Below are 144,179 nucleotides of genomic sequence, written 5' to 3'. Positions count from 1 at the left end.
AAGGGTTTCTATAGCATTCCATGGCAACTTAAATTTCCGGAGCATTCCATTGCATTCCATGGCAAATAGTAGTTCCAGAGCGTTTCTATGGCATTCCATGTCAACTAGGAGTTCCAGTGCATTTCTATCACATACCACGGGAACTAGAAGTTCCGGAGCGTTGCATTGCATTCCATGGGAACTCGAAATTCCAGAACGTTCCATACCAATCAAGGGCAAGAAGTAGTTCCAGAGCTTTTGATGGTATTAGGAGGCAACTACTAGTTCCAGAGCGTTTCTATGGCACTCCATGGCAACCAGGAGTTCCAGAGCGTTCCATGGCATTCCATGGCAACTAGAAGTTCCAGAGCGTTTCTATGGCATTCCATGGCAACTCTTATTTGCAATGTGTTTCGATGATATTGCATTTGAATTAGAAGTTCTGTATTCTTCTATTGCATTCCATGGTAAGTAGGAGTTCCAAAACATTACGTGGCATTCCACGGCAACTAGGAGTTGCAGTGCGTTTCTATTGTATACCATGGCAACTAGAAGTACCGGAGCGTTCCATACCATTCCATGGACACTATTATTTGCGATGTGTTTCCATGACATTCCATGGCAACTAGGAGTTTCAGAGCATTCCATGGCATTCCATGGCAACTAGAAGTTCCAGAGCATTTCTATGGAATTCCATGGCTACTATTATTTGTGATGTGTTTCCATGGCATTCCATGGCATCTAGTAGTTACAGAGCGTTTATATGGCATTCCACGGCAACTAGAAGTTCTGCAGCGGTCCATGGTATTTCATGGCAACTAGAAGTTCCGGAGCGTTCCATTGCATTCCATGGCAACTAGAAGTTCCAGAGCGTTTCTGTGGCATATCATGGCAATTAATATTTGCGATGTGTTTCCACGATATTCCATGGCAACTAGAAGTTCGAGAGCGTTCCACAGCATTCCTTGACAACTAGTAGTTCCAGGGAATTTCTAATGCATTCCATGGCAACTATTATTTGCGATGTGTTTTCATGACATTCCATGGCAACTGGGAGTTCCAGTGTGTTTCTATCGCATACCATGGCAACTAGAAGTTCCGGAGCGTTCCATTGCATTCCATGGCAACTAGAAATTCCAGAGCGTTCCATACCAATCAAGGGCAAGTAGTAGTTCCAGAGGTTTTTATGGTATTAGGTGGGCACTAGAGGTTCCAGAGAATTCCTATGGCTTTCCATGGCAACTAGAATTTCCAGACCGTTTCATTGCTTTCCATGGCAACTAGAAGTTCCAGTGTCTTCCATAGCGTTCCGTGCAAACTTGTAGTTCCAGAGTGTTTCTATGGCATTCCATGGTAACTAGTTGTTACAGAGCGTTTCTATGTATTACATGGCAACAATTATTTGCGATGTGTTTCCATGAAATTCCAAGGAAATTTAAAGATCCGCAGTGTTCCATGACATTCCATGCCAACTAGTGTTAAAAGACCATTTCGATGGCATTTTGATGGTAACGAGGAGTTCCGCAGCATTTCATGGTATTCTATGGCAACTAGAATTTCCAGAGCGTTCCATAGCCTTCCATGGCAAATAGTAGTTCTGGACAGTTTATGTGGGATTCCATGTCTTCTAGAAATGCCAGAGGGTTCCGTGGCAAGTCGAAGTTCCATTGAGTTCCATAGCATTTTATGGCAACTAGTACTTCCAGAGGGTTTCTAAGGCACTCCATGGAACCAGGAGTTCCAGAGCGTTCCATGGCATTCCATGGCAACTAGAAGTTCTGGAGCGTTCCATTGCACTCCATGGCAACTAGTAGTTCCGGAGCTTTTCTATGGCATTCCATGGAAACTAGTAGTTCTAGAGAGTTTATATGGCATTCCATGGCTACTAGAAAATCCAGAGGGTTCCATGGCAAGTAGAAGTTCCAGTGTGTTCCATACCATTCCATGGCAACTAGTAGTTCCAGAGAGTTTCTACATCATTCCATGGCAACCAGGAGTTCCAGAGCGTCCCATGGCATTCCACGACAACTAGTAGTTCCAGAGCATTTCTATGGCATTCCATGGCAACCAGGAGTTCCAGTGGCAAGTAGGAGTTCCAGACCGTGTCTATCGCATGCCATGGCAACTCTTATTTGCTATGTGTTTCCATGACATTCCATTAGAATTAGAAGTTCTGGATCGTTCCATTGCATTCCATGGTAAGTAGGAGTTCCAAAGCATTCCATGGCATTCCATGGCAACTACAATTTTGAGAAGGTTTCTGTGGCATTCATCGGCAACTATTATTTGCGATGTGTTTCCATAGCCATTCCATGGCAACTAGTAGTTCCAGAGACTTTCTATGGCATTCCATGGCAACTAGTAGTTCCAGAGCGTTTCTATCATATTCCATGGCAACTGGAAGATCCCGTGCGTTCCATGGCATTGTATGCAACTAGTAGTTCTGGACAGTTTATATGGCATTCCATGGCTTCTAGAAATTCCAGAGAGTTCCGTGGCAAGTAGAATTTCCATTGTGTTCCATAGCATTTCATAGCAACTAGTAGTTCCAGTGCGTTTCTATGGCACTCCATGGTAACCAGGAGTTCCAGAGCGTTCCATGGCATTCCATGACAACTAGTAGTTCCAGAGCATTTCTATGGCATCCCATGGCAACCAGGAGTTCCAGTGCATTTCTATCGCATACCATGGGAACTGGAATTTGCGGAGCGTTCCATTGCATTCCATGGCAACTAGAAATTCCAAAGCGTTCCATACGAATCAAGGGGAAGTAATAATTCCAGAGCTTTTGATGGTATGAGGTGGCAACAAGGAGTTCCAGAGTGTTTCTATGGCATTCCATGGCAACTAGAAGTTCTGGAGCGTTCCATTGCATTCCATGGCAACTAGTAGTTCCAGAGGGTTTCCATGGCATTCCATGGTAACTAGTAATTACAGAGCGTTTCTACGGCATTACATGGCAACTATTTTTTGCCATGTGTTTCCATGACATTCCATAGCAACTAGAAGATCCGTAGCGTTCCTTGACATTCCATGCAAACTAGTAGTTCCAGAGCATTTCGATGGCATTTTGGTGGCAAAGAAAAGTTCCGCAGCGTTTCATGGCATTCATGGCAACTAAAATTTCCATAGCGTTGCATAGCCTTCCATGGAAACTAGAAGTTCCAGGGCGTTCTATGTCATTGCATTGCAACTAGTACTTCTGGACAGTTTATATGGCATTGCATGGCTTCTGGAAATACCAGAGGGTTCCGTGGCAAGTAGAAGTTCCAGTGTGTTCCATATCATTGCATGGCAACTTGTAGTTCCAGATCGTTTCTATGGCATTCCATGGTAACTAGTAGTTCTAGACAGTTTATATGGCATTCCATGGCTACTAGAAATTTCAGAGGGTTCCATGGCAAGTAGAAGTTCCAGTGTGTTCCATAGCATTCCATGGCAAGTAGTAGTTAAAGAGCGTTTCTATGGCACTGCATGGCAACTAGGATTTCAGTGCACTTCTATCGCATACCTGCGGAACGAGAGTTTCCGGAGCGTTCCATTGCATTCCATGGCAATTTGAAATTCCAGAGCGTTCCATACCAATCAAGGGCAAGGAGTAACTCCAAATCTTTTCATGGTATTAGGTGGCAACTTCAAGTTCCAAAGGGTTTCTATAGCATTCCATGGCAACTTAAATTTCCGGAGCATTCCATTGCATTCCATGGCAAATAGTAGTTCCAGAGCGTTTCTATGGCATTCCATGTCAACTAGGAGTTCCAGTGCATTTCTATCACATACCACGGGAACTAGAAGTTCCGGAGCGTTGCATTGCATTCCATGGGAACTCGAAATTCCAGAACGTTCCATACCAATCAAGGGCAAGAAGTAGTTCCAGAGCTTTTGATGGTATTAGGAGGCAACTACTAGTTCCAGAGCGTTTCTATGGCACTCCATGGCAACCAGGAGTTCCAGAGCGTTCCATGGCATTCCATGGCAACTAGAAGTTCCAGAGCGTTTCTATGGCATTCCATGGCAACTCTTATTTGCAATGTGTTTCGATGATATTGCATTTGAATTAGAAGTTCTGTATTCTTCTATTGCATTCCATGGTAAGTAGGAGTTCCAAAACATTACGTGGCATTCCACGGCAACTAGGAGTTGCAGTGCGTTTCTATTGTATACCATGGCAACTAGAAGTACCGGAGCGTTCCATACCATTCCATGGACACTATTATTTGCGATGTGTTTCCATGACATTCCATGGCAACTAGGAGTTTCAGAGCATTCCATGGCATTCCATGGCAACTAGAAGTTCCAGAGCATTTCTATGGAATTCCATGGCTACTATTATTTGTGATGTGTTTCCATGGCATTCCATGGCATCTAGTAGTTACAGAGCGTTTATATGGCATTCCACGGCAACTAGAAGTTCTGCAGCGGTCCATGGTATTTCATGGCAACTAGAAGTTCCGGAGCGTTCCATTGCATTCCATGGCAACTAGAAGTTCCAGAGCGTTTCTGTGGCATATCATGGCAATTAATATTTGCGATGTGTTTCCACGATATTCCATGGCAACTAGAAGTTCGAGAGCGTTCCACAGCATTCCTTGACAACTAGTAGTTCCAGGGAATTTCTAATGCATTCCATGGCAACTATTATTTGCGATGTGTTTTCATGACATTCCATGGCAACTGGGAGTTCCAGTGTGTTTCTATCGCATACCATGGCAACTAGAAGTTCCGGAGCGTTCCATTGCATTCCATGGCAACTAGAAATTCCAGAGCGTTCCATACCAATCAAGGGCAAGTAGTAGTTCCAGAGGTTTTTATGGTATTAGGTGGGCACTAGAGGTTCCAGAGAATTCCTATGGCTTTCCATGGCAACTAGAATTTCCAGACCGTTTCATTGCTTTCCATGGCAACTAGAAGTTCCAGTGTCTTCCATAGCGTTCCGTGCAAACTTGTAGTTCCAGAGTGTTTCTATGGCATTCCATGGTAACTAGTTGTTACAGAGCGTTTCTATGTATTACATGGCAACAATTATTTGCGATGTGTTTCCATGAAATTCCAAGGAAATTTAAAGATCCGCAGCGTTCCATGACATTCCATGCCAACTAGTGTTAAAAGACCATTTCGATGGCATTTTGATGGTAACGAGGAGTTCCGCAGCATTTCATGGTATTCTATGGCAACTAGAATTTCCAGAGCGTTCCATAGCCTTCCATGGCAAATAGTAGTTCTGGACAGTTTATGTGGGATTCCATGTCTTCTAGAAATGCCAGAGGGTTCCGTGGCAAGTCGAAGTTCCATTGAGTTCCATAGCATTTTATGGCAACTAGTACTTCCAGAGGGTTTCTAAGGCACTCCATGGAACCAGGAGTTCCAGAGCGTTCCATGGCATTCCATGGCAACTAGAAGTTCTGGAGCGTTCCATTGCACTCCATGGCAACTAGTAGTTCCGGAGCTTTTCTATGGCATTCCATGGAAACTAGTAGTTCTAGAGAGTTTATATGGCATTCCATGGCTACTAGAAAATCCAGAGGGTTCCATGGCAAGTAGAAGTTCCAGTGTGTTCCATACCATTCCATGGCAACTAGTAGTTCCAGAGAGTTTCTACATCATTCCATGGCAACCAGGAGTTCCAGAGCGTCCCATGGCATTCCACGACAACTAGTAGTTCCAGAGCATTTCTATGGCATTCCATGGCAACCAGGAGTTCCAGTGGCAAGTAGGAGTTCCAGACCGTGTCTATCGCATGCCATGGCAACTCTTATTTGCTATGTGTTTCCATGACATTCCATTAGAATTAGAAGTTCTGGATCGTTCCATTGCATTCCATGGTAAGTAGGAGTTCCAAAGCATTCCATGGCATTCCATGGCAACTACAATTTTGAGAAGGTTTCTGTGGCATTCATCGGCAACTATTATTTGCGATGTGTTTCCATAGCCATTCCATGGCAACTAGTAGTTCCAGAGACTTTCTATGGCATTCCATGGCAACTAGTAGTTCCAGAGCGTTTCTATCATATTCCATGGCAACTGGAAGATCCCGTGCGTTCCATGGCATTGTATGCAACTAGTAGTTCTGGACAGTTTATATGGCATTCCATGGCTTCTAGAAATTCCAGAGAGTTCCGTGGCAAGTAGAATTTCCATTGTGTTCCATAGCATTTCATAGCAACTAGTAGTTCCAGTGCGTTTCTATGGCACTCCATGGTAACCAGGAGTTCCAGAGCGTTCCATGGCATTCCATGACAACTAGTAGTTCCAGAGCATTTCTATGGCATCCCATGGCAACCAGGAGTTCCAGTGCATTTCTATCACATACCATGGGAACTGGAATTTGCGGAGCGTTCCATTGCATTCCATGGCAACTAGAAATTCCAAAGCGTTCCATATGAATCAAGGGGAAGTAATAATTCCAGAGCTTTTGATGGTATGAGGTGGCAACAAGGAGTTCCAGAGTGTTTCTATGGCATTCCATGGCAACTAGAAGTTCTGGAGCGTTCCATTGCATTCCATGGCAACTAGTAGTTCCAGAGGGTTTCCATGGCATTCCATGGTAACTAGTAATTACAGAGCGTTTCTACGGCATTACATGGCAACTATTTTTTGCCATGTGTTTCCATGACATTCCATAGCAACTAGAAGATCCGTAGCGTTCCTTGACATTCCATGCAAACTAGTAGTTCCAGAGCATTTCGATGGCATTTTGGTGGCAAAGAAAAGTTCCGCAGCGTTTCATGGCATTCATGGCAACTAAAATTTCCATAGCGTTGCATAGCCTTCCATGGAAACTAGAAGTTCCAGGGCGTTCTATGTCATTGCATTGCAACTAGTACTTCTGGACAGTTTATATGGCATTGCATGGCTTCTGGAAATACCAGAGGGTTCCGTGGCAAGTAGAAGTTCCAGTGTGTTCCATATCATTGCATGGCAACTTGTAGTTCCAGATCGTTTCTATGGCATTCCATGGTAACTAGTAGTTCTAGACAGTTTATATGGCATTCCATGGCTACTAGAAATTTCAGAGGGTTCCATGGCAAGTAGAAGTTCCAGTGTGTTCCATAGCATTCCATGGCAAGTAGTAGTTAAAGAGCGTTTCTATGGCACTGCATGGCAACTAGGATTTCAGTGCACTTCTATCGCATACCTGCGGAACGAGAGTTTCCGGAGCGTTCCATTGCATTCCATGGCAATTTGAAATTCCAGAGCGTTCCATACCAGTCAAGGGCAAGGAGTAACTCCAAATCTTTTCATGGTATTAGGTGGCAACTTCAAGTTCCAAAGGGTTTCTATAGCATTCCATGGCAACTTAAATTTCCGGAGCATTCCATTGCATTCCATGGCAACTAGTAGTTCCAGAGCGTTTCTATGTCATTCCATGTCAACTAGGAGTTCCAGTGCATTTCTATCACATACCACGGGAACTAGAAGTTCCGGAGCGTTGCATTGCATTCCATGGGAACTCGAAATTCCAGAACGTTCCATACCAATCAAGGGCAAGAAGTAGTTCCAGAGCTTTTGATGGTATTAGGAGGCAACTACTAGTTCCAGAGCGTTTCTATGGCACTCCATGGCAACCAGGAGTTCCAGAGCGTTCCATGGCATTCCATGGCAACTAGAAGTTCCAGAGCGTTTCTATGGCATTCCATGGCAACTCTTATTTGCAATGTGTTTCGATGATATTGCATTTGAATTAGAAGTTCTGTATTCTTCTATTGCATTCCATGGTAAGTAGGAGTTCCAAAACATTACGTGGCATTCCACGGCAACTAGGAGTTGCAGTGCGTTTCTATTGTATACCATGGCAACTAGAAGTACCGGAGCGTTCCATACCATTCCATGGACACTATTATTTGCGATGTGTTTCCATGACATTCCATGGCAACTAGGAGTTTCAGAGCATTCCATGGCATTCCATGGCAACTAGAAGTTCCAGAGCATTTCTATGGAATTCCATGGCTACTATTATTTGTGATGTGTTTCCATGGCATTCCATGGCATCTAGTAGTTACAGAGCGTTTATATGGCATTCCACGGCAACTAGAAGTTCTGCAGCGGTCCATGGTATTTCATGGCAACTAGAAGTTCTGGAGCGTTCCATTGCACTCCATGGCAACTAGTAGTTCCGGAGCTTTTCTATGGCATTCCATGGAAACTAGTAGTTCTAGAGAGTTTATATGGCATTCCATGGCTACTAGAAAATCCAGAGGGTTCCATGGCAAGTAGAAGTTCCAGTGTGTTCCATACCATTCCATGGCAACTAGTAGTTCCAGAGAGTTTCTACATCATTCCATGGCAACCAGGAGTTCCAGAGCGTCCCATGGCATTCCACGACAACTAGTAGTTCCAGAGCATTTCTATGGCATTCCATGGCAACCAGGAGTTCCAGTGGCAAGTAGGAGTTCCAGACCGTGTCTATCGCATGCCATGGCAACTCTTATTTGCTATGTGTTTCCATGGCATTCCATTAGAATTAGAAGTTCTGGATCGTTCCATTGCATTCCATGGTAAGTAGGAGTTCCAAAGCATTCCATGGCATTCCATGGCAACTACAATTTTGAGAAGGTTTCTGTGGCATTCATCGGCAACTATTATTTGCGATGTGTTTCCATAGCCATTCCATGGCAACTAGTAGTTCCAGAGACTTTCTATGGCATTCCATGGCAACTAGTAGTTCCAGAGCGTTTCTATCATATTCCATGGCAACTGGAAGATCCCGTGCGTTCCATGGCATTGTATGCAACTAGTAGTTCTGGACAGTTTATATGGCATTCCATGGCTTCTAGAAATTCCAGAGAGTTCCGTGGCAAGTAGAATTTCCATTGTGTTCCATAGCATTTCATAGCAACTAGTAGTTCCAGTGCGTTTCTATGGCACTCCATGGTAACCAGGAGTTCCAGAGCGTTCCATGGCATTCCATGACAACTAGTAGTTCCAGAGCATTTCTATGGCATCCCATGGCAACCAGGAGTTCCAGTGCATTTCTATCGCATACCATGGGAACTGGAATTTGCGGAGCGTTCCATTGCATTCCATGGCAACTAGAAATTCCAAAGCGTTCCATACGAATCAAGGGGAAGTAATAATTCCAGAGCTTTTGATGGTATGAGGTGGCAACAAGGAGTTCCAGAGCTTTTCTATGGCATTCCATGGCAACCAGGAGTTCCAGAGCGTTTCTATGGCACTCCATGGCAACCAGGAGTTCCAGAGCGTTTCATTGCATTCCATGGCAAATAGTAGTTCCAGAGCGTTTCTATGTCATTCCATGTCAACTAGGAGTTCCAGTGCATTTCTATCACATACCACGGGAACTAGAAGTTCCGGAGCGTTGCATTGCATTCCATGGGAACTCGAAATTCCAGAACGTTCCATACCAATCAAGGGCAAGAAGTAGTTCCAGAGCTTTTGATGGTATTAGGAGGCAACTACTAGTTCCAGAGCGTTTCTATGGCACTCCATGGCAACCAGGAGTTCCAGAGCGTTCCATGGCATTCCATGGCAACTAGAAGTTCCAGAGCGTTTCTATGGCATTCCATGGCAACTCTTATTTGCAATGTGTTTCGATGATATTGCATTTGAATTAGAAGTTCTGTATTCTTCTATTGCATTCCATGGTAAGTAGGAGTTCCAAAACATTACGTGGCATTCCACGGCAACTAGGAGTTGCAGTGCGTTTCTATTGTATACCATGGCAACTAGAAGTACCGGAGCGTTCCATACCATTCCATGGACACTATTATTTGCGATGTGTTTCCATGACATTCCATGGCAACTAGGAGTTTCAGAGCATTCCATGGCATTCCATGGCAACTAGAAGTTCCAGAGCATTTCTATGGAATTCCATGGCTACTATTATTTGTGATGTGTTTCCATGGCATTCCATGGCATCTAGTAGTTACAGAGCGTTTATATGGCATTCCACGGCAACTAGAAGTTCTGCAGCGGTCCATGGTATTTCATGGCAACTAGAAGTTCCGGAGCGTTCCATTGCATTCCATGGCAACTAGAAGTTCCAGAGCGTTTCTGTGGCATATCATGGCAATTAATATTTGCGATGTGTTTCCACGATATTCCATGGCAACTAGAAGTTCGAGAGCGTTCCACAGCATTCCTTGACAACTAGTAGTTCCAGGGAATTTCTAATGCATTCCATGGCAACTATTATTTGCGATGTGTTTTCATGACATTCCATGGCAACTGGGAGTTCCAGTGTGTTTCTATCGCATACCATGGCAACTAGAAGTTCCGGAGCGTTCCGTTGCATTCCATGGCAACTAGAAATTCCAGAGCGTTCCATACCAATCAAGGGCAAGTAGTAGTTCCAGAGGTTTTTATGGTATTAGGTGGGCACTAGAGGTTCCAGAGAATTCCTATGGCTTTCCATGGCAACTAGAATTTCCGGACCGTTTCATTGCTTTCCATGGCAACTAGAAGTTCCAGTGTCTTCCATAGCGTTCCGTGCAAACTTGTAGTTCCAGAGTGTTTCTATGGCATTCCATGGTAACTAGTTGTTACAGAGCGTTTCTATGTATTACATGGCAACAATTATTTGCGATGTGTTTCCATGAAATTCCAAGGAAATTTAAAGATCCGCAGCGTTCCATGACATTCCATGCCAACTAGTGTTAAAAGACCATTTCGATGGCATTTTGATGGTAACGAGGAGTTCCGCAGCATTTCATGGTATTCTATGGCAACTAGAATTTCCAGAGCGTTCCATAGCCTTCCATGGCAAATAGTAGTTCTGGACAGTTTATGTGGGATTCCATGTCTTCTAGAAAAGCCAGAGGGTTCCGTGGCAAGTCGAAGTTCCATTGAGTTCCATAGCATTTTATGGCAACTAGTACTTCCAGAGGGTTTCTAAGGCACTCCATGGAACCAGGAGTTCCAGAGCGTTCCATGGCATTCCATGGCAACTAGAAGTTCTGGAGCGTTCCATTGCACTCCATGGCAACTAGTAGTTCCGGAGCTTTTCTATGGCATTCCATGGAAACTAGTAGTTCTAGAGAGTTTATATGGCATTCCATGGCTACTAGAAAATCCAGAGGGTTCCATGGCAAGTAGAAGTTCCAGTGTGTTCCATACCATTCCATGGCAACTAGTAGTTCCAGAGAGTTTCTACATCATTCCATGGCAACCAGGAGTTCCAGAGCGTCCCATGGCATTCCACGACAACTAGTAGTTCCAGAGCATTTCTATGGCATTCCATGGCAACCAGGAGTTCCAGTGGCAAGTAGGAGTTCCAGACCGTGTCTATCGCATGCCATGGCAACTCTTATTTGCTATGTGTTTCCATGGCATTCCATTAGAATTAGAAGTTCTGGATCGTTCCATTGCATTCCATGGTAAGTAGGAGTTCCAAAGCATTCCATGGCATTCCATGGCAACTACAATTTTGAGAAGGTTTCTGTGGCATTCATCGGCAACTATTATTTGCGATGTGTTTCCATAGCCATTCCATGGCAACTAGTAGTTCCAGAGACTTTCTATGGCATTCCATGGCAACTAGTAGTTCCAGAGCGTTTCTATCATATTCCATGGCAACTGGAAGATCCCGTGCGTTCCATGGCATTGTATGCAACTAGTAGTTCTGGACAGTTTATATGGCATTCCATGGCTTCTAGAAATTCCAGAGAGTTCCGTGGCAAGTAGAATTTCCATTGTGTTCCATAGCATTTCATAGCAACTAGTAGTTCCAGTGCGTTTCTATGGCACTCCATGGTAACCAGGAGTTCCAGAGCGTTCCATGGCATTCCATGACAACTAGTAGTTCCAGAGCATTTCTATGGCATCCCATGGCAACCAGGAGTTCCAGTGCATTTCTATCGCATACCATGGGAACTGGAATTTGCGGAGCGTTCCATTGCATTCCATGGCAACTAGAAATTCCAAAGCGTTCCATACGAATCAAGGGGAAGTAATAATTCCAGAGCTTTTGATGGTATGAGGTGGCAACAAGGAGTTCCAGAGTGTTTCTATGGCATTCCATGGCAACCAGGAGTTCCAGAGCGTTTCTATGGCACTCCATGGCAACCAGGAGTTCCAGAGCGTTTCATTGCATTCCATGGCAAATAGTAGTTCCAGAGCGTTTCTATGGCATTCCATGTCAACTAGGAGTTCCAGTGCATTTCTATCACATACCACGGGAACTAGAAGTTCCGGAGCGTTGCATTGCATTCCATGGGAACTCGAAATTCCAGAACGTTCCATACCAATCAAGGGCAAGAAGTAGTTCCAGAGCTTTTGATGGTATTAGGAGGCAACTACTAGTTCCAGAGCGTTTCTATGGCACTCCATGGCAACCAGGAGTTCCAGAGCGTTCCATGGCATTCCATGGCAACTAGAAGTTCCAGAGCGTTTCTATGGCATTCCATGGCAACTCTTATTTGCAATGTGTTTCGATGATATTGCATTTGAATTAGAAGTTCTGTATTCTTCTATTGCATTCCATGGTAAGTAGGAGTTCCAAAACATTACGTGGCATTCCACGGCAACTAGGAGTTGCAGTGCGTTTCTATTGTATACCATGGCAACTAGAAGTACCGGAGCGTTCCATACCATTCCATGGACACTATTATTTGCGATGTGTTTCCATGACATTCCATGGCAACTAGGAGTTTCAGAGCATTCCATGGCATTCCATGGCAACTAGAAGTTCCAGAGCATTTCTATGGAATTCCATGGCTACTATTATTTGTGATGTGTTTCCATGGCATTCCATGGCATCTAGTAGTTACAGAGCGTTTATATGGCATTCCACGGCAACTAGAAGTTCTGCAGCGGTCCATGGTATTTCATGGCAACTAGAAGTTCCGGAGCGTTCCATTGCATTCCATGGCAACTAGAAGTTCCAGAGCGTTTCTGTGGCATATCATGGCAATTAATATTTGCGATGTGTTTCCACGATATTCCATGGCAACTAGAAGTTCGAGAGCGTTCCACAGCATTCCTTGACAACTAGTAGTTCCAGGGAATTTCTAATGCATTCCATGGCAACTATTATTTGCGATGTGTTTTCATGACATTCCATGGCAACTGGGAGTTCCAGTGTGTTTCTATCGCATACCATGGCAACTAGAAGTTCCGGAGCGTTCCGTTGCATTCCATGGCAACTAGAAATTCCAGAGCGTTCCATACCAATCAAGGGCAAGTAGTAGTTCCAGAGGTTTTTATGGTATTAGGTGGGCACTAGAGGTTCCAGAGAATTCCTATGGCTTTCCATGGCAACTAGAATTTCCGGACCGTTTCATTGCTTTCCATGGCAACTAGAAGTTCCAGTGTCTTCCATAGCGTTCCGTGCAAACTTGTAGTTCCAGAGTGTTTCTATGGCATTCCATGGTAACTAGTTGTTACAGAGCGTTTCTATGTATTACATGGCAACAATTATTTGCGATGTGTTTCCATGAAATTCCAAGGAAATTTAAAGATCCGCAGCGTTCCATGACATTCCATGCCAACTAGTGTTAAAAGACCATTTCGATGGCATTTTGATGGTAACGAGGAGTTCCGCAGCATTTCATGGTATTCTATGGCAACTAGAATTTCCAGAGCGTTCCATAGCCTTCCATGGCAAATAGTAGTTCTGGACAGTTTATGTGGGATTCCATGTCTTCTAGAAAAGCCAGAGGGTTCCGTGGCAAGTCGAAGTTCCATTGAGTTCCATAGCATTTTATGGCAACTAGTACTTCCAGAGGGTTTCTAAGGCACTCCATGGAACCAGGAGTTCCAGAGCGTTCCATGGCATTCCATGGCAACTAGAAGTTCTGGAGCGTTCCATTGCACTCCATGGCAACTAGTAGTTCCGGAGCTTTTCTATGGCATTCCATGGAAACTAGTAGTTCTAGAGAGTTTATATGGCATTCCATGGCTACTAGAAAATCCAGAGGGTTCCATGGCAAGTAGAAGTTCCAGTGTGTTCCATACCATTCCATGGCAACTAGTAGTTCCAGAGAGTTTCTACATCATTCCATGGCAACCAGGAGTTCCAGAGCGTCCCATGGCATTCCACGACAACTAGTAGTTCCAGAGCATTTCTATGGCATTCCATGGCAACCAGGAGTTCCAGTGGCAAGTAGGAGTTCCAGACCGTGTCTATCGCATGCCATGGCAACTCTTATTTGCTATGTGTTTCCATGGCATTCCATTAGAATTAGAAGTTCTGGATCGTTCCATTGCATTCCATGGTAAGTAGGAGTTCCAAAGCATTCCATGGCATTCCATGGCAACTACAATTTTGAGAAGGTTTCTGTGGCATTCATCGGCAACTATTATTTGCGATGTGTTTCCATAGCCATTCCATGGCAACTAGTAGTTCCAGAGACTTTCTATGGCATTCCATGGCAACTAGTAGTTCCAGAGCGTTTCTATCATATTCCATGGCAACTGGAAGATCCCGTGCGTTCCATGGCATTGTATGCAACTAGTAGTTCTGGACAGTTTATATGGCATTCCATGGCTTCTAGAAATTCCAGAGAGTTCCGTGGCAAGTAGAATTTCCATTGTGTTCCATAGCATTTCATAGCAACTAGTAGTTCCAGTGCGTTTCTATGGCACTCCATGGTAACCAGGAGTTCCAGAGCGTTCCATGGCATTCCATGACAACTAGTAGTTCCAGAGCATTTCTATGGCATCCCATGGCAACCAGGAGTTCCAGTGCATTTCTATCGCATACCATGGGAACTGGAATTTGCGGAGCGTTCCATTGCATTCCATGGCAACTAGAAATTCCAAAGCGTTCCATACGAATCAAGGGGAAGTAATAATTCCAGAGCTTTTGATGGTATGAGGTGGCAACAAGGAGTTCCAGAGTGTTTCTATGGCATTCCATGGCAACTAGAAGTTCTGGAGCGTTCCATTGCATTCCATGGCAACTAGTAGTTCCAGAGGGTTTCCATGGCATTCCATGGTAACTAGTAATTACAGAGCGTTTCTACGGCATTACATGGCAACTATTTTTTGCCATGTGTTTCCATGACATTCCATAGCAACTAGAAGATCCGTAGCGTTCCTTGACATTCCATGCAAACTAGTAGTTCCAGAGCATTTCGATGGCATTTTGGTGGCAAAGAAAAGTTCCGCAGCGTTTCATGGCATTCATGGCAACTAAAATTTCCATAGCGTTGCATAGCCTTCCATGGAAACTAGAAGTTCCAGGGCGTTCTATGTCATTGCATTGCAACTAGTACTTCTGGACAGTTTATATGGCATTGCATGGCTTCTGGAAATACCAGAGGGTTCCGTGGCAAGTAGAAGTTCCAGTGTGTTCCATATCATTGCATGGCAACTTGTAGTTCCAGATCGTTTCTATGGCATTCCATGGTAACTAGTAGTTCTAGACAGTTTATATGGCATTCCATGGCTACTAGAAATTTCAGAGGGTTCCATGGCAAGTAGAAGTTCCAGTGTGTTCCATAGCATTCCATGGCAAGTAGTAGTTAAAGAGCGTTTCTATGGCACTGCATGGCAACTAGGATTTCAGTGCACTTCTATCGCATACCTGCGGAACGAGAGTTTCCGGAGCGTTCCATTGCATTCCATGGCAATTTGAAATTCCAGAGCGTTCCATACCAATCAAGGGCAAGGAGTAACTCCAAATCTTTTCATGGTATTAGGTGGCAACTTCAAGTTCCAAAGGGTTCCTATAGCATTCCATGGCAACTTAAATTTCCGGAGCATTCCATTGCATTCCATGGCAACTAGTAGTTCCAGAGCGTTTCTATGTCATTCCATGTCAACTAGGAGTTCCAGTGCATTTCTATCACATACCACGGGAACTAGAAGTTCCGGAGCGTTGCATTGCATTCCATGGGAACTCGAAATTCCAGAACGTTCCATACCAATCAAGGGCAAGAAGTAGTTCCAGAGCTTTTGATGGTATTAGGAGGCAACTACTAGTTCCAGAGCGTTTCTATGGCACTCCATGGCAACCAGGAGTTCCAGAGCGTTCCATGGCATTCCATGGCAACTAGAATTTCCAGAGCGTTTCTAAGGCATTCCATGGCAACTCTTATTTGCAATGTGTTTCGATGATATTGCATTTGAATTAGAAGTTCTGTATTCTTCTATTGCATTCCATGGTAAGTAGGAGTTCCAAAACATTACGTGGCATTCCACGGCAACTAGGAGTTGCAGTGCGTTTCTATTGTATACCATGGCAACTAGAAGTACCGGAGCGTTCCATACCATTCCATGGACACTATTATTTGCGATGTGTTTCCATGACATTCCATGGCAACTAGGAGTTTCAGAGCATTCCATGGCATTCCATGGCAACTAGAAGTTCCAGAGCATTTCTATGGAATTCCATGGCTACTATTATTTGTGATGTGTTTCCATGGCATTCCATGGCATCTAGTAGTTACAGAGCGTTTATATGGCATTCCACGGCAACTAGAAGTTCTGCAGCGGTCCATGGTATTTCATGGCAACTAGAAGTTCCGGAGCGTTCCATTGCATTCCATGGCAACTAGAAGTTCCAGAGCGTTTCTGTGGCATATCATGGCAATTAATATTTGCGATGTGTTTCCACGATATTCCATGGCAACTAGAAGTTCGAGAGCGTTCCACAGCATTCCTTGACAACTAGTAGTTCCAGGGAATTTCTAATGCATTCCATGGCAACTATTATTTGCGATGTGTTTTCATGACATTCCATGGCAACTGGGAGTTCCAGTGTGTTTCTATCGCATACCATGGCAACTAGAAGTTCCGGAGCGTTCCATTGCATTCCATGGCAACTAGAAATTCCAGAGCGTTCCATACCAATCAAGGGCAAGTAGTAGTTCCAGAGGGTTTTATGGTATTAGGTGGGCACTAGAGGTTCCAGAGAATTCCTATGGCTTTCCATGGCAACTAGAATTTCCAGACCGTTTCATTGCTTTCCATGGCAACTAGAAGTTCCAGTGTCTTCCATAGCGTTCCGTGCAAACTTGTAGTTCCAGAGTGTTTCTATGGCATTCCATGGTAACTAGTTGTTACAGAGCGTTTCTATGTATTACATGGCAACAATTATTTGCGATGTGTTTCCATGAAATTCCAAGGAAATTTAAAGATCCGCAGTGTTCCATGACATTCCATGCCAACTAGTGTTAAAAGACCATTTCGATGGCATTTTGATGGTAACGAGGAGTTCCGCAGCATTTCATGGTATTCTATGGCAACTAGAATTTCCAGAGCGTTCCATAGCCTTCCATGGCAAATAGTAGTTCTGGACAGTTTATGTGGGATTCCATGTCTTCTAGAAATGCCAGAGGGTTCCGTGGCAAGTCGAAGTTCCATTGAGTTCCATAGCATTTTATGGCAACTAGTACTTCCAGAGGGTTTCTAAGGCACTCCATGGAACCAGGAGTTCCAGAGCGTTCCATGGCATTCCATGGCAACTAGAAGTTCTGGAGCGTTCCATTGCACTCCATGGCAACTAGTAGTTCCGGAGCTTTTCTATGGCATTCCATGGAAACTAGTAGTTCTAGAGAGTTTATATGGCATTCCATGGCTACTAGAAAATCCAGAGGGTTCCATGGCAAGTAGAAGTTCCAGTGTGTTCCATACCATTCCATGGCAACTAGTAGTTCCAGAGAGTTTCTACATCATTCCATGGCAACCAGGAGTTCCAGAGCGTCCCATGGCATTCCACGACAACTAGTAGTTCCAGAGCATTTCTATGGCATTCCATGGCAACCAGGAGTTCCAGTGGCAAGTAGGAGTTCCAGACCGTGTCTATCGCATGCCATGGCAACTCTTATTTGCTATGTGTTTCCATGACATTCCATTAGAATTAGAAGTTCTGGATCGTTCCATTGCATTCCATGGTAAGTAGGAGTTCCAAAGCATTCCATGGCATTCCATGGCAACTACAATTTTGAGAAGGTTTCTGTGGCATTCATCGGCAACTATTATTTGCGATGTGTTTCCATAGCCATTCCATGGCAACTAGTAGTTCCAGAGACTTTCTATGGCATTCCATGGCAACTAGTAGTTCCAGAGCGTTTCTATCATATTCCATGGCAACTGGAAGATCCCGTGCGTTCCATGGCATTGTATGCAACTAGTAGTTCTGGACAGTTTATATGGCATTCCATGGCTTCTAGAAATTCCAGAGAGTTCCGTGGCAAGTAGAATTTCCATTGTGTTCCATAGCATTTCATAGCAACTAGTAGTTCCAGTGCGTTTCTATGGCACTCCATGGTAACCAGGAGTTCCAGAGCGTTCCATGGCATTCCATGACAACTAGTAGTTCCAGAGCATTTCTATGGCATCCCATGGCAACCAGGAGTTCCAGTGCATTTCTATCGCATACCATGGGAACTGGAATTTGCGGAGCGTTCCATTGCATTCCATGGCAACTAGAAATTCCAAAGCGTTCCATACGAATCAAGGGGAAGTAATAATTCCAGAGCTTTTGATGGTATGAGGTGGCAACAAGGAGTTCCAGAGTGTTTCTATGGCATTCCATGGCAACTAGAAGTTCTGGAGCGTTCCATTGCATTCCATGGCAACTAGTAGTTCCAGAGGGTTTCCATGGCATTCCATGGTAACTAGTAATTACAGAGCGTTTCTACGGCATTACATGGCAACTATTTTTTGCCATGTGTTTCCATGACATTCCATAGCAACTAGAAGATCCGTAGCGTTCCTTGACATTCCATGCAAACTAGTAGTTCCAGAGCATTTCGATGGCATTTTGGTGGCAAAGAAAAGTTCCGCAGCGTTTCATGGCATTCATGGCAACTAAAATTTCCATAGCGTTGCATAGCCTTCCATGGAAACTAGAAGTTCCAGGGCGTTCTATGTCATTGCATTGCAACTAGTACTTCTGGACAGTTTATATGGCATTGCATGGCTTCTGGAAATACCAGAGGGTTCCGTGGCAAGTAGAAGTTCCAGTGTGTTCCATATCATTGCATGGCAACTTGTAGTTCCAGATCGTTTCTATGGCATTCCATGGTAACTAGTAGTTCTAGACAGTTTATATGGCATTCCATGGCTACTAGAAATTTCAGAGGGTTCCATGGCAAGTAGAAGTTCCAGTGTGTTCCATAGCATTCCATGGCAAGTAGTAGTTAAAGAGCGTTTCTATGGCACTGCATGGCAACTAGGATTTCAGTGCACTTCTATCGCATACCTGCGGAACGAGAGTTTCCGGAGCGTTCCATTGCATTCCATGGCAATTTGAAATTCCAGAGCGTTCCATACCAATCAAGGGCAAGGAGTAACTCCAAATCTTTTCATGGTATTAGGTGGCAACTTCAAGTTCCAAAGGGTTTCTATAGCATTCCATGGCAACTTAAATTTCCGGAGCATTCCATTGCATTCCATGGCAACTAGTAGTTCCAGAGCGTTTCTATGTCATTCCATGTCAACTAGGAGTTCCAGTGCATTTCTATCACATACCACGGGAACTAGAAGTTCCGGAGCGTTGCATTGCATTCCATGGGAACTCGAAATTCCAGAACGTTCCATACCAATCAAGGGCAAGAAGTAGTTCCAGAGCTTTTGATGGTATTAGGAGGCAACTACTAGTTCCAGAGCGTTTCTATGGCACTCCATGGCAACCAGGAGTTCCAGAGCGTTCCATGGCATTCCATGGCAACTAGAAGTTCCAGAGCGTTTCTATGGCATTCCATGGCAACTCTTATTTGCAATGTGTTTCGATGATATTGCATTTGAATTAGAAGTTCTGTATTCTTCTATTGCATTCCATGGTAAGTAGGAGTTCCAAAACATTACGTGGCATTCCACGGCAACTAGGAGTTGCAGTGCGTTTCTATTGTATACCATGGCAACTAGAAGTACCGGAGCGTTCCATACCATTCCATGGACACTATTATTTGCGATGTGTTTCCATGACATTCCATGGCAACTAGGAGTTTCAGAGCATTCCATGGCATTCCATGGCAACTAGAAGTTCCAGAGCATTTCTATGGAATTCCATGGCTACTATTATTTGTGATGTGTTTCCATGGCATTCCATGGCATCTAGTAGTTACAGAGCGTTTATATGGCATTCCACGGCAACTAGAAGTTCTGCAGCGGTCCATGGTATTTCATGGCAACTAGAAGTTCCGGAGCGTTCCATTGCATTCCATGGCAACTAGAAGTTCCAGAGCGTTTCTGTGGCATATCATGGCAATTAATATTTGCGATGTGTTTCCACGATATTCCATGGCAACTAGAAGTTCGAGAGCGTTCCACAGCATTCCTTGACAACTAGTAGTTCCAGGGAATTTCTAATGCATTCCATGGCAACTATTATTTGCGATGTGTTTTCATGACATTCCATGGCAACTGGGAGTTCCAGTGTGTTTCTATCGCATACCATGGCAACTAGAAGTTCCGGAGCGTTCCATTGCATTCCATGGCAACTAGAAATTCCAGAGCGTTCCATACCAATCAAGGGCAAGTAGTAGTTCCAGAGGTTTTTATGGTATTAGGTGGGCACTAGAGGTTCCAGAGAATTCCTATGGCTTTCCATGGCAACTAGAATTTCCGGACCGTTTCATTGCTTTCCATGGCAACTAGAAGTTCCAGTGTCTTCCATAGCGTTCCGTGCAAACTTGTAGTTCCAGAGTGTTTCTATGGCATTCCATGGTAACTAGTTGTTACAGAGCGTTTCTATGTATTACATGGCAACAATTATTTGCGATGTGTTTCCATGAAATTCCAAGGAAATTTAAAGATCCGCAGTGTTCCATGACATTCCATGCCAACTAGTGTTAAAAGACCATTTCGATGGCATTTTGATGGTAACGAGGAGTTCCGCAGCATTTCATGGTATTCTATGGCAACTAGAATTTCCAGAGCGTTCCATAGCCTTCCATGGCAAATAGTAGTTCTGGACAGTTTATGTGGGATTCCATGTCTTCTAGAAATGCCAGAGGGTTCCGTGGCAAGTCGAAGTTCCATTGAGTTCCATAGCATATTATGGCAACTAGTACTTCCAGAGGGTTTCTAAGGCACTCCATGGAACCAGGAGTTCCAGAGCGTTCCATGGCATTCCATGGCAACTAGAAGTTCTGGAGCGTTCCATTGCACTCCATGGCAACTAGTAGTTCCGGAGCTTTTCTATGGCATTCCATGGAAACTAGTAGTTCTAGAGAGTTTATATGGCATTCCATGGCTACTAGAAAATCCAGAGGGTTCCATGGCAAGTAGAAGTTCCAGTGTGTTCCATACCATTCCATGGCAACTAGTAGTTCCAGAGAGTTTCTACATCATTCCATGGCAACCAGGAGTTCCAGAGCGTCCCATGGCATTCCACGACAACTAGTAGTTCCAGAGCATTTCTATGGCATTCCATGGCAACCAGGAGTTCCAGTGGCAAGTGGGAGTTCCAGACCGTGTCTATTGCATGCCATGGCAACTCTTATTTGCTATGTGTTTCCATGACATTCCATTAGAATTAGAAGTTCTGGATCGTTCCATTGCATTCCATGGTAAGTAGGAGTTCCAAAGCATTCCATGGCATTCCATGGCAACTACAATTTTGAGAAGGTTTCTGTGGCATTCATCGGCAACTATTATTTGCGATGTGTTTCCATAGCCATTCCATGGCAACTAGTAGTTCCAGAGACTTTCTATGGCATTCCATGGCAACTAGTAGTTCCAGAGCGTTTCTATCATATTCCATGGCAACTGGAAGATCCCGTGCGTTCCATGGCATTGTATGCAACTAGTAGTTCTGGACAGTTTATATGGCATTCCATGGCTTCTAGAAATTCCAGAGAGTTCCGTGGCAAGTAGAATTTCCATTGTGTTCCATAGCATTTCATAGCAACTAGTAGTTCCAGTGCGTTTCTATGGCACTCCATGGTAACCAGGAGTTCCAGAGCGTTCCATGGCATTCCATGACAACTAGTAGTTCCAGAGCATTTCTATGGCATCCCATGGCAACCAGGAGTTCCAGTGCATTTCTATCGCATACCATGGGAACTGGAATTTGCGGAGCGTTCCATTGCATTCCATGGCAACTAGAAATTCCAAAGCGTTCCATACGAATCAAGGGGAAGTAATAATTCCAGAGCTTTTGATGGTATGAGGTGGCAACAAGGAGTTCCAGAGTGTTTCTATGGCATTCCATGGCAACTAGAAGTTCTGGAGCGTTCCATTGCATTCCATGGCAACTAGTAGTTCCAGAGGGTTTCCATGGCATTCCATGGTAACTAGTAATTACAGAGCGTTTCTACGGCATTACATGGCAACTATTTTTTGCCATGTGTTTCCATGACATTCCATAGCAACTAGAAGATCCGTAGCGTTCCTTGACATTCCATGCAAACTAGTAGTTCCAGAGCATTTCGATGGCATTTTGGTGGCAAAGAAAAGTTCCGCAGCGTTTCATGGCATTCATGGCAACTAAAATTTCCATAGCGTTGCATAGCCTTCCATGGAAACTAGAAGTTCCAGGGCGTTCTATGTCATTGCATTGCAACTAGTACTTCTGGACAGTTTATATGGCATTGCATGGCTTCTGGAAATACCAGAGGGTTCCGTGGCAAGTAGAAGTTCCAGTGTGTTCCATATCATTGCATGGCAACTTGTAGTTCCAGATCGTTTCTATGGCATTCCATGGTAACTAGTAGTTCTAGACAGTTTATATGGCATTCCATGGCTACTAGAAATTTCAGAGGGTTCCATGGCAAGTAGAAGTTCCAGTGTGTTCCATAGCATTCCATGGCAAGTAGTAGTTAAAGAGCGTTTCTATGGCACTGCATGGCAACTAGGATTTCAGTGCACTTCTATCGCATACCTGCGGAACGAGAGTTTCCGGAGCGTTCCATTGCATTCCATGGCAATTTGAAATTCCAGAGCGTTCCATACCAATCAAGGGCAAGGAGTAACTCCAAATCTTTTCATGGTATTAGGTGGCAACTTCAAGTTCCAAAGGGTTTCTATAGCATTCCATGGCAACTTAAATTTCCGGAGCATTCCATTGCATTCCATGGCAAATAGTAGTTCCAGAGCGTTTCTATGTCATTCCATGTCAACTAGGAGTTCCAGTGCATTTCTATCACATACCACGGGAACTAGAAGTTCCGGAGCGTTGCATTGCATTCCATGGGAACTCGAAATTCCAGAACGTTCCATACCAATCAAGGGCAAGAAGTAGTTCCAGAGCTTTTGATGGTATTAGGAGGCAACTACTAGTTCCAGAGCGTTTCTATGGCACTCCATGGCAACCAGGAGTTCCAGAGCGTTCCATGGCATTCCATGGCAACTAGAAGTTCCAGAGCGTTTCTATGGCATTCCATGGCAACTCTTATTTGCAATGTGTTTCGATGATATTGCATTTGAATTAGAAGTTCTGTATTCTTCTATTGCATTCCATGGTAAGTAGGAGTTCCAAAACATTACGTGGCATTCCACGGCAACTAGGAGTTGCAGTGCGTTTCTATTGTATACCATGGCAACTAGAAGTACCGGAGCGTTCCATACCATTCCATGGACACTATTATTTGCGATGTGTTTCCATGACATTCCATGGCAACTAGGAGTTTCAGAGCATTCCATGGCATTCCATGGCAACTAGAAGTTCCAGAGCATTTCTATGGAATTCCATGGCTACTATTATTTGTGATGTGTTTCCATGGCATTCCATGGCATCTAGTAGTTACAGAGCGTTTATATGGCATTCCACGGCAACTAGAAGTTCTGCAGCGTTCCATGGTATTTCATGGCAACTAGAAGTTCCGGAGCGTTCCATTGCATTCCATGGCAACTAGAAGTTCCAGAGCGTTTCTGTGGCATATCATGGCAATTAATATTTGCGATGTGTTTCCACGATATTCCATGGCAACTAGAAGTTCGAGAGCGTTCCACAGCATTCCTTGACAACTAGTAGTTCCAGGGAATTTCTAATGCATTCCATGGCAACTATTATTTGCGATGTGTTTTCATGACATTCCATGGCAACTGGGAGTTCCAGTGTGTTTCTATCGCATACCATGGCAACTAGAAGTTCCGGAGCGTTCCATTGCATTCCATGGCAACTAGAAATTCCAGAGCGTTCCATACCAATCAAGGGCAAGTAGTAGTTCCAGAGGTTTTTATGGTATTAGGTGGGCACTAGAGGTTCCAGAGAATTCCTATGGCTTTCCATGGCAACTAGAATTTCCAGACCGTTTCATTGCTTTCCATGGCAACTAGAAGTTCCAGTGTCTTCCATAGCGTTCCGTGCAAACTTGTAGTTCCAGAGTGTTTCTATGGCATTCCATGGTAACTAGTTGTTACAGAGCGTTTCTATGTATTACATGGCAACAATTATTTGCGATGTGTTTCCATGAAATTCCAAGGAAATTTAAAGATCCGCAGCGTTCCATGACATTCCATGCCAACTAGTGTTAAAAGACCATTTCGATGGCATTTTGATGGTAACGAGGAGTTCCGCAGCATTTCATGGTATTCTATGGCAACTAGAATTTCCAGAGCGTTCCATAGCCTTCCATGGCAAATAGTAGTTCTGGACAGTTTATGTGGGATTCCATGTCTTCTAGAAATGCCAGAGGGTTCCGTGGCAAGTCGAAGTTCCATTGAGTTCCATAGCATATTATGGCAACTAGTACTTCCAGAGGGTTTCTAAGGCACTCCATGGAACCAGGAGTTCCAGAGCGTTCCATGGCATTCCATGGCAACTAGAAGTTCTGGAGCGTTCCATTGCACTCCATGGCAACTAGTAGTTCCGGAGCTTTTCTATGGCATTCCATGGAAACTAGTAGTTCTAGAGAGTTTATATGGCATTCCATGGCTACTAGAAAATCCAGAGGGTTCCATGGCAAGTAGAAGTTCCAGTGTCTTCCATACCATTCCATGGCAACTAGTAGTTCCAGAGAGTTTCTACATCATTCCATGGCAACCAGGAGTTCCAGAGCGTCCCATGGCATTCCACGACAACTAGTAGTTCCAGAGCATTTCTATGGCATTCCATGGCAACCAGGAGTTCCAGTGGCAAGTAGGAGTTCCAGACCGTGTCTATCGCATGCCATGGCAACTCTTATTTGCTATGTGTTTCCATGACATTCCATTAGAATTAGAAGTTCTGGATCGTTCCATTGCATTCCATGGCAAGTAGGAGTTCCAGACCGTGTCTATCGCATGCCATGGCAACTCTTATTTGCTATGTGTTTCCATGGCATTCCATTAGAATTAGAAGTTCTGGATCGTTCCATTGCATTCCATGGTAAGTAGGAGTTCCAAAGCATTCCATGGCATTCCATGGCAACTACAATTTTGAGAAGGTTTCTGTGGCATTCATCGGCAACTATTATTTGCGATGTGTTTCCATAGCCATTCCATGGCAACTAGTAGTTCCAGAGACTTTCTATGGCATTCCATGGCAACTAGTAGTTCCAGAGCGTTTCTATCATATTCCATGGCAACTGGAAGATCCAGTGCGTTCCATGGCATTGTATGCAACTAGTAGTTCTGGACAGTTTATATGGCATTCCATGGCTTCTAGAAATTCCAGAGAGTTCCGTGGCAAGTAGAATTTCCATTGTGTTCCATAGCATTTCATAGCAACTAGTAGTTCCAGTGCGTTTCTATGGCACTCCATGGTAACCAGGAGTTCCAGAGCGTTCCATGGCATTCCATGACAACTAGTAGTTCCAGAGCATTTCTATGGCATCCCATGGCAACCAGGAGTTCCAGTGCATTTCTATCGCATACCATGGGAACTGGAATTTGCGGAGCGTTCCATTGCATTCCATGGCAACTAGAAATTCCAAAGCGTTCCATACGAATCAAGGGGAAGTAATAATTCCAGAGCTTTTGATGGTATGAGGTGGCAACAAGGAGTTCCAGAGTGTTTCTATGGCATTCCATGGCAACTAGAAGTTCTGGAGCGTTCCATTACATTCCATGGCAACTAGTAGTTCCAGAGGGTTTCCATGGCATTCCATGGTAACTAGTAATTACAGAGCGTTTCTACGGCATTACATGGCAACTATTTTTTGCCATGTGTTTCCATGACATTCCATAGCAACTAGAAGATCCGTAGCGTTCCTTGACATTCCATGCAAACTAGTAGTTCCAGAGCATTTCGATGGCATTTTGGTGGCAAAGAAAAGTTCCGCAGCGTTTTATGGCATTCATGGCAACTAAAATTTCCATAGCGTTGCATAGCCTTCCATGGAAACTAGAAGTTCCAGGGCGTTCTATGTCATTGCATTGCAACTAGTACTTCTGGACAGTTTATATGGCATTGCATGGCTTCTGGAAATACCAGAGGGTTCCGTGGCAAGTAGAAGTTCCAGTGTGTTCCATATCATTGCATGGCAACTTGTAGTTCCAGATCGTTTCTATGGCATTCCATGGTAACTAGTAGTTCTAGACAGTTTATATGGCATTCCATGGCTACTAGAAATTTCAGAGGGTTCCATGGCAAGTAGAAGTTCCAGTGTGTTCCATAGCATTCCATGGCAAGTAGTAGTTAAAGAGCGTTTCTATGGCACTGCATGGCAACTAGGATTTCAGTGCACTTCTATCGCATACCTGCGGAACGAGAGTTTCCGGAGCGTTCCATTGCATTCCATGGCAATTTGAAATTCCAGAGCGTTCCATACCAATCAAGGGCAAGGAGTAACTCCAAATCTTTTCATGGTATTAGGTGGCAACTTCAAGTTCCAAAGGGTTTCTATAGCATTCCATGGCAACTTAAATTTCCGGAGCATTCCATTGCATTCCATGGCAAATAGTAGTTCCAGAGCGTTTCTATGTCATTCCATGGCAACTAGGAGTTCCAGTGCATTTCTATCACATACCACGGGAACTAGAAGTTCCGGAGCGTTGCATTGCATTCCATGGGAACTCGAAATTCCAGAACGTTCCATACCAATCAAGGGCAAGAAGTAGTTCCAGAGCTTTTGATGGTATTAGGAGGCAACTACTAGTTCCAGAGCGTTTCTATGGCACTCCATGGCAACCAGGAGTTCCAGAGCGTTCCATGGCATTCCATGGCAACTAGAAGTTCCAGAGCGTTTCTATGGCATTCCATGGCAACTCTTATTTGCAATGTGTTTCGATGATATTGCATTTGAATTAGAAGTTCTGTATTCTTCTATTGCATTCCATGGTAAGTAGGAGTTCCAAAACATTACGTGGCATTCCACGGCAACTAGGAGTTGCAGTGCGTTTCTATTGTATACCATGGCAACTAGAAGTACCGGAGCGTTCCATACCATTCCATGGACACTATTATTTGCGATGTGTTTCCATGACATTCCATGGCAACTAGGAGTTTCAGAGCATTCCATGGCATTCCATGGCAACTAGAAGTTCCAGAGCATTTCTATGGAATTCCATGGCTACTATTATTTGTGATGTGTTTCCATGGCATTCCATGGCATCTAGTAGTTACAGAGCGTTTATATGGCATTCCACGGCAACTAGAAGTTCTGCAGCGGTCCATGGTATTTCATGGCAACTAGAAGTTCCGGAGCGTTCCATTGCATTCCATGGCAACTAGAAGTTCCAGAGCGTTTCTGTGGCATATCATGGCAATTAATATTTGCGATGTGTTTCCACGATATTCCATGGCAACTAGAAGTTCGAGAGCGTTCCACAGCATTCCTTGACAACTAGTAGTTCCAGGGAATTTCTAATGCATTCCATGGCAACTATTATTTGCGATGTGTTTTCATGACATTCCATGGCAACTGGGAGTTCCAGTGTGTTTCTATCGCATACCATGGCAACTAGAAGTTCCGGAGCGTTCCATTGCATTCCATGGCAACTAGAAATTCCAGAGCGTTCCATACCAATCAAGGGCAAGTAGTAGTTCCAGAGGTTTTTATGGTATTAGGTGGGCACTAGAGGTTCCAGAGAATTCCTATGGCTTTCCATGGCAACTAGACTTTCCGGACCGTTTCATTGCTTTCCATGGCAACTAGAAGTTCCAGTGTCTTCCATAGCGTTCCGTGCAAACTTGTAGTTCCAGAGTGTTTCTATGGCATTCCATGGTAACTAGTTGTTACAGAGCGTTTCTATGTATTACATGGCAACAATTATTTGCGATGTGTTTCCATGAAATTCCAAGGAAATTTAAAGATCCGCAGCATTCCATGACATTCCATGCCAACTAGTGTTAAAAGACCATTTCGATGGCATTTTGATGGTAACGAGGAGTTCCGCAGCATTTCATGGTATTCTATGGCAACTAGAATTTCCAGAGCGTTCCATAGCCTTCCATGGCAAATAGTAGTTCTGGACAGTTTATGTGGGATTCCATGTCTTCTAGAAATGCCAGAGGGTTCCGTGGCAAGTCGAAGTTCCATTGAGTTCCATAGCATTTTATGGCAACTAGTACTTCCAGAGGGTTTCTAAGGCACTCCATGGAACCAGGAGTTCCAGAGCGTTCCATGGCATTCCATGGCAACTAGAAGTTCTGGAGCGTTCCATTGCACTCCATGGCAACTAGTAGTTCCGGAGCTTTTCTATGGCATTCCATGGAAACTAGTAGTTCTAGAGAGTTTATATGGCATTCCATGGCTACTAGAAAATCCAGAGGGTTCCATGGCAAGTAGAAGTTCCAGTGTGTTCCATACCATTCCATGGCAACTAGTAGTTCCAGAGAGTTTCTACATCATTCCATGGCAACCAGGAGTTCCAGAGCGTCCCATGGCATTCCACGACAACTAGTAGTTCCAGAGCATTTCTATGGCATTCCATGGCAACCAGGAGTTCCAGTGGCAAGTAGGAGTTCCAGACCGTGTCTATCGCATGCCATGGCAACTCTTATTTGCTATGTGTTTCCATGACATTCCATTAGAATTAGAAGTTCTGGATCGTTCCATTGCATTCCATGGCAAGTAGGAGTTCCAGACCGTGTCTATCGCATGCCATGGCAACTCTTATTTGCTATGTGTTTCCATGGCATTCCATTAGAATTAGAAGTTCTGGATCGTTCCATTGCATTCCATGGTAAGTAGGAGTTCCAAAGCATTCCATGGCATTCCATGGCAACTACAATTTTGAGAAGGTTTCTGTGGCATTCATCGGCAACTATTATTTGCGATGTGTTTCCATAGCCATTCCATGGCAACTAGTAGTTCCAGAGACTTTCTATGGCATTCCATGGCAACTAGTAGTTCCAGAGCGTTTCTATCATATTCCATGGCAACTGGAAGATCCCGTGCGTTCCATGGCATTGTATGCAACTAGTAGTTCTGGACAGTTTATATGGCATTCCATGGCTTCTAGAAATTCCAGAGAGTTCCGTGGCAAGTAGAATTTCCATTGTGTTCCATAGCATTTCATAGCAACTAGTAGTTCCAGTGCGTTTCTATGGCACTCCATGGTAACCAGGAGTTCCAGAGCGTTCCATGGCATTCCATGACAACTAGTAGTTCCAGAGCATTTCTATGGCATCCCATGGCAACCAGGAGTTCCAGTGCATTTCTATCGCATACCATGGGAACTGGAATTTGCGGAGCGTTCCATTGCATTCCATGGCAACTAGAAATTCCAAAGCGTTCCATACGAATCAAGGGGAAGTAATAATTCCAGAGCTTTTGATGGTATGAGGTGGCAACAAGGAGTTCCAGAGTGTTTCTATGGCATTCCATGGCAACTAGAAGTTCTGGAGCGTTCCATTGCATTCCATGGCAACTAGTAGTTCCAGAGGGTTTCCATGGCATTCCATGGTAACTAGTAATTACAGAGCGTTTCTACGGCATTACATGGCAACTATTTTTTGCCATGTGTTTCCATGACATTCCATAGCAACTAGAAGATCCGTAGCGTTCCTTGACATTCCATGCAAACTAGTAGTTCCAGAGCATTTCGATGGCATTTTGATGGCAAAGAAAAGTTCCGCAGCGTTTCATGGCATTCATGGCAACTAAAATTTCCATAGCGTTGCATAGCCTTCCATGGAAACTAGAAGTTCCAGGGCGTTCTATGTCATTGCATTGCAACTAGTACTTCTGGACAGTTTATATGGCATTGCATGGCTTCTGGAAATACCAGAGGGTTCCGTGGCAAGTAGAAGTTCCAGTGTGTTCCATATCATTGCATGGCAACTTGTAGTTCCAGATCGTTTCTATGGCATTCCATGGTAACTAGTAGTTCTAGACAGTTTATATGGCATTCCATGGCTACTAGAAATTTCAGAGGGTTCCATGGCAAGTAGAAGTTCCAGTGTGTTCCATAGCATTCCATGGCAAGTAGTAGTTAAAGAGCATTTCTATGGCACTGCATGGCAACTAGGATTTCAGTGCACTTCTATCGCATACCTGCGGAACGAGAGTTTCCGGAGCGTTCCATTGCATTCCATGGCAATTTGAAATTCCAGAGCGTTCCATACCAATCAAGGGCAAGGAGTAACTCCAAATCTTTTCATGGTATTAGGTGGCAACTTCAAGTTCCAAAGGGTTTCTATAGCATTCCATGGCAACTTAAATTTCCGGAGCATTCCATTGCATTCCATGGCAAATAGTAGTTCCAGAGCGTTTCTATGGCATTCCATGTCAACTAGGAGTTCCAGTGCATTTCTATCACATACCACGGGAACTAGAAGTTACGGAGCGTTGCATTGCATTCCATGGGAACTCGAAATTCCAGAACGTTCCATACCAATCAAGGGCAAGAAGTAGTTCCAGAGCTTTTGATGGTATTAGGAGGCAACTACTAGTTCCAGAGCGTTTCTATGGCACTCCATGGCAACCAGGAGTTCCAGAGCGTTCCATGGCATTCCATGGCAACTAGAAGTTCCAGAGTGTTTCTATGGCATTCCATGGCAACTCTTATTTGCAATGTGTTTCGATGATATTGCATTTGAATTAGAAGTTCTGTATTCTTCTATTGCATTCCATGGTAAGTAGGAGTTCCAAAACATTACGTGGCATTCCACGGCAACTAGGAGTTGCAGTGCGTTTCTATTGTATACCATGGCAACTAGAAGTACCGGAGCGTTCCATACCATTCCATGGACACTATTATTTGCGATGTGTTTCCATGACATTCCATGGCAACTAGGAGTTTCAGAGCATTCCATGGCATTCCATGGCAACTAGAAGTTCCAGAGCATTTCTATGGAATTCCATGGCTACTATTATTTGTGATGTGTTTCCATGGCATTCCATGGCATCTAGTAGTTACAGAGCGTTTATATGGCATTCCACGGCAACTAGAAGTTCTGCAGCGGTCCATGGTATTTCATGGCAACTAGAAGTTCCGGAGCGTTCCATTGCATTCCATGGCAACTAGAAGTTCCAGAGCGTTTCTGTGGCATATCATGGCAATTAATATTTGCGATGTGTTTCCACGATATTCCATGGCAACTAGAAGTTCGAGAGCGTTCCACAGCATTCCTTGACAACTAGTAGTTCCAGGGAATTTCTAATGCATTCCATGGCAACTATTATTTGCGATGTGTTTTCATGACATTCCATGGCAACTGGGAGTTCCAGTGTGTTTCTATCGCATACCATGGCAACTAGAAGTTCCGGAGCGTTCCATTGCATTCCATGGCAACTAGAAATTCCAGAGCGTTCCATACCAATCAAGGGCAAGTAGTAGTTCCAGAGGTTTTTATGGTATTAGGTGGGCACTAGAGGTTCCAGAGAATTCCTATGGCTTTCCATGGCAACTAGACTTTCCGGACCGTTTCATTGCTTTCCATGGCAACTAGAAGTTCCAGTGTCTTCCATAGCGTTCCGTGCAAACTTGTAGTTCCAGAGTGTTTCTATGGCATTCCATGGTAACTAGTTGTTACAGAGCGTTTCTATGTATTACATGGCAACAATTATTTGCGATGTGTTTCCATGAAATTCCAAGGAAATTTAAAGATCCGCAGCGTTCCATGACATTCCATGCCAACTAGTGTTAAAAGACCATTTCGATGGGATTTTGATGGTAACGAGGAGTTCCGCAGCATTTCATGGTATTCTATGGCAACTAGAATTTCCAGAGCGTTCCATAGCCTTCCATGGCAAATAGTAGTTCTGGACAGTTTATGTGGGATTCCATGTCTTCTAGAAATGCCAGAGGGTTCCGTGGCAAGTCGAAGTTCCATTGAGTTCCATAGCATATTATAGCAACTAGTACTTCCAGAGGGTTTCTAAGGCACTCCATGGAACCAGGAGTTCCAGAGCGTTCCATGGCATTCCATGGCAACTAGAAGTTCTGGAGCGTTCCATTGCACTCCATGGCAACTAGTAGTTCCGGAGCTTTTCTATGGCATTCCATGGAAACTAGTAGTTCTAGAGAGTTTATATGGCATTCCATGGCTACTAGAAAATCCAGAGGGTTCCATGGCAAGTAGAAGTTCCAGTGTGTTCCATACCATTCCATGGCAACTAGTAGTTCCAGAGAGTTTCTACATCATTCCATGGCAACCAGGAGTTCCAGAGCGTCCCATGGCATTCCACGACAACTAGTAGTTCCAGAGCATTTCTATGGCATTCCATGGCAACCAGGAGTTCCAGTGGCAAGTAGGAGTTCCAGACCGTGTCTATCGCATGCCATGGCAACTCTTATTTGCTATGTGTTTCCATGACATTCCATTAGAATTAGAAGTTCTGGATCGTTCCATTGCATTCCATGGCAAGTAGGAGTTCCAGACCGTGTCTATCGCATGCCATGGCAACTCTTATTTGCTATGTGTTTCCATGGCATTCCATTAGAATTAGAAGTTCTGGATCGTTCCATTGCATTCCATGGTAAGTAGGAGTTCCAAAGCATTCCATGGCATTCCATGGCAACTACAATTTTGAGAAGGTTTCTGTGGCATTCATCGGCAACTATTATTTGCGATGTGTTTCCATAGCCATTCCATGGCAACTAGTAGTTCCAGAGACTTTCTATGGCATTCCATGGCAACTAGTAGTTCCAGAGCATTTCTATCATATTCCATGGCAACTGGAAGATCCAGTGCGTTCCATGGCATTGTATGCAACTAGTAGTTCTGGACAGTTTATATGGCATTCCATGGCTTCTAGAAATTCCAGAGAGTTCCGTGGCAAGTAGAATTTCCATTGTGTTCCATAGCATTTCATAGCAACTAGTAGTTCCAGTGCGTTTCTATGGCACTCCATGGTAACCAGGAGTTCCAGAGCGTTCCATGGCATTCCATGACAACTAGTAGTTCCAGAGCATTTCTATGGCATCCCATGGCAACCAGGAGTTCCAGTGCATTTCTATCGCATACCATGGGAACTGGAATTTGCGGAGCGTTCCATTGCATTCCATGGCAACTAGAAATTCCAAAGCGTTCCATACGAATCAAGGGGAAGTAATAATTCCAGAGCTTTTGATGGTATGAGGTGGCAACAAGGAGTTCCAGAGTGTTTCTATGGCATTCCATGGCAACTAGAAGTTCTGGAGCGTTCCATTGCATTCCATGGCAACTAGTAGTTCCAGAGGGTTTCCATGGCATTCCATGGTAACTAGTAATTACAGAGCGTTTCTACGGCATTACATGGCAACTATTTTTTGCCATGTGTTTCCATGACATTCCATAGCAACTAGAAGATCCGTAGCGTTCCTTGACATTCCATGCAAACTAGTAGTTCCAGAGCATTTCGATGGCATTTTGGTGGCAAAGAAAAGTTCCGCAGCGTTTCATGGCATTCATGGCAACTAAAATTTCCATAGCGTTGCATAGCCTTCCATGGAAACTAGAAGTTCCAGGGCGTTCTATGTCATTGCATTGCAACTAGTACTTCTGGACAGTTTATATGGCATTGCATGGCTTCTGGAAATACCAGAGGGTTCCGTGGCAAGTAGAAGTTCCAGTGTGTTCCATATCATTGCATGGCAACTTGTAGTTCCAGATCGTTTCTATGGCATTCCATGGTAACTAGTAGTTCTAGACAGTTTATATGGCATTCCATGGCTACTAGAAATTTCAGAGGGTTCCATGGCAAGTAGAAGTTCCAGTGTGTTCCATAGCATTCCATGGCAAGTAGTAGTTAAAGAGCGTTTCTATGGCACTGCATGGCAACTAGGATTTCAGTGCACTTCTATCGCATACCTGCGGAACGAGAGTTTCCGGAGCGTTCCATTGCATTCCATGGCAATTTGAAATTCCAGAGCGTTCCATACCAATCAAGGGCAAGGAGTAACTCCAAATCTTTTCATGGTATTAGGTGGCAACTTCAAGTTCCAAAGGGTTTCTATAGCATTCCATGGCAACTTAAATTTCCGGAGCATTCCATTGCATTCCATGGCAAATAGTAGTTCCAGAGCGTTTCTATGGCATTCCATGTCAACTAGGAGTTCCAGTGCATTTCTATCACATACCACGGGAACTAGAAGTTCCGGAGCGTTGCATTGCATTCCATGGGAACTCGAAATTCCAGAACGTTCCATACCAATCAAGGGCAAGAAGTAGTTCCAGAGCTTTTGATGGTATTAGGAGGCAACTACTAGTTCCAGAGCGTTTCTATGGCACTCCATGGCAACCAGGAGTTCCAGAGCGTTCCATGGCATTCCATGGCAACTAGAAGTTCCAGAGCGTTTCTATGGCATTCCATGGCAACTCTTATTTGCAATGTGTTTCGATGATATTGCATTTGAATTAGAAGTTCTGTATTCTTCTATTGCATTCCATGGTAAGTAGGAGTTCCAAAACATTACGTGGCATTCCACGGCAACTAGGAGTTGCAGTGCGTTTCTATTGTATACCATGGCAACTAGAAGTACCGGAGCGTTCCATACCATTCCATGGACACTATTATTTGCGATGTGTTTCCATGACATTCCATGGCAACTAGGAGTTTCAGAGCATTCCATGGCATTCCATGGCAACTAGAAGTTCCAGAGCATTTCTATGGAATTCCATGGCTACTATTATTTGTGATGTGTTTCCATGGCATTCCATGGCATCTAGTAGTTACAGAGCGTTTATATGGCATTCCACGGCAACTAGAAGTTCTGCAGCGGTCCATGGTATTTCATGGCAACTAGAAGTTCCGGAGCGTTCCATTGCATTCCATGGCAACTAGAAGTTCCAGAGCGTTTCTGTGGCATATCATGGCAATTATTATTTGCGATGTGTTTCCACGATATTCCATGGCAACTAGAAGTTCGAGAGCGTTCCACAGCATTCCTTGACAACTAGTAGTTCCAGGGAATTTCTAATGCATTCCATGGCAACTATTATTTGCGATGTGTTTTCATGACATTCCATGGCAACTGGGAGTTCCAGTGTGTTTCTATCGCATACCATGGCAACTAGAAGTTCCGGAGCGTTCCATTGCATTCCATGGCAACTAGAAATTCCAGAGCGTTCCATACCAATCAAGGGCAAGTAGTAGTTCCAGAGGTTTTTATGGTATTAGGTGGGCACTAGAGGTTCCAGAGAATTCCTATGGCTTTCCATGGCAACTAGAATTTCCGGACCGTTTCATTGCTTTCCATGGCAACTAGAAGTTCCAGTGTCTTCCATAGCGTTCCGTGCAAACTTGTAGTTCCAGAGTGTTTCTATGGCATTCCATGGTAACTAGTTGTTACAGAACGTTTCTATGTATTACATGGCAACAATTATTTGCGATGTGTTTCCATGAAATTCCAAGGAAATTTAAAGATCCGCAGCGTTCCATGACATTCCATGCCAACTAGTGTTAAAAGACCATTTCGATGGGATTTTGATGGTAACGAGGAGTTCCGCAGCATTTCATGGTATTCTATGGCAACTAGAATTTCCAGAGCGTTCCATAGCCTTCCATGGCAAATAGTAGTTCTGGACAGTTTATGTGGGATTCCATGTCTTCTAGAAATGCCAGAGGGTTCCGTGGCAAGTCGAAGTTCCATTGAGTTCCATAGCATTTTATGGCAACTAGTACTTCCAGAGGGTTTCTAAGGCACTCCATGGAACCAGGAGTTCCAGAGCGTTCCATGGCATTCCATGGCAACTAGAAGTTCTGGAGCGTTCCATTGCACTCCATGGCAACTAGTAGTTCCGGAGCTTTTCTATGGCATTCCATGGAAACTAGTAGTTCTAGAGAGTTTATATGGCATTCCATGGCTACTAGAAAATCCAGAGGGTTCCATGGCAAGTAGAAGTTCCAGTGTGTTCCATACCATTCCATGGCAACTAGTAGTTCCAGAGAGTTTCTACATCATTCCATGGCAACCAGGAGTTCCAGAGCGTCCCATGGCATTCCACGACAACTAGTAGTTCCAGAGCATTTCTATGGCATTCCATGGCAACCAGGAGTTCCAGTGGCAAGTAGGAGTTCCAGACCGTGTCTATCGCATGCCATGGCAACTCTTATTTGCTATGTGTTTCCATGACATTCCATTAGAATTAGAAGTTCTGGATCGTTCCATTGCATTCCATGGCAAGTAGGAGTTCCAGACCGTGTCTATCGCATGCCATGGCAACTCTTATTTGCTATGTGTTTCCATGGCATTCCATTAGAATTAGAAGTTCTGGATCGTTCCATTGCATTCCATGGTAAGTAGGAGTTCCAAAGCATTCCATGGCATTCCATGGCAACTACAATTTTGAGAAGGTTTCTGTGGCATTCATCGGCAACTATTATTTGCGATGTGTTTCCATAGCCATTCCATGGCAACTAGTAGTTCCAGAGACTTTCTATGGCATTCCATGGCAACTAGTAGTTCCAGAGCGTTTCTATCATATTCCATGGCAACTGGAAGATCCAGTGCGTTCCGTGGCATTGTATGCAACTAGTAGTTCTGGACAGTTTATATGGCATTCCATGGCTTCTAGAAATTCCAGAGAGTTCCGTGGCAAGTAGAATTTCCATTGTGTTCCATAGCATTTCATAGCAACTAGTAGTTCCAGAGCGTTTCTATGGCATCCCATGGCAACCAGGAGTTCCAGTGCATTTCTATCGCATACCATGGGAACTGGAATTTGCGGAGCGTTCCATTGCATTCCATGGCAACTAGAAATTCCAAAGCGTTCCATACGAATCAAGGGGAAGTAATAATTCCAGAGCTTTTGATGGTATGAGGTGGCAACAAGGAGTTCCAGAGTGTTTCTATGGCATTCCATGGCAACTAGAAGTTCTGGAGCGTTCCATTGCATTCCATGGCAACTAGTAGTTCCAGAGGGTTTCCATGGCATTCCATGGTAACTAGTAATTACAGAGCGTTTCTACGGCATTACATGGCAACTATTTTTTGCCATGTGTTTCCATGACATTCCATAGCAACTAGAAGATCCGTAGCGTTCCTTGACATTCCATGCAAACTAGTAGTTCCAGAGCATTTCGATGGCATTTTGGTGGCAAAGAAAAGTTCCGCAGCGTTTCATGGCATTCATGGCAACTAAAATTTCCATAGCGTTGCATAGCCTTCCATGGAAACTAGAAGTTCCAGGGCGTTCTATGTCATTGCATTGCAACTAGTACTTCTGGACAGTTTATATGGCATTGCATGGCTTCTGGAAATACCAGAGGGTTCCGTGGCAAGTAGAAGTTCCAGTGTGTTCCATATCATTGCATGGCAACTTGTAGTTCCAGATCGTTTCTATGGCATTCCATGGTAACTAGTAGTTCTAGACAGTTTATATGGCATTCCATGGCTACTAGAAATTTCAGAGGGTTCCATGGCAAGTAGAAGTTCCAGTGTGTTCCATAGCATTCCATGGCAAGTAGTAGTTAAAGAGCGTTTCTATGGCACTGCATGGCAACTAGGATTTCAGTGCACTTCTATCGCATACCTGCGGAACGAGAGTTTCCGGAGCGTTCCATTGCATTCCATGGCAATTTGAAATTCCAGAGCGTTCCATACCAATCAAGGGCAAGGAGTAACTCCAAATCTTTTCATGGTATTAGGTGGCAACTTCAAGTTCCAAAGGGTTCCTATAGCATTCCATGGCAACTTAAATTTCCGGAGCATTCCATTGCATTCCATGGCAAATAGTAGTTCCAGAGCGTTTCTATGTCATTCCATGTCAACTAGGAGTTCCAGTGCATTTCTATCACATACCACGGGAACTAGAAGTTCCGGAGCGTTGCATTGCATTCCATGGGAACTCGAAATTCCAGAACGTTCCATACCAATCAAGGGCAAGAAGTAGTTCCAGAGCTTTTGATGGTATTAGGAGGCAACTACTAGTTCCAGAGCGTTTCTATGGCACTCCATGGCAACCAGGAGTTCCAGAGCGTTTCCATGGCATTCCATGGCAACTAGAAGTTCCAGAGCGTTTCTATGGCATTCCATGGCAACTCTTATTTGCAATGTGTTTCGATGATATTGCATTTGAATTAGAAGTTCTGTATTCTTCTATTGCATTCCATGGTAAGTAGGAGTTCCAAAACATTACGTGGCATTCCACGGCAACTAGGAGTTGCAGTGCGTTTCTATTGTATACCATGGCAACTAGAAGTACCGGAGCGTTCCATACCATTCCATGGACACTATTATTTGCGATGTGTTTCCATGACATTCCATGGCAACTAGGAGTTTCAGAGCATTCCATGGCATTCCATGGCAACTAGAAGTTCCAGAGCATTTCTATGGAATTCCATGGCTACTATTATTTGTGATGTGTTTCCATGGCATTCCATGGCATTCCATGGCATCTAGTAGTTACAGAGCGTTTATATGGCATTCCACGGCAACTAGAAGTTCTGCAGCGGTCCATGGTATTTCATGGCAACTAGAAGTTCCGGAGCGTTCCATTGCATTCCATGGCAACTAGAAGTTCCAGAGCGTTTCTGTGGCATATCATGGCAATTAATATTTGCGATGTGTTTCCACGATATTCCATGGCAACTAGAAGTTCGAGAGCGTTCCACAGCATTCCTTGACAACTAGTAGTTCCAGGGAATTTCTAATGCATTCCATGGCAACTATTATTTGCGATGTGTTTTCATGACATTCCATGGCAACTGGGAGTTCCAGTGTGTTTCTATCGCATACCATGGCAACTAGAAGTTCCGGAGCGTTCCATTGCATTCCATGGCAACTAGAAATTCCAGAGCGTTCCATACCAATCAAGGGCAAGTAGTAGTTCCAGAGGTTTTTATGGTATTAGGTGGGCACTAGAGGTTCCAGAGAATTCCTATGGCTTTCCATGGCAACTAGAATTTCCGGACCGTTTCATTGCTTTCCATGGCAACTAGAAGTTCCAGTGTCTTCCATAGCGTTCCGTGCAAACTTGTAGTTCCAGAGTGTTTCTATGGCATTCCATGGTAACTAGTTGTTACAGAGCGTTTCTATGTATTACATGGCAACAATTATTTGCGATGTGTTTCCATGAAATTCCAAGGAAATTTAAAGATCCGCAGCGTTCCATGACATTCCATGCCAACTAGTGTTAAAAGACCATTTCGATGGCATTTTGATGGTAACGAGGAGTTCCGCAGCATTTCATGGTATTCTATGGCAACTAGAATTTCCAGAGCGTTCCATAGCCTTCCATGGCAAATAGTAGTTCTGGACAGTTTATGTGGGATTCCATGTCTTCTAGAAATGCCAGAGGGTTCCGTGGCAAGTCGAAGTTCCATTGAGTTCCATAGCATTTTATGGCAACTAGTACTTCCAGAGGGTTTCTAAGGCACTCCATGGAACCAGGAGTTCCAGAGCGTTCCATGGCATTCCATGGCAACTAGAAGTTCTGGAGCGTTCCATTGCACTCCATGGCAACTAGTAGTTCCGGAGCTTTTCTATGGCATTCCATGGAAACTAGTAGTTCTAGAGAGTTTATATGGCATTCCATGGCTACTAGAAAATCCAGAGGGTTCCATGGCAAGTAGAAGTTCCAGTGTGTTCCATACCATTCCATGGCAACTAGTAGTTCCAGAGAGTTTCTACATCATTCCATGGCAACCAGGAGTTCCAGAGCGTCCCATGGCATTCCACGACAACTAGTAGTTCCAGAGCATTTCTATGGCATTCCATGGCAACCAGGAGTTCCAGTGGCAAGTAGGAGTTCCAGACCGTGTCTATCGCATGCCATGGCAACTCTTATTTGCTATGTGTTTCCATGACATTCCATTAGAATTAGAAGTTCTGGATCGTTCCATTGCATTCCATGGCAAGTAGGAGTTCCAGACCGTGTCTATCGCATGCCATGGCAACTCTTATTTGCTATGTGTTTCCATGGCATTCCATTAGAATTAGAAGTTCTGGATCGTTCCATTGCATTCCATGGTAAGTAGGAGTTCCAAAGCATTCCATGGCATTCCATGGCAACTACAATTTTGAGAAGGTTTCTGTGGCATTCATCGGCAACTATTATTTGCGATGTGTTTCCATAGCCATTCCATGGCAACTAGTAGTTCCAGAGACTTTCTATGGCATTCCATGGCAACTAGTAGTTCCAGAGCGTTTCTATCATATTCCATGGCAACTGGAAGATCCAGTGCGTTCCATGGCATTGTATGCAACTAGTAGTTCTGGACAGTTTATATGGCATTCCATGGCTTCTAGAAATTCCAGAGAGTTCCGTGGCAAGTAGAATTTCCATTGTGTTCCATAGCATTTCATAGCAACTAGTAGTTCCAGTGCGTTTCTATGGCACTCCATGGTAACCAGGAGTTCCAGAGCGTTCCATGGCATTCCATGACAACTAGTAGTTCCAGAGCATTTCTATGGCATCCCATGGCAACCAGGAGTTCCAGTGCATTTCTATCGCATACCATGGGAACTGGAATTTGCGGAGCGTTCCATTGCATTCCATGGCAACTAGAAATTCCAAAGCGTTCCATACGAATCAAGGGGAAGTAATAATTCCAGAGCTTTTGACGGTATGAGGTGGCAACAAGGAGTTCCAGAGTGTTTCTATGGCATTCCATGGCAACTAGAAGTTCTGGAGCGTTCCATTGCATTCCATGGCAACTAGTAGTTCCAGAGGGTTTCCATGGCATTCCATGGTAACTAGTAATTACAGAGCGTTTCTACGGCATTACATGGCAACTATTTTTTGCCATGTGTTTCCATGACATTCCATAGCAACTAGAAGATCCGTAGCGTTCCTTGACATTCCATGCAAACTAGTAGTTCCAGAGCATTTCGATGGCATTTTGGTGGCAAAGAAAAGTTCCGCAGCGTTTCATGGCATTCATGGCAACTAAAATTTCCATAGCGTTGCATAGCCTTCCATGGAAACTAGAAGTTCCAGGGCGTTCTATGTCATTGCATTGCAACTAGTACTTCTGGACAGTTTATATGGCATTGCATGGCTTCTGGAAATACCAGAGGGTTCCGTGGCAAGTAGAAGTTCCAGTGTGTTCCATATCATTGCATGGCAACTTGTAGTTCCAGATCGTTTCTATGGCATTCCATGGTAACTAGTAGTTCTAGACAGTTTATATGGCATTCCATGGCTACTAGAAATTTCAGAGGGTTCCATGGCAAGTAGAAGTTCCAGTGTGTTCCATAGCATTCCATGGCAAGTAGTAGTTAAAGAGCGTTTCTATGGCACTGCATGGCAACTAGGATTTCAGTGCACTTCTATCGCATACCTGCGGAACGAGAGTTTCCGGAGCGTTCCATTGCATTCCATGGCAATTTGAAATTCCAGAGCGTTCCATACCAATCAAGGGCAAGGAGTAACTCCAAATCTTTTCATGGTATTAGGTGGCAACTTCAAGTTCCAAAGGGTTTCTATAGCATTCCATGGCAACTTAAATTTCCGGAGCATTCCATTGCATTCCATGGCAAATAGTAGTTCCAGAGCATTTCTATGGCATTCCATGTCAACTAGGAGTTCCAGTGCATTTCTATCACATACCACGGGAACTAGAAGTTCCGGAGCATTGCATTGCATTCCATGGGAACTCGAAATTCCAGAACGTTCCATACCAATCAAGGGCAAGAAGTAGTTCCAGAGCTTTTGATGGTATTAGGAGGCAACTACTAGTTCCAGAGCGTTTCTATGGCACTCCATGGCAACCAGGAGTTCCAGAGCGTTCCATGGCATTCCATGGCAACTAGAAGTTCCAGAGCGTTTCTATGGCATTCCATGGCAACTAGAATTTCTGCAGCATCCGATGGCATTCCATGGCAACTAGTAGTTCCAGGGAGTTTCTATGGCATTCCATGGCAACTAGGATTTCCACTGCATTTCTATTGCATACCATGGCAACTAGAAGTACCGGAGCGTTCCATTGAATTCCATGGCAACTAGAAATTCCAAGTGTTCCATACCATTCAAGGGCAAGTAGTAGTTCCAGAGGTTTTTATGGTATTAGGTGGCAATTTGAAGTTCCAGAAAGTTTCGATTGCATTCCATGTCAACTAGAAGTTCCAGAGCGTTCCATAGCCATTCCATGGCAACTAGTAGTTCCAGAGCGTTTCTATGGCATTCCATGGAACTAGAATTTCTGCAGCATTTCATGGCATTACATGGCAACTAGTAGTTCCAGGGAGTTTCTATGGCATTCCATGGCAACTCTTATTTGCAATGTGTTTCCATGACATTCCATTAGAATTAGAAGTTCTGGATCGTTCCATTGTATTCCATGGTAAGTAGAATTTCAAAAGCATTACATGGCATTCCATGACAACTACAATTTTGAGAGGGTTTCTGTGGCATTCATCGGCAACTATTATTTGTGATGTGTTTCCATAGCCATTCCATGGCAACTAGTAGTTCCAGAGCCTTTCTATGGCATTCCATGGCAGCTAGGAGTTCCGGAGCATTCCACAGCATTCCATGGCAACTAGTAATTAAGGAGCGTTTCTATGGCATTCCATGACAACTAGTATTTTCAGAGGGTTTATTTGGCATTCAATAGGTACTAGAATTTGCGGAGTGTTCCATGGCATTCCATGGCAACTAGTATATCTAGAGCGTTTCTATGGCATTCCATGGGAACTAATAGTTTCAGAGGGTTTATTTGGCATTCCATGGCAACTAAAAGTTCAAGAGCGTTCCATTCCATTCCATATCAACCAGTAGTGCCAAAGCGTTTCTATGGCACTACCTGGAAACTAGTAGTTCCAAAGTGTTTTTATGGCATTCCGTGGAAACTAGGACTTCCAGAGCGTTCCATGGCATTCCATGGCAACTAGTACTTACAGAGCGTTTCTATGGCATTCCTGGCAAATAGAATTTCTAGAGTGTTTCTATGTCATTCCATTTCAACTATGAGTTCTGGAGGGTTCCATGGTATTTTGTGGCAACTAGAATTTTGAGAGGCTTTCTATGGCGTTTAACAGCAAGTATTGTTTGCGATGTGTTTCCATGACGTTCCGTAGCATCTAGAAGTTCTGAAGCGTTCCATGGCATTCCATGGCAACTAGAAGTTCCAGAGCCTTTATTTGGTATGCCATTTCAATTAGAAGTTTTATAGCGTTCGATAGCATTCCATGGCAACTGGTAGTTCCATAGCGTTTCTATGGCAGTTCATGGCAACTAATATTTTCAGAGGGTTTATTTGGCATTCCATAACAACTAGTATTTCCAGAGCATTTCTATGGGGTTCCATGGCAACTGGAATTTCTGCAGCATCCCATGGCATTCCATGGCAACTAGGAATTCCGGAGTGTCCCATGCATTCCATGGCAACTAGGAGTTCCAGAGCATTCCATGGCATTCCATGGCAACTAGTAGTTCCAGAGCATTTCTATGGCATTCCATGGCAACTATTATTTGCGCTGTGTTTCCATGACATTCCACGGCAACTAGAAGATCCGCAGTGTTCCATGGCATTCCATGCCAACTAGTATTTCTAGAGCATTTCTATGGCATTTTGATGGCAACGAGGAGTTCCGCAGTGTTCCATGACATTCCATGGCAACTAGAAGTTCCAGAGGGTTCCATTGCATTCCATGGCAACTAGAATTTTGAGAGCGTTTCTATGTCATTCAATGCAACTATTATTTGCCATGTGTTTCCATGATTTTCCATGGCAACTAGGAGTTCCTGAGGGTTCCATGTCATTTCTTGGCAACTATTAATTCCAGAGCGTTTTTATGGTATTGTATGACAACTAGAAGTTTTGCAGCGTTTTATGGCATTGCATGGCAACTAGAAGTTCCAGTGTGTTCCATAAAATTACATGGTAACTAGTACTTCCAGAGAGTTTCTATGACATTCCATGGCAACTAGAAGCTTCAGAGCGTTCCATAGCATTCCATGGCAACTAGAAGTTCCAGAGTGTTTCTCCGTCATTCCATGGCTACTAGGAGTTACGGAGGGTTCCATGGCATTTAACTGCAACTAGAATTTTCAGAGCGTTTCTATGGCATTTAACAGCAAGTATTACTTGTGATGTGTTTCCATGACATTCCATAGCATCTAGAAGTTCAAGAGCATACCATGGCATTGCATGGCAAATAGAAGTTCTGCACCGCTCTATGGAATGCCACGGCAACTATAGTTCCAGAGCGTTTCTAGGGCACTCCATGGCAAATAAGATTTCCAGAGCGTTCCATGGCATTCCATGGCACCTACAATTTTGAGAGCGTTTCCATGGTAAACAACGGCAACTATTATTTGCGACATGTTTCCATGGCAGTTACACTGTCAACCAAGCTTCATTTCTTAGTGGGAAGACTGGAGAACCAGTGGACCACGACTGCCTCGAGACGATTGAGGCCACGTACTCTAGCCGCATCGACCTCAAAGATGCCCCCATGGATGGGGTAGAGCACTGCTTCACAGATATGAGCAGCTATGTTCTGGGCAGAAAACAACATTCCGGGTACGCAATCATCACTGCTGAAAAGGTAATAGAATCTGGACCACTACCGGCTGACACCTCAGCGCAAAAGGCCGAGATCATAGCCCTCACTCGGGCCCTGGAGAGGGCCGAAGGAAAGGCTGTGAATATTTGGACTGATTCTAAATACACCTTTGGAGTGGTACATGCCCACGGAGCAATTTAGAAGGAGCGAGGACTGTTGAACTCCCAAGGAAAGACTATCAAGCACGTGAAGGAAATTTTAAGACTTTTGAATGCAATCCAACTTCCTGAAAAAGTGGCAATTATGCACATCAGGGCACACCAGAAAGTGAGCACCGAACTGGAAAGAGGAAACGAACTGGCGGACAGAGAGGCAAAACAGGCAGCTAAAGAAATGGTAAAGGTGGGGAGGGAGCACTAGTCCCAGATGGACAGATAACCCTAGAAGGTAAGCCAGAATACACTAAGGAGGATCAAAAGTTAATCACAGATTTGGAAGGAACAGACAATGAGGATGGGTGGGCCATAACATCACATGGGAAACTCATAGTCCCCTCTTATACGGTTTGGCCATTGGTCCGGGAGGAACACAAGAAGGGACACTGGGGGGCAGAGGCATTACACAAATACCTTATCAGACACGTGATGGCTCGAAATTTATACACCACTGTCAGACAAGTGACTCAGCAAGGTGACCTTTGCCTCCAGACTAATCCAAAAATTGTCCCCAAACCAGAAATGGGCCAAATTGGGAAAGGGAATTGTCCGGGACAACATTGGCAAATTGATTTTGCGGAACTTCCTAGAAAAGGAGGGTGTAAATACTTGCTTGTACTAACTGATACCTTTTCAGGCTGGCCAGAAGCCTTCCCATGCAGAACAGCCAAAGCTCGAGAGGTGACCAAGGTGTTGCTACAAGAAATCATATCCAGGTTTGGAGTCCCAGCAGTGATGTCCTCAGATAGAGGGCCGCACTTTATCTCCAAAATAGTGCAACAAATAAGCCACCATCTAGGGACAGACTGGCAGCTACACACTCCATACCGGCCACAATCCAGTGGCCAGGTGGAGAAAATGAATCACTTGATTAAACAACAGATTGTTAAATTAGGACAAGAAACCAATTGGGCCTGGCCACAATCTCTACCCCTAGCAATGCTATGGATATGAACTAGACCCCGAGCTAAGGAAGGGCTAAGCCCATTTGAAATTCTATATGGACGACCCTATGGGGTACAAAAGGGAACCTCTTCACAAATTGGTGAAGAACTGATGACTTCCTATATGGTGGCATTAGGGAAACAGCTTTGTAAATCTGGGAAACCGCTGTTTGGAACCCGATGCAGGGGTTTGGATGGGCCAGTGCCTAACATACAGCCTGGAGACTATGGGTGTGTTAAGTTTCTTACAGAGAAAACTTTGGAGCCACAGTGGGAAGGACCATATCAAGTGCTCCTCACCTCTTTCACGGCAATTAGGATCAGAGAACAAAGCGCCTGGATTCACTACACCTGTGTGAAGAAAGCACCTCCTGGGATTTTTCTAAGCTGTGGGAAAAGCTAACCTCTTGGTTGTCAAATCTAACATGGTTAAAGCAATTGTTTGTCACAATGATAACAATTATCCTTTTGTTTATAGTCCTTTGTATAACAGTCTGATGTAGTTTATGGTGTTTTCAAAAGACAGGGGATTCCTACAATGAATTGAAAAAGAACCAATGACGACGGAAACTTGAGTCTAGTCAGTATTTTAAAAATGTTAGATAGAGGAACATTGTGTTCGGCTGTAGTAAAAGAATTCACTTAACTCAACAGAAAAGGGGGGAATTGACAGGGGGCCATATAGAAAATATATTTTATAACCAAAGATATATCGAAAATATTAATAGGGAGCTACATAGAAAAAGCTAAAACTATTAAAACTTGCTTCCCAGAACTAACATACAGGCAAGTAAGCAATTAGTCACTAACCCCTGCAAATTGCTTGAGAAAGAAGCTGATAAGGGAAACAGAAAGGACAGAAACAAGGACCTAATTCATGGCTCAAAGGTGTCAAAGGCAGAAGGAGCTAAGGGCTAAGGAGGGCTCGCTAACATCCATCTCTAAACAAGAACAAAGAGGAGACAGCCAGGTGTGCACACAAGGACAGACCAGGCCGAAACCGGTCTGGGACTGCAAGCTCAGCCAAATTAGAGATTCCAGGGGAGAGGCGAGGAGTACACAGCGAGGAAGACCTATGGCCTTCATCCCTGAAGACCCCTGCCCAGAACCACCAGGAGGAACTGTGCAAGCGCCCTGAAGAGGAGCCCGAGGCAGAGATTATGGAAATGGAGTGACCAGAAGGAACTGCCTTTTCGGGGATAGATCACAAATATGTTCAGGCGTTTCGAAATAGGTGATGTTTTAACTGTATAAATCCTGGACAAGTGGCCACGGTGGGTATACCCGTGTGTGGAGGAGCGATCCCCCGTGCATCTGCGCGCAATAAACACACCTACTGTGTAACCTTGCAGGTTGTAGAGTCTTTTCTGCACCTCATGTGTCACTTTCCTTATTATCATTTAAAAAAAACCAAACCCAAACAGGACTTGCTTATTGATGATCATGAAAGGGACTTAGCCCGGCACTGGCTACGAGCTGATGTTCAGGACTGCCAGGAACTGCCCCCCGCCCCCCCCCCCCAAGCCCCTCCCAGCTGTGAGTGAGCGCAGGTCTCACTGCTGCAAGCTGGGGTGCCCCTGGGGTAACAATGCACGGGCCCAGTGAGGGCAGAGCTCACTTGCCCTGAGGAGGAGCAGGGGGACAAGGGGAAGGAAGCCAGTGCCTTCTGCCGGGCGAGAGCGTGGCATTTCCCAGCACCCACTGCACTGGAGAGCTGGAGCAGACACTGGCAGCAGCACTGAGCTTGCAGGTACTGCGGGAGTTCGGAAGACAGGTCAGCTTCAAAGTGCCCGTGAGGTGGAAGAAGGGTCTGAGCTGAGCTGTGCTGTGCTTCCTCCCCCGTTGCTGAGAAGCTCGGAGCATGAACCTGTCCCCCCGTCTCCCCTGTCCTGGCTCATGAACATAGAAGAGCGGTTGGCAGAGCAGACTTTGGGGGCTGCTAATGCTGCTGCCTCTGAACTTCGAGGGGGAGAGAAAATCAGATGAGGAGGGAAGAAGAATGGCCTGAGGCGAACTGCAGAGGAAGTCAAGCACCAAGTAAACCAACAGCCGCACTCTTAAAGCCAGCCCTCTGCTGTGTTTCACCACGGCAGGGATTCCAAAAGCACAACCTTTTACCTTGAAGATACTTTTTTCTTAGATGACTAAAATAAGGTAATCTACCTCAGCTGTTTGATGGATTTTTCACTGACAGCTGAGGATTTGAAACCCCCCTCTAAACTACAGAGCACTGAACTAATAAACTGCTGCTTGAAAGTGGAAATGGGAAAAAGATTAGAAAAGGCTCCGATCGATTAACACTGTGTTGTAGCGCGGTGCTCGACTGCCTTGAGTCACCCATGCCAAGGTGTGAGGCAATGGATGAAGGTTCACAAAGCCTGAATGCTGCCTACAGCAAGGAATCACAGAACTAATTCAGCTCTTTACAAGGTGCTTGTGCCTGGGGCAGCGACAGCCCCAGCCAAGCGCTTGCTTGGGGGGGGGGGGGGCGGGGGGTGTCAGGAGTTTGGGGAGCACAAGGGGGACCCAGCATCCCCGTGTCCTGGAGGTACCTACAAACCGGACGGAGCAGCTGCTCAGAACGGGGATTTATTCCCACCCCACGCAGCCAGCACTCCACCAGAGTGCAGTACAGCTCGGGGTCAGCTGGGAATATCACACTCCGCGGCTCGGCCCAAGAATGCCCAAGTTTCACCATCGATCCTTTCGGCACGATGACCCCACTCACAGAGGGGGAACCGGCCCACGCCTGGTGCCCCGACCCTGCAACCACTCACCGACGGGCGAGGGCTTGCTCACGGACAGAATCTGCGGGGTCTCCACTCACCCAAGGCCCCCGGGGGGTGAGGGCCCTCAGCCCCAGGCAGCGCCCTCGGGCACGTCCCAGCCCCCGGGAGAGTCCCTGGCCGCAGCCCTGCTGCTCCCCGGAGGCCCGGAGTGGCTCCCAGCACCTCTTGGTTGGGCTCCGGCTGCGCCCCCTCGGCTCGGGCTGGGGTCAGCTCTCATGAGCTGGGGCCAAGTGCCAAAACCGTGAGGTAAACGCCATGATCAGATCTTACCGGCTGAACTCCGATCGTTGTCTTTGGCAAGTCCCTGTCAATGTTGGCTCTTTGCCAGGGCGGGTGCATCTGCCACAACCCACCCATGACCACAGCCGTTACTCAACTGGTTTCCTGGGAGCGGTCGTGCAGCCACCTCTTGCCTCCAGCGTTAAAAGCGAGCGTGACCTCGGGGAGCTTTCGTGCTCGCTGTGGATCGTCATTCCTCAATTATCCTTCTGTCCAACACGGACAGAACAGGTTTCAAGGGGGTGCACTCTACCATTAACAGGTTTCAGTACTGCACACCTGCTCTGGCTTATTACAATACAAATTACAATAATCATAACTGCAGTCACCTAGTAAAATCCAAACATTCCAAAACTTTCCCCGACCCATTAGTCCCTGGTACAGCAACAACTGCCTCCCAGCCTTTTACCACTTTCTTCATTTCGTTGCTCTGATCCCGAGGTGGCATCGATACATCTCGGATGTGGATGCAGCCCTATTCCACACACTCCTCCTTTGGTCACACAGCATTGTGTTCCACTGAGCACCACACTCAGCTGTTGCCCTGGGAATGTTGAAACGCAGGGTAGTGCCATTCCAGTCCCCACCCCACGGTGTCATGAGCAGGTAGGAAGGAATAAGTTCATCGCTCAGGTGAATCCCACTGGCATTTTTGCCACCACATGGTCATCCAGGTCCTGGTTGTCACCATGGCCAGCAGGGACACCAGGGCAATCACTGTCCCTGTGAGACAACACGGCTGGCCTCAGCTTGGAAACTGGGCTTCAGGGTTAGAAGTCAGGGATTATCCACCGGCACCAATACGGTGGATTTCCCACTCCCATCCAGGACTTCCCAGGCAAATATGCCTCTGGGTTTCGCCAGGGTCATGGGCACAATGCCGAGGGAGGGCAGCCTCACCATTACAGGTTGGCCCACGTATGTCCACAGTGTCCCTTTTATCATCTGGTACAGGGGCGATGCCCATCAATGGTCCCATAGGACAAAACGCTCAAATTTTGGGGTTTCCACGACGCCCACAGCGGTTCTTGTCAATAAAGACCGCCTGTGGTGGCTGTACATCCCAGTTACGGTGTCAGACATCGGCACATCTTTCAATCAAACCACGGGTTCATTCGACTGCATGGTCAGCCTGAGTATGAGACCGTGGATGAACACCCACCTGATGCCCTCCCCTCGAGCCCAGTGCTGCACCGCTGTGGCCATAAAGTGTGGCCCATTGTCACTTTGGATGCACTCAGGAGTGGGTAAAATACCGTGCCTTGCCGGGCACATTCGATTGCGGCAGCGCAGGAGCGAGCTGCAGGGGCCTGATCCACCCCCAGTTCCCAAAACCCCAATGCTGAGAAAAAATGTGGATTAGAAGGAGAGATGTTAATGCCATGTGCGGAGGAAAAGGAGAAAAAGGAAAAGAAACATCTGCCTGGATGTTGGGGGGTGACAAACAAGAGGATGGGCAGCTGCGAGTCCCTTCTTCCCCTCCCCCGTGTGACCCCGGTCCAAAGGGGAAGAGAGGCAGGAAAACCCAGACAGAGCAGAAAGGACAGAGAAGAAATGGGGAGTTCGGGGCTGTTTCAAGCGGCACTAGAGGGCACTCAGCACACACACCCCCCCCCACAGGTGCCGCTGAGCCAGGCTGTCGGGGTGGATGCTGTGGCATTTTTGTTTCTCCCATCCCTGCACCCCCAAATCTGGTTATATTCCCACCTGCACCCCCAAGTCCAGTTAAATCCCCCACCCTGCACCCCTAAATATGGTTAACTCCACAACTTGCACCCCCAAACCAGGGTGTATCTCTCATCCTGCACCCCCACATCCATGGGTGCCTTGGTGCTGGGGGACCACCCAGGCAGGGTGAGACACAAAAGATGACGCGGAGGCCACGGCCTCGCAGGACGCAGCGTTTATTGTTGGCAGGGGAAACTGAGGCACGGGGACGCGGACAGACCTGTGGCCCACCCCCTGCCACCCCAGCCCGGGGAATGCACCCGTGCCTCAGCAGGCAGGGCCACTGCCCCCTTGGGTTAAATAGCTTAAAAAACAACCAACCAAACCAAAACAAGCCCAAAGAAAAAAAAAAAAAAAAGGAGATTTTAAGGGAAATAAAAGGGTGAGAAGCCCCAGAGCTCAGTGGGGACCAAGGCCGGGGCTCCCAGGAGCCTCGCAGGGGAAACTGAGGCACGCGGCAGTGTCACGGCCAGCACCCCACGGGATGCGGCACCACACCTTCCCTGAGAGTTTGTTTAGTGTTAAACTGGGCAGACTGGAGGCTGCTGGCTGGACCTCCTCAGAACTAGGCCTTGGGGTGGGGTCTGCCCCACGGTCAAGGGGAAACTGAGGCACGGGGTAGGAGGAAAAGTCAGTCCCTCATCCCTGCAAATGGGATCCTACTTTGCTGTCAGCAGGGGAAACTGAGGTACGGACCCACTGGTGCTCCCCCCCAAAACCCCAGCCCTGCTCAGCAGGGGAAACCAAGTCACAGATCCACCTCCCCCTCACCTCCCCGCCCCCTCCCCCAACAACTCCAGCAGCCCCACTTCTCCCAGTCGCGCCTTGGAGTGCTCCCCCCAGCCCCGGCTGGTTTTGGGGCTCGGGTGGGGGTGACCCCTCGCCGCGGAGGGCCGGGCCGGCGGCTGCCACTCGCCGTAACGCCCCCGCCCGCCCCCCGAACACCCCCGGCCTGGCCGCGTTGGGCGGGGGCAGGTTCGGGCCGCGGAGGCGAGCGGAGAGGCGGGGCGGGGGCCGTCCCGGGCGCGGTTTCTCCTCCCTCATGAGCGGGGGGCAAGTGCCAAACGGGCTACTGAGCCCTGCGATCAGGCTTTTGCAGCCGAGGCCGGTTGGTGGGGGGTTGGCCGCGCTGGCATGACCTGATCTCCGCCACACTTTGGCAACCCCTGGCCGCTGCCGGGGCTTTTCAGGGCAGGGCCACGAGCCACAGCGGGGGATCGGTGAAACCCCCCACTCGATCGCTCTTCCCTTCCGACCAAAGCTCCGGTCATGCCGCCGTGTGGGGGGCTGCTCCAGGCGCAGTGATTTGCCACAGGAGAGTAAAATCATTTTGGACGTTGATACAACGGGGAGGAGTCGGTGCAGCTCGGCAGTCAGGAGCGCTGACCAGGATGATGCTGGACTCCCAGTTCATGGGGAGCGTGTGAGCAACCACGCTCAGCTCAGTGTGGGCACTTGCATCATTTAAAGGTCAGGCTCGCTGAAACACTTCCCTGAACCGAAGCCGCACTGGGTTGTGCCCTAAAAACCCCCGGGACCGCCCCGCTGCACCAACCCCAGGCGTCTCCACCGGCGCGCCGTTCCTTGCAGGCTGGCCCGCTCCTGTCAGCGCAAGCCCCGATCCCTGCTGGCTCCTCGGGACGAGGCGGGTCACCCCGCTGCCGCCAGCAGCACCTGCCCCAGCAGCGGGGCCGTGTGCCCAAACCTGGTGTTTCCCTGGCCATGGAAGTGCAGCTGGAGTGAGGGCCGAGGGCCAGTGGGAACTGCCAGCGCTCACGACACCCCTCTCGTCCGAAGGGTCTTTGCTGGAGCAGTGCTGAGGGACAGGCTCTATTTAGACCATGCACAAGGTGTATTTATTTTTAATCAACTTCCTTGCTGACAGGTGCACACTTCAGTGAGAAAAGATCATTAAACAGCTTTCTGTACCACGGAAGTCTAACCATGCAAAAGAAAGATTATTCTGTTTTTCCCGGAAGAAAACATAAACTCTGAAAACAAGTCTCAGCACTGAAAGCAAATTATTAATTTAATAGCACTGTAAAACCAGATCACAAAACCACACATGCAAGACATACGATTAGGATGTCTAACTTGGAGCCTCTTTCCCTTGAGAATCAAGACAAAACCGATTTCACAAGAACGGATGGGTTATTTCTGTTACAGCAGCAGTATTTGGACAAGGCAGATGTTACCATTCTTACAGCTACAAAAGCAGGGCCCTTCAGGCTTGACAGCTCCCCACTACTGTTAAGGCCAGAGGACAAGTTCATAGAAACCTCTAAATTGGGCATTACAAGAATTAAAAACCCTCAGATATGTGATTTTCCCCCTATGCCTATGCAGAAGAATCAAAGCCCAGACAACGACCATCAGAAACAGCAACCGCATTAAACAAGACTTCGTGAGGAATTTGCGAAGTAAAATTTTTCATCTTTTTTTTTTTTTTTCTTTTTTCTTTTGGCAGTATACAAAGAGCCAAACCAAACCAAACCCCAACAGACTTATTTTGAGACCTGACTCTAAGATCTTAAAGTAAAATCAATTATTTTTTCCATTCTCTTTTTTTTTCTTCTTTATTTTAATTTTGCAAGCAAAGGCCTGTAACGTTACACGAACAATCCCTTTTCGATGTGACATCACGTGGCTATGTACTTCCCAGACTAATGCTCAGGAGCAACCACAGCTCAAACATCACACTGGGGTTTTGTTGGGTTGGTTTGTTTTCAAAAACATTTTATATTCCTCTCCGGTAAGAAAACAACAACAACTTGCCTGGGGTCCTGTGATCAAAACCCCCAAAATTCTGCCAGTGACACAGGGCTCGGAGCCAGGTATTCATCTGATGGCTGTTCCTGTCTCTTCCCTCGTCACTCCCTGCAACTGGAAGGAAAGGAGAACACTACTTGTGTTCCTGATCCCTTCACCACTCCTCCCAAGACCCTGAAGTCTCTCTTGATTGCCCTTGGACTTCTGGTTACAACTTCATCGCTGCCTACCTGGAAAATCAATCCCGGATAATGTACAGGGTACTAACGGATAGGCACACCCTAGGCCATCTCCCCCGCCCCCCCCCAAATACTTATAGTCACGCGAATTGGTGGGGTGAATTTCTGTTAGGCCATGGTGCTGAATTTAAAGCAATCACTTAGACGTAAAATACAACTGTAACAGGCAGAAAATGTTCACCTCACTCTACAATGTTCCAGTAATTTAACCTTTGAAGGACAAGGAAGAGATAAATCACCACTGTTCCACCAAGTGAAAATCCAATGACCTATTTTCTGATGATACAAGGTAAGCACCAGACTGCAGTACTGTAATTCTTAAAGTTACCTTTTCAGGGAAACGGTCAGTATTTCTCCACCCTCACTGAAGAGGGTATTTCAAGCAAGAGTTCATGCAGACAGCTGCAGTGCACAACCATCTGCATCAACAACTCAGCAGCCTTTTGCCACCTTACCCACTGTTTTCTATCACCTAAAACTGTTAGCTGTCCCGCCCTTTTCACCAGCAGGGCGGGACTGCAACATTTCCTGACTGCAACAGATCCAAGATGTTCACAAAACGTACCTCCTCAGGGGACACCACATGGGTGACTCTGACAGGAAAGGGATCTCCTGGAACAGGTAGCGGTGGCAACAGGTACGAAGGAAAACCAGGAACGTCTTCTTCGAGTAGCTCCTAGACCAAGAGAGGTTTTGGTCAGGCATCATGTTTAGTAACAAAATGGAAACTAGCTTTGGGATGATTCCTGGCACAAAGGAGTTATCTGAGAATGTAACCAGCATGTCTTTGACGAAAAAGATATTAATCAACATTTCCAACAAAAACTTAAGCTAAAAGATAACAGAAGAGAACTAGTTAATTAACACTTTTAAAATAGAAAGCATCTATCTTTGAAATGGTCCTAACACACTGACTTGCTAACTTGGCTGCTGTTAATTCAGAAGTGCAGTGAATATGGCATTCCCTTTAAAGAGAGAAAATATTTAGAAAGAAAAACGAAGATAACAGCAATTTACCTGCATGGATTAACCCGAATGCCGTGCCCAAGGCTACTGCAGTTTGCCAGAGCAAGCTATCCCTTACGAGAAAGGCAAAGGATAATTTGACTCCTTAGCCGCCAGCATCATCCCACGTTCAAAACAGATCACAGACTTTGCAGGGTACAGATGCCCATTGTCTGGGCAGCACAGCACGCTCCGGTCTGTCGTCTTCTAGACCCTCATATTGTACAGGTTCAGCTCTACGTGCCGTGCGCTCACTTGGCTCAGGACAAAATCAACCTTGGCACATTCCATTATGCCTTTAAAGTAAGGATGGATAGCACATAGCTCAGCTGGACCATAGCTCCGGGGTACAGCTCCTGTCCTCTCTCGTACTTTAATGTCATACGTAACAAAAGGCACAATTTCTCTGAAATAATTTTATTTTTCACACATCTACTTGAACAGTTTTCATTCTGCCCAAAACAAAAAGTGGAAGCAATCAGATACCGATAACTGCAAAATAAAACAGCTTAAAAACCCCAACAAACCCATCTTGATAAATACCGGTAAAGAAAGGACATCTAACTAGATCACAGACACACACAAAGTGCCAGATTTCTGCCAAACCACCAGGAATATTGTGACAGGCCACCTGACTGCACCTGGCTCTGAAGATTCCTCTGAAATTCCTGCTTGTTCCCAACAGAGCACTGCACATCGCCCAGCTGGGCAACTTGGTCACCTCTTGTGCGCGTCTTTGAAAGAAAAACTGCCCTCGCAGCTCTGCTGTTGTGTTACCAGCCCTTCCTCGCTGCCAGCAGGGTGCTTACTGCCAGATCTGCCACACCGAGGCGCGGACAGCCCAGTTGCAAACACTGACCCTAAAAAGGTGTCCTGCCAAGACCTCTCAAGGAGCTACCCGTTTCAAAGGGCTGTCCCTCTGCCTTTCCGCCTTTGTGCCTGTTCTTGAAACACCTGAAAAGGCCTCACATTCCTTAATGCATCTTTGAAGCCACAGCCAAACCCCTGAATGTTTAATAGATAATTCACACATCACCTAACACTGCACACTTAATAAGGCAACACAGGAGCCTTTTCAGCACAAGGAATTCAATCCAAAGAAAGCAAAGGGCAGGCTGCAGGGCAGCGTGTCACCTCGTACCTCCTTCACCACACGCAAAGCTTTGGCCATGAGCAGCCTACATGAGCCCAGCCAGTAGGCTGAGGCATTAAAGATGTCTTTAGGGTGAGGAAGATCGAAGTGACAGTCCGGCAAGTCTCAGATTCTGTACTTCCCTGACACGGACAGGGTACCGTAGACTTCCCTCTCCTGTTGACAAAAGGGAAGCAGAAAGGGCTTTCTACCCAGGTGTTTGCAGAACGCCTTTCCACTGGACTTGTTGCGAACATCAGCCACAGAACAGGTCTTCTTGGTGTCACAGATGGCGGGACCCACGACCCACACAGCTGGCCTTCAGCATACGGCCACAGTCACGTGACAGCCCCGTCCTTCATCCAGGCCTGGCCTGATAAATTTCTAACAAGGAAACAACAGCTCAGGGGATCGGGCAGGTCTTTCAGTCGTACAGATCACTGGTTCCAGAGGGAATTAACTGCCTGTGTAAAAGTGGGGAACAGGGACAGGAGGAATAAGCCTTCCTGCAAGCCGCAGGGCCCAACCACCTCGCAGTCCCAGTGCTGGGATCTGCAACGCTGCCGGCAGTGCTGCAACACCAACTGCAGCATCTGCTCTCCCTTCCATGGAAGCCCACGTGGAATCAGAGGAGAAGGAACCAGCCCTTCGCACGCTGCTGCTTCTGCCTAAAGGGTTCTCCCTCTGCCTGAGGAGACGCTGGTCCCTCCTAGAACGGCTGGTGGCTGAACAGCTCCTGGTGAGGCTGGAAGCGCTCAGACGACTACAAGTCAGTCCCATCACAAACGGCTGTGCGTCAAGTCTGTTCAGCACGGCCTTGGCTGTCATTCAGAAGGCAGGGGCTCACTGAATGAACGTGCCCAGGGTGTCAACAGCAGTTTGAAGCGCAGCTCTCCTCCGACCCGAGCTGACGGACTGTTCCAAAAGCCAGCATTGCCATTTCCAGGGGCAGATTACAAGGGACCAGGCTGGCCAAGGGCTCGCTCAGATCACGAGCTTAAAACCTGCAGACCTCAAGTACCTCCCTACGGAGGGGCTGACAGGCAGCGCGGTTAAATACAAAAACAGGCCGTAGGAGGAACTGGGGACTTATTTTGGCTCAGACGCTTGGAAAGGGTTTGTCGTCAACTGCTGTAGAAAAAGTAATTCTAGAAATGACGGTTAGTTAAACCTCAGCTCAGAACAAAGAGATTAAAAACTCGTCTGTCAAATGAAGCAAGGTCACAGTCCCCCAGGCCTGAATCTAGGAGCACAAGGCAGCACCTGCACCTACGCGTATGCACACGAAGACACGTTCACGTGCACACGTTCACCCAGAACGAGACTCACTGCCGTGAGCTCACCACGCCTGGGGTTCTGGGGTGCTCTCCAACACCCTACTGCCTGCCAGGGAATCTCCTGGCTAATGACTAAGCTGGGATGGTGCTACGGTAACAAAGACCAGCTCCTGAACTCGCCTGTCAGCTCAGCAGAAGCGCATCTCGCAGACAGGAACACACTCTGAAGCAAGACACCGGTGTAGCGGGCTCTGCATAAGCAGCTCATTACCACTGTTAACAGCACGACAACACTCCCAGAACAGACCACAGTCCTTACCAGGTTACCTACCCGAAAACACGCATGTGAAGCAAGGAAGTAAAGTTACTATAAAATAATAACATGGGTAATGGCTGTACTTTACATAGTAACGGTATCCTTCAGCCAACGCAGCGTAGCAGCTGGCTTGTGAGGATGGAGGGCTGCTGAGCCTCTCTGCAGCTAAACCCAGAGCTGATCGCGGCTGAACATTCTCAGAGCTGCAGGCTTCCCCCTTCTGCTGTTCCCGAGGCTCGGCTCCCGGAACCAGCTCGAGCTCTGGACGCCTTGCCCTTTTCTGGTCCACAAATGAACACCTCCAACACTCATTTTCTTACACATTCTTCTGAACTGCTTATTTCTGGATCGGGTCTGCTTAATGCTACATGCCTTGCGGAGAGCATTCCGGGCTTTCCGAACGCTCCTTGCTTACAACCGCCTTACGCAGCTTGGTGGCTGTTTTCCAAATTTCTTTTTTGTTCTAAGGGTACAATCCCATTTCAAGACAGTTTGCAGAAAGTCGCGTGTCACCTGCTGACTTTACCAAAACGCAACAAGAGACTGATTCACCATTGGGGTTTCACCGTTACTCAGTTCTAACGCACGCTGAGAGATTCTTCTAACTGCATCACTGCCATGCACGCCACGATTACATCAGCAGTGACAGCAGCGTCCTCTGAAGGGGAAAACGATCCTCTGAAGCAGAGACGAGCAACTGAGCAGTCTTTTTAATGTCAGAGGGACAGCAGCAAGAGACACACCTACACACACAAAAAAGCTCACCAGCTTTGTTATGTCCTGACCCTCTTCAGCAACACAGAACTTCTGACACGCCATGAAGGAAGAAAGCGACGTTCCACCAAAACACAGGCTGATGGACAATTTGCCCCACGGGTTATCTGGTAATTCCTACTTACACAGGACAAAATAAGATTAGAACAGGCACAGTGTGACTGAGGTTTTAGAAACAGCGACCCGGAAGTTCCAACCTGTCAGTCCTACGCGCGCCCCACTCATTCGCCAACAGGAAGAAACCCCCAAGGATGGTCGTTAACGTCAGGTAACGACACAAATGGGAATGTGCCCGTCCCTGGAACGGCAGCCCCGACCACTCGGTCCAACACCGAAACACCATCCCACGTTCGCTCACTCAGCGATAAACCCTTCTCTTCCACAATATACCATTAGAAATTAAATTATCTGAAAATGCAGGTTTTCAGAAAATACAGATTATCTGTTTCCCTGTAGTGTCATACGTTAATTTAAGCATGTCCATACTCGATTACGCCCAATTTTAATAACTTAAAATTGAATTGACAAGAATTTATGCTGTTGGTAGGTAGGTTGCTTGTCAGAACGACAACACAGAATACAAACAGCACCAAAAAGCATTTTTGACCTCTAAAGGACGCGTTTCGGGCCTGAAAATTATAACAAAGGTAAAGTCATGGGAGAAAACTTTAGTTTGGGATTTTGATCTTTCTACGCAACACAGTTACTGCTGTACTCCTTCACCTATTATTCCTGATGCAAGTTAAAAGGAAATTAAAGCAAGATAACAGAAAGTAAGCCTCATTCCACACCCGTGAATACATTAAGCTACCTGAACATGGATTTCAACCTCCTCATGTGTAAGTAGTTCTTGAAGGCAATCCACTGCACCTTGCTGCCAAAAGCTGCCGATCTGTTGGGTGAAAGCAAGAAATCGCCACACGTTAAGACGCTGACACTAAGCCCCACACCATCCTCAACACAGGGGCATGAAAATAGGTGACTATCATTGAAAAACTTGGTTGAAAACACCCATCACTGGTTTGAGTTGTCTACAACAGTTTAAACGTTACCTGCTCTTTGGGACACTAAAACTTTCCGTGTGACAAAGCCCACCAGCCAGTTCAGACGTTGAAGTGGCTTAGAAAGAATCGCTGCTTGCCAAGGCTGACCTTTACCCCAGGCATAACAAGGTCTGTGCGCACAATCACCCAAAGCAGAACCCAAAGACACAGAATTACACTCGGAGATAACAGACAACAGGAAACACAGGACACTTTAAAGACTTCTGTGTTTCCCTGCAATATCTGTCTGCGTCCCAACCCGCAGGCCGATAAGCCTGTCTGTCTGAATCTATCCGTTGAACTGCTCCCAGCAATAAAAAGGTTTTCTTTAAGAACAAGTTCCAAAGTGACCCAGTCGTTTCAGTAATTCACTTTACTAAATGCACCATTCAAATGGGACTAAGGTGTGATGACACCCGAGAACGTTGTTTACATACCAATTACCGACTAACAAAACCCCTAAACCACTCACTCCCATGAGCTGAGCAGCGGTAACAGAGGGTTTCCCTCACAGCTACCTGCAGAATGACAGAAACGCTTTTGCAGGACTTGAAGACTGACAATTTTCTGGCTATTCTGCATTAAGAAATCCAGGCCCCCCTTCTTCTCGCTGCTACTGCAAAACAAACTACCACTCCTGAGTATCATCCTGCCAACTACCGCAGCGTCCCCTCTCACAAAGATTTCATTCCAAGGACAGCTGCTTCTGAAGCACGGTCACTTCATAAAGCAATCCAGCAGCTCCTGGTAAAAGCCTGCCTTGCTGAAATCATCCTCCAGCTGTTCTCCCCATCCTCGCAGGCAAGAAAACATGCCAGCAACTAGCCTCAACCTTGGTGGGACTCAACAGCGCACCAGTTTGAGTAACTACCAGCTAAAACCTCTTCCAAGTCACTGTTGCTCACCGGTACTGTCTTGTGGAGCTCACAGGGTATGCAAAACGCAGGAACACCAGCATACAGCGCGGCTGGATACAGAAGACACGGAATAACCCTCTCCATGTAACCATGGTCTATGTACTGTACCTATAGGAAAAGAAAAGCTTTCCTGAAATAATTCAGTCAAGTTTACTCAGAGAACGCGTTCATTGACAGCATTCACTTCTCTGGGGGAAAAAATAACGGTCTGCTGAGAGCAGGTGATGTGATGAGGTGGAAATGAAGGAAAGGATTAAAAAACCGCTATGGCAGGTCAGCAGTTCACTTTCCAAACTTGTCTTGCAAGAGACCCCACGTGTTGTGCAATAACCCACAGCAGTTTAGAAGTGAAAGACATAAAGAATGCGTGAACCAGGCTGGAGTCAGACTTGCAAATCTACGTTGAAAGAGGGCAAGCAGACTCAAGAGTTTAGGTAGGATTAACTGCTCATTCGAAAAAGGAGCTCTGTACCTGTGCAGCAGAAAGCATTCAAAACACACAGCCAGCCCCGACTCTCTGGGTGGGGGGAAGCTAAACCCAAGTATTTTCAAAGCGTTCCACACATGGTAACAACAACAGCAAAAGAAGAAAAAACCTGCAAGGGATTACTTACAGGGGATCAAGGGGAGCTTTTTACTTAAGAACATTTATCATCACCAGGAAAACTACGGGAAAGATTGTGACAACTGAGATAGGTACATAGAATTCATCTTTAACAGAAACGTTAACATCCAGACAGTTACCACACTTTTAAGCAGAATGAGCATCTGGAAAGTCAGGTCAGCTGAATGAAAAAAAGGTGTGATCATAAACTGACGGTAGACGACTGGATTATTTGCCTTTTTTTTTTTTTTTTTAACATACACGTGCGCCTGTTCATACGCACATGCCCCCTCCCCCCATATAATCAAACTTACCTGGAGATAGGCACTGCTGAGTCCTACAACTCTACCTCGATACCACATGGCATCTGGTCCTCTTACAACACAAGCTTCTCCCTTTGCCCAGCAGTAGGGTTGCAGAAGACCAAGGCACTGGAAGTTACTTTGTATGTCAGTCATCAATTGGTTTAGTGCCGTTTCTGGGGGTGGGGGGAGGAATAAAAAAAATCAATTCAAAACAGTCTATAACATAGTAGTGCAAATGATTTCAATCACCAAATCCCAGCAGATTCAGGTGAAGACCTGTATAAACAGAAACCACACGTGCTGCTCCAAAGAATATTTTCCAACACTGACACAATCTGTATGTTCGACGTCCAGCATATGCAAACATGCTACTGCTCAAAACAAAAAGCAAACTGCATTCTAATTGGGAAGCCATTAGTATTTCTGGACTCTCATCTCAGAGAAGAAGGGTCTGTAAATTTTGCAATCGACACCTTGACAGCACTAGTACAAGAGCCTCTCCATGAGCAATGCAACAGATTGCCAGAGACAGCAGCAGAACACCATGAACCACCACCAAACACATGTCCAGACGACCCTCTGGAAACCGGGAAACTGGGTACTGAGCTCACGCAGAAAGGGGAAAGTCCAGCAGTAGCTGAGAACCAGGCTAACTCCCAAGCATCTTTAGGCCTGCACCTTCCTCAACAGCGGCAAAACGTACCACCAGCTCCGCGTTCCAAAGCCAAGCACTCGCTGCTGCACCCCAGACTGCCCAGAGAAGAGGTGAGTAACCCGCCTGTCGAAGCGCTCGGGCCTCCTGGATTTCTGGGGCGGACGGAAGGAGGGGAGAGCCCGTTGGGGTGGGTGTCAGGGCACGGCAACTCCTCCGGGGATCAGGGTTTCCTCTGCCAGGGAGCTGCCGGAGCTCTCCCCACCGCTGCAGCGCAGGGGGTGCACGGGCATGCACCCCTCGCCCCCCCCGCCAAAGGCCTCATCGCCTCCCAACAGCAATCCTCCCCAGCAGGAACCTTCCAGAGCCGGGCTCTGGCACAGGACGCGCACACCAGCACACAGAGCTGCCATGTTCCGGTGCACCCAAGCCAGCAGATTCACAGGCACAAACGTATTTTCTTCTCTGGAACCTTACCGGAGGATTTGGGTATTATATAAATAGTTCCATCGCATCCAACGCAACTCACTACAGCTTGAAAAGTCTTCGCTTCAGGTATAAAGGGGGGTTTATAGATTTCACCCATTCCTGAACGATGCTGTGACACACGTGTTTTACACGACTGTTCTTCACTCTCTGAAACAGCGATGTGGTCCTCCAGAGCAGCGCTGGTTTTCACACGTGCCGTTTCTGAACCGCAGCCGTCCAGTCGTGTGTTCCCTTGCTCTAAATGTACTTTAAGATGTTCCTTGGAGACTGAGCGAGCCACACCAGCTTTATGGGTTCTAGCAGATTCAATCAAAGCATATCAACACATTAACTGGCAAAGAACTTGAAAAGTGCAAAAGAACAAAATAACAGAAGTCAAAACCCAAACACACCAAGATGGCAAATGCTTGTTAAAATACTGCCCAACATCTCATCTACCAGCTGAGAGAACTGAAACATGCACTGGGTACAACTACGAACGTTATAATCCAAGTAGTTCACTGCAGATGGAGTTCAGCTGCCACATGTGCTGTAGAGGACAGTGCAAACTTCTGGTTTACTCATTAGCTTATCACGATGCGAATATGAGAGTCAGAAAGAACATAAAAAGGAAAGTATCCAAACCTCCTGTTTTGAAAAGCCAAACCCTTTTTAACAAGCTGCTCTGCAATATCAATCAATTCTCCTGTTTCATCTTTGCAAAGAATTTTCACAGGCAATGCACCAGCCACATCCCTTTCCTGGAGAAAATGAGAGAGATCGACAACATATTACACTGTGCAGCTCCGCTAACTACCGGCGTTTTCCATTGTACTGGTACTGGCCGCCAGTCAGACGTCGTTGAACAACTGGTGCCCACATCAGAAGACAAAAACCATTTGATCTGTGTCACAGTTCCCATCGTTTTACCACCTGTTCTAAACAGGTCATTTAAAAAAAAAAACAAATCACAGCACAAACCCTTGCTTAGTCCCTCAGCTCTGTCACTTGCATGAGCTGCCAAACACCAGTTTTCCTCCAGCAGGAGCTTTAAGCCCACTTGTAACCACCTGTGCTCACCAGTGCTGTCACCTCCAGACACACTGTAAAGCCTCGCTGGCAGCTGCCAACGGACACTGAATCCATCAACCCCCACAATAATTCCGTTTTCTTTTACCGGTGCAAGCAATCAGTGACTAACGATGCTCGTACAGCATCGGACTCGTTCTTTCCATTTCCGAGCAAACTTGAAAGCTAATAGAGTGGCTGCTGAGACTGTTCTCCTCAAGAACGTGAGCATCTTGCTCACCTGTCCATAAAAGCTGTCAGCATCCAGTGATCCCAAAGATGTAAATATTATTCTTCAGTAACTAAATGTAGCTCAGACTCTGTTCTTTCTGCCCCGGGGGCCAAACTGCTCTAACGCACCAGGGAATAACGAGAGTAAAGCAGAAAACAGAAAAAGCCCCTTTCTCCCCACAGCAAACACCACCTTTCTCCCCACAGCAAACACCACCTTTCTCCCCACAGCAAACACCACCATCTAAGCAAACTCCATTCAGGACTTTTTGAAGAGTAACAACATTCAGAAAAAAGAAATAAAAAACTAAGAGACAACCTGACAGAAAGTTTACAAATCCTGCTGGGTTTGGTTACAAACCTGTAGGATCACTTTGACTCGTGCCCCAGCTAGGTAAGAGGATAAACACTCGCATGCTGTTGCTGTCCACTGCGGGCTTCCACCTGCTGGTCTGACACAGAACAATCACGATCCCTTTAGTACAAGAGAAGTTGGCATCTCCTGAGCTTAACCACAAACCCTGCCCTTTACTCGGCTTTTGAATGTTTTTTGAAACTGCCTGAACTGTCAGGGGGAAAAAAGACAGTTTCCATTACAGTCAACAGGAAAAAGAAATGGTTATTCATCTCTGGATCTACACGACAGGAAGAATTCAAAAATCTAACCCCAAAACTTCAAAATGAGGAGCATCAGGAGGTCCAGAAGGATGACGCCTGTCTGAACAGAACAAAGGAAAATCCATACGTCATCTGCAAATTGGCTTTTTATATTCATTCAGAGAACAGGTTTTACAAACATGATTATTTTTTCTTCACAGCACAGACGGCACATAAACAAAGGCACGGGACGATACCCCGGTTCTCTGACCTCCTGCATGTTTTCACGAGACCACATTCATCTCAAACTCTGAGACAAGGAAAAAAGCACTCAGTGCAGTCAGAAAAACCTCTACCATCTGCCCACTATTTTAGAATTCATCCTATAAGTATGCTTTCTTGCTTTCTATAGCCCCGTTTCTGCTTTACTGGTAAGTAGCTCAACCCTTTGGAAAAAAAAAACCTTTTTATAGAGCAAATCACAGCTGCCATCCCGTTTCTTCTTTATTCAAAAAGCAAAGCCCATCCAAATCCCAAATAATCAGTGCTAACACAGAAAAATACTAAGTTATGGCATTATTAGGTGTCTAAGACTGCTACTCCATATAAGGAAAGGCTACCTTATATCTGCCAAGGAACATTCTGTTGCCAATGGCCTAATGATCTTCAGATTTTCCTCGAGTCTTCTTAGACAGCTGATATCCACTGTTTTTTCAGCTCCAAAATCATAAAGCATTACCTGTTACAGATAAGAAACACAACAGAACAGAACAAAACCCCCCTCTCACTCTTTGCTGTAAGGAACAGAATTCAAAGCATGCCTGAAGAGGTGAACAAAATTCAAACAAACAGTACCAGGATTCACTGAGTGGCCTTTGTGCTGAAGTACTTCCTCACACAACACCGGTGACCACCACAGCGGGCCGAGAGGACAAAACACACACAAACATGCTCAAAGGGGGTCCAACAACTTTACAGGGCCTGTGACTTGAGTAAGAAAAGTTCTTCTCCTGTGCTCCAGTTACGCGGGTGCATTTCAGTTTGTAAACCCAGGAACGGCAGAACAGCTCCTCTCCACCCCCCGCTTTTCACTCCGAGGTGGTTAAAGAGCTGCTCGAGGGCTCTTTGCCTCAGAAAGCAGGCGACACAAACCACAAGTAGAGAAGGTCGCACCGCTGCTCCCAACTACCACCACCCACGGGCATCAGCTGATGAGGGTGGAGAGAACCCATGGCAATCCAGCCCTGGATTATCTGCAGGATTAAAAAGCCACTCTGACTTTTGAGGCAAGTGGTTATCTATTCACAAAACGCCTCTTCTGGTGCTCCTCCCTCTTTTCAAATGAGCACAACAACACGCCTGTTTAAAGCCGCCCTGTGGGAGAAGCTCCCGGGGAAAAGGTTACCCCTGCTCGGCCCAGGGCGTCACCGCCCGTTTAGGGCCCAAGCAACAGCAGGACGGCATGGGCGCTGGGGTGCTGCTCTCCCTTCAGTTGGCTCCCTCGTTTACTTTGGATGAAGCGTGAACTACTGGGACCCTCAGGCTCACGCAGCTGGAATCTAAGCTAAACCATTAGGCTGCAGCTTGGGAATCTGCCATGGTGCAAAGCATCGCGTAAACACCCGCACAGTCAACCTCCTGAGCCCTCCGCCACGGCCGGGCCCCTGCTACAGGCACCTGCGCTTTGATCAGACAGAAAGCTTGTCTGCAGCAACGCACAACAGAACCCGACCTCTCGACAAAAGCAGGAGGCTGGATGAGACTGTATTAACACAGAAGTAAGCAGCAGAGATTTGACATTATTTCAATCAGCGCACGCTTACAACCTTTAGAAATCAAAGCACGAACCCTCCCCCGGCAAGAGGCTTACCTCTGCACAGCTGTCAGGCACAGTCCTGCTTACTCGACCTCTCTGCCACTGTTTCACCTCACAGCTGTAAACAGCACAGTGCGTGCCACGTTCCCACTTCACGGGCTGGGGCTGGGATTCTCTGTAGGTGGTGGCCATCTTCTCCTGCAAACTAACATTCAAGGAAACCACGTTTCTAGTGGCCCAGTTTTGTCCGGCGAATGAAGGGGTATTTAGACCACCACTGCCCAACTAGCACACAGGACAGTCTCAGTGACCGTTTAACAGACACACAGTATTGTTGTTTTTCTTCATGACACGTTAGAAATACCTGAAGTGGAGCTCCCAAACACCTGCCGTACCTAAACACCTGCCAAAGGCAGGCGGATGGATACACCATGTCTAGAAATGGCCTTCAGACTTTCCTAACAGCCTATTAGAAGCACCTGGAAAGAACGAACTTGACTGAAGCTCTACAATGCAAGATACCGGGATTCTTTAGCAAGATTTCTAACACAGGAACGTGGAGGAGAAAAGAAAGAGCAGAAAGATTTCATCTCTTTCTGGACAGTGTGGCATTTATCAGGCCCCAACATTTACTACACTAGAACTGACCAGAAATAGGAGTTCGACATGTGCTTAATTTGGAATCCCAAATATTTAATAAAACACAACATAGTGCCAATCTGCCTTCTGGCCCTAGACTTTCCCCAACAAAGCCAGGGGAGCCCACAGCACCAGAGTTTGCTCTAACTACACTTCACCAGTTTGTCCTAAGAATGCTTTGAGAAAATTCATTTGGATTTCAGTACCTTTTCAGTGTCCTTTCTGATGACAGCCACTGTAGAAAGATTTTACTGGGAGATACAACATGACTAATTCTCGCTTGTAGCTCCTGCTTAGAAAGGGATTTGAAATCTCCTCCGTCCACGGACTCCACGTCTCTAGGATTTAAAGCTTCCGAGGCTTCAGGAATTTCTAGAGGAACATCCCATATTTCATTGGGCCTTACACCAGTACTTTCAGGGCACCTGTAAAGAGCATAAAATCATTGGAACGGGAAGTTTAAAGCCATTTGAGACAACACAAAAAAGAGCTCAATCAACAGTTCAACACGACGGGAATCACTCAACGCGGAGAAGAGCGAAGAACAAGTAACTTAGAAAAGCAGACAAAAAAAGGCAAAATCATTTCTAAGTGCTGAAACACTTGGGAGAGTACCTTGCTTTTATTCCCCTTCAGAAGGCATCCTTGCACGTTCTGCTGAGAGATGGCAGCACTACACAGTCCAGGCTGCCAGCAGAAAAGCAAGCCTGACACAAACGGACTGCTGAACATTCACGTTTGCGTCTGGCTTAAAAGACATCAAATGACCGACATCAAGCTTCTGGGAGATCAGTGTTGTCTCCGAGTGAAAGCTGCAACATTCTGCTTCTAAGATGTGTAAGTATTCCTTCCAGACGTGAAGATGACGAACGTCAGCCAAACATTTACCTTTCTAGCGGTCCCTGAGCATACAAACGCACCGCAACCGGTGCCAGCACTGTCCTCAGCAGAGTCCCGAGTGAAGTCTGGTCATGCAACACCTTGACGAAAACTTGTTTAAATGGCCTGAACCGGATAGAATAAAGCCCAGCAGCAACCCAGAGGTGGCTGGTAGGTACTTTGAGCCACAGCCCGGCTCAGGACAAGCCTGTGTGAGCTGCGCCAGCTAGAGCCGTAAGAGACTGCAGCTCCAACAAAAACCTGTGAACACAAAAGAACTGGCTTCTGGTAACCACCGCTGACCAAAGGAGACGGCAAGCGTGAGTTTAACTGTGGGCACTGCTGGGCCGCCAAGAAGAAGCTCTGTTCTCGGAGATCTACCACCCGTCTATGCCTTCCTTCACGGGAAGGAAACAAACTGCTCTGGCAGAGAGAAATTCCCTGAAGCTTTGACTCACCCACTGCCCACTGCCCCACAGTTATTTCTGCAAACTTGCCTGGGGCAGGCGTTTGGAAACCAACGGGTAAAACAGCCGCCTTGTAGAACCAGGGAAGAAAGGAACACCAAAGCTCACAAGCAACGCTTGCCGTGTGTCCAACCAGCCTGAACTGGGAAACGGACAGAGGCAACGTGCCACAGAGAGCTCTCCCAAGTGAAGCACACGTTACGAGTCCTCCAACACCCTCTCTAGTAACTCCAGTACAGCAGTATCACTGCACACCCATCAGCAAAAACCATCTGTTTGGAATGAACTTCAGGCTCCAAGGTTGCTCCCCGGAATTCTGCATGGACTACTTCCTATCCCAACGCAAGAGCGAGGTGACTAAGGTTTGCTGGCCAGCAAGCCAGCTTCAGCGGAGCTGTGCTCTCCCGCTTAGAGTCTCTTCTACCAGTTCAGGGCTGGCCTGGGCATCCCCCAACAACAACCTTAAACACGGAAGAGTAATCCTAACGGGAGCCGGTGGCACCTCTCCTTTCCTGAAGGGCAGAAACGCCAGGGAGAGAGAGGAGGGAACAGAACAGAGGGAACAGAGGGAGAAGGAACCAAGGTCAGGAGAGCAGAGGGTATTGGGGGGGGCAGAGGCACGCTCCTGAAGGGACCGAGGCCTGCGGAGGGCCCGCGCTGAAGCACGGGAAGCAAAGAGCACGGAGGAAGGAGCAGCGGGGAGAAACGGCTGGTCCTGGCCCCAGCCCCTGCCCTGCCCATGGCCTCACCGAAGGGACTGAGGGGAGCCGGGGCATCAGGGGAGGAGAGGGGCTTGGAGCAAACTTGCGCTGGGAAAGGGAGAGGGGGCTGCTGTAACTGTTTGGGTACAATGCTTGCACCAGTCTTGAAGGATTTATGCTAATTAGCAATAAACTAAGGTAAATTGAGTCTGTTTTGCCCACAACAGTAGTCGGTAAGCATCTTCCCTGTCTTCTGTCATGTTGACCCATGAGATTTCTTGCTCCTCTTTCTTCTGTTTTCTCCCCAGTCCAACCAAGGAGGGGGCAGTGAGCGAGTGACCACAAAAATCCACATTAGGCAAGCCACCAACTTTAGACACTTCCAGTAAAGTCACACGGCTGCTTGTTTGCAGCTGCCACACAATAAAACACCCCAGTGACAGTGACAAAACAACTCTGCTGTTCAGGTTTCAATAAAGCTCCTTCACTTGACAAAAACCTGACTGAAAAGCGTGACCAGTAAAGAAAAGTCTTCCTAGGACTTAGTCGTATTTCTGAGCTAAGAGACGAAAATCCACTTACTTACTTCCTCCTGAAAAAAGCAAATTCAGAAATTCCCTTTCGGAATCAAAATTTTCTACACAGCAATCTTCTTATTCTCATCCCTATTCAAGAGTTATTCACGAGAGAGTAATGACTGTTTTTCACAAACACAGCCCACGGATTAGCCTTCCAAAAAGCCAACAAACTAAATGCAGCCCTGTCATCTCCTTATCAGCCCCATCTCCCCCAGCAGGCTTCCCAACCCTTCTGTCTGTGGCTGTCACAGCTGGTTACCTCAGTACTTCTTCTCCAACAACAGACCTTCCACAGAGACGACTCACCTCAGCTGCAGGTCCAACACACAAAAGGGGTATTTCTTTCCTTACTACAAGGGAAGGGGAACCTTCACGATAACCAGTTTGGGAGGACTGGGCACTTAAGCACACTACAAGTACGATGCAGACATTTCATCTCCACCTTCTCCATCAACTACAATTCCAATACATGACGTTGGTCAAGATTCAGCTGGAGAACTCGATCACGCCAAACTGCAGAGTTACACTCTGTAACTCACATCAGCTGAGGAATGTGACTTGTCATGAATTTATCACAAATGTGGTAAGTTACAGTCACTGGAGGCAACATATTAAAGCCAGAAACTTTACTACACAAATTCAGTATCTCCACATACTTTACGTTACGCACAGAGTACTTACCCCGTTATGTAGGGCGCCAGGTCTTCTTTAACTAGCTGGCAGTTAATACTAAAGATTCTTCCAGGAGGAGCAGGGGAGTCCACGAGTTCAACAGACAAGATGTTCGCCTCTAAAATTTCTGTGAATGAATAATATAAACAGAACTACAGCCACCCAATGACAGTATAAAGACTACTGACGGCTTTGGAGGCAAATGGTACTATAAAAGACAGAATTCTGTAAAATGACATTTTGTTTATAAAGCAATTGATTCTGAACATCAACAAAATGCAGAGGCTTAGCTTTGCACGTATCTACAAAATTTAACTTCAAATACACCAATAATTACACCATGTTTTTGTACAAAAAAACCAACTGCTACATGTCATTTCATTTATGAGACGGGCTCCAAACCACCATCCCCCAGGCGCTGAAAAATAACGAGCTACAGGTTAACAATAAATGGTGTTGAGAAAAATCCTACCAAGGCATAGATGTGTTAGCTGAAATTCTTCTTGCTTGTTTCTTCTTTTTGCGATGCTTTACAGCCGCAGCGATCCCACTCCCAGCTACCAGTAAAGTCAGAAGAGTCAAGGACAGCAAGCACTTCTGGAAACAGGCCCCTCTTAATAAACCAGGACACTTATGTCCCTCAAGGCTGGTGTGGTCTGTAAGAGGAGCCATAACCAGAGCTTTTGTCAGCAGCCATCATCTGTTAGGTCTCCTCCAGCTGGCTCATGGTGAGATACTCTCACTCCAGGCCACCTGTCACAAGTACGAGCCCAAGCGCTTCCAACAAACACTATCTAAAACACGAGAGTGCATGTTTCAACGTCTGAGTCAATTCAATCATACTGAAACAGAAACTTGATAACTTACCAAAAATTGAACACAGCAGGATTTTACCTTCAGTCATTTCTCCAAATCTTGCCTTGGCTTCTCTGTTCCACTCGTCTGCCCCTTTGCAGGGCTCAATGCCAGCCAGCCTGCACCTGATCGCCTACAGGAGGACTCAAGTTATCGATCTCCCATCACGCACCAAGGCCGTCTCACCACAGCCCCGTCACAGCCTCTGCTTTGCGCTCACGCAGGACAGCGAGACAGCGTGACCTCGGCTTCTGCTGCCACGTCACCGCCATTTGATTGGATCTGAATTAAACACACACACACTATACAGACACCTCCTCACCCCAAGGCAGCCTCAGATTTCATTTAAAACTGGATGAAACTGGATGATCCAAAACCAATTAAACGGGTTTTCAATGTGACAAGGAACTGGCTTAACATTTTATTTACTTCTGAACGTTAACAACCCTCGCCTTCCTCTTCCATCCACCCAGATTCTGTTTATTTTGAGTATTTAATCCAGGCGAGCTCTAATTTACCTTTTCTGGAAAGCTCAGAAACTCCTTTTTGGCTCTGCGTATGTCTTTAAGAGTTAAGGTGGCAACATTGCCAAAGTCAACATATTTCACCAAAACTGCTTGATGACTTGGCAACCCTTCAAGAAAAACAGCCCAAGTTATTAAAACAAAAAATGAGTATCTGATACAGGTTAAAGCACCCGAATTTCAGAGCAAACCCCACATTTACACCATACAATCATCAAATATCACAGCTTCAAGTGTCCTACAACCCAGTTCCAAAACTCTGTTCTTTGAGAGTCAGCTCTGTCACGTTCCTGCAACGACAGAGGTCGCAGTTTGGTCCCCTTCCATCTAACCACTTCATGAGACCCTGGCACATCAAGTATGTGCCCAGGAGACATGCGAGCACACAGGCACGCGGCGCTGCCCACACAGGCAGCACAGGAGCCAGCACAAGAACGGCCAGTCCCCTTCGGAATTGCCATGGGGAATAAGCGACCCACGCGAGCTAGGCTCAGAGGTTGGCTTAACAGACAAACCTGTAGTGCAAACTGTAGCAGTAAGAGAAAAATTATTTAAAATAATTAGATCATAGAATTTCAATAATATATAGAAAATGAAGTATACCACTTCTCTCGATTTAAAGAAAAGTAAAAATGCATAACCCACTCCAGTAACAGCAAAAGGTCATAACATGCATTAGTACTACTGACTCTATGAACCTCCCGCCAGTCTAAGAACGCCCAGTGAAAACAACAGCTTTGTTACTGCTCACAGCCCGTGATCTAGAGCCACATCTGACTTCCCAACCCAGCGTTAGAGCGAAAGAACCGAGACTTCACCTAGAATCTGCGCTCTGTACCAATTCCCATCTTCCCACTTTGCCACGCAGGCTTGGCCTTCAACTGGGCAGAGCATCTCCACGTTTGTCCCATGCTCATGTCTATACACCTCCTGAATTTTCTTTGCAGGAGACAGAGAATCCAGGCTGTCTGTCTAAAATGAGAAAAACAAATCTCACACACACACACACACCCCCACACACCCCCCGCACCCCTGCCCCGTGGTACTGTTGCTCTCTTAAGGGCCATTTTCTCTAGCAATGCACTTCCTAGGCCTCCCCCAACATGACACAGCGGTTAGGAACACCTCACGTGAATCAAAGAGCCTGACAATTGTTGGATATTGCCCTGTCCAATCTCTGCTTGAAACAGTAAACCACTGCATGCCCGCATAGGAACTAACCATCTAACAAAACTGACCAAAATGTGTTAACCTTCCGGAATTCTAAGAATTCCTGGAATCAAGCTAGGATTGTAAGAATTCATCTCACCTACTAATTCCAGGAATCCTAAAACCGGTTACAAGCGACGGACAGTAGCTTATTTAAGGTGGACGACAAGTAGCCAAAGGTTAAAAGGTTTGTTCAGAGTTTTATTTAAACAGACCTTATTTCTAAACTTACCCACTGCAGATAGAAATCACTCGGACTATTAATGTGAGAAACTACGACTGAGACTTCTCTCTCCTGTGGAATCCTAGGTGGGCTATACTGCAGGATGGTACTTCCTAACTGACGGGGAAGCTGTGCTCTAAACCTGAGGTAAATAAAATACAACTTGGAATAAATTCTCTCAAAATTAACTGAGAAGGAACCCTTTTCTATTCAAATGTCAAGCTGCCCGTTAAAAAAGTGCAAAATGATCTTATCAAAATAACTCGATTCGTGTTTGTATGAATAGCTTGACCTTCCCTTCCTGCAGCTGATGCAGCCAATTCTCTCTCATGCTTGTCCCATCACAAACAGAGCACACGAACGACACATGGCAGCTGGCTCCTCAAGACATTTTGTTATTTGGGATGCCCTAGCGCACATTTAAATTGTTAAAAGAAAGACAGTAAAAGGCTAGAATCCACTACCTTGCCAGAACCTTTGCCTTTTCCTCACTTAGGAGGAAAGGCAATTACCCGAGGAACACAGAGGCTGTAAAAAATGACCTCCTGCTGCTCTCATACGTCACACTTAGATGACGTGACTGCTGAAACAATAAACATCTCTATTACTTGTACTATGAACGTGTAGATGCGGTGCTTAGGGACATGGCTCAGCAGCAAACTTGGCAGTGTTACTTTTACGGTTGGACCCGATGATTTTAAAGGTCTTTTCCAACCTCACCGATCCTAGGGAACAATCACAGGATCGTATCGTTAAACGCCAGCCACAGCTGAAAAGCACAGCACAGAAAAATCTCTTCAGAGACACGGGGAAACAGTTGGGTGAAGCACAAGTAAAACCGAGATGTCAGAACTGAAACACTAACTGGATGACCTGGAATGCCAACTGCAATACCAGTATCTGCAGCTTTGCTTTCTTTCATTACACTCTTAGACACCCACTAGCACACGCAGATTTTTTTTTTTCATTTTAAAATTTAATTTCCAATAAATATTTAACCATTAGAAGAACAGGTAAGTTACTGTACCTAGCCTCTTCATTAAAAAACAACAATACTTACTGCCCTGTTGTTCCCCATCCAATCATGCCCAAGTTTTTAAAAACAGATGTCACCTCACTGGTGTTCAGGAAGAACCTCGAGAGAAGAGAAGAAACGTTACAGAAGGTGATGTGAACACCTCATCACTCTGACAGTTTGCCATAGACCGTATTTTTCACCACAATATTCATCGAGGGACAAAGTAAGAGATTAATCACCTACTCCAGTTCCATTCCTCCCCTCCTATTAAGAACCGATTTGGTTGCTCATCTACCTTCACATTCAGACTTAAAAACTCTCTTGCCTTTTGCTTTCTCTCTCTCTCACGCGCAGAGTACTCCAAAATTCACTCGCTGAGTTTTCACCCCTACACCCAGTTCAATTCAACAGATCATTCTGCACGGAGAAAAGGAATTCCCCAACAGTCCTGAAGAACACCACCATAACTGAAGTCCAAAATCTACCTTCTCTTTGTTCTGCTTATCGCTACGCTCACGAACAGCCGCTTCTTTCACCGATGAAAGCCAGCAAAACCCTTTAAGTGCCTTCACAGTCAGACTGACAGAACTGCAAATGTAACTCCACTGAATCAAACCCTCAGCTCCGCTGTCCGGTTACAACAAGCAATTGGTGAAAACTGGAGCGTAAGCAGTACGGAATAGCCCACCTTCTCTTCTCCCCTCACCCCTTCAGGAACGCACCCACCCTTCGCTCTGCAGCACTTCATGTCTACAGAATGGGCCTCAACTCCTGCGCACCTCCTAGGTGTGACTTCTTTCACCTTTGCTGTTATTCGGGAGTGGCACCAGCATGTGAGGCCTCTACCAGATCTCCTTTTTTCCCCCCCTGTTCGAGTTCTTCAAAGGTCTTCCAATGCAAACGAGCTTGATTTTGTCATGTTTTAGCTTTCTTCTAGGTTGGGAGAGGTTGCCATTGTGCATTTCAATAGGCTTCTCCGACATTCTCATTCACCACTGACATTATCTTCAAAACAGCCCCTACCTACTAAGTCACCAAGTTCACTAGAAGATGATTATGAAGACTCCTTTATCCATATTCTAACGACTCAACTGACACAGCACAGGGGGAGTGGTAACCTTCTCAAGCACTGGAGCAGGCTGCCCAGGGAGGTGGCTGAGTCACCAGCCCTGGAGGCATTTGGCTGAGAGAACTGGGGTTGCTCAGCCTGGAGAGGAGAAGAGGCCGGGGAGTCCTTGCAGCCACCTTCCAGTGCTGAAAGGGGCTTATCCGGAAGATGGGGACAGACTTTTTAGCGGGGCCTGTCGCAATAGGACAAGGGGTAACGGTTTTAAACTATAAGAAGGCAGATTCAGACTAGATATGGGGAAGAAATTTTTTACCGTGAGGGTGGTGAAACACTGGCACCGGCTGCCCAGAGAGGTGGCAGAAGCCCCATCCTTGGAGACATCCAAGGTCAGGCTGGATGCGGCTCTGAGCAACCTGATGCAGCTAAAGATGTCCCTGCTCACTGCAGGGGGGCTGGTCTAGATGGCCTCCAATGGTCCCTTCCAACCCAAACCACTGTATGATTCCACTTGTTTTTCAGCTGAAAAGCACCCAGAGTGGAGACTAACACGAGGGGGCTCCATCTGATGCCTTCGAGTTCAGCTGATGAGAAAACCAGGACACAGCGCAGCTCTTTCACCTGCAGACGCTTCGCGTTTTATCGGCAGAAGGTCCTGGGCAGACCCTCGCCTGCCCACGTCCACCTCCAGGCAGCAGCTCAAAAAGGCCTGAAACTCAGCACACAGTTGCTCGGGGTTCTGCAGCTCTGGTGTCCTGTTGGTCACTATCAGATCCATCGCCTAGAGAGACAAGAAACACGAGACTCCACCTGTTTCTTTCTTACCCAGAGCTGCTCATAGGGAGCCTGTTTTTTAAGGTCCAGTCTCCAGGGCCAGTTTCTTCCCTGGCAGAGGGTTACAGATGATTTTTCTATACCTACAAAACAAACCCCGATGCAGCCACAGCTACTCCAACATCAACGTGATCTTGCCTTGACAGCTGATTGCAGTGGCTGACCTCATTAGTAGGAACTACATCAGCAAAAGCACAGTTTGCTTCTTCATGCATCGACACCAGCTTTCCTGGCTATTTTAAAGAGTGAATTCGGGCCAGCTGTATTATTTCAAAGGATGATTACATAAAATGCATCCCTGCAGTGCTCACTGCTCCCTAAAGTACAGCTTCCTTAAAACAAACCTAGTCCAGATTTTCCCTCTGTTCTAGATAAAAATGGTAAATGGATGAAATAAAAACTAGATCCATCAGCTTATTCCTTGGATAAACAGAAGCATTTGGAACCTCATTTCCAACACAGACATGTAAGCTGTATGCACAATTTTATTAGGAAGAAAAAACACTATTGGGCAGACAGGAGCCACCTGCAACTATGTCAGCAGTCTCCAAATTCCAGATCAGCAAGTCTTCCTGACAGACCTCAGGCCAAGGAATTAGAACAGAATTTTGCAAAACATGGGGCGAGCATTATCCAGGGCAGTTCACTTGGAACCAAGGTCTAACACGCTGCGAAGCTGGACAGATGAGTTCATTCTGCTTTTGTAAGACGTTCTTTAGAACGGCAAGACAAATGTTTTGAACTGTTTGAACCTAAACTTGCAGAATATGTCCCAAATATACAGCAATAATAATGGAAATAGGCCTAGGAGTCTTCCATACAAATGTCCGCCATGACAAGAACAGCTCTGCGCTACTGGCATTTAAAGAGACGGTGGCCAAAGGGACTTTGCTCTTATCCTCTTAAACACAGAGGAAAAATTCCAGGCCTAAAAAGGCAAATGAACTATCCTAGAGGAAAAACAATAAAAGGAAGTTTCTCTACTTTTCCCACAACAGAAGTGTCACAAAATCAGTCCTGTCCCGTCCCTCTGCAGCTGCCCTCAGGCACCGGGCACAGCGGTGAGCCGGAGGGCCTGTCCTCACTGCGGTTAAATGGTGCTGCCCCAGGGACATCCCTTCTCCTGCGGTAAAGGAACACAGCACCCATGTCAGCCTTGGGAATTTTATTCCGGCTCCATTCACCTGGCTGTGAAACAGGAGTGCCAGGACAAAGGGAGCTCTTTCAGCTGCTCCTTTCTTCACAGAACTCCAATCAGCAGAGTCATCTGTAGCTGGGTACTGCACCTTTTAAACAGTTCTACGATCACAGAAAAAGATCTAGGGGAAGCTGAAGCACCTTCTTGCCGTGTCTCTTTTGCTTTCCTGTGATCCAGCTGGCAGAGAAAAGCAAGTACAGTACAAAGGAAAGAAGTGTTTGCAGTAGCTGCAAAGGGGCAATAAGCTCATGGATTTCTTTAACGTACCAAGAAAGAAGAATGGATTTGGCATACAGCTGCAGTCTGTGAAAATGAGACCCTAAAGTTATCCAGGGCACCCAGATACATGACGGAACAACATATGGATGATTTAGAAGCCTGAAACTGTAGAAGATTCACAGCATTTGGAAAATATGTTATAGGTTTGAAGAAAATTGATGCAGTGTGGTTAATAAAGGAAAAAGCAAACAGAAATGCCTGGGATTTGGTTTGTTGGGTTTTCTTAAAACTGAAACTGGGGAGGTCCGACCGGCATTTCAAAGGACATTTATCGCACCAGTATTTGTCCCTCAGGCCCCAGGCATATGCCTGGTGGAAGGAAATCACAGTGAGAGAAAACAAACACCGTCACAGAAATATCCAGGCCACTCTTGGCTGGAAAATGGTTCATTCCTGTGAGTTCTTCATCGGCTGGGAAGAACTTGAGCAACAGGGGATGCGTTTGCTCCGCACATGGAAAACAACAAACGCATCGACATTAAGCCTGGTTTTAACTCTACGATTAATGATCCTTTAATGCCCTTATAGTATATTTCGGTATTTCAATCCATGTCGGTAATGGAAGCTGCTGCGTGCCTTGCACTATTGAAACACGCAAAGTTTGAAAGAGCATCCTTTGGTTTCCAGGCTTCGCAGAACTCCCTGGATGGGGTCTAAATGTGACTATTAAACCCAACACCTACTGTGTGCCTTCAGCTAAAACCTGACCTGCAAACACAGGCCTTGCTTATCAGCTCTCCTGTCTGGATGCAGCTGAGAGCTCTCACTGCACTCTGTGATTCCACACACAACAGCAGAGGGATCCTGTCCCTGCTGGGGATGATTCACCTTCATAAAAACAGCTGGGAACTGGGGAACTTCAGGCGGTCCATCACAAGCTGTTCACTGTTCCCAGCTCAGGGGCAACAGCCTCTGCCCAAGAGCCCAGGAAGTGAACACAGACGGGACCAACTCCAGGTGCCTGATTTTAACCTCCTGCAGGTTGACTCAGACACCTGAAGATGCCTTGAAGCTCCAAGTGCTCAAGCTGATCTCAACTCCCGCAGCAGACGAGGCATGTATGAAGAAAAAGAGCATCTCAAATAATCTGGGCAAGGGCAGGAATGGCTGAATGTGAATTTGATCAGAGATAAGAAATCCAGTTCCCTTCCTCACAGTCGACCTGAAGCTTCTCGAGGAGCCCTAATTAACAGTTGAGGTTAATGAAGCTTGGAATTTTCAGCCTCCAAACCAGGGACACAGGCCTACTGCCACCCTGCCAGCTGTGCTGCACTCAGCTGACTCAGCATCAGGCTGAACCCAAACCTGTTTGCTTCTTCTCCCCCCTCACGAGGTGGCACAGCGCACGCTGCTCCTTCTGTGTGCACTGGAACGAAAAACCTTGGGACACCTACCAAACCAAAAGAAGTCTTCCAAGAAAACTCAGGAACCTTTGTTCAGAGTGGAGGATTGACACTGGTGTAGCTGTTGTATTCCTTTCTTAAGTAGCCTGCCAGGGGGTATGTCCTGATCCTTCTGCTGTTTCTTCTCTCAGCCTGCAGCACGCACTCTGGGTGCTGTAGAGTAGGGAGAGTGCAGTCTTACCGCTGTGAGAAAAGCTACGCATCATGCTCTATTTTAATTCCAGCCTTAACAAAAATTCTGTGTCTATACACATGGGTCACAATTAATTTCCTCATAAATTCCTGCATCCCTATCAGGAATTAACTGTGCAGCATCTAAGTTTGTTCCAGCTACCAGTCATGAGGTTTTATCTTTATATACATTCCTCCACTATTACACACCCATTTGGGATAAGAGCTGGTCATTTCATGTTAAGAAATGAGGATGAAGCTGAAAACTTCAAATCATTAAAAATACATTCATTTACTACAAGTTTCTGTGCTAAAACACATTTTCAGGAAGTTATTTGCTAATGAATAATTATGGCATTTCTATAAGCAGTGACACCTCCTGAAAGGCTCAGGTAAGCCATCGGCACTGACCCGTTTGAAAAGACTTCTCTGTCTGCAGACACAGCTGGAATGCTTTTCAGAAAAACTCCCCAACTGGAGAAACTTGCCACTGAAAAATCGCTGTCACTCAGAGATACAGCTCAAAGAGAGTTCAAAAAACATACGAGGTATTTCAAGCCCCGTTGAAGGCAGAAATGGCATGTTTCTGAACTGGATACAAGTCACTGCTCTTTGGAGGTTCTCCCCTTGACGTCACCAAAGCTACAGTAGATGCTGCTGCGCTCCCTGACAGCTTTAGAAGTGGCCCATGGGGGAACTAGTTCCAGCTGATGCGGCTCGGGTTTTGTCTCATGGGGGACTAAACACGGGATAGATTTGAAAGACACTGGTATCTGATTTTATGTGCACCTTACCCTGAGAGGATCTTCACTAAAGTAAGGAGGTTCTCCATCCACCATCTCTATAGCCATGACCCCAGGCGACCAGATGTCCACCTTGGGGCAATAGGCTTCTTTTCTCATCACTTCTGGTGCCATCCAGTATGGAGTCCTGAGCATTGTGCTCCGTCGACTCTGCTCAGGGATGATCCGAGCACAGAAGCCAAAATCAGCTGAGGAGAAAAACAAGTGGTGTTAAAGGCAGCTTGAATTAGGAAGGCGAGCAAAAGAAATCCCCACTCTATACCTGAGAACACGGTGTGGAATCTATCTGGAAAAGCTGCCATGCTCTGTTTACTCAGTGCTGTAGCCACGGAAATACTGATTTGGCCACTTAATAACACCCCTCAAGTTTTCTGCAGTGGCTTTTATTGACTTGAACCGTTAGACTGTAACTGCCTCCCTCTGGAAGGGCCACACACAAACCAAAGCCACTCTTGACACCTTTTTCCTTTCTATGCCTCTCTGCATGTTGGAACTGTCCTCGGAGCTGGCAGCAGTGGTCAGCGCACTGCCACAGGCATCCCTTTTGGGGAACTGGCCATCAGTCAAAAGCAGCCCCGTGCCACAGCCTGGGAAGGCTGTGCCTGACCAGGAATACCCACCCAATTTGACAGACCTGTCCATGCCAAGTAGAATGCTGTTGCTTTTGATGTCCCTGTGAATCACTTGCTTTAAATGAAGGAAATCCAGGGCTTGAAGGCACTGATACGTAAAAAACAAACATGAGGGTAAAAATTAATGACCTGATTTCACCACACAAGAAAGGAAATGCCTCTAAAAGATTTAATTTCTAGATTAATTGTGAGTAACGCCCAAATATTGCGCTGTCCAGAGGAATAGCTTGGTGCTTCAACTTACTATTAAAGTAATAACTTTCCAAATAAAGGCTTATCAGGTTTGGAAAGAGAAATGTCCATTACTGTCACAGACTAGCCCCTGAAAGCACAGGCAGGATGGCTGCTGCCCAATCAGTGTGCTATCTCCATCCGTATGACAAACTATGTTTTGCCAAAAATGAGAAAGTCCCTTCCTTCGGTTTGAAGTGGATCACTGTTGGGTGGGAGGTTGCAGGACAAAGATTTTATTGTCAGGCTCTATAGCAGGTTTGGAAATAGCACCTTAGTCATTTTTCAGAAGCAAATGCCATTTTGGGTCGAATGCTATCCTTTTAAGCTGAGGACTCTGACAAATGAGTCTCTATTTTTCTTTGCTGTTCTTTTAAAAATCTGCCACCAGCATGTTTGCTTTTACAGGCAAGGAATGCAGTACAGACATGCTCCAGGCACGTGTTTAAAGAGGTAGAGCTGAGAAGAGTAAAAAAAGAAAAAAAAAAAAAAGAAAAGATAACACAGTAACAGTGTTTCAGAGTGTAATGACAGAGGACAGTAAGTGCAGCGATACTGGCAGGCAGTTCACTTAAGGTGCCCTTTCTTCTCCATATCATAAAGCAAGGCAGAAACAAAGCTCTCAAGATGAAATCCCTCATGTTCTTACCACCTGTTCACCAGTACCATCCTGTCCAAGGAAGAGGAAGCACACGCGGGATCCCTCACCTCCCTGCAGACAGCTGCCATCTGCTCTTCATCCATACAAAACTGGGTAACAACATCTCTTAAACAGCCACCAGCCATGTATTCCATCACCACCCGGAGCTCATCACCGACCAGGTGGCTGAAAGAAGAAAACAAGGGCACTGAGATGAACAGGCACAGCTAAATTACCTCATGGAAAAGACTGCTGGTGGCTTTTGTTTCCAGGTCATTTTCAAACGAAGGCAGAATAAAATGACTAGACGTTCCTTCTAGGCTATACAGGACTTAGAATCTGTGCAGCCTAAATGAGAAAGGCATGCGAGTGAAAAATTACATGTCTTAGATGGCAAGCAAGTGAAAAATGCAGTTTACCAACAGCAAAGATAAATCTGGAACCAGGACATAGCACATCATCTGGTTCATCATCTTAACGCAAAGATTCCAGGATTAACTCCAGAAACAAGGCAACACAACTTTCATAGACATCCATGGTAGGAGGGTGTGTACCACTGAGGACAGAAATTGGTCCACAGTTTGGAAAACCTTACATAAAAAACACACAGAGAGAGGAAAAAAAAATTTAAAACTGGCAAATGATGTGTTTCTGGAAACAAGAACCTAGTCTTCCTGGCATCCACAGTAATGGAAAATAGTGGGAACAGCCCAACGGAAATAATTTCTGTGAGGACTTATCAGCACTTATCATAAGACAGAGAAAATATGATCAATTTAAAAAAAAAAGGAACAAAAAAACCCCAACAACAAAAACAACAACAAAACAACACAGAGGTAGTGAACTCATGGGCTGTTGTTTTAGTAAGACATGGCTGATGCACATTTTTAAAAACAGTCTTCGAACTATATATGCCAGAAAAGATTAACGCAGACAAAACACAATCTTCTCCCAGAAATTGTATATGAGTAGATAAATAATGAAGAGGTCAATCTTCTGCCAGAGACCAGAAGTTTTTTAATCTTTGGCTTGCAGTACGTAAATGAACATTCATGTGATAGTACCAGAACTACTTACCTGTCTAAACAGTTAACAATATTTGGATTCCTATTTTCCCTCATCACCAGGCTTTCGTTAAGAGCTCGTTCCTTTTTGTGCTGTTGTTGGAGATTCATTTGTTTTATGGCCACCTGAAATGACATTAAAAACCATTCATTTGAGCAGTCTGTGGTACGAGATCAGAATGAACACGAAGGGAGTGGGTTTGGAATGACATAGCAGAGCTCTGCCAAGCTGTCTTGTTATTAGACGTAAGAGGTCAGTAACTCACACTACAACGCCCTATTTCTTTGCTAGCTTGGGTGCTGCTTGCAGGACACATGGCCAAATACATTTTGCCTTGTAAATCTGTCAAAATGGTCTACCATTTTTAGGTCTATCTACGTTCTTTTCAAATGGCCTTAGTGTATCACGGTATTATTATTCATGCACGCTTTCAAGCAGGAAGTGATTTTATTGCTGTGAAAACATAAAACCAGCTGGTAATGCTTTAGCAATCGTGATTTTTGATCATTATTTCAGCAATTGCTGGTGTTCTTGACTGCATAACTGAAACAAAACACAAATGCACGTTACGTGGCAAATGCTGTACTAAAAAGATTACTAAGGTTACACAAAAAGTACGACCCTAGCACTTCCTAATGCCTTGAATTTTTATTTTGCAACTCTGAATGCCATTCTTTAGCACAGTTTAGATTTGCAATTATTTTCTGGGTTAAAAAACAATAATCCATTCATCAGTATTTTATGGATACACCCAGGGTCATAAGCAGAGCTTAGGGCTTTTAGATCCCTTGCAGACCTCTGTCTCAGAGCAGCTGTAAAGTGCAGCACTGCAGGTGGATGAGACACTACCCGTGAGATTCAGATGTATCTGTTGACAGCCAGGAATGATAAATCAGAAAGCTGAAGCTGTAGCCCCAAAGAGCAAAGGGATTCTCTAAGACACCACCTTGTCTAATTATCACTAATATGACCACTTTTGCTCTGAACCGCTGTAGCCAGCCTGCCTCTGCCTCAGCCTGGCTCCTGCACCCAGTGCCACCTTCCCCCAGGCAGCCATGGGCCCTGCTCGAGCTTTTCGTCCTGGCCTCCTCGTGAGCCCACTTCTGCCAGCCCCGTCCCTCTGGGCTCAGCCCTGCTTCCCTCCCTGCCTTCCAGCTCAGCTCCGGCCAAGGGCTCCTACAAACCCACCCCAGAAGAGCCCCCCTACCCGACACGCGCCCGCTGGGGAGACGACGCCCCGAGGCTATTTCAAGTCTGCCTCTTGCTCCCCCGTAGTCTGGCCAGCCTCCCCCTCTGCCCAGTCCTGCTCTTGACATGGCCCAAAAGAGAGCACCCCTCCGCTCTCGGGCCTGGTTTTCCAGCCAGATTTTCAGGCAGTGTTTGCCCATATTCAAAAACGTTAAGATGCCACTTTAAAGGGGCCACTACAGGGACTGTCAGTGTTAACTCTCCTTCAAGAGCTGCTTCTCAACCCCCCGGCCCCCACTTCACTGCAACCACTCCATGGGCTGTAACAGGCTGTCACCGACACTGGACCTAAACACGGCTGTATTCTTTTGGAGAGAGCTTTGGTCTTGAGATACGTCTTCTCATCTGTCAGGTGTGTGTCAACCAGCTTCAGGATGACTAAAGCACAAAACTGAGTCCTAAACACGATCTCTCCTTCATTAGGTCTTGCATCACACTTTGGAGATGAAACACCTGATGGAAAAAATGCTAAACAGTATTACTGCCTGAAGCTGTGGTTAAGGTAAATTGGGACTGAATGACGGCAGCCTTCAGCAGCGAGTGGATGCATCAATATATTCAGTAACTAAGACAGAGCTAGTGTGGCCTTCTCTGAAAGGAGAAAGTGCCCTCCTTGCGTTCTTGCTGGTTGTTAATAAGGACAAAGTGTGTCCAAAATTAAGTGACGTAACAAAGCTATTTATTCCTCACAGCAACAGGGGAATCTGTGACCACCCCTGGGGTTCTCCCGAGGCCTCTCACTGTGACAGATCTTCAGATTTTACGATCTGTATTACTAACCAATCTATGGCCAGGTCCACAGGCAGTTTTACATGCTGTAAATGTACAGAGTTAAATTGTATATCGAGACCAACATTCTCTGTAAGAGCACAACTTCATGCACAGTGGGGAACAGAGATGTAACAATTTCTAAACCAACACATTCACATTGGCAGTAAAAACTATAGTTTTTAGCAGGCCCAAAGGCTTGCTGCGATTTCTTTACAGATTTCTCTCCATTCAAATGCCCAGTCAGGGATGATGTAACATGGTAGCAGCCGGGGACCAACAGCACTGTGGAGAGCACCAACCTGTCCTCAAGACACAGTAAGTAAAAAACCAGTTCTCTTACGATGGGCCTTGGAAGCGATGGGTGAAGCATCAGCCCAAGCACAGAAAGCACCAAGGCTCTTCCTGATGCCAGGGGGACCAGGACCTCCCCCCAGGAATTCGCAGGCACCTTTTCAGGCATTAATCAACCCCTCGGTGCAATGGCTGCTGGAAAGCGGATAGCCACAGGAAGCGTTCAGTTCCTGAGGCACAGAACCACGGTGCCCTTAAAGAGCTGTCCCTGAAAAGCTGAAGACAGCAGACGAGGTACGTTGCAGGCTGACGCCAGCCTGCGCTTCAGAGGAACAGCCTTTGCAGTAAAGATCTCCTGGCGATCCGAAAGCCCATCCGCTGTTCGCACCAGGGGGGAAAGCGCTGAACCCCTGCCAAATCTGCTGGGGCTGTTGACACCTACCTCTTGTCCCGTGCTGATGTCGAGTGCGGTATAGACAGTTCCAGACACCCCAGAAACAAAAGAGCAGCAGAGACATGAGAAGTGGTTTAGACCCTGGAAGTGAAAGCCCTGACAGGAGCTCTCTGTTGCCTGTAGAGTTTCCAAAACACCTTGGTTCCTCCACTCCTTCAGCCAGCAGTGCACAGCGCAGCAGCCCAGAAGCCCCCTGCCATGCAGGCTATCCAAGAGAAAACTTAGGTCCAAGAGGAAGAAAAAGGGCTGATGCAAATCTCCAGAGTTCATACTAAATTCTTTTAGTCCACAACTGAAAGGCGGGGTGCATATACAGACTGGAAAATAATAGATTTCATTCTTTTCCCTTTTTCTCCAGTTTTGCGCTGTTGGGTTTTATTTTTTCCCTTTTTTTTTTCCTGCGGTGTGTTTGTGTGGGTTTTTTCCGGAGAATGTAACACGCACACAGTCTAGCTGTGCCTTCTCAGATCTCTTCTTTGGATCTATCTGCAAAACTCAGGCAACACCACGCAGTCATTCTGAGAGCCCTGAACACACGTGCCAGCCATCTGAGGAAAGGACAGTGCATCGACACTGTGTTTATTACTGAATTGTTGGTTTTCACTACCTCTGCCAGAAAAGAGAGCTGAATATCTAATCTCTGGTTGCAGTTTCTAAACTATGCCGTTATAATCCTGATCACTGAGTATTTTTTGAAAGCAAAATATTGGAAAGAAATGTTCTTGAGAAGTGTTATTTATCTGACAGCTATCAGGTTCTAAGCTGCTCTTTCAGGCAATAAAGATTTTTCTCCTTTCTTTAGCGTGGCCGTATTATTTTGAGACACACAAAAATGATTTGCCCTAAGAAAACAAGCAAACGGGTGCTACAAACTTGAGGGACAGTAGATCTTCCAGGTCCTGCCCCTCGCTGCAGACAAGACGTTGCCAGCATCAAGTGCTCTTTGACGACGCCTTCTGACCACAGGCACCAATTCTGATCAGTACTGAGAGACAGGAGAATCTAAGCCCAGGGTCTGAACACGTTTGGAGCTTGCCCAACTTCACGCTTGATATCACACCAGCAAAATACCTGGCCCGTGATTTTGTAGAAGTAACTGTGACTGGACTTACCCTTGCCCGACTTGTTCAAATCGAGTGTATTTCTGCTTAGGATCTGCCACGCTCACAGTGCTCCCTGAAAGAAACAACATTAAAAATGGAGACACCCCCTTCCAGCAGATCAGAAATGCCGCCCCACTGTCTGGGGTTGGGAGCCGTTTGTAGGCAGCTGGGTGACAACAACGATACAGGCAGCTCCGCAGCACAGAGAGTCTCCACGAAGACTGATTTTTACAGTCCTCTGGAGAGTCACCCGGACAGGAAACCAAGAACTTGGAGAAACATTCACAGGAGCCGCAGATCAGAAAAGAACAAGTACCAGTGCAAGTGCTTGTTGTCTCGAAACACTAAGGACAGCTGGAACAACAGAGCCTTCATCTTCTTAGCAAGAAATAGTCTGTGCGATTCCCCAGAAGGTTTAAGACTTCTGGAGGTTAACTGCCCCTTGGGTTCTGGAATCCATTCTGATGAACAGGTGCCACTTGCAGACAGGAAGAATATTGCAGAGTGTTCCCAGGAGGGGATCTTCTCAACGTTTCAGCGGCTTGCCAAAAGAATGCCGTTATGTTTTTAGAGAACAGCGTCTCCTGTTACAAACAAGAGAGAAAAAGCATCTCAGGCAAGAAGCCAGAGAGATTGGGAACAACAAGGAGGAATGCAGATTGGGACAAAGAGGCAGTGAACGAAAAACCAGCCATGCGCTGCAGGACAGAGACAGAGGAAGGAAAAAAGAGGGGCAGGGAGCAGGACAGAGGGAGAGCAAGGAAAACCAAAGGGGCAGGTAGAATAGCAGAACAAGAGAGGGGCTTGGAAAGCAGAGAGGGACGAAGAGGGAGCAGGGGACAAGAACAGACAGAAGAAGAAAGGTACAGGGAAGCAAAAGAGTGACGCCAGTGATGGAAGGTGGGAGGGCACAGGCACAGGGAGGCACCCGAAGCACAAGAGGGGTGACACGGCCCCAAGTGTGGACGGAGGGTCGCAATCACGACAAATTTATCCACACACTTGCAGATAAGCCGGCACATCTTTATTGCAGCGCTGGGAAGCACAGGGACAGCTCCACCCGACGGGCTTCAAAGTTACATCAAAAATTCAACATCTTATACCCTTTTTCTGCAAAGTCAGGATCTTTAACAGATTTTAACATAAGCATGCATCTTATGCCCGCTATTAATTTTGACAGTTACAATGATTGGTCCGCCCTATTCTATAACTTTCTTAATAGTCCTATCCTAATCTAATCATTGGTTATTTTACTGATCAAAATCTCTGATATACAAATTAGGATGGGGAGGACGGGAGAGTCTTCACAGCAACATTCCTTTGTTTCGATGGTTTCATCACATAAGATAAGAGAACTAGCTGAGAACGTACAATTTCACCCCTTGTACCTGCCTCCCTCCCTCCTCGTTCTGTGTTCTGTACAATTTCCCAATCTACAGCACCTTTAGCTTTGGCCATCTTCCTAAGGCCTGCATCTGCTGTCTCTTAGCATAAGTGAGGTTTTGTCTACTCCTTACCATAATGTAAAATAATTGAATCAGGAAATAATTAACTATAAGAAATTAGTTGTTTATTCAAAACAATTAATTATCAATGAAATTCAAAATTCAGATCTGATTATAACACAAGGGCCCAGGACTCACTGCCGCTCCCACTCTTGGTGCTGCTGGGAGGATTTTACTCTTCAGACTCTTCTGTCTCTGCCTCTCTCAGCTCTTACAATATGAGGCTTCCTACATACACAGCCTCACTGCGCACACACACACAACCCCCGCCCCCACAGCTATACCGTGCTTTGGTTACACACACAGACCCCGCAGTGCATGTTGGTGACCAGCTCTGCTGAGGACTACTCACAGGGACCCTTCCTCACGCCGAGAGGCTGGCTGTCTCTTGTCTGCAGCTGGGGGCAGCTCGCAGCCGGATCCCCTTCATGTCCTTCTCCAGCCACTTTTCCTTTTTCCCATCTCCTCAGCTTCAGCCTGAGCTGGATGCAGCTGACGACATCCCCAGGGCAGGAACAGACCACCGAGCCCTGGCACGGCCTCTGGCAGAGGGAAAGAACCCTGACTGTCAGAGCAGGCCCCAGGCTGGAGCCCCTCCTGCTGCAGCCGCTCCTGCAGACCCCGCTCCTTCCCCCCTGTGCTAACAGAGCCCTGGGCCTGCCCGAGGCCCCGCTCGCCGCTGCCAGGACAGGCCGTGGGGCAGCCTGGGGCTGCGGGACTGGCCTCAGGGGAGGGGCTGGGGACGGGGCAGCTGCAGGGGGGGAGCGGGGCTGGAGGGGATCAGGGGGGCTCTGAGAGTCGGCGTGCCCAGTGCCTCTGATGGGGGGTCTGTCTCCCTTCTCCTTCCCCTCCCTAGCTCTCAGGTCACCCCCGGGGATGCCCCAACTGACCCGGCTCCGGCTTGGAGCTCCCACCCACCACCCCCGGGCAGCCAGCAGGCAGAAGACACCCCGTCACCCACCCAAGGGCCTGGCTCACCTCAGGGGCAGCCCCAGCCCTCACCTCAGACGGGCCATGGCTGGAGCAGAGCCTGCACCTCCCGGCACCAGCATGGCCGCCCGGCAGCCCCTGCCCCAGGACTACAGCTCCCAGCATGCCCCGGGGCCTCTTCCTGCTGCCTGCCCCTGCAGGGACACTTCCCCCGGCCCTGCCCCGCCCCCGCGGGCCCCATGGCCCCTCCCCCAAGCCAAGAGCAGGGCGGGAAACATCCCCCAGAGCCTCAGGGCCAGCGGGAGGGGGAGTGTGGGGCAGGGCGGCAGAGAGGGACCGAGCAACGGTGGCCGCCGGGGTGGGGGAGCAGGGGGAGCACGAGGGGCCGGGGCAGGCAGGGAGGAGGCTAAAAAAGATGGGGACAAGGAGCCAGAGTGAGGAAGGGGAAGAGAAGCAGCACAACAGGCTTTAAGGCAGAAAGAGAACAGCTGGAAACCAGGGAGCCAGAGCCTGGGAGAAAGGGAGAAAGATCAAAAATACCGGCTGTGGGCACTGCTGCCATTGCTTGAGCACTGCCCAGGAACTGCACGGCCAGGAGCCTCAAAATAGGGGCGGCCTGTGAAAGCCCTGCCCCGGGCCCGCTCCTGCACCCTGCTGGTGGTGGTGAATGTCGCCTGGCAGGGTGGCCAGGGCCTGGGGGAGACAACCCGTTGCAGGGTGGAATTGCCCAGCTTTTTTTTTTGTTTGCTGGTTGCTTTTGCTTTTTTTAAAAAATAGCATTACAGCTCTGAATACACCCTGCAAGGAGAAAGGAACCAGGCGTACCGGGCTGGGCACATTGAAAGCCCAAACCCGTTCAACAGCCGCACAAACCACCGCTGGCTCCCGCTGTGCACACTCCACTGCCCGCCTGCAGGTACAGGCAGCCGCCGTTTCTTGAGCCTTCCCCAGGATCGGCACCACCGGGCAGCTCAACAAAGCGGGTGGGCTGCAACCACAGGCCATCTGCACAACTGCAAGGGTCTCTCTCCTTTGCTCGTGAGCTAGTCCAGCTTCTGGTTTCCCTAGTGAATTGCACAAACACACAGCGCTCCGAACAGCAGCTGGCCCGAGACACTCGCTCTTGCCCACCGCTGGGTCGCCGTGGCCTGTGTTCCCTTCTGCCCTTGCTGGCCGCCAGCCCTCTGGACCCACCCGCGCCCTGGGTGCAGAGTGGGGCCGCACACGAAGGAGTGGGAATCGCTCTCCAAGAGGAGGTAGGACGCACTGCGGTGATCACCTGCAGGGCTCAGTCAAACAAGTACACCAACCAGCAGTTTGCCTCTGTGGGGTTGGCTCCTTGATCCCCCCCCTCCCCTCCTTTTTCCATGCCTATACATGCCCCTCAAATGCCTTGACTCCCCTCTTTCTCCGCCCCTGTCTCCTCCCAAGCAAGGGACCTCCCCGCGGGTATTTTTTCCCCCTTGCTCCCAGGTTTGCCACAGCCGTCCACAGGTTTGGTGTTTCAGGCGCTGTTAGCTGGGTAACCTCGGACTTCCACAGCATTGCCGATGCAGTTTTTTCCTGGGTACTGCTGTCCCTGCCAGACTTCTCTCCCCAAAACCACCCCAGCTCTTCCTTCAGTTATCTGTCAAGTGTGGCCACCTCCCACACCAATCCCCCTTAACTACCTGTGAAATCTGGCTCTTCCTCATGGCACTCTGACTCCCGTCAGCTTCGCACTCGCTTTGCTACAGGCAGCAATAGCTCTTGGCATGCTCAGGCGTTTCCCACAGTGTGTTCAGTAAGCGAAGGCTCCCGGCAGGCCCTAATCTTCAGCTTGCGTGCCTTAAGGCATACCCCCAACGCTGGCTGCGTGTCACATCATTTCCTCCTCTCCTCTTGCTAGCCTCCCTCTAGCCAGTCTTCTCCACTCCACGATGGCTCTGAGCACCCTCGTCTCAGACCGGGCACGGTTTCAGCTTTTGGAGTGACTCTTTGCCCGTGTGACCGACTTGTCTGCCTGCAGCCTCGTTCTGCAGGTGCTGGGAGTGGAAGTCCTTGCCTTGCACAGGGGACTGGACTGAAGCCTGGTTAGCTGTGAAAATGGTCAACTTTATTTCAAGAACTAAGTCAAGAGCAGCAGTTGTGTGTGCCCTGAGAGGAGCGTGGGCAGGACCGAGCAGGCCACTGGCACTGAGGCTGCCTTTGGATCTCAGCAGGCATTGCCCCAGGAGGAAAGGGTGGTGCTACTCTGCAGCCTGCACTGATCCTCTTCCTCTTGCTGCTCAAGCCTTTTTCCCCCTTAGCACCTGCAGGAGCTCCTGCACCCGAGTAAAGAACTCCACCAGCTTCTGGAGTGGGAATGGGCAGGAGCTAAACGTGCCCGACTGTGTTGGGATCGGCCTTGGCCTCTGCACGGGGGTGGAGGCGGTGAGAAAATGACTCCATGCCCGCGCCGTTGGAGCAGCCCGGACTGCTGGGTGCAGTCCCATCTGTACCAGGATCCAGTTGTAAAAGTGCTGCGTGGAGGTGTAGACTCCGGGCCGCCTGGCTCTGGCGCAGCCTATCCCCCAGCTGGTCACCCCCACGAGCCAGAAGTAGTCGGCATGCTTGTCTTGACAGACCAGAGGACCACCGCTGTCACCCTGCAGCGGAGCGGAGGAGAGTCAGAGGGTTCTGGTGGTGTTGGGTGGCCCCTGTCAGCACTGTGGCTGGCTCCTTCTCTCTCCTGGCACCTGCCAGAGCTGTACCCAGTGCCCAGCAAGGCTCTGCTCAGGTGCTGGAGCCTGCAGGACCTTGTCTGGGAGGGGGTGGTGGGCCTGCAAGGTAGGGCGCTCTCTCCTCTCTGCCCGCTGATCCTGGAGGTGTGGAAGGGGGACGTTCCAGGACTGGGATGCAGACCTCTGCGCTGGGGCAAGAGCACTGGGTGGCCTTTCTGGGCAGAGTGCCGGGGCTCTGGGACAAGAGGGGTGCTGGGCAAGGGCCTGCAGACGGGGAAGGGAAGGCAAGCCCCGACAGCGGTGGGGACCCAGCGGCAGGAGGGCGACTCGGCAGGCGCAACACGCGCCGGGGGACGTTTGGGCGCTGGTGACAGGGCTGCCTGTGCTGCTGGGGGATGGCGCGGAGCACGCTTCTACCTGGCAGGTGTCGATGCCGCCCTGCGGATAGCCGGCACACAGGTTGTGGGGGTGGACGGCCCCTCTGTACCAGCGGCTGCTGTTGCAGACCTTGACATCGATGAGGTGGACCTGGGCCTCCTGCAGGACAGCAGTCGATCCTGCAGCTGTGAGCACAGGAAGGAGTTAGCAGCCAGCAGCCCTTCTGTTCCCATTTCTCCTCCCCTGTGTGGGCGAAGCCCTTCCCTAGGGCTCGCCTTTGCCCCTGCAGAGGCCTTGTGCCGGGCTTGCCCTTCCATCTCGCTTTGGCTAATGGCTCGGGCCCATCTCTCCGTGGCCGTACGTCCCCGCAGCCCGACTCTGGTTTTCGCCGCTGCCCAGAAGCTCAGCCCGCCTCCCCAGCGTGCCGAGCTTACCCTCGGCACACGAATACTCTTTGGGAACTCACCTCTTGCCATGGTGGCACCCCAACCGCTGACGTAGCAGCTCGTCAGCTCTGACACTCTCAGTGAGGCGTCGGGCACGCAGGCCAGCTGTACGTAGTAGCCGCACTGGACAGGCTGGTCCAGTTCCAGCAAGGCGATGTCGTTCCTCTCCGTGACGTTATTGTAGTGTTCGTGAAGTATCAGCCGATAAATACCGCGCACTTGGGTCTCAGGGCCCAGCTGAGCCAAGTGGGTGGCCCCGATCACCACACGCCACATGGTGAGGTACCTGGAAGGCAGATGCAGAGAGGCCTCAGAGGGAGCGGAGCCACGTAATGCAGTAGCCCCGCGGTTCCCTGCCTTCTGCTTCCCAAGGCAGGGAGGAAAGCAGCGCTGCGGAGGGTGCCACTGCCCTAGCATGCCTTGGGCACCAGGAACGTGGAGCTGGAGGCTGCTAGGAAGCGGTGGCACGAGCCCAGCCTTCTGCGGAGCAGTCTCTCAGCTGGGCTCGCCAGTGCCCTGGCACCGGGCATACTGCAAGGCAGCGGGATGGCAGGAGCTCGTGGGGCTGCGGACGGGGCGCCTGCTGGTGCTGTGGGGATAGCCCCCTTCCCTGCTCCTCCTTACCTGGCCGCGTTGAAGCAGTGGGCTGCTGTGAGGACCCACTGCGGGCTGATGAGGGACCCTCCGCACACGTGGCCCCAGGGGCTCTGGATGCTGACGATCCAGGGCCAGGCCCCTGGCTGGGCACCCGAGCCACCCACGACGCGCGACATGCCGTAGCTAGCCGCCATGGGCCGGAGCCCGCAGGTCCTGGTGTAAGAAGAAACTCATGAGTGTGCTGCTGGACGGCTGTGCTGCTGTTGAGGCTGAAGGTCAGCCGTCTTCCCTCCCCCCGAGGGGCTGCATGGACGGCAGAGCCAGGGAACCCCGTGGCTGTGCCTCCAGCCCTCTGTCTGCTGTAGCCCCGTAGACGGGTTGTGCCAGCAGCCTGGGAGCTGGCAAGGAGCTGAGGCTCCCACAGGGAGTTTGGGAAGCTGTGGAGTGGCCACAGGGGCCGCGCGGGCCCCCTCCAGTGAAGCCCGTCAAGGGCTGCCCGAGCTCCCTCCCAGAGCCTCGGCCCACTTACCCACAGCTGTCCCACATGCCGTGCGCAGGCCGGCACACGGCCAGCAGGACGAGGAGGGCGAGCACTTTCATTGTTGCCAGCGGCACGTGTCAGCTGCAAGAAGGAGGTCTGGTTGCCTCCAGCGCAGCCGCCGACGTACTGCCCGCAGCAGTCTCGCTGCCTCTGATGGCCTTGGCCCTGGGGCTGATGTCACAGAGCCGCCGTTTCTGGGCGTGGGGCACGGTGGCCTCTCAAGGGGGGGTGGAGGTGGGGGTGTCAGCAATAGGGGGGGTTTCCAAGCAGGAGGGGAGGCGGAAGCTGGGATCGGACAGCCCTGACCAACCCCTGCTGAACGCTCTGCCTGCGGGATGAGGGTGTGCAGGCCCCGTGGCTGGCAGCGGCAGAGGCTGGGCTTTCTTTAAAAATGGATGCTGCCCAAAGGAAAAAAAAAAAAGAAATGAACAATTACTTTCCAAACTCAGTTACTGACGGGCTCAAGCAGTGTTCTGCTGGTTACCAGCAATATGCAGAAATGGGACTTAGGGGACCACCTGCACCTGCGTCTGCAATTCCAGTCCCTTACTATTCCAGGCCAACATGGCCCGTCATTCGATTAATCCATTTATCAAGGTGTCTTCAGCTTGCTGGCAATTTTGCCCTGCCAGTGCTCTGGTAATGCTGCTTGCTGTCCCAGGGCCTTGTTCCTCTCAGGAACCTCAAAATGCTCACTTAGGTTCCTGTTTGCTACAGACACGGGCTCTTTTAGTGCTCAGAAAAGATGAGGGGCACAAGCCACACCTCAAGGAACTCCAGTACCTCTAGGAAATGTTTATCCCAGCAATATTTAGGCCCACGTGTTCTTCTGAAGGCCACTGAGGTCGAGAGAAGAGCAGGGAGACAAGTGACAGAGCGCTGATGCACTCAGATCTGGGTTGCAGGGACAGCAGTGTCTACCACCCCATGTCCTGCCCCTCCTGCGCTGGCTGGCACCTTCACAGCAGGGACAGCCAAGGGGCACACGGTGCCACCCCCTATCTGCCACAAAACCTAGCACCAAACCTGCAGCAGTTTTCATCTACTCGACTATGCCAGGCAACAGAAGGAGCTGTGACAAGTCCTGCTCAGCCATCCCCATTTCGCTGGCAGAAACCTCTATAAGTGGGGCAGGAGGGACAAGCCGGGGCCCCTCTGATGCTCACAGGGAGCACCCGCAGCCCCTTCCTTCCCACCGCCAAACCTCTGTCCGCTTGGCTGGGACTGACTTCACCGCGTTCCTCCCTGCTCATCTCTCGGCATACACCAGTCCCCAACCCCATTTCAGGCCTCTGCGCCTGCTATCGTTCCACTGCAGTTATTTTGCCACCCTGTAAACCTGAACTTCCTACCAAAACACAAAAGAGGGCCACGAAAATGACCAGAGGGATGGAACACCTCCCCTGTGAGCACAAGCCGAGCGAGTTGGGGTTGTTCAGCCTGGAGAAGAGAAGGCTCCGGGAAGACCTTCTAGCACCCTTCCAGTGCTTAAAGGGGGCCTAGAAGAAAGATGGGGACAGACTTTTTAGCAGGGCCTGTTGCAATAGGACAAGGGGTAACGGTTTTAAACTAAAGAGGCCAGATTCGGACTAGATATAAGGAAGAAATTTTTTACGCTGAGGGTGGTGAAACACAGGCACAGGCTGCCCAGAGAGGTGGCAGAAGCCCCATCCTTGGAGACATCCAAGGTCAGGCTGGATGCGGCTCTGAGCAACCTGATGCAGCTAAAGATGTCCCTGCTCACTGCAGGGGGGCTGGACTGGATGGCCTCTAATGGTCCCTTCCAGCCCAAACCACTGTAGGATTCCACTGATTTTTCAGCTGAAAAGCACCCAGAGTGGAGACTAACACGAGGGGGCTCCATCTGATGCCTTCGAGTTCAGCTAATGACAAAACCAGGACACAGCGCAGCTCTTTCACCTGCAGCCGCTTCGCGTTTTACCTGCAGAAGGTCCTGGGCAGACCCTCGCCTGCCCACGTCCACCTCCAGGCAGCAGCTCCAAAAGGCCCGAAACTCAGCGCACAGTTGCTCGGGGTTCTGCAGCTCTGGTGTCCCGTTGGTCGCTATCAGATCCATCGCCTAGAGAGACAAGAAACATGAGACTCCACCTGTTTCTTTCTTACCCAGAACTGCTCACAGAGAGACCATTTTTTAAGGCCCAGCCTCCAGTGCCAGTTTCCTCCCTGGCAGAGGGTTAGACTTGATTTTTCTATACCTACAAAAAACAAACCCTGATGCAGCCACAGCTACTCCAACATCAACGTGATCTTGCCTCGACAGCTGATTGCAGTGGCTGACCTAGTTAGGAGGAACTCCATCAGCAAAAGCACATTTGGCTTCTCTGTGCATCGACACCAGCTTTCCTGGCTATTTTAAAGAGTGAACTTGGTCCAGCTGTATTATTTCAAAGGATGATTACATAAAATGCATCCCTGCAATGCTCACTGCTCCCTAAAGTACAGCTTCCTTAAAACAAAGGCAGTCCAGATTTTTGCTCTGTTCTAGATAAAAATGATAACTAGAGGAAAAAAAAAAGTAGATCCATTAGCTTATTCCTTGGCTAAACAGAAACATTTGGAACCTCATTTTCAACACAGACATGTTAGCTGCGTGCACAAATATATTATGAAGAAAACATGTAATTGGGCAGACAGGAGCCACCCGCAACTCTGTCTTTCAGCAGTCTCCAAATTCCAGATCAGCAAGTCTTCCTGACAGACCTCGTGCCAAGGAATTAGAACGTAATTTTGCAAAACATCGGGTGAGCATTATCCAGGGCGGTTCACTTGGAACCAAGGTCTAACACGCTGCGAAGCTGGACAGATGAGTTCATTCTGCTTTTGTAAAAAGTTCTTCAGAACGGCAAGACAAATGTTTTGAACTGTTTGCACCTAAACTTGCAGAATATGTCTCAAATATACAGCAATAATAATAGAAATAGATCTAGGAGTCTTCCATAAAAATATCTGCCAAGACAAGAACAGCTCTGTGCTACTGGCATTTAAAGAGACAGTGGCCGAAGGGACTTTGCTCTTATCCTCTTAAACACAGAGGAAAATTTCCAGGCCTAACAAGGCAAGTGAACCATCCTAGAGAAAAACAACAAAAGAAAGTTTCTCTACTCTTCCCACAAGAGAAGTGTCACAAAATCAGCCTTGTCCCACCCATCTGCAGCTGACCTCAGGCACGGGGCACAGCGGTGAGCCGGAGGGCCTGTCCTCACTGCGGTTAAATGGTGCTGCCCCAGGGACGTCCCTTCTCCTGCGGTAAAGGAACACAGCACCCATGTCAGCCTTGGGAATTTTATTCTGGCTCCATTCACCTGGCTGTGAAACAGGAGTGCTGGGACAAATGGAGCTCTTTCAGCTGCTCCTTTCTTCACAGAACTCCAATCAACAGAGTCATCTGTGGCTGGGTACTGCACCTTTTAAACAGTTTTACGACCACAGCAAAAGCTCTAGGGGAAGCTCAAGTACCTTCTTGTCACGTCTCTTTTGCTTTCATGTGATCCAGCTGGCAGAGAAAAGCAAGTACAGTCCAAAGGAAATGAGTGTTTGCAGTAGCTGCAAAGGGGCAATAAGCTCCTCAATTTCTTTAATGTACCCAGAAACAAGAAGGGATTTGGCATACAGCTGCAGCTGTAGTCTGTGAAAATGAGACCCTCAAGTTATCCAGGGCTCCCACATACATGACAGAACAACATACAGATGATTTAGCAGCCTGAAACTGTAGAAGATCCACAGCATTTGGAAAATTGATACAATTTTGAGGAACACTGATGCACTGTGGTTAATAAATGAAAAAGCAAACAGAAATGCCTAGGATTTGGTTTGTTGGGTTTTCTTAAAACTGAAACTGAGGAGGTCCAACCGGCATTTCAAAGGATATTTATCGCACCAATACTTGTCCCTCAGGCCCCAGGCCTACGCCTGCTGGAAGGAAATCCCAGTGAGAGAAAACAAACACCGTCACAGAAATATCCAGGACACTCTTGGCTGGAAAATGATTCATTCCTGGGAATTCTGCATCGGTTGGGAAGAACCTGAGCACCAGGGGACGCGTTTGCTCTACACGTGGAAAACAATAAACACATCGACATTCAGGCTGGTGTTAACTCTACCATCAATGATCCTTTAATGCCTTATAGTATATTTTGGTATTTCAATTCAGGTCAGTAACGGAAGCTGCTACGTTCCTTGCACTATTAAAACAAGAAATCACAAAAATGTGAAAGAGCATCCTTTGGTTTCCAGGCTTCGCAGAACTCCCTGGATGGGGTCTAAATGTGACTATTAAACCCAAGAGCTACTGTGTGCCATCAGCTAAAAACCTGACCTGCAAACACAGGTCTTGCTTATCAGCTCTCGTGTCTGGGTGCAGCTGAGAGCTCTCGCTACACTCTGTGATTCCACACACAACAGCAGAAGGATCCTGTCCCTGTTGGGGATGATTCACTTTCATAAAACCAGCTGGGAGCTGGGGAACTTCAGGCGGTCCACCACAAGCTGTTCACTGTTCCCAGCTCAGAGACAACAGCCTCTGCCCAAGACTCCAAGAAGTGAACACAGACGGGACCAACTCCAGGTGCCTGATTTTAACCTCCTGCAGTTTTCCTCAGACACCTGAAGACGCCTTGAAGCTCCAAGTGCTCAAGCTGATCCCAACTCCCGCAGCAGATGAGGCATGTATGGAGAAAAAGAGCATCTCTAGTAATCTGGGCAAGGGCAGGAATCGCTGAATGTGAATTTGATCAGGGGTAAGAAATCCAGTTCCCTTCCTCACAGTTGACCTGAGGCTTCTTGAGGAGCCTCAACAGTTGCGGTTAAGGAAGTTGGGAATTTTCAGCCTCCAAACCAGGGACACAGGCCTACTGCCACCCTGCCAGCTGCAGTGCACTCAGCTTACTCAGCATCAGGCTGAACCCAAACCTGTTTGTATATTCTGAGCTAAAAGCCGAACCAAAAAGCTCACCCTGAAACAGGCAGGTCAGATCCAAACCCAAACGCCGAACCCAAACCTGTTTGGTTCTTCTGGGCTAAAAGCCAAACCCAAACGCCATACCCAAAACGCCAAATCCAAATGCAAAACCCAAACGCCAAACCAAAAACTGTTTGTTTCTTCTGAGATAAAAGCCAAACCCAAAAGCCAAAAACAAACGCCAAGCCAAATAGCGAAACCCAAACGCCAAACCCCAACGACAAACTCCAACGCAAAACAAAACGCCAAACCCCAACGCGATTCCTTCTCCTGACCCAAATGCCAAAACCCAACGTCAAAGCCAAACGCCAAACCCCAACGCCAAAGCCCAATGCGTTTGTTCTTCTGACCCCAATGCCAAAACCCAAAGCGTTTGCTTCTTCTGAACTCAACACCAAACTCCAACGCCAAACAACACAAAACAAAAGCCAAACCCCAAGGCGTTTGCTTCTTCTGACCCCAACGCCAAACCCCAACGCATCTGCTTCTTCTGACCCCAAGGCCAAACCCCAACTCGTTTGCTTCTTCTGACCCCAATGCCAAAACGCAACACCAAACCCCAATGCCAAACCCCAACGCCAAACCCCAACGCATTTGATTCTTCTGACCCCAACGCCAAACCCGAACGCCAAACTCCAAAGCCAAACCCCAACGTGTTTGCATCGTCTGAACCCAACGCCAAACCCCAACGCCAAACCCCAACGATTTCGCATCTTCTGACCTTAACGCCAAAGCTAAACGCCAAACCCCAACGCCAAACCACAACGTGTTTGCGTATTCTGACCCCAACGCCAAACCCTAACACCAAACCCCAACGCCAAAACGCAACCCGTTTGTGTCTTCAGACCCCAACGCCAAACCCCAATGCCAAATCCCAACGTGTTTGTGTCTTCTGAACCCAACGCCAACCCCCAACGCCAAACCCCAACGCTGAACCTCAATTCGAAACCCAACAGAACCCCAACGCGTTTGCTTCTTCTGACCCCAACGCCAAACCCCAACGTCAAACCCCAACGCGTTTGAGTCTTCTGACCCCAACGCCAAACCCCAACGTCAAACCCCAACCCGTTTCCGTCTTCTGACCCCAACGCCAAAACCCAACGCCAAAAACCAATGCGTTTGCCTCTTCTGACCCCAACGATAAACCCCAAGCGTTTGCGTCTTCTGACCCCAACGCCAAAGCCGAACACCAAACCCCAACGCCAAAAAGCAAAGCGTTTGCGTATTCTGACCTCAACGACAAAACCCAAAGCCAAACATCAACGCCAAACTCCAAACCGTTTACGTCTTCTGACCCCAACGCCAAACCCCAACGCCAAACCCCAACGCGTTTGCGTCTTCTGACCTAAACGCCAAACCCCAAAGTCAAACCCGAACCTGTTTGCGTCTTCTGACCCCAATGCCAAAACGCAAGGCCAAAACCCAACGATTTTGCGTCTTCTCACCCCAACGCCAAACCCCAATGACAAACCACAACACGTTTGTGTCTTCTGATCCCAACGCCAAACCCCAACGCCAAACCCCAACACGTTTGCGCCCTCTGACCCCAACGCCAAACCCCAACGCCAAACACCAAGGCGTTTGCGTCTTCTGACCCCAAGGCCAAACACCAACGCCAAACCCCAACGCCAAACCCCAACGCGTTTGCGTTTTCTGACCCCAACGCCAAAACCCAACGACAAACCCCAACGCGTTAGCGTCTTCTGACACCAATGCCAAACCCCAACACCAAACCCCAAAGCCAAACCCCAACCCGTTTGCGTCTTCTGACCCCAACGCCAAAGCCGAATGCCAAAACCCAATGCGTTTGCGTCTTCTGACCCCAACGCCAAACTCCAAAGCCAAACCCCAACCCGTTTGCATCTTCTGACCCCAACGCCAAAGCCCAACGACAAACCCCAAAGCGTTTGCGTCTTCTGACCCCAACGCCAAAGCCCAACGCCAAACCCCATCGCCAAACCGCAAAGGGTTTGCATATTCTGACCTCAACGCCAAACTAAAAAGCCAAACATCAACGCCAAACTCCAACCTGTTTGCGTCTTCTGACCCCAACGCCAAACCCCAACAACAAACCCCAAAGCATTTGAGTCTTCTGACCCTAACGCCAAAACCCAATGCCAAAACCCAATGCGTTTGTGTCTTCTGACCCCAACGCCAAAGCCCAACGCCAAACCCCAGCGCCAAACCCCAACGTGTCTGCGTCTTCTGACCCCAACGCCAAACCCTAACACAAAACCCCAATGCCAAACGGCAACTCATTTGTGTCTTCTGACCCCAAAGCCAAACCCCAACGCCAAAACCCAACGCTGAATCTCAACGCGAACCCCAACGCAGAACCCCAACGCTTTTGCGTCTTCTGACCCCAACGCCAAACCCCAACGACAAACCCCAACGCGTTTACGTCTTCTGACCCCAACGGCAAAGCACAACGCCAAACCCCAACGCCAAACCCCAACGCGCTTGGGTCTTCTGACCCCAACGCCAAACCCCAATGCCAAACTCCAACACCATACCCCAACGCGTTTGAGTCTTCTGACCCCAACGCCAAACCCCAATGCCAAACCCCAACACCATACACCAACGTGTTTGCGTCTTCTGACCCCAAAGCCAAACCCCAATGCCAAACCCCAACGCCAAACTGCAACCCGTATGTGTCTTCAGACCCCAACGCCAAACCCCAAAGCGAAACCCCAACGCCGAACCTCAACGCGAACCCCAACGCAGAACCCCAACGCGTTTGCGTCTTCTGACCCCAACGCCAAACCCCAACGCCAAACTCCAAAGCCAAACCCCAACGCGTTTGCGTCTTCTGACCCCAACGCCAAACCCCAACGCCAAACCCCAATGCATTAGCGTCTTCTGACCCCAACGCCAAACCCTAACACCAAACCCTAACGCCAAACCGCAACCCGTATGTGTCTTCAGACCCCAACGCGAAACAGCAACGCCAAATCCCAACACGTTTGTGTCTTCTGACCCCAACGCCAAACCCCAACGCCAAACCCCAACGCTGAACCTCAATTCGAAACCGAACAGAACCCCAACGCGTTTGCTTCTTCTGACCCCAACGCAAAAGCCCAATGCAAAACCCCAATGTGTTTGCGTCTTCTGACCCCAACACCAAACCCCAACGCCAAACTCCAATGCATTAGCGTCTTCTGACCCCAACGCCAAACCCTAACACCAAACCCTAACGCCAAAACGCAACCCGTATGTGTCTTCAGACCCCAACGCGAAACAGCAACGCCAAATCCCAACGCGTTTGTGTCTTCTGACCCCAACGCCAAACCCAAACGCCGAACCTCAACGCGAACCCCAACGCAGAACCCCAACGCGTTAGTGTCTTCTGAACCCAACGCCAAACCCCAATGCAAAAACCCAACGCGTTTGCGTCTTCCGACCCCAAAGCCAAACCCCAACGCTTTTGCGTCTTCTGACCCCAATGCCAAAGCCCAACGACAAACCCCAAGCGTTTGCGTCTTCTGACCCCAACGACAAAGCCGAACGCCAAATCCCAACGCCAAACCGCAAAGCGTTTGCGTATTCTGACCTCAAAACCAAAACCCAAAGCCAAACATCAACGCCAAACTCCAAACCGTTTACGTCTTCTGACCCCAACGCCAAACCCCAACGCCAAACCCCAACGCGTTTGAGTCTTCTGACCCTAACGCCAAAACCCAATGCCAAACTCCAACCCGTTTGCGTCTTCTGACCCCAACGCCAAACCCCAACGCCAAACCCCAAGGCGTTTGAGTCTTGTGACCCCAACGCCAAACCCCAAAGCCAAACCCCAAAGCATTAGCATCTTCTGACCCCAACGCCAAACCCTAACACCAAACCCCAACGCCAAACCGCAACCCGTATGTGTCTTCAGACCCCAACGCCAAACCTCAAAGCGAAACCCCAATGCCGAACCTCAACGCGAACCCCAACGCAGAACCCCAACACGTTTGCGTCTTCTGACCCCAACGCCAAACCCCAACGCCAAACTCCAAAGCCAAACCCCAACGCGTTTGCGTCTTCTGACCCCAACGCCAAACTCCAAAGCCAAACCCCAACCCGTTTGTGTCTTCTGACCCCAACGCCAAACCCCAACGCCAAACCCCAAAGCGTTTGCGTCTTTTGACCCCAACGACAAAGCAGATCGCCAAACCCCAACGCTAAACCGCAAAGCGTTTGCGTATTGTGACCTCAACGCCAAACCCCAACGACAAACATCAACGCCAAACTCCAACCCGTTTGCGTCTTCTGACCCCAACGCCAAACCCCAACGCCAAACCCCAACGCGTTTGTCTTCTGACCCTAACGCCAAAACCCAATTCCAGAACCCAATGCGTTTGCGTCTTCTGACCCCAACGCCAAAGCCCAACGCCAAACTCCAAAGCCAAACCCTGACGCGTTTGCATCTTCTGCCCCCAATGCCAAACCACAATGACAAACCCCAACACCATACCCCAACGCGTTTGAGTCTTCTGACCCTAACGCCAAAACCCAATGCCAAAACCCAATGCGTTTGCGTCTTCTGACCCCAACGCCAAAGCCCAACGCCAAACCCCAGCACCAAACCCCAACGTGTCTGCGTCTTCTGACCCCAACGCCAAACCCTAACACAAAACCCCAATGCCAAACGGCAACTCATTTGTGTCTTCTGACCCCAACGCCAAACCCCAACGCTAAAACCCAACGCTGAACCTCAACGCGAACCCCAACGCAGAACCCCAACGCTTTTGCGTCTTCTGACCCCAACGCCAAACCTCAACGCCAAACCCCAATGCGCTTGCGTCTTCTGACCCCAACGCCAAACCCCAATGACAAACCCCAACGCGTCTGCGTCTTCTGACCCCAACGGCAAAGCACAACGCCAAACCCCAACACCAAACCCCAACGCGCTTGGGTCTTCTGACCCCAACGCCAAACCCCAATGCCAAACTCCAACACCATTCCCCAACGCGTTTGCGTCTTGTGACCCCAACGCCAAACCCTAACACCAAACCCCAACGCCAAACCGCAACCCGTATGTGTCTTCAGACCCCAACGCCAAACCCCAAAGCGAAACCCCAACGCCGAACCTCAACGCGAACCCCAACGCAGAACCCCAACACGTTTGCGTCTTCTGACCCCAACGCCAAACCCCAACGCCAAACTCCAAAGCCAAACCCCAACGCGTTTGCGTCTTCTGACCCCAACGCCAAAGCCCAACGACAAACCCCAAAGCGTTTGCGTCTTCTGACCCCAACGCCAAACCCCAACGCCAAACCCCAACGCTAAACCGCAAAGCGTTTGCGGATTGTGACCTCAACGCCAAACCCCAACGACAAACATCAACGCCAAACTCCAACCCGTTTGCGTCTTCTGACCCCAACGCCAAACCCCAACGCCAAACCCCAACGTGTTTGTCTTCTGACCCTAACGCCAAAACCCAATGCCAAAACCCAATGCGTTTGCGTCTTCTGACCCCAACGCCAAAGCCCAACGCCAAACTCCAAAGCCAAACCCCGACGCGTTTGCATCTTCTGCCCCCAATGCCAAACACCAACGACAAACCCCAACACCATACCCCAACGCGTTTGAGTCTTGTGACCCCAACGCCAAACCCCAACGCCAAACCCCAAGACCATACCCCAACGTGTTTGCGTCTTCTGACCCCAGCGCCAAACCCCAACACCAAACCGCAACGCGTTTGAGTCTTGTGACCCCAACGCCAAACCCCAACGCCAAACCCCAAGGCGTTAGCGTCTTCTGACCCCAACGCCAAACCCTAACACCAAACCCCAACGCCAAACCGCAACCCGTATGTGTCTTCAGACCCCAACGCCAAACACCAATGCCAAATCCCAAAGCGTTTGTGTCTTCTGAACCCAACGCCAAATCCCAAAGCGAAACCCCAACGCCGAACCTCAACGCGAACCCCAACGCAGAACCCCAACACATTTGCGTCTTCTGACCCCAACGCCAAACCCCAACGCCAAACTCCAAAGCCAAAGCCCAACGCGTTTGCGTCTTCTGACCCCAACGCCAAAGCCCAACGACAAACCCCAAAGCGTTTGCGTCTTCTGACCCCAACGCCAAACCCCAACGCCAAACCCCAACGCTAAACCGCAAAGCGTTTGCGTATTGTGACCTCAACGCCAAACCCCAACGACAAACATCAACGCCAAACTCCAACCCGTTTGCGTCTTCTGACCCCAACGCCAAACCCCAACGCCAAACCCCAACGCGTTTGTCTTCTGACCCTAACGCCAAAACCCAATGCCAAAACCCAATGCGTTTGCGTCTTCTGACCCCAACGCCAAAGCCCAACGCCAAACTCCAAAGCCAAACCCAGAAGCGTTTGCATCTTCTGCCCCCAATGCCAAACACCAACGACAAACCCCAACACCATACCCCAACGCGTTTGAGTCTTCTGACTCCAACGCCAAACCCCAACGCCAAACCCCAAGACCATACCCCAACGTGTTTGCGTCTTCTGACCCCAGCGCCAAACCCCAACACCAAACCGCAACGCGTTTGAGTCTTGTGACCCCAACGCCAAACCCCAACGCCAAACCCCAAGGCGTTAGCGTCTTCTGACCCCAACGCCAAACCCTAACACCAAACCCCAACGCCAAACCACAACCCGTATGTGTCTTCAGACCCCAACGCCAAACACCAATGCCAAATCCCAAAGCGTTTGTGTCTTCAGACCCCAACGCCAAACCCCAAAGCGAAACCCCAATGCCGAACCTCAACGCGAACCCCAACGCAGAACCCCAACACGTTTGCGTCTTCTGACCCCAACGCCAAACCCCAACGCCAAACTCCAAAGCCAAACCCCAACGCGTTTGCGTCTTCTGACCCCAACGCCAAACTCCAAAGCCAAACCCCAACCCGTTTGTGTCTTCTGACCCCAACGCCAAACCCCAACGCCAAACCCCAAAGCGTTTGCGTCTTTTGACCCCAACGACAAAGCAGATCGCCAAACCCCAACGCTAAACCGCAACGCGTTTGAGTCTTGTGACCCCAACGCCAAACCCCAACGCCAAACCCCAAGGCGTTAGCGTCTTCTGACCCCAACGCCAAACCCTAACACCAAACCCCAACGCCAAACCACAACCCGTATGTGTCTTCTGACCCCAACGCCAAATCCCAAAGCGAAACCCCAACGCCGAACCTCAACGCGAACCCCAACGCAGAACCCCAACACATTTGCGTCTTCTGACCCCAACGCCAAACCCCAACGCCAAACTCCAAAGCCAAAGCCCAACGCGTTTGCGTCTTCTGACCCCAACGCCAAAGCCCAACGACAAACCCCAAAGCGTTTGCGTCTTCTGACCCCAACGCCAAACCCCAACGCCAAACCCCAACGCTAAACCGCAAAGCGTTTGCGGATTGTGACCTCAACGCCAAACCCCAACGACAAACATCAACGCCAAACTCCAACCCGTTTGCGTCTTCTGACCCCAACGCCAAACCCCAACGCCAAACCCCAACGTGTTTGTCTTCTGACCCTAACGCCAAAACCCAATGCCAAAACCCAATGCGTTTGCGTCTTCTGACCCCAACGCCAAAGCCCAACGCCAAACTCCAAAGCCAAACCCCGACGCGTTTGCATCTTCTGCCCCCAATGCCAAACACCAACGACAAACCCCAACACCATACCCCAACGCGTTTGAGTCTTCTGACTCCAACGCCAAACCCCAACGCCAAACCCCAAGACCATACCCCAACGTGTTTGCGTCTTCTGACCCCAGCGCCAAACCCCAACACCAAACCGCAACGCGTTTGAGTCTTGTGACCCCAACGCCAAACCCCAACGCCAAACCCCAAGGCGTTAGCGTCTTCTGACCCCAACGCCAAACCCTAACACCAAACTCCAACGCCAAACCACAACCCGTATGTGTCTTCAGACCCCAACGCCAAACACCAATGCCAAATCCCAAAGCGTTTGTGTCTTCTGACCCCAACGCCAAATCCCAATGCCAAAACCCAAGGCTGAACCTCAACGCGAACCCCAACACAGAACCCCAACGCTTTTGCGTCTTCTGACCCCAAAGCCAAACCTCAACGCCAAACACCAACGCGTTTGCGTCTTCTGACCCCAAGGCCAAACCCCAACGCCAAACCTCAACGCCAAACCCCAACGCGTTTGCGTCTTCTGACCCCAACGCCAAACACCAACACCAAACCCCAAAGTCAAACCCGAACTCGTTTGCGTCTTCGGACCCCAACGTCAAAAGCCAAGGCCAAAACCCAAGGCATTAGCGTATTCTGACCCCAACGCCAAACCCTAACACCGAACCCCAACGCCCAACCGCAACCCGTATGTGTCTTCAGACCCCACGCCAAACACAAACGCAGAATCCCAACGCGTGTGCGTCTTCTGACCCCAACGCCAAACCCCAACGCCAAAACCCAACGCTGAACCTCAACGCGAACCACAACGCAGAACCCCAAAGCTTTTGCGTCTTCTGACCCCAACGCCAAACCTCAACGCCAAACACCAACGCGTTTGCGTCTTCTGACCCCAACGCCAAACCCCAACGCCAAACCCCTACGCGTTTGCGTTTTTTGACCCCAACGCCAAACCCCATCGACAAACCCCAACGCGTTAGCGTCTTCTGACACCAACGCCAAACCCCAACACCAAACCCCAAAGCCAAACCCCAACCCGTTTGCGTCTTCTGACCCCAACGCCAAAGCCCAATGCCAAAACCCAATGCGTTTGCGTCTTCTGACCCAACGCCAAACTCCAAAGACAAACCCCAACCCGTTTGCATCTTCTGACCCCAACGCCAAAGCCCAACGCCAAACCCCATCGCCAAACCGCAAAGCGTTTGCATATTCTGACCTCAAAGCCAAACTCCAAAGCCAAACATCAACGCCAAACTCCAACCTGTTTGCGTCTTCTGACCCCAACGCCAAACCCCAACGCCAAACCCCAGCGCCAAACCCCAACGTGTCTGCGTCTTCTGACCCCAACGTCAAACCCTAACACCAAACCCCAATGCCAAACCGCAACTCATTTGTGTCTTCTGACCCCAACGCCAAACCCCAACACCAAACCGCAATGCGTTTGAGTCTTAAGACCCCAACGCCAAACACCAACGCCAAATCCCAACGCGTTTGTGTCTTCTGACCCCAACGACAAACCCCAATGCCAAAACCCAACGCTGAAACTCAACGCGAACCCCAACGCAGAACCCCAACGCTTTTGCGTCTTCTGACCCCAACGCCAAACCTCAACGCCAAACACCAACACGTTTGCATCTTCTTACCCCAAGGCCAAACCCCAACGCCAAACCCCAACATGTTTGCGTCTTCTGACCCCAACGCCAAAACCCAAGGCGAAAACCCAAGGCATTAGCGTATTCTGACCCCAACGCAAACCCTAACACCGAACCCCAACTCGAAACCGCAACCCGTATGTGTCTTCAGACCCCAACGCCAATCCCCAATGACAAACCCCAACGCCGAACCTGAACGCGAACCCCAACGCAGAAACCCAATGCGTTTGCGTCTTCTGACCCCAACGCCAAAGCCCAACGCCAAACTCCAAAGCCAAACGCCAATGCGTTTCCGTCTTATGACCCCAACGCCAAACCCCAGCGCCAATCCCCAACGCGTTAGCGTCTTCTGACCCAAACGCCAAACCCCAATACCAAACCACAACACCAAGCCCCAACTCCAAACCCCAACACGTTGGCGTCTTCTGACCACAACGCCAAACCTCAATGCCAAACCCCAATGCCAAACCCCAACGCGTTTGCCTCCTCAGACCCCAACGCAAAACCCCAACGCCGAACCCCAACGCCAAACCCCAACGCCAGAGCCCAACATGTTTGCGTTTTCTGACGAAAACGCCAAACCTCAACGCTAAACCCCAACACGAAAACTCAACGTCAAACCCCAACACGTTTGCGTCTTCTGACCCCAACGCCAACCCCAACGCCAAAACCCAACGCGTTTGTGTCTTCTGACCCCAACGTCAAACCCCAAAGCCAAACCCCAACGCCTTTGCGACTTCTGACCCCAACGCCAAACCCCAACGCCAAACCCCAAATGGTTTGCCTCCTCTGACCCCAACGCCAAACCACAGCGCCAATCCCCAACGCGTTAGTGTCTTCTGACCCAAACGCCAAACCCCAACGCCAAACCAAAACACCAAGTCCGAACACCAAACCCCAACACGTTTGTGTCTTCTGACAACAACGCCAAACCTCAACGCCAAACCCCAACATCAAACCCCAACGCGTTTGCGTCTTCTGACCCCAACGCCAAACCCCAATGCCGAACCCCAACGCCAAACCCCAACGCGTTTGCGTCTTCTGACCACAACGCCAAACCCCAACGCCAAACCCCAACGCCATACCCCAACTTGTTTGCTTCTTCTGACCCCAATGCCAAACCCCAACACCAAACCCCAACGCGTTTGCCTTCTCAGACCCCAACGTCAAACCCCAACGCCGAACCCCAACGCCAAACCCCAACGGTTTTGTGTCTACTGACCCCAACGCCAAACCCCAGCGACAAACCCCAACGCCTTTGCGTCCTCTGACACCAACGCCAAACCCCAACGCCAAACCGAACGCCAAAGCCCAACGCCAGACCCCAACGCCAACACCGAATGCCAGAGCCCAACACGTTTGCGTCTTCTGACCAAAACGCCAAACCTCAATGCTAAAGGCCAACACCAAAACGCAACATCAAACCCCAACGCGTTTGCGTCTTCTGACCCCAGCGCCAAACCCCAACACCAAACCGCAACGCGTTTGAGTCTTGTGACCCCAACGCCAAACCCCAACGCCAAACCCCAAGGCGTTAGCGTCTTCTGACCCCAACGCCAAACCCTAACACCAAACTCCAACGCCAAACCACAACCCGTATGTGTCTTCAGACCCCAACGCCAAACACCAATGCCAAATCCCAAAGCGTTTGTGTCTTCTGACCCCAACGCCAAATCCCAATGCCAAAACCCAAGGCTGAACCTCAACGCGAACCCCAACGCAGAACCCCAACGCTTTTGCGTCTTCTGACCCCAAAGCCAAACCTCAACGCCAAACACCAACGCGTTTGCGTCTTCTGACCCCAAGGCCAAACCCCAACGCCAAACCTCAACGCCAAACCCCAACGCGTTTGCGTCTTCTGACCCCAACGCCAAACACCAACACCAAACCCCAAAGTCAAACCCGAACTCGTTTGCGTCTTCGGACCCCAACGTCAAAAGCCAAGGCCAAAACCCAAGGCATTAGCGTATTCTGACCCCAACGCCAGACCCTAACACCGAACCCCAACGCCCAACCGCAACCCGTATGTGTCTTCAGACCCCAACGCCAAACACAAACGCAGAATCCCAACGCGTGTGCGTCTTCTGACCCCAACGCCAAACCCCAACGCCAAACCCCAACGCTAAACCGCAAAGCGTTTGCGGATTGTGACCTCAACGCCAAACCCCAACGACAAACATCAACGCCAAACTCCAACCCGTTTGCGTCTTCTGACCCCAACGCCAAACCCCAACGCCAAACCCCAACGTGTTTGTCTTCTGACCCTAACGCCAAAACCCAATGCCAAAACCCAATGCGTTTGCGTCTTCTGACCCCAACGCCAAAGCCCAACGCCAAACTCCAAAGCCAAACCCCGACGCGTTTGAGTCTTCTGACCCCAGCGCCAAACCCCAACACCAAACCGCAACGCGTTTGAGTCTTGTGACCCCAACGCCAAACCCCAACGCCAAACCCCAAGGCGTTAGCGTCTTCTGACCCCAACGCCAAACCCTAACACCAAACCCCAACGCCAAACCGCAACCCGTATGTGTCTTCAGACCCCAACGCCAAACACCAATGCCAAATCCCAAAGCGTTTGTGTCTTCTGAACCCAACGCCAAATCCCAAAGCGAAACCCCAACGCTGAACCTCAACGCGAACCCCAACGCAGAACCCCAACACATTTGCGTCTTCTGACCCCAACGCCAAACCCCAACGCCAAACTCCAAAGCCAAAGCCCAACGCGTTTGCGTCTTCTGACCCCAACGCCAAAGCCCAACGACAAACCCCAAAGCGTTTGCGTCTTCTGACCCCAACGCCAAACCCCAACGCCAAACCCAAACGCTAAACCGCAAAGCGTTTGCGTATTGTGACCTCAACGCCAAACCCCAACGACAAACATCAACGCCAAACTCCAACCCGTTTGCGTCTTCTGACCCCAACGCCAAACCCCAACGCCAAACCCCAACGTGTTTGTCTTCTGACCCTAACGCCAAAACCCAATGCCAAAACCCAATGCGTTTGCGTCTTCTGACCCCAACGCCAAAGCCCAACGCCAAACTCCAAAGCCAAACCCCGACGCGTTTGCATCTTCTGCCCCCAATGCCAAACACCAACGACAAACCCCAACACCATACCCCAACGCGTTTGAGTCTTCTGACTCCAACGCCAAACCCCAACGCCAAACCCCAAGACCATACCCCAACGTGTTTGCGTCTTCTGACCCCAGCGCCAAACCCCAACACCAAACCGCAACGCGTTTGAGTCTTGTGACCCCAACACCAAACCCCAACGCCAAACCCCAAGGCGTTAGCGTCTTCTGACCCCAACGCCAAACCCTAACACCAAACCCCAACGCCAAACCACAACCCGTATGTGTCTTCAGACCCCAACGCCAAACACCAATGCCAAATCCCAAAGCGTTTGTGTCTTCAGACCCCAACGCCAAACCCCAAAGCGAAACCCCAATGCCGAACCTCAACGCGAACCCCAACGCAGAACCCCAACACGTTTGCGTCTTCTGACCCCAACGCCAAACCCCAACGCCAAACTCCAAAGCCAAACCCCAACGCGTTTGCGTCTTCTGACCCCAACGCCAAACTCCAAAGCCAAACCCCAACCCGTTTGTGTCTTCTGACCCCAACGCCAAACCCCAACGCCAAACCCCAAAGCGTTTGCGTCTTTTGACCCCAACGACAAAGCAGATCGCCAAACCCCAACGCTAAACCGCAACGCGTTTGAGTCTTGTGACCCCAACGCCAAACCCCAACGCCAAACCCCAAGGCGTTTGCGTTTTCGGACCCCAACGCCAAACCCCCACGCGAAAACTTAACGCAATTGCGTCTTCTGACCCCAACGCCAAACCCCAACGCCAAACCCCAACGCCAAACCCCAACGCCGAAGCCCAACGCTAAACCCCAAAGCGTTTGCCTCATCTGACCACAACGCCAAACCCCAACGCCAAACCCCAACGCCAAACCCCAACGACAAACCCCAACGCGATTGCGTCTTCTCACCCCAACGCCAAACCCCAACGCCAAAATGCAACGCCAAACTCCAACGCAAACCCCAAAGTGTTTGCCTCCTCTCACCCCAACGCCAAACCCCAACGCCAAAGCCCAACACCAAACCCCAACGCTTTTGAGTCTTCTGACCCCAACACCAACCCCCAACGCCAAACCCCAATGCGTTTGCGTCTTCTGACCCCAACGCCAAACCCCAATGCCAAATCCCAACGCGTTTTCGTCTTCTGACCCCAACGCCAAAGCCCAACGCCAAACTGCAACGCCAAATCCCAACGCCAAACCCCAACGCCTTTGCGTCCTCTGACCCCAACGCCAAACCCCAACGCCAAACCCCAACGCGTTTGCGTCTTCTGACCCCAACGGCATAAGCCAACGCCAAACCCAACGCGTTTGCGTTTTCGGACCCCAACGCCAAACCCCAACGCCAACCGCCGACTCCAAACTTCAAAACGTTTGCGTCTTCTGACCCCAACGCCAAAACCCCAAGCCAAAACTTAACGCAATTGCGTCTTCTGAACCCAATGCCAAACCCCAACGCCAAACAACAACGCCAAACTCCAACGCCAAACTCCAAGCCTAAACCCCAAAGCGTTTGCCTCATCTGACCACAACGCCAAACCCCAACGCCAAACCCGAACGCCAAACCCCAAAGCCAATCCCCAACGACAAACCCCAACGCCTTTGCGTCCTCTGACAGCAACGCCAAACCCCAACGCCAAACCCAACGCCAAAGCCCAACACCAGACCCCAACGCCAAACCCCAACGCCAGTGCCCAACACGTTTGCGTCTTCTGACCAAAACGCCAAACCTCAACGCTAAACCCCAACACCAAAACGCAATGTCAAACCCCAACGCGTTTGCGTCTTCTGATCCCAACGCCAAACCCCAGCGCCAAAAACCAACGCCAAAGCCCAACGCCAAAACCCAACGCCAAAGCCCAACGCCAAACCCCAATGCTTTTGCGTCTTCTGACCACAACACCAAATCCCAATGTCAAACCCCAACGGGTTTGCGTCTTCTGACACCAATGCCAAACCCCAACGCCAAACCCCAACGCATTTGCGACTTCTGACCACAACGCCAAACTTCAACGCCAAACACCAACACATTTGTGTCTTCTCACCCCAACGCCAAACCACATGTCCAAACCGCAACGACAAAGCCCAACGCCAAACCCCAATGCGTTTCTGTCTTCTGACCCCAACGCCAAACCCCAACGCCAATCCCCAATGCGTTTGCTTCTTCTGAACCCAAACGCCAAACCCCAACGCCAAAACCCAACGCGTTGGCGTCTTCTGACCCCAACGTCAAACCCCAAAGTCAAACACCAACGCCTTTGCTACTTCTGACACCAACGCCAAACCCCAACGCCAAACCCCAAAGCATTTGCCTCCTGTGAGCCCAACGCCAAACCCCAACGCCAAACCCCAACGCCAAACCCTAACACTTTTGCGTCTTCTGACCGCAACACCAAACCCCAACGCCAAACCCCAAAGCATTAGCGTCTTCTGACCCCAACGCCAAACCCTAACACCAAACCCCAACGCCAAACCACAACCCGTTTGAGTCTTCAGACCCCAACGCCAAACACCAACGCCAAATCCCAACGCGTTTGTGTCTTCTGACCCCAACGACAAACCCCAATGCCAAAACCCAACACTGAAACTGAACGCGAACCCCAACGCAGAACCCCAACGCTTTTGCGTCTTCTGACCCCAACGCCAAACCTCAACGCCAAACACCAACATGTTTGCGTCTTCTTACCCCAAGGCCAAACCCCAACGCCAAACCCCAACACGTTTGTGTCTTCTCACCCCAACGCCAAACCCCAATGCCGAACCCCAACGCCAAACCCCAACGTGTTTGCTTCTTCTGACCCCAATGCCAAACCCCAACACCAAACCCCAACGCGTTTGCCTTCTCAGACCCCAACATCAAACCCCAACGCCGAACCCCAACGCCAAACCCCAACGGTTTTGTGTCTACTGACCCCAACGCCAAACCCCAACGCCAAACCCCAGCGACAAACCCCAACGCCTTTGCGTCCTCTGACACCAACGCCAAACCCCAACGCCAAACCCATCGCCAAAGCCCAACGCCAGACCCCAACGCCAACACCGAATGCCAGAGCCCAACACGTTTGCGTCTTCTGACCAAAACGCCAAACCTCAATGCTAAAGCCCAACACCAAAACGCAACATCAAACCCCAACGTGTTTGCGTCTTCTGACCCCAACGCCAAACCCCAACGCCAAAGCCCAACGCGTTTGCGTCTTCTGACCCCAACGCCAAACCCCAACGCCAAACCCCAACGCCAAAGCCCAACGCTAAACCCCAAAGCGTTTGCCTCATCTGACCACAACGCCAAACCCCAACGCCAAACCCCAACGCCAAACCCCAACGACAAACCCCAACGCGATTGCGTCTTCTCACCCCAACGCCAAAGCCCAACGCCAAAATGCAACGCCAAACTCCAACGCAAACCCCAAAGTGTTTGCCTCCTCTCACCCCAACGCCAAACCCCAACGCCAAAGCCCAACACCAAACCCCAACGCTTTTGAGTCTTCTGACCCCAACACCAACCCCCAACGCCAAACCCCAACGCGTTTGCGTCTTCTGACCCCAACGCCAAACCCCAATGCCAAATCCCAACGCGTTTTCGTCTTCTGACCCCAACGCCAAAGCCCAACGCCAAACTGCAACGCCAAATCCCAACGCCAAACCCCAACGCCTTTGCGTCCTCTGACCCCAACGCCAAACCCCAACGCCAAACCCCAACGCGTTTGCGTCTTCTGACCCCAACGGCATAAGCCAACGCCAAACCCAACGCGTTTGCGTTTTCGGACCCCAACGCCAAACCCCAACGCCAACCGCCGACTCCAAACTTCAAAACGTTTGCGTCTTCTGACCCCAACGCCAAAACCCCAAGCCAAAACTTAACGCAATTGCGTCTTCTGAACCCAATGCCAAACCCCAACGCCAAACAACAACGCCAAACTCCAACGCCAAACTCCAAGCCTAAACCCCAAAGCGTTTGCCTCATCTGACCACAACGCCAAACCCCAACGCCAAACCCGAACGCCAAACCCCAAAGCCAATCCCCAACGACAAACCCCAACGCCTTTGCGTCCTCTGACAGCAACGCCAAACCCCAACGCCAAACCCAACGCCAAAGCCCAACGCCAGATCCCAACGCCAAACCCCAACGCCAGTGCCCAACACGTTTGCGTCTTCTGACCAAAACGCCAAACCTCAACGCTAAACCCCAACACCAAAACGCAATGTCAAACCCCAACGTGTTTGCGTCTTCTGATCCCAACGCCAAACCCCAACGCCAAAAACCAACGCCAAAGCCCAACGCCAAAACCCAACGCCAAATCGCAACGCCAAACCCCAATGCTTTTGCGTCTTCTGACCACAACACCAAATCCCAATGTCAAACCCCAACGGGTTTGCGTCTTCTGACACCAATGCCAAACCCCAACGCCAAACCGCAACGCATTTGCGACTTCTGACCACAACGCCAAACTTCAACGCCAAACACCAACACGTTTGTGTCTTCTCACCCCAACGCCAAACCACATGTCCAAACCGCAACGACAAAGCCCAACGCCAAACCCCAATGCGTTTCTGTCTTCTGACCCCAACGCCAAACCCCAACGCCAATCCCCAATGCGTTTGCTTCTTCTGAACCCAAACGCCAAACCCCAACGCCAAAACCCAACGCATTGGCGTCTTCTGACCCCAACGTCAAACCCCAAAGTCAAACACCAACGCCTTTGCTACTTCTGACACCAACGCCAAACCCCAACGCCAAACCCCAAAGCATTTGCCTCCTGTGAGCCCAACGCCAAACCCCAACGCCAAACCCCAACGCCAAACCCCAACACTTTTGCGTCTTCTGACCGCAACACCAAACCCCAACGCCAAACCCCAAAGCATTAGCGTCTTCTGACCCCAACGCCAAAACCCAACACCAAACCCAACGCTTTGGCGTTTTCTGACCCACACGGCAAACCCCAACGCCAACCGCCAACGCCAAACCTCAACGCGTTTGCGTCTTCTGACCCTAATACCAAACCCCAACGCCAAAGCCCAACACCAAACCCCAACGCTTTTGCATCTTCTGACCCCAACGCCATAAACCAACGCCAAACAAAACGTGTTTTCCTCCTCTGACCTCAACACCACACCCCAACGCCAAACACCAACGACAAACCAAAACGCCAAACCCCAAGCCAAAACCCAATGCTGCGTCTACTGACCCCAACGCCAAAACCCTACGCCAAACACCAACGCCAAACTCCAACGCCAAACCCCAAAGTGTTTGCCTCCTCTGACCCCAATGCAAAACCCCAATGCCAAACCCCAACGTGAAACCCCAACGCGTTTTCGTCTTCTGACCCACACGGCAAACCCCAACGCCAAACCCCAACGCGTTTTCGTCTTCTAACCCCAACACCAAACCCCAAAGCCAAACCATAACTCCAACCGCCAACGCCAAACTCCAACGCATTTGCATCTTCTGACACCAACGCCAAACCCCGACGCCAAAACCCAACGCGTTTGGGTCTTCTGACCCAACGCCAAACCCCAACGCCAAACGCCAACGACAAAACCCAACGACAAACCCCAACGAGAAAAACCAACGCCTTTGCGTCCTCTGACCCCAACGCCAAACCCCAACACCAAACCCCAACGTCAAAGCCCAACGCCAAAACTCAATGCTTTTGCGTCTTCTGACCCCAATGTCAAACCACAACGCCAAACCCCAACGCCAAACTCCATCGCCAAACCCCAAAGTGTTTCCCTCCTCTGACCCCAACGCCAAACCCCAACGCCAAACTCCAACGCGTTTGCGTCGTCTGACCCCAAAGCCAAACCCCAACGCCAATCTCCAACACCAAAGCCCAACGCCAAACGCCAACGCGTTTGCGTGTTCTGACCCCAACGCCAAAACCCAACACCAAACCCAACACTTTGGCGTTTTCTGACCCACACGGCAAACCCCAACGCCAACCGCCAACGCCAAACCCCAACGAGTTTGCGTCTTCTGACCCCAATGCCAAACCCCAACGCCAAAGCCCAACACCAAACCCCAACTCTTTTGCATCTTCTGACCCAAACACCAACCCCCAACGCCAAAGCCCAACGCCAAACTGCAACGCCAAATCCCAACGCCAAACCCCAACGCCTTTGCGTCCTCTGACCCCAACGCCAAACCCCAACGCCAAACCCCAACGCGTTTGCGTCTTCTGACCCCAACGGCATAACCCAACGCTAAACCCAACGCGTTTGCGTTTTCTGACCCCAACGCCAAAACCCAACGCCAACCGCCGACGCCAAACTCCAACACGTTTGCGTCTTCTGACCCCAACGCCAAACCCCAACGCCAAACAACAACGCCAAACTCCAACGCCAAACTCCAAGGCTAAACCCCAAAGCGTTTGCCTCATCTGAGCACAACGCCAAACCCCAACGCCAAACCTGAACGCCAAACCCCAAAGCCAATCCCCAACGACAAACCCCAACGCCTTTGCGTCTTCTGACACCAACGCCAAACCCCAACGCCGAACCCCAACGCCAAACCCCAACGGTTTTGTGTCTACTGACCCCAACGCCAAACCCCAACGCCAAACCCCAGCGACAAACCCCAACGCCTTTGCGTCCTCTGACACCAACGCCAAACCCCAACGCCAAACCCAATGCCAAAGCCCAACGCCAGACCCCAACGCCAAGCCCCAACGCCAGAGTCCAACACGTTTGCGTCTTCTGACCAAAACACCAAACCTCAACGCTAAACCCCAACACCAAAACGCAACGTCAAACCCCAACGCATTTGCGTCTTCTGACCCCAACGCCAAACCCCAACGCCAAAAACCAACGCCAAAGCCCAACGCCAAAACCCAACGCCAAAGCCCAACGCCAAACCCCAATGCTTTTGCGTCTTCTGACCACAACACCAAATCCCAATGTCAAACCCCAACGGATTTGCGTCTTCTGACCCCAACGCCAAACCCCAACGCCAAATCGCAACGCATTTGCGACTTCTGACCACAACGCCAAACTTCAACGCCAAACACCAACATGTTTGCGTCTTCTGAACCCAACGCCAAACCCCAATGCCAAAACCCAACGCGTTTGTGTCTTCTGATCCCAACGTCCAATGCCAAAGCCAAACCCCAACGCCTTTGCGACTTTTGACCCCAATGCCAAACCCCAACGCCAAACCCCAAAGGGTTTGCCTCCTCTGACCCCAACGACAAACCCCAACGCCAATCCCCAACGCCAAACCCCAACGCCAAACCCCAATGCATTTGCGTGTTCTGACCCCAATGCCAAAACCCAACACCAAACCCTACGATTTGGCGTTTTCTCACCCACTCGGCAAACACCATTGCCAACCGCCAACACCAAACCCCGATGCGTTTGCGTCTTCTGACCCCAAGGCCAAACTAAAACGCCAAAACCCAACGCTTTTACGTCTTCTCACCCCAATGCCAAACCACATGTCCAAACCGCAACGACAAAGACCAACACCAAACCCCAACGCGTTTGCGTCTTCTGACCCCAACGCCATAAACCAACGCCAAACTCAACGCGTTTGCCTCCTCTGACCTGAACGCCAAACCCCAACGCCAAATACCAACGACAAACCAAAACGCCAAACCGCAACGCCAAACCCCAACGCCAAACCCCAACGCGTTTGCGTCTTCTGACCCCAACGCCAAACCACAACGCCAAACCCCAACGCGTTTGTGTCTTCTGACCCAAACGCCAAACCCCAACGCGTTTGCGTCTTCTGACCCCAACGCCAAACCCCAACGCCAAAGCCCAATGCGTTTGCTTCTTCTGACCCCAACACCGAACCCCAACGCCAAAACCCAACGCGTTTGCGTCTTCTCACCCTAACGTCAAACCCCAAAGCCAAACCCCAACTCTTTTGCGTCTTCTGACCCCAACACCAACCCCCAACGCCAAACCCCAAAACGTTTGTGTCTTCTGACCCCAACGCCAAACCCCAACGCCAAACCCCAACGCCAAACCCCAACGCGTTTGCGTCTTCTGACCCCAACGCCATAAACCAACGCCAAACTAAACGTGTTTGCCTCCTCTGACCTCAACGCCACACCCCAACGCCAAACACCAACGACAAACCAAAACGCCAAAACCCCAAGCCAAAACCCAACGCTGCGTCTACTAACCCCAACACCAAACCCCAACGCCGAACCCCAACGCCAAACTCCAACGACAAACTGCAACGTCAAACCCCAAAGTGTTTGCCTCCTCTGACCGCAACGGAAAACACCAATGCCAAACCCCAACGCGAAACCCCAACGCGTTTGCGTCTTCTGACCCCAACGCCAAACCCCAACGCCAAATCCCAACGCGTTTGCTTCTTCTCACCCCAACGCCAAACCCCAAAGCCAAACCCCAATGCCAAAGGCCAACACCAAACCCCAACGCTTTTGCGTCTTCTGACCCCAACACCAACCCCCAACGCCAAACCCCAACGCGTTTGCGTCTTCTCACCCCAACGCCAAACCCCAATGCAAAAACTTAACGCGTTTTCGTCTTCTGACCCCAACGCCAAACCCCAACACCAAACACCAACGCCAAACTGCAACGACAAACCCCAACGACAAACCCCAACGCGTTTGCGTCCTCTGACCCGAACGACAAACCACAAAGCCAAACGCCAACGCCTTTGCGACTTCTGACCCCAACACCAAACCCCAACGCCAAACCCCTACGCCAAACCCCAACGCCAAACCTCAAAGCGTTAGCGTCTTCTGACCCAAACACCAAACCCCAACGTCAAAACGCAACGCCAAGCCCCAACGACAAACCCCAATGACAAACCCCAACGCGTTTTTGTCCTCTGACCCGAACGACAAACCCCGACGCCAATCCCGAATGCCAAAGCCCAACGCCAAACCCCAACGCGTTTGTGTGTTCTGACCCGAACGCCAAAACCCAACACCAAACCCAGCGCTTTGGCGTTTTCTGACCCACACGGCAAACCCCAACGCCAACCGCCAACGCCAAACCCCAACGCGTTTGCGTCTTCTGACCCCAACGCCAAACTCCGACGCCAAAGCCCAAAACCAAACCCCAACTCTTTTGCGTCTTCTGACCACAATGCCAAAACCCAACGCCAAACCCCAACGCGTTTGCGTCTTCTGACCCCAACGCCAAACCCCAACACCAAACCCCAATGAGTTAGCGTCTTCTGACCCCAACGCCAAACCCCAACGCCAAACCCCAACGCGTTTGCGTCTTCTGACCGCAACGCCAAACCCCAACGCCAAAACCCAACGCGTTTGCTTCTTCTGACTTTAATGTCAAACCCCAAAGCCAAACCCCACTGCGTTTGCGTCTTCTGACCCCAACGCCAAAGCCCAACGCTAAACCCCAAGCCTTTTGCGTCTTCTGACCCCAACGCCAAAGCCCAACGCCAAACTCCAACGCCTTTGCGTCTTCTGACCCCTACGCAAAGCCCCAACTCCAAACCCCTACACGTTTGTGCCTTCTGACCCCAAGGCCAAACCCCAAGGCCAAAACCCAACACCAAACTCCAACGCCAAACTCCAACGTCAAACCCCAAAGCGTTTGCGTCTTCTGACCCCAACAACAAAACCCCAACTCTAAACACCAACGCCAAACTCCATCGCCTAACTCCAACGCCAATCCCCAAAGTGTTTGCCTCCTCTGACCCCAACGTCAAAACCCAATGCCTTACACCAACGACAAACCCCAACGACAAACCCCAACAACAAACACCAACGCCTTTGCGTCCTCTGACCCCAACGTCAAACCCCAACGCCAAACCCTAACACCAAACCGCAACGCCAAACCCCAACGCGTTTGCGTGTTCTTACCCCAATGCCAAAACCCAACACCAAACCAAACGCTTTGGCGTTTTCTGACCCACACGGCAAAACCCAACACCAAACCCAACGCATTTGCGTCTTCTGACCCGAACGACAAACCACAACGCCAAACCCCCACACCAAAACCCAACGCGTTTGTGTCTTCTGACCCCAACGCCAAACCCCAATGCCAAACAGTAACGCCAAACCCCAACGTCAAACCCCTACGCGTTTGCGACCTCTGACCCCAACGCCAAACTCCAAGGCCAATCCCTAACGGCAAACCCCAACGCCAAACCCCAAAGCCAAACCCCAATGCCGAAACCCAACATCAAACCACAACGCGTTTGCGTCTTCTGACAGCAACGCCAAAGCCCAACGCCAAAGCCCAACGCTATACCCCAAAGCGTTTGTGTCTTCTGACCCCAACGCCAAACCCCAATGCCAAACCCAATGCCAAACCCAAACGCGTTTGCGTCTTCTGACCCCAAAGCAAAACCCAATGCCAAAACCAACGCGTTTGCGTCTTCTGACCCCAACACCAAACCGCAACGCCAAACCCCAACGCGTTTGCGTGTTCTGACCCCAATGCCAAAACCCAACACCAAACCCAATGCTTTGGCGTTTTCTGACCCACACGGCAAAACCCAACGCCAAACCCCAACGCCAAACCCCAACGCGTTTGCGTCTTCTGACCCGAACGCCAAACCTCAAAGCCAAACCCCAACGACAAACCGCAACGCCAAACCCCCAAGCCAAAACCCAACGCGTTTGCGTCTTCTGACCACAAGGCCAATCCCCAACGCCAAACACCAACGCCAAATTCCATCGCCAAACTCCAACGCCAAACCCCAAAGTGTTTGCCTCCTCTGACACCAAAGACAAACCCCAACGCCAAACACCAACGCCAAACCGCAACGACAAACCCCAACGACAAACCCCAACGCCTTTGCGTCCTCTGACCCCAACACCAAACCCCAACGCCAAAATCCAACGCCAAAGCCCAACAATAAACCCCAATGCTTTTGCGTCTTCTGACCCCAACGCCAAACCCCAACGCCAAAACCCAACGTGTTTACTTCTTCTGACCCCAATGTGAAAACCCAACGCCAAACCCCACTGCGTTTGCGTCTTCTGACCACAACGCCAAACCCCAACGCCAATCCCCAACGCGTTTGCGGCTTCTGACCCTAACGCCAAACCCCAATGCCAAAACCCAACGAGTTTACTTCTTCTGACCCCAATGTGAAACACCAAAGCCAAACCCCACTGCGTTTGCGTCTTCTGACCCCAACGCCAAAGCCCAAAGCCAAACTCCAACGCCAAACCCCAACGTCTTTGCGACTTCTGACCCCAACGCCAAACCCCAAAGGTTTAGAGTCTTCTGACCCAAACGCCAAACACCAACGTCAAACCGCAACGCCAAGCCCCAACGACAAACCCCAACGACAAACCCCAACGCGTTTGCGTCCTCTGACCCGAACGACAAACCACAAAGCCAAACGCCAACGCCTTTGCGACTTCTGACCCCAACGCCAAACCCCAACGCCAAACCCCTACGCCAAACCCCAACGCCAAACCCCAACGCCAAACCTCAGCGCCAAACCCATACGCAAACCCCAACTATATACCCCAAAGCGTTTGTGTCTTCTGACCCCAACGCCAAACCCCAACGCCAAAGCCCAACGCCAAACCCAAACACGTTTGCGTCTTCTGACCCCAACGCCAAACCCCAATGCCAAAACAAACGCTTTTGCGTTTTCTGACCCCAACGCCAAACCTCAACCCAAAACCCAGCGCGTTTAAGTCTTCTGATGCCAACGTCAAACTCCAAAGCCAAACCCCAACGAGTTTGCATCTTCTGACCCCAACACGAAAGCCCAACGGTAAACCCCAACCAGTTTGCGTCTTCTGACCCCAACGCCAAAGCCCAACGCCAAAACCCAACGCCAAACACCAACACGAATGCATCTTCTGACCACAACGCCAAACCCCAGATCAAAACCCCAAGATGTTTGTGTCTTCTGACCCCAAGGCCAAAACCCAAGGCCAAACACCAACGCCAAACCGCAGCACCAAACCAAAATGATAAAACCCCAACGCCAAACCCCAACGCGTTTGTGTCTTCTGACCCCAACGCCAAACCCCAACGCCAAACTCCAACACGTTTGCGTCCTCTGACCCCAACGCCAAACCCCAACGCCAATCTCCAACACCAAAGCCCAACGCCAAACCCAAACGCGTTTGCGTGTTCTGACCCCAACGCCAAAACCCAACACCAAACCCAACAATTTGGCGTCTTCTGACCCACACGGCAAACCCCAACGCCAACCGCCAATGCCAAACCCCAACGCGTTTGCGTCTTCTGACCCCAATGCCAAACCCCAACGCCAAAGCCCAACACCAAACCCCAACTCTTTTGCATCTTCTGACCCAAACACCAACCCCCAACGCCAAACCCCAACGCCTTTGCATCTTCTGACCCCAACGCCAAACCCCAACGCCGAACCCCAACGCGTTTGCGTCTTCTGACCCCAACGGCATAACCCAACGCTAAACCCAACGCGTTTGCGTTTTCTGACCCCAACGCCAAACCCCAACGCCAACCGCCGACGCCAAACTCCAACACGTTTGCGTCTTCTGACCCCAATGCCAAAACCCCACGTCAAAACTTAACGCAATTGCGTCTTCTGACCCCAACGCAAAACCCCAACGCCAAACAACAACGCCAAACTCCAACGCCAAACTCCAAGGCTAAACCCCAAAGCGTTTGCCTCATCTGAGCACAACGCCAAACCCCAACGCCAAACCTGAACGCCAAACCCCAAAGCCAATCCCCAACGACAAACCCCAACGCCTTTGCGTCTTCTGACACCAACGCCAAACCCCAACGCCAAACCCAATGCCAAAGCCCAACGCCAGACACCAACGCCAAGCCCCAACGCCAGAGTCCAACACGTTTGCGTCTTCAGACCAAAACGCCAAACCTCAACGCTAAACCCCAACACCAAAACGCAACGTCAAACCCCAACGCGTTTCCGTCTTCTGACCCCAACGCCAAACCCCAACGCCAAAAACCAACGCCAAAGCCCAACGCCAAAACCCAACGCCAAAGCCCAACGCCAAACCCCAATGCTTTTGCGTCTTCTGACCACAACACCAAATCCCAATGTCAAACCCCAACGGGTTTGCGTCTTCTGACCCCAACGCCAAATCGCAACGCATTTGCGACTTCTGACCACAACGCCAAACTTCAACGCCGAACACCAACATGTTTGCGTCTTCTGAATCCAACGCCAAACCCCAACGCCAAAACCCAACGCGTTTGTGTCTTCTGATCCCAACGTCCAATGCCAAAGCCAAACCCCAACGCCTTTGCGACTTTTGACCCCAAAGCCAAACCCCAACGCCAAACCCCAAAGGGTTTGCCTCCTCTGACCCCAACGACAAACCCCAACGCCAATCCCCAACGCCAAACCCCAACGCCAAACCCCAATGCATTTGCGTGTTCTGACCCCAATGCCAAAACCCAACACCAAACCCTACGATTTGGCGTTTTCTCACCCACTCGGCAAACACCATTGCCAACCGCCAACACCAAACCCCGATGCGTTTGCGTCTTCTGACCCCAAGGCCAAACTAAAACGCCAAAACCCAACGCTTTTGCGTCTTCTCACCCCAATGCCAAACCACATGTCCAAACCGCAACGACAAAGACCAACAAAAAACCCCAACGCGTTTGCGTCTTCTGACCCCAACGCCATAAACCAACGCCAAACTCAACGCGTTTGCCTCCTCTGACCTGAACGCCAAACCCCAACGCCAAATACCAACGACAAACCAAAACGCCAATCCTCAACGCCAAACCCCAACGACAAACCCCAACGTGTTTGCGTCTTCTGACCCCAACGCCAAACCCCAACGCCAAACACCAACGCGTTTGCGTCTTCTGACCCCAACGGCATAACCCAACGCCAAACCCAAACGCGTTTGCGACTTCTGACCCCAACGCCAAACCCCAACGCTAAACCCCAACGTGTTTGCGTCTTCTGACCCCAACGCCAAACCCCAACGCCAAAGCAGAATGCGTTTGCGTCTTCTGACCCCAACACCGAACCCCAACGCCAAAACCCAACGCGTTTGCGCCTTCTCACCCTAACGTCAAACCCCAAAGCCAAACCCCAACTCTTTTACGTCTTCTGACCCCAACACCAACCCCCAACGCCAAACCCCAACGCTTTTGCATCTTCTGACCCCAACGCCAAACCCCAACAACAAAGCCCAACACCAAACCCCAACGCGTTTGCGTCTTCTGACCCCAACGCCATAAACCAACGCCAAACTAAACGTGTTTGCCTCCTCTGACCTCAACGCCACACCCCAACGCCAAACACCAACGACAAACCAAAATGCCAAACCCCCAAGCCAAAACCCAACGCTGAGTCTACTAACCCCAACGCCAAACCCCAACGCCGAACCCCAATGCCAAACTCCAACGACAAACTGCAATGTCAAACCCCAAAGTGTTTGCCTCCTCTGACCGCAACGCAAAACACCAATGCCAAACCCCAACGTGAAACCCCAACGCGTTTGCGTCTTCTGACCCCAACGCCAAACCCCAACGCGTTTGCTTCTTCTCACCCCAACGCCAAACCCCAAAGCCAAACCCCAATGCCAAAGGCCAACACCAAACCCCAACGCTTTTGCGTCTTCTGACCCCAACACCAACCCCCAACGCCAAACCCCAACGCGTTTGCGTCTTCTCACCCCAACGCCAAACCCCAATGCAAAAACTTAACGCGTTTTCGTCTTCTGACCCCAACGCCAAACCCCAACACCAAACACCAACGCCAAACTGCAACGACAAACCCCAACGACAAACACCAACGCCTTTGCGTCCTCTGACCCCAACGCAAAACCCCAACGCCAAACCCCAACGCTTTAGCGTCTTCTGACCCCAACGCCAAACTTCAACACCAAACCCCAACGCGTTTGCGTCTTCTGAACCCAACGCCAAAACCCAACGCCAAAACCCAACGCGTTTGCTTCTTCTGACCCCAATGTCAAACCCCAAGTCCAAACGCCAACACCTTTGCGTCTTCTGTCCCCAACGACCAACCTCAACGCCAAACCCCAACGCGTTTGCGTCTTCTGACCCAAACGCCAAGCCCAAGCTCCAAACCCCAAGACGTTTGTGTCTTCTGACCCCAAGGCCAAAACCCAAGGCAAAACCCCAACGCCAAACCGCAGCGCAAAACCAAAAGACCAAACCCCAACGCCAAACCCCAACGCGTTTGCGTGTTCTGACCCCAACGCCAAAACCCAACTCCAAACCCAACGCTTTGGCATTTTCTGACCCACACGGCAAACCCCAACGCCAAACCCCAACGCAAAACCCCAACGCGTTTTCGTCTTCTGACCCCAACACCAAACCCCAAAGCCAAACCTCAACGCCAAAGCCCAACACGAAACCCCAACGCGTTTGCGTCTTCTGACCCGAATGCCATAACCCAATGCCAAACCCAACGCGTTTGAGTCTTCTGACCCCAACGTCAAACCCCAACGCCAAAACCCAACGTGTTTACTTCTTCTGACCCCAATGTGAAAACCCAACGCCAAACCCCACTGAGCTTGCGTCTTCTGACCACAACGCCAAACCCCAACGCCAATCCCCAACGCGTTTGCGGCTTCTGACCCTAACGCCAAACCCCAAAGCCAAAACCCAGCGCGTTTACTTCTTCTGACCCCAATGTGAAACACCAAAGCCAAACCCCACTGCGTTTGCCTCTTCTGACCCCAACGCCAAAGCCCAAAGCCAAAATCCAACGCCAAACCCCAACGTCTTTGCGACTTCTGACCCCAACGCCAAACCCCAAAGGTTTAGAGTCTTCTGACCCAAACGCCAAACCCCAACGTCAAACCATATCGCCAAGCCCCAACGACAAACCCCAAAGCGTTAGCGTCTTCCGTCCCAAACGCCAAACACCAACGTCAAACCGCAACGCCAAGCCCCAACGACAAACCATAAAGCCAAACGCCAACGCCTTTGCGACTTCTGACCCCAACACCAAACCCCAACGCCAAACCCCTACGCCAAACCCCAACGCCAAACCCCAAAGCGTTAGCGTCTTCTGAGCCAAACACCAAACCCCAACGTCAAACCACAACGCCAAGCCCCAACGCCAAACCCCAAAGCGTTAGCGTCTTCTGACCCAAACGCCAAACCCCAATGTCAAAACGCAACGCCAAGCCCCAACGACAAACCCCAACGACAAACCCCAACGCGTTTTTGTCCTCTGACCCGAACGACAAACCCCGACGCCAATCCCGAATGCCAAAGCCCAACGCCAAACCCCAACGCGTCTGTGTGTTCTGACCCGAACGCCAAAACCCAACACCAAACCCAACGCTTTGGCGTTTTCTGACCCATACGGCAAACCCCAACGCCAACCGCCAACGCCAAACCCCAACACGTTTGCGTCTTCTGACCCCAACACCAAACTCCAACGCCAAAGCCCAAAACCAAACCCCAACTCTTTTGCATCTTCTCACCCCAACGCCAAACCCCAACGACAAACCCCAACGCGTTTGCGTCTTCTGACCACAATGCCAAACCCCAACGCCAAACCCCAACGCGTTTGCGTCTTCTGACCCCAACGCCAAACCCCAACGCCAAACCCCAATGAGTTAGCGTCTTCTGACCCCAACGCCAAACCCCAACGCCAAACCCCAACGCGTTTGCGTCTTCTGACCCCAACGCCAAACCCCAACGCCAAAACCCAACACGTTTGCTTCTTCTGACTCCAATGTCAAACCCCAAAGCCAAACCCCACTGCGTTTGCGTCTTCTGACCCCAACGCCAAAGCCCAACGCTAAACCCCAAGCCTTTTGCGTCTTCTGACCCCAACGCCAAAGCCCAACGCCAAAGCCCAACGCCAAACTCCAACGCCTTTGCGTCTTCTGACCCGAACGCTCAACCCCAACGCCAAACCCCAACGCATTTGCGTCTTCTGACCCCTACGCCAAACCCCAACTCCAAACCCCTACACGTTTGTGTCTTCTGACCCCAAGGCCAAACCCCAAGGCCAAACACGAACGCCAGACTCCAACGCCAAACTCCAACGCCAAACCCCAAAGCGTTAGCGTCTTCTGACCCAAACGCCAAACCCCAACGTCAAACCGCAATGCCAAGACCCAATGAAAAACCCCAACACGTTTCCGTCCTCTGACCCCAACGCCAAACCCCAACGCCAATCCCCAACGCTTTGGCGTTTTCTGACCCACACGGCAAACCCCAACGTGAAACTCCAACGCGTTTACGTCTTTGCCCCAACGTCAAACCCCAAAGTCATATCACAACGCCTTTGCGTCTTCTGACGCCAACGCCAAAGCCCAACGCCAAACCCCAACGTCAAACCCCAACGCGTTTGTGTCTTCTGACTCCAACGTCAAACTCCAACTCCAAAACCCAACACGTTTGTGTCTTCTGACCCCAAGGCAAAAACCCAAGGCCAAACCCCAATGCCAAACCCCAGCACCAAACCAAAACGCCAAACCCAAACGCCAAACCCGAACGCGTTTACGTGTTCTGAACCCAATGCCAAACCCAACGCCAACCGCCAACACCAAACTCAAACGCGTTTGCGTCTTCTGTCACCAACGTAAAAACCCCAACACCAAACATCAACGCAAACTCCATTGCCGAGCTCCAACGCCAAACCCCAAAGTGCTTGCCTCCTCTGACCCCAACGCCTAACCCCAACGCTTTTGCGTCTTCTGACCCCAGCACCAGACCCCAACGCCAAACACCAACGCATTTGCATTTTCTGACAACAACGCCAAACCCCAACGCCAAATCCCAACGCCAAACCCCAACGCGTTTGCGTCTTATGACCCCAACGCCCAAACCCAACGCCAAACCCCAACGCGTTAGCGTCTTGTGACCCCAACGACAAACCCCAACTCTAAACCCCAACGCGTTTGCATCTTCTGACCCCAACGCCAAACCCCCATGCCAAAACCCAACACGTTTGTATCTTCTGACCCCAAGGCCAAACCCCAACGACAATCCCCAACACCAAACCCCAGTGCCAAACCCCAACGCCAAACCGCAACGCCAAACCCCAAAGCGTTTGAGTCTTCTGACCCCAACGCCAAACCCCAACGCCAAACCCAACGCTTTTGCATTTTGTGACCCCAACGCCAAACCCCAACGCGTTTGCGTCTTCTGACCCAAACCCAAAACCCCGATGCCAAAATCCAACACCTTTGCGATTTCTAACCCCAACGCCAAAGCCCAACGCCAAAACCCAACGCCAAATTCAAACACGAAACCCCAAAGCCAAAACCAACGCCAAACCCCAACACGTTTGCGTCTTCTGACCCCAATGACAAGCCCCAAATCCAAAGCCCAACACGTTTGTGTCTTCTGAAAACAAGGCCAAAACCCAACGCCAAACCCCAGCGCCAAACCCCAACGACAAACCTCAACGCCAAGCCCCAAAATGTTTGTCTTCTGACCGCAACGCCAAACCCAACGCTTTTGCATTTTGTGACCAAAACGCCAAACCGCAATGCAAAACACCAACGCTTTTGCGTCTTGTGACCGCAACGCAAAACCCAGACGACAAAACCAAACGCCTTTGTGACTTCAGATCCCAACGCAAAACCCCAACGCCAAACTCCAACGCCAAACCCCAAAGCATTTGCCTCCTCTGACCCCAACGCCAAACCTCAACGCCAAACCCCAATGCCAAACCCCAACTACAAACCCCAACACGTTTGCGTCTTCTGACCAGAACGCCAAACACCAACGCTAAACCCCAACGCCAAAGCCCAACGCCAAACCCCAAAGCGTTAGTGTCTTCTGACCCAAACGATAAACCCCAACGTCAAACCGCAACGCTAAACCCCAACGCCAAACCCCAACGCCAAAACCCAACGCATTTTCGTCCTCTGACCCCAACGCCAAACACCAACGACAATCCCCAACGCCAAAGCCCAACGCCAAACCCCAACGCGTTTGCATCTTCTGACCCCAACGCCAAACCCCAACACCAAATTCAACGCATTGGCGTTTTCTGACCCACACGCCAATCCCCAACACGAACCGCCAACGCCAAACCCCAACGCGTTTGCGTCTTCTGACCCCAATGTCAAACCGCAAAGCCAAACCCCAACGACAAACCCCAAAGACAAACCCCAACGCCTTTGCGTCCTCTCACGCCAACGCCAAACCCCAACGCCAAACCCCAACGCCAATGCCCAACGCCAACCGACAATGCCAAACCCCAACGCGTTTGCGTCTTCTGACCCCAACGCCAAACCCCAACGCCAAAGTCAAACGCGTTTGCGTCTTCTGACCCCAATGCCATAACCCAACGCCAACCCAACGCATTTACCTTCTCTCACCCCAACGCCAAACCCCAACGCCAAACACCAACGACATCCCCAACGCCAAACCCCAACGCCAAACACCAACGCCAAACTCCATTGCCAAACTCCAACGCCAAACCCCAAAGTGTTTGCCTCCTCTGACCCCAAGGCCAAACCCCAACGCTGAACCCCAACGCCAAAGACCAACGCCAAACCGCAACAACAAACCCCAATGACAAATTCCAACGCCTTTGCGTCCTCTGAACCCAACACCAACCCCAAACGCCAAACACCAACGCGTTTGCGTCTTCTGACCCCAACGCCAAACCCCAACGCTAAACAGCAATGCCAAATCCCAACGCCAAACCGCAACAACAAACCCCAATGACAAACCCCAATGCCTTTGCGTCCTCTGAACCCAAGGCCAAACTCCAACGCCAAACCCCAACGCGTTTGCGTCTTCTGACCCCAACGCCAAACCCCAACGCCAAACCCCAACGCGTTTCCGTCTTCTGACCCCAACGCCAAACCCCAACGCGAAACTCCAACGCGTTTACGTCTTTGCCCCAACGTCTCACCCCAAAGTCAAATCACAACGCCTTTGCGTCTTCTGACGCCAACGCCAAAGCCCAACGCTAAACCCCAACCAGTTTGCTTCTTGTGACCCCAGCGCCAAAGCCCAACGCCAAACCCCAACGTCAAACCCCAACGCGTTTGTGTCTTCTGACTCCAACGTCAAACTCCAACTCCAAAACCCAACACGTTTGTGTCTTCTGACCCCAAGGCAAAAACACAAGGCCAAACCCCAATGCCAAACCCCAGCACCAAACCAAAACGCCAAACCCAAACGCCAAACCCGAACGCGTTGACGTGTTCTGAACCCAATGCCAAACCCAACGCCAACCGCCAACGCCTAACCCCAACGCGTTTGCGTCTTCTGACCCCAGCACCAGACCCCAACGCCAAACACCAACGCATTTGCATCTTCTGACGACAACGCCAAACCCCAACGCCAAACCCGAAAGCCAAACCCCAACGCCAAAGCCCAACACCAAACCCCAAAGCGTTTGCGTCTTCTGACCCCAACGCCATAACCCAACGCCAAACCCAACGCGTTTGCGTTTTCTGACCCCAACGTCAAACCCCAACGCCAAACCCCAACTCCAAACCCCAACACGTTTGTGTCTTCTGACCCAAGGCCAAACCCCAAGGCCAAAGACCAACGCCAAACTCCAACGCCAAACTCCAACGTCAAACCCCAAAGCGTTTGCCTCCTCTGATCCCAACGCCAAAACCCAACGCCAAACACCAATGACAAACCCCAACGACAAACCCCAACGCCAAACCCCAACGCCTTTGCGTCCTCTGACACAAACGCCAAACCCCAACGCCAAACCCCAACACCAAAGCCCAACTCCTAACCCCAACGCTTTTGCATCTTCTGACCCCAACACCAAAGCCCCACGCAAAAACCCAACACGTTTGTGTCTTCTGACCCCAAGGCCAAACCCCAAGGCCAAACCGCAAAACCAAACCCAAGCACCAAACCCCAAGGCCAAACCCCAAGGACAAACCCCAAAGCGTTTGTGTCTTCTGACCCCAACGCCAAACCCCAACGCCTAAACCAATGCGAAACCCCAAGGCGTTTGCGTCTTCTGACCCCAACGTCAAACCCCAAAGCCAAACCCCAACGCGTTTGCGTATTCTGACCCCAACGCCAAACCCGAAAGCCAAACCCCAACGCCAAAGCCCAACACCAAACCCCAAAGCGTTTGCGTCTTCTGACCCCAACGCCATAACCCAACGCCAAACCCAACGCGTTTGCGTTTTCTGACCCCAACGTCAAACCCCAACGCCAAACCCCAACTCCAAACCCCAACACGTTTGTGTCTTCTGACCCAAGGCCAAACCCCAAGGCCAAAGACCAACGCCAAACTCCAACGCCAAACTCCAACGTCAAACCCCAAAGCGTTTGCCTCCTCTGATCCCAACGCCAAAACCCAACGCCAAACACCAATGACAAACCCCAACGACAAACCCCAACGCCAAACCCCAACGCCTTTGCGTCCTCTGACACAAACGCCAAACCCCAACGCCAAACCCCAACACCAAAGCCCAACTCCTAACCCCAACGCTTTTGCATCTTCTGACCCCAACACCAAAGCCCCACGCAAAAACCCAACACGTTTGTGTCTTCTGACCCCAAGGCCAAACCCCAAGGCCAAACCGCAAAACCAAACCCAAGCACCAAACCCCAAGGCCAAACCCCAAGGACAAACCCCAAAGCGTTTGTGTCTTCTGACCCCAACGCCAAACCCCAACGCCTAAACCAATGCGAAACCCCAAGGCGTTTGCGTCTTCTGACCCCAACGTCAAACCCCAAAGCCAAACCCCAACGCTTTTGCGTCTTCTGACCCCAGCACCAGACCCCAACGCCAAACACCAACGCATTTGCATCTTCTGACGACAACGCCAAACCCCAACGTCAAACCCCAAAGCCAAAGCCCAACACGTTTGTGTATTTTGACCCCAACGCCAAACCCGAAAGCCAAACCCAACGCGTTTGCGTTTTCTGACCCCAACGTCAAACCCCAACGCCAAACCCCAAAACGTTTGTGTCTTCTGACCCAAGGCCAAACCCCAAGGCCAAAGACCAACGCCAAACTCCAACGTCAAACCCCAAAGCGTTTGCCTCCTCTGATCCCAACGCCAAAACCCAACGCCAAACACCAATGACAAACCCCAACGACAAACCACAACGCCAAACCCCAACGCCTTTGCGTCCTCTGACACAAACGCCAAACCCCAACGCCAAACCCCAACACCAAAGCCCAACTCTTTTGCGTCTTCTGACCACAACACCAAAACCCAACGCCAAACCCCAACACGTTTCCATCTTCTGACCACAACGCAAAACCCCAAAGTTAAATCCCAACGCCTAACACCAACGCGTTTGCATCTTCTGACCACAACGTCTAAACCCAACACCAAACCCCAACGCGTTAGCGTCTTCTGACCCCAACGACAAACCCCAACGCCAAACCCCAACGCGTTTGCGTCTTCTGACCCCAACACCAAAGCCCCACGCAAAAACCCAACACGTTTGTGTCTTCTGACCCCAAGGCCAAACCGCAAAACCAAACCCAAGCACCAAACCCCAAGGCCAAACCCCAAGGACAAACCCCAAAGCGTTTGTGTATTCTGACCCCAACGCCAAACACTCAAACCAAAACCCAATGCCTTTGCGACTTCTGACCCCAACTCCAAACCCCAACACGTTTGTGTATACTCACCCCAAGGCCAAACCCAAGGCCAAGCCCCAACGCCAAACCACAGTGTCAAACCCCAACGCCAAACCCCAACGCAAAGCCCCAAAGCGTTTTTGTCTTCTGACCCCAACGCCAAAACACAATGCCAAACCCAACGCTTTTGCGTTTTCCGAGCCCACCGCCAAACCCCACCGCCAAACCCCAACGCCAAAACCCAACGACAAACCCCAACGCCTTTGCGCCCTTTGACGCAAACGCCAAACCCCAACGCCAAACCCCAACGCCAAAGCGCAACGCGTTTGCGTCTTCTGACCCCCATGTCAAACCCCAAAGCCAAACCCAACGCTTTTGCGTTTTCTGACCCCGTCGCCAAACCCCAACGCCAACCGCCAACGCCAAACCCCAACGCGTTTGTGTCTTCTGACCAAAACGCCAAACCCCAAAGCCAAACCCCAACGCCAAAGCCTAACACCAAACCCCAACGCGTTTGCCTCTTCTGACCCCAACGCCATAACCCAAAGCCAAACGCAACGCGTTTGCGTTTTCTGGCCCCAACGACAAATCCCAACGCCAACCGCCAAACCAAACTTCAACGCGTTTGCGTCTTCTGACCACAACGCCAAACCCCAAATCCCAACGCATTTGCGTCTTCTGACCCCAACGCCAAACCCCAACGCCAAACCCCAAAGTGTTTGCCTCCTCTGATCCTAACGCCAAACCCCAATGCAAAACACAAACGACAAACCCCAATGACAAACCCCAATGACAAACCCCAACGCCTTTGCGTCGTTTGACACCAACGCCAAACCCCTATGCCAAACACCAACGCCAAAGCCCAACGCCTAACCCCAACGCTTTTGCGTCTTCTGACCCCAACACCAAACCCCAACGCCAAACCCCAACGCGTTAGCGTCTTCTGAACCCAAAGCCAAACCCCAACGCCAAACCTAAACGCGTTTCCGTCTTCTGACCCCAACGCCAAACCCCAAAGCCAAATCCCAACGCGTTTGTTTCTTCTCACCCCAACGCCAAACCCCAACGCCACACCCCAACGCGTTTCTGTCTTCTGACCCCAACATCAAACCCCAACGCCAAACCCCAACGCGTTTGCGTCTTCTGACCCCAATGCCAAACCCAAACGGCAACTCCGACGCGTTAGCGTCTTCTGACGCCAACGCCAAACCCCAACGCCAAACCCCAACACTTTTGCGTCTTCTGATCACAAGGACAAACCCCAACGCCAAACCCCAATGCTAAAGCCCAACGCCAAACCACAACGCCAAACCACAACGCCAAACCCCAAGGCATTTGCGTCTTCTGACTCCAACGCCAAACCCCAATGCCAAACCCCAACGCATTTGCGTCTTCTGACCTCAACGCCAAACCCCAACGCCAAACCCCAATGCGTTTGCGTCTTCTGACCCCCACACCAAACCCCAACGCCAAACCCCAACGCTTTTGCGTCTTCTGACCCCAACGTCAAACCAAAACGCCAAACTCCGACGCGTTTGCGTCTTATGACCCCAACGCCAAACCTCAACGCCAAACCCCAACACTTTTGCGTCTTCTGATCACAAGGACAAACCTCAACGTCAAACCCCAACGCCAAAACCCAACGCCAAACCCTAACGCCAAACCCCAAGGCATTTGCGTCTTCTGACTCCAACGCCAAACCCCAACGCCAAACCCCAACGCATTTGCGTCTTCTGACCTCAACGCCAAACCACAACGCAAACCCCAACGCGTATAAGTCTTCTGACCCCAACGCCAAACCCCAACGCGAAACCCCAAAGCCAAATCCCAACGCGTTTGTGTCTTCTCACCCCAATGCCAAACCCCAGCGCCACACCCCAACGCGTTTGTGTCTTCTGACCCCAACACCAAACCCCAACGCCAAACCCCAACGCGTTTGCGTCTTCTGACCCCAATGCCAAACCCAAACGGCAACTCCGACGCGTTTGCGTCTTCTGACGCCAACGCCAAACCCCAACGCCAAACCCCAACACTTTTGCGTCTTCTGATCACAAGGACAAACCCCAACGCCAAACCCCAATGCTAAAGCCCAACGCCAAACCCCAACGCCAAACCCCAAAGCATTTGCGTCTTCTGATCCCAACGCCAAACTCCAACGCCAAACCCCAACACCAAACCTCAACGCCAAACCCCAATGCCAAAACCAACGCGTTTGCGTCTTTTGACCCCAATGCCAAATCCCAAGGCGAAACCCCAATGCCAAAACCCAACGCCAAACCTCAACGCCAAACCCCAACCCGTTTGCGTCTGCTGACCCCAACGCAAACCCCAACGCCAAGCCACAACGTGTTTGCGTCTTCTGACCCCAACGCCAAACCCCAAGGCCAAATCCCAACACGTTTGCATCCTCTCACCCCAAGGCAAACACCAACGCGTTTGCGTCTTCTGACGCCAACGCCAAGCCACAACGCCACACCCCAAAGTGTTTGTGTCTTCTGACCCCAACGCCAAACAACGCCAAACGCCTACGCCAAACCCCAAAGCCAAACCCCAACGCGTTTCCGTCTTCTGACCACAACGCCAAGCCACAACGCCAAACCCCAAAGCGTTTGTGTCGTCTGACCCCAACGCCAAAAGCCTATGCCAAAGCCCAACGTCAAACCCCAACGCGTTTGCGTGTTCTGACCCCAACGCCAAACCCCATCGCCAAACACCAACGCCAAAATCCAACGCCAAACCCCAACGCCAAACCCCAACATATTTGCGTCTTCTGAACCCAACGCCAAACCCCAACACCAAACCCCAATGCCAAACCCCAACGCCAAACCCCAACGCCAAACCCCAAAGCATTTGCGTCTTCTGACCCCAACGCCAAACCCCAACGTCAACACCCAACGCCAAACCTCAACGCTTTTCCGTCTTCTGACCGCACTGCCAAAACAAAATGCCAAGAAAAAACGCCAAACCCCAATGCCAAACCCGAATGCAATTGCGTCTTCTGACCTCAATGCCAAACCCCAACGCCAAACGCCAACGCGTTTGCGTCTTCTGACCCCATCGCTAAGTCCCAACGCCAAACCCCAATGCGTTTGCGTCTTCTGACCCCAACGCCAAACCCCAGCGCCAAAACCCAACACCAAACACCAACATGTTTGCGTCTTCTGAACCCAAGGCCAGACCACAACGCCAAACCCCAACGCGTTTGCGTCTTCTGACCCAAACGCCAAACCCCAACGCGTTTGCGATTCTGACCACAACGCCAAACCCCAACGTCAAACCCCAACGCCAAACCCCAACGTCAAACCCCAACACGTTTGCGTCTTCTGACCACAAGGCCAAACACCAACGCCAAACCCCAACACCAAAGACCAACGCCAAACCCCAACACCAAACCCCAACGCGTTTGCGTCTTCTGACCCCAACGCCAAACCCCAAAGCCAAACCCCAACGCCAAACCCCAATGCCAAACCCCAACGCCTTTGCGTCCTCTAACCCCAACGCCAAACCCCAACGCGTTTGCATCTTCTGACCCCAACGCCAAACCCCAACGCCAAACCCCAACGCGATTCCGTCTTCTGACCTCAACGCAAAATACCAACGCCAAACCCAAAGGTGTTTATCTCTTCTGACGCCAACGCCAAACCGCAACGCCAAACGGCAACGCGTTTGCATCTTCTGACCCCAACGCCAAACCCCAACGCGTTTGCGTCTTGTAGCCCCAATGCCAAACCGAACGCCAAACCCCAACGCCAAACCCCAACGCCAAACCCCAAAGCTTTTGCGTCTTCTGACCCCAACGTCAAACCAAAACGCCAAACTCCGACGCGTTTGCGTCTTATGACCCCAACGCCAAACCTCAACGCCAAACCCCAACACTTTTGCGTCTTCTGATCACAAGGACAAACCTCAACGTCAAACCCCAACGCCAAAACCCAACGCCAAACCCTAACGCCAAACCCCAAGGCATTTGCGTCTTCTGACTCCAACGCCAAACCCCAACGCCAAACCCCAACGCATTTGCGTCTTCTGACCTCAACGCCAAACCACAACGCAAACCCCAACACGTATAAGTCTTCTGATCCCCACGGCAAACCCCAACGCCAAACCCCAAGGCATTTGCGTCTTCTGACCCCAATACCAAAAAACAACGCCAAACCCCAAAGCGTTTCCGTCTCCTGACCGCAAAGCCAAAACAAAATGCCAAAACCCAACACCAAACCCCAACGCGTTTGCGTCTTCTGACCCCAACGCCAAACCCCAAAGCCAAACCCCAACGCCAAACCCCAATGCCAAACCCCAACGCCTTTGCGTCCTCTAACCCCAACGCCAAACCCCAACGCGTTTGCGTCTTCTGACCCCAACGCCAAACCCCAACGCCAAACCCCAACGCGATTCCGTCTTCTGACCTCAACGCAAAATACCAACGCCAAACCCAAAGGTGTTTATCTCTTCTGACGCCAACGCCAAACCGCAACGCCAAACGGCAACGCGTTTGCATCTTCTGACCCCAACGCCAAACCCCAACGCGTTTGCGTCTTGTAGCCCCAATGCCAAACCGAACGCCAAACCCCAACGCCAAACCCCAACGCCAAACCCCAAAGCTTTTGCGTCTTCTGACCCCAACGTCAAACCAAAACGCCAAACTCCGACGCGTTTGCGTCTTATGACCCCAACGCCAAACCTCAACGCCAAACCCCAACACTTTTGCGTCTTCTGATCACAAGGACAAACCTCAACGTCAAACCCCAACGCCAAAACCCAACGCCAAACCCTAACGCCAAACCCCAAGGCATTTGCGTCTTCTGACTCCAACGCCAAACCCCAACGCCAAACCCCAACGCATTTGCGTCTTCTGACCTCAACGCCAAACCACAACGCAAACCCCAACACGTATAAGTCTTCTGATCCCCACGGCAAACCCCAACGCCAAACCCCAAGGCATTTGCGTCTTCTGACCCCAATACCAAAAAACAACGCCAAACCCCAAAGCGTTTCCGTCTCCTGACCGCAAAGCCAAAACAAAATGCCAAAACCCAACACCAAACCCCAACGCGTTTGCGTCTTCTGACCCCAACGCCAAACCCCAAAGCCAAACCCCAACGCCAAACCCCAATGCCAAACCCCAACGCCTTTGCGTCCTCTAACCCCAACGCCAAACCCCAACGCGTTTGCGTCTTCTGACCCCAACGCCAAACCCCAACGCCAAACCCCAACGCGATTCCGTCTTCTGACCTCAACGCAAAATACCAACGCCAAACCCAAAGGTGTTTATCTCTTCTGACGCCAACGCCAAACCGCAACGCCAAACGGCAACGCGTTTGCATCTTCTGACCCCAACGCCAAACCCCAACGCGTTTGCGTCTTGTAGCCCCAATGCCAAACCGAACGCCAAACCCCAACGCCAAACCCCAACGCCAAACCCCAAAGCGTTTGCGTCTTCTGACTCCAAAGCCAAACCCCAACGCGAAACCCCAATGTGTTTTGTCTTCTGACCCCAACGCCCAACCCCTAACGCCAAACAGCAACGCGTTTGCGTCTCCAGACCCCAATGCCAAAGCGCAACGCGTTTGCGTCTTCTGACCCCAACGCCAAACCCCAAAGCCAAACCCCCACGCCAAACCCCAACACCAAACCCCAATGCGTTTGAGTCTTTGGACCCCAACGCCAAACACCAATGCCAAGCCCCAATGCATTTGCGTCTCCTGACCATAACGCCAAACCCAAACGCCAAACCCCAATGCCAAATCCCAACGCGTTTGCGTCTTCTGACACCAACGCCAAACCCCAACACCAAACCGCAACGCCAAACCCCAAGGCATTTGCGTCTTCCGACCCCAACGCCAAAGCCCAACGCGAAAGCCCAACGCCAAACCCCAACGCGTTTCCGTCTTCTGACCCCAACGCCAAACCCCAACGCCAAACCCCAACACATTTGCGTCTTCTGACCCCAACTTCAAACCCCAACACCAAACCCCAACGCGTTTCCGTCTTCTTAACGCGCTGCCAAAACACAATGCCAAGACCCAACGCCAAACCCCAACGCCAAACCTCAAAGCTTTTGCGTCTTCTGACCCCAACGTCAAACCAAAACGCCAAACTCCGACGCGTTTGCGTCTTATGACCCCAACGCCAAACCTCAACGCCAAACCCCAACACTTTTGCGTCTTCTGATCACAAGGACAAACCTCAACGCCAAACCCCAAAGCCAAAACCTAACGCCAAACCCTAACGCGTTTGCGCCTTATGACCCCAACGCTAAACCCCAACGCCAAACCCCAACGCGTTTGCGTGTTCTGACCCCAACGCCAAACCCCATCGCCAAACACCAACGCCAAAATCCAACGCCAAACCCCAACGCCAAACCCCAACATATTTGCGTCTTCTGAACCCAACGCCAAACCCCAACGCCAAACCCCAACGCCAAACCCCAAAGCATTTGCGTCTTCTGACTCCAACGCCAAACCCCAACGCCAAACCCCAACGCATTTGTGTCTTCTGACCTCAACGCCAAACCACAACGCAAACACCAACGCGTATAAGTCTTCTGACCCCAACGCCAAACCCCAAAGCCAAACCCCAAGGCATTTGCGTCTTCTGACCCCAATACCAAAAAACAACGCCAAACCCCAAAGCGTTTCCGTCTTCTGACCGCAAAGCCAAAACAAAATGCCAAAACCCAACACCAAACCCCAACGCCAAACCCCAAAGCATTTGTGTCTTCTAACCTCAACGCCAAACCCCAACACCAAACCCCAACGCGTTTGCGCCTTATGACCCCAACGCTAAACCCCAACGCCAAACCCCAACGCGTTTGCGTGTTCTGACCCCAACGCCAAACCCCATCGCCAAACACCAACGCCAAAATCCAGCGCCAAACCCCAACGCCAAACCCCAACATATTTGCGTCTTCTGAACCCAACGCCAAACCCCAACGTCAACACCCAACGCCAAACCCCAAAGCATTTGCGTCTTCTGACCCCAACGCCAAACCCCAACATCAACACCCAACGCCAAACCTCAACGCTTTTCCGTCTTCTGACCGCACTGCCAAAACAAAATGCCAAGAAAAAACGCCAAACCCCAACGCCAAACCCGAATGCAATTGCGTCTTCTGACCTCAATGCCAAACCCCAACGCCAAACGCCAACGCGTTTGCGTCTTCTGACCCCATCGCTAAGTCCCAACGCCAAACCCCAATGCGTTTGCGTCTTCTGACCCCAACGCCAAACCCCAGCGCCAAAACCCAACACCAAACACCAACATGTTTGCGTCTTCTGAACCCAAGGCCAAACCAAAATGCCAAACCCCAAGGCCAAACCTCAACTGAAAAACCCAACACTTTTGTGTCTTCTGACCACAACGCCAAGCCACAACGCCAAACCCCAAAGCGTTTGTGTCGTCTGACCCCAACGCCAAAAGCCTATGCCAAAGCCCAACGTCAAACCCCAACGCGTTTGCGTGTTCTGACCCCAACGCCAAACCCCATCGCCAAACACCAACGCCAAAATCCAACGCCAAACCCCAACGCCAAACCCCAACATATTTGCGTCTTCTGAACCCAACGCCAAACCCCAACGCCAAACCCCAACGCCAAACCCCAAAGCATTTGCGTCTTCTGACTCCAACGCCAAACCCCAACGCCAAACCCCAACGCATTTGTGTCTTCTGACCTCAACGCCAAACCACAACGCAAACACCAACGCGTATAAGTCTTCTGACCCCAACGCCAAACCCCAAAGCCAAACCCCAAGGCATTTGCGTCTTCTGACCCCAATACCAAAAAACAACGCCAAACCCCAAAGCGTTTCCGTCTTCTGACCGCAAAGCCAAAACAAAATGCCAAAACCCAACACCAAACCCCAACGCCAAACCCCAAAGCATTTGTGTCTTCTAACCTCAACGCCAAACCCCAACACCAAACCCCAACGCGTTTGCGCCTTATGACCCCAACGCTAAACCCCAACGCCAAACCCCAACGCGTTTGCGTGTTCTGACCCCAACGCCAAACCCCATCGCCAAACACCAACGCCAAAATCCAGCGCCAAACCCCAACGCCAAACCCCAACATATTTGCGTCTTCTGAACCCAACGCCAAACCCCAACGTCAACACCCAACGCCAAACCCCAAAGCATTTGCGTCTTCTGACCCCAACGCCAAACCCCAACATCAACACCCAACGCCAAACCTCAACGCTTTTCCGTCTTCTGACCGCACTGCCAAAACAAAATGCCAAGAAAAAACGCCAAACCCCAACGCCAAACCCGAATGCAATTGCGTCTTCTGACCTCAATGCCAAACCCCAACGCCAAACGCCAACGCGTTTGCGTCTTCTGACCCCATCGCTAAGTCCCAACGCCAAACCCCAATGCGTTTGCGTCTTCTGACCCCAACGCCAAACCCCAGCGCCAAAACCCAACACCAAACACCAACATGTTTGCGTCTTCTGAACCCAAGGCCAAACCAAAATGCCAAACCCCAAGGCCAAACCTCAACTGAAAAACCCAACACTTTTGTGTCTTCTGACCACAACGCCAAACAACAACGCCAAACCCCAACGCCAAACCCCAACGTCAAACCCCAACACGTTTGAGTATACTGACCACAAGGCCAAACCCCAACGCCAAACCCCAACGCCAAAGCCCAACGCCAAACCCTAACGCCAAACCCCAAGGCATATGCGTCTTCTGGCCCCAACGTCAAACCCCAATGCCAAACCCCAAGGCATTTGCGTCTTCTGACTCCAACGCCAAACCCCAACGCCAAACCCCAACGCATTTGCGTCTTCTGACCTCAACGCCAAACCCCAACACCAAACCCCTACGCGTTTGCGTCTTCTGACCCCATCGCTAAGTCCCAACGCCAAACCCCAATGCGTTTGCGTCTTCTGACCCCAACGCCAAACTCCAACGCCAAACACCAACGCCAAAACCCAACGCCAAACCCCAATGACAAACCCCAACATGTTTGCGTCTTCTGACCCCAACGCCAAACCCCAACGCCAAACCCCAAGGCATTTGCGTCTTCCGACCCCAACGACAAAGCCCAACGCCAAAGCCCAACGCCAAACCCCAACGCGTTTCCGTCTTCTGACCGCACTGCCAAAACACAATGCCAAGACCCAACGCCAAACCCCAACATCAAACCCCAACGCATTTGCGTCTTCTGACCTCAATGCCAAACCCCAACGCCAAATCCCAACACGTTTGCGTATTCTGACCCCAACGCCAAACCCCAACGCCAAACCCCAATGCCAAAACCCAACGCCAAACCCCAACGCCTAACCCCAACACGTTTGCGTCTTCTGACCATATTGCCAAACTCCAACGCCAAACCCCAACACCAAACACCAACGTCAAACCCCAATGCCAAAACCAACGCGTTTGCGTCTTTTGACCCCAATGCCAAATCCCAAGGCGAAACCCCAATGCCAAAACCCAACACCAAACCTCAACGCCAAACCCCAACCCGTTTGCGTCTGCTGACCCCAACGCAAACCCCAACGCCAAGCCACAACGCGTTTGCGTCTTCTGACCCCAACGCCAAACCCCAAGGCCAAATCCCAACACGTTTGCATCCTCTCACCCCAACTCCAAACCCCAACGCCAAACCCCAACGCATTTGCGTCTTCTGACCCCAAGGCAAACACCAACGCGTTTGCGTCTTCTCACGCGAACGCCAAGCCACAACGCCATCCCCAAAGCGTTCGTGTCTTCTGACCCCAACGCCAAACAACGCCAAACGCCTACGCCAAACCCCAAAGCCAAACCCCAGCGCGTTTCCGTCTTCTGACCACAACGCCAAGCCACAACGCCAAACCCCAAAGCGTTTGTGTCGTCTGACCCCAACGCCAAAAGCCTATGCCAAAGCCCAACGTCAAACACCAACGCGTTTGCGTCTTCTGACCACAACGCCAAACTCCAACGCCAAAACACAACACCAAACCCCAACGTCTAACCCCAACGCCAAAACCAACGCGTTTGCGTCTTTTGACCCCAACGCCAAATCCCAACGTCAAACCCCAACACGTTTGAGTATACTGACCACAAGGCCAAACCCCAACGCCAAACCCCAACGCCAAAGCCCAACGCCAAACCCTAACGCCAAACCCCAAGGCATATGCGTCTTCTGGCCCCAACGTCAAACCCCAACGCCAAACCCCAAGGCATTTGCGTCTTCTGACTCCAACGCCAAACCCCAACGCCAAACCCCAACGTGTTTGCATCTTCTGACGCCATCGCTAAGTCCCAACGCCAAACCCCAATGCGTTTCGTCTTCTGACCCCAACGCCAAACTCCAACGCCAAACACCAACGCCAAAACCCAACGCCAAACCCCAATGACAAACCCCAACATGTTTGCGTCTTCTGACCTCAACGCCAAAACCCAACGCCAAACCCCAAGGCATTTGCGTCTTCCGACCCCAACGACAAAGCCCAACGCCAAAGCCCAATGCCAAACCCCAACGCGTTTCCGTCTTCTGACCGCACTGCCAAAACACAATGCCAAGACCCAACGCCAAACCCCAACATCAAACCCCAACGCATTTGCGTCTTCTGACCTCAATGCCAAACCCCAACGCCAAATCCCAACGCGTTTGCGTATTCTGACCCCAACGCCAAACCCCAATGCCAAACCCCAACGCCAAAACCCAACGCCAAACCCCAACGCCTAACCCCAACACGTTTGCGTCTTCTGACCATATTGCCAAACTCCAACGCCAAACCCCAACACCAAACCCCAACGTGAAACCCCAATGCCAAAACCAACGCGTTTGCGTCTTTTGACCCCAATGCCAAATCCCAAGGCGAAACCCCAATGCCAAAACCCAACGCCAAACCTCAACGCCAAACCCCAACCCGTTTGCGTCTGCTGACCCCAACGCAAACCCCAACGCCAAGCCACAACGCGTTTGCGTCTTCTGACCCCAACGCCAAACCCCAAGGCCAAATCCCAACACGTTTGCATCCTCTCACCCCAAGGCAAACACCAACGCGTTTGCGTCTTCTGACGCCAACGCCAAGCCACAACGCCACACCCCAAAGTGTTTGTGTCTTCTGACCCCAACGCCAAACAACGCCAAACGCCTACGCCAAACCCCAAAGCCAAACCCCAACGCGTTTCCGTCTTCTGACCACAACGCCAAGCCACAACGCCAAACCCCAAAGCGTTTGTGTCGTCTGACCCCAACGCCAAAAGCCTATGCCAAAGCCCAACGTCAAACCCCAACGCGTTTGCGTGTTCTGACCCCAACGCCAAACCCCATCGCCAAACACCAACGCCAAAATCCAACGCCAAACCCCAACGCCAAACCCCAACATATTTGCGTCTTCTGAACCCAACGCCAAACCCCAACACCAAACCCCAATGCCAAACCCCAACGCCAAACCCCAACGCCAAACCCCAAAGCATTTGCATCTTCTGACCCCAACGCCAAACCCCAACGTCAACACCCAACGCCAAACCTCAACGCTTTTCCGTCTTCTGACCGCACTGCCAAAACAAAATGCCAAGAAAAAACGCCAAACCCCAACGCCAAACCCGAATGCAATTGCGTCTTCTGACCTCAATGCCAAACCCCAACGCCAAACGCCAACGCGTTTGCGTCTTCTGACCCCATCGCTAAGTCCCAACGCCAAACCCCAATGCGTTTGCGTCTTCTGACCCCAACGCCAAACCCCAGCGCCAAAACCCAACACCAAACACCAACAT

The sequence above is a fragment of the Leptosomus discolor genome, unplaced genomic scaffold (assembly GCF_034619465.1).
Source record: "Leptosomus discolor isolate bLepDis1 unplaced genomic scaffold, bLepDis1.hap2 HAP2_SCAFFOLD_53, whole genome shotgun sequence".
Lineage (NCBI taxonomy): Eukaryota > Metazoa > Chordata > Aves > Leptosomiformes > Leptosomidae > Leptosomus > Leptosomus discolor.
Note: the sequence above shows the minus strand (reverse complement) of the source record.